Raw genomic sequence first — 144,179 nt, 5'->3', positions numbered from 1 at the left:
GCTTTCCCTGCTTCCTTCCTGTTACTTTGTGTGTTTTGTTCAGTCCTTTGTTCAAAACACCAAGGACCTGGACAACTCCCACTCATGACCTTCCTTCCAGTAACATTATAATCTATGCATAACGTACCTATATATTTATGGCTAAACACTTGAAATAATATAAATATAATGCAGTGCTTCCAAACCAGAAGAAGAAAGAAAAACAAAGGAAATAAATAAAATTCTGATAATTAAATAAATATTGGAAGGAAAATAAAAATGTAAAAAAGAAAAATATTATAAACAGAAAACACTAGGTATGGTAGAAATAGTTCAAATATATCAATAACTCCAATAAATATAAAGAGATTAAGCTTTCTTATTAATATAAGAAAATGTAATACAGTCTTAAAATCCTTTTATGCTGTTTTAAAAGATACATTAAAACAAAGTGACATATAATTATTAAAAATGAGAAAGAGATTAAAAAACATAATATGAAAGACAATAATCAAAGGAATGCTTTATTAACAATATAGTAACATTAATGTCATACAACATACGTCAGACAGCAGAGAGTAGTGATATAGTGATAAAAGGAGCAATTCTGATAATATATAACAACTATAGGCATGAATATGTCAAAATATATGAAGCAAAAATTAATATAATTAGGAAAATAAATATTTTATACCAAATATTTTAATATATCTATTTAGATACCCAAAGATCAAGCAGATAAAAAGTCAACATCTAAAAGATTGAAATAAACATTTTAACAAATTGGAATATACCCATCCACCTCTATGTCAATTTCAAAATTTTTAATAAATACTTGTAAAACTCTATGCTCATAAAATAGACTTCTTCAAATATACATGGAACAGTTTTTAAAAATTTGATTACATTCTAAGGAGGAAAAGAAGTTTTTCAACATTTTATTTTATTTTATTTTATTTTGTTTTGTTTATTTATTTATTTATTTTTTTATTTTTTGAGACAAGGTCTTGCTCTGTCACCTGGGCTGGAGTGCAGTGGTATGATCTCAACTCACTGCAGCCTCAACCTCCTGGGCACATGTGATCCTCCTACCTCAGCCTCCCTAGTAGTTGGGACCACAAGTGTGTGCCACCATGCCTTACTAATTTTTGTAATTTTTGTAGAGACCGAGTTTCACCGTGTTGCTTAGGCTGGTCTTGAACTCCTGAGCTTAAACGATCTGCCCACCTCGGCATCTTAAAGTGCTAGGGTAACAGGCATGTGCCGCTGTACTCAGCCTATGTTTTAAATAATTAATGTCATATCAGCCATATCTTTTGACAGCATCTTAGTAAATTTAGCTATCAACAATGTAAAATTGGATAATGAAGAAAGTTTTGAATGTTTTAAGTGTATAAACCTATATAAATTCTGAATTAAAGGAAAAAGAGAAATAAAATAGTATTTAGAGGTAATTAGCAAATAAATCAATACACAAACTTTTTGAGCTATAATGGTATTTAAATTTAAATATAAATTTAAATATATGCTTCCAAACTCTCTGTTTAATATAAACAAAGATTGGCAATTTATGAGTAAACTTTTAACTGATAAAGCCAGAAAAATAATAGAATTAATACAAACAGTAAAAGGGAGAAAAATAACAATTAAATCATATACAAGTGAAATGGGCAACAAAAAAACCTCAACAATATAATAAATAATAAAATTGAGTTTTTTCCTATAAATAATTAACAAAAGGATTTTAAAACTCTAGGAAGGCTGTTCAAGAAATAAAAAATTGCTAAAGTAAACAATATTACAAATAAAAAGAACTATAAATAGAGTATTAATTTTCTAAAATCATAGTTTAAAAGTATAAACAACTTTATACCAATACATCTGGTGAAAAATGAAGTGGACAATCTGAAAGAAATGTATAAACTGCAAAAATAAATTCAAGGAGAAAGAGTAAATAAAATCAATGTATTACAGACAATGGAAGTAACAGTCAACAATTCCCTCTTCCTTTTTTCACTGACCAATTTTATACGTATTATACTCAGATTGATTTATAGGCATATGTAAGCCCTGTCTTACAGGGATACCCGATTTGTTTTATAAAGCCAGGAGAACTTTTATTAAGACTGAGTGAGAAAAATGTAGGAAACTATGATGACCGACCAATGTTACCATGAACATGAATATAAAAATTAAAAAGCAATAAAAACTTAAAAACTACATTCAGCACCATAATAAAAGAACTAGGGTTTATATCAGTAATGCAATGATGGTTTAATGGAAGAAAACCTACTGTTCTTTATCAACAGATTAAAGTGCAATGATATTAAGAATATCTCAAAAGATGCAGAGAACAAATTGAATCAAATAAAGCACTTACGTATGATAAACAAAAAGTTATAGTAACATGAGAATAGAAGAGCATATCCTTAAGTTGATAAAGAATAGCTAATGAATTGGCAAATTAAACGGATGACAGAAAACTTAACGATAAAGCCATATTAGTTGCAAAGAACAATCTGTTATAACCTGTGAAAGAGCATAAGCAGGAACATTGCTCTAGACAAGATTTATCTTAAAAAAAAACTATGAGTTTTTTTAACAGCCTTACACCTTGGCAATCATGCATCTGTAAAGTAATGATGAAAGATACCACTAAAATGATAACAGTAGCGAAAAGGAACTTACAAATAAATCTAACAAAAGATATCATAAATGACAGATGAAAATTTGGGAAATATTTACAATATTGAAGAACATCTAATAAGATTTTGTTAATTGCATAAAATATTTTGATTTCAACTGTAATTTCATATAAATTTAATCTAATCACAAATAAAATTATAAAATAGTGTTTTGAGGCCGGGCGCGGTGGCTCAAGTCTGTAATCCCAGCACTTTGGGAGGGCGAGACAGGCGGATCACAAGGTCAGAAGATCGAGACCATCCTGGCTAACTCGGTGAAACCCTGTCTCTACTAAAAAAATACAAAAACCTAGCCGGGCGAGGTGGTGGGTGCCTGTAGTCCCAGCTACTCGGGAGGCTGAGGCAGGAGAATGGCATGAACCCGAAAGGCGGAGCTTGTAGTGAGCTGAGATCCGGCCACTGCACTCCAGTTTGGGCGACAGAGCAAGACTCCGTCTCAAAAAAATACATAAATAAATAAATAAAATAAAATAGTGTTTTGAAGACCTTGACCCATGAATTATTTGGAAGGATAAAGGACAAGGAATACTCTAGAAGAAAAAGAAAGAAGGAGCTGTAATAAAAACTTGCCTTATTATTTGCCAAGATTTATTAAAATACTGTAATACTGGAGCATTGGAGACATATTATAATGATGGAGCAGAATGGAAAAACAATCTGAGACCCACTTGTATGTGAAAATTTGATGCATGACAAAAGAGCTACTAAAAGCCAGTGGGAGACAATGTAGTAAATACTATTTGGAAAATAGCTATTCACTGGTAAAAAATAAATATAGATCCCTGAGTTACAAAATAGACCTAAATCAATTTCACATGGAAAAGGCCTATGTGCTAAAAGCTGAACTTAGAAACTTTCAGAAGAAAATACTGGAAAAATTTTACTGTACTAAAAATTTTAAGAACACCTTTAAGAAGATATAAAAAACACAACTAGAGATGTATAAAATTAAAGCTTCATATGAAAAAAATACACTTCAAACAAAATAAAAACCACATATTAGAAAAAGTATTGACAGTGAATATATGACATTAGCTTACAATGCATGATATATAATTTATACCTGTAAGTCAATCAGAAAAATAAATTTGCAATAGAAAAATGAGAAAGGATCTGAACATAAAGTTCCACAAAGAACAAAAGCAAATATCTAACATAAAAACATATTGGACCTTACCCTTTATGAGGAAAATGTCAATTAAAACAATGTGATTATTTGATTACTTGAAAGCCATTAGATTGACAGAATTTTAAAAGGTGACAACTTCAAGTGTTTGGATGGCTGTGGGTAAATGGGAATAGTGACATGTTGAAATACAAACTGGTAAAGCTATCTTGGAAAGCAACTTACCAACATACAGGAAAAGTAAAATCACACATGCTCTATGACCTGCCATTCAATTTCTACACCTACATGATTTTAAAAAAATTATGCAGTTACATAAGGAATGACGTGAAATTATATTTATTTCACTATTGTTAACAGAGAAAAATTATAGTCCATATAATTTCCAATCACTAGTAGATATAGGTAAATGTTTACTCTTTTAATCAATTACTTACCAACAGTTAAAATAAATCAACTAAATATAATGAGCAAAAATGCAATTGCAAAAGAACATGTGATTTCTGCAATTTAGTCTGAGATGCATCCAAAAATGAATATGTATTAATGGGTGTGTAATAAAGCCAGAATAGCAAAATGTTGATAAATCTAAGTAAAAGATATATAGGTGCTCACTGTAAAATTATTTCAAACTTGTTGTATGTATGAATATTTTAAATATAGTTGAATTTGATAACATAAATACTCCCATTATTTGCAGAATGACATATTAATAAAATTATAAAAACATGCATGGAAATGACATATATTAACTTCAGAGTAATGGTTACATCTAGGGAGTGAGAGAAGGAAAGGGAAGAAAGGTGAAAATTCACTCTATCAGTCATGTTTCCCAGTATTAAAGAAAAAGTAAGGAAGAGAAAAATCTAAACAAATACAGCAAAAAGATTTCCATGTGTTAATATCAACTTGTTCATTCAGAGACATAGTTTATTACTTTTGTACATACTTCTATTTAATTAAAATATTGCCTGATTAAAACTCTTATAAATATGAAAAGACAATGAACAATATCTACATTATCAAAATTATCTTAAAAGGATAATATTGGCTTAAAAAGTAAGATCATTTGCATGGTAAAATGCCTGTTGCATAAAATTTTTAAATGCAAAGCAATCCTAAGTGTTATATATGGATATATGCACAAATAATAAAAGTATAAAAGCACAAATGTGAAGATACTCACCAAATAAAAGAAAGTACTTACCCAGGGGAAGGAAAGAGCAAAAGAAGTTAAGGAATGGTAAAGGTCATTTCAATTGAATTTGCAACATTATAGTCCTCAAAACAATTTTACTTTTGATAAATCTGGGTAATAGAACACAGTTCTTCATGTTTTAAAATTTTCATGATACACAATAAAAAAGAAATCATAAATCAGTACAGTCTAAAAGAATGACCTGACTTCTCAAGTCAGAAACAGCATCACAAAAAGAAAGAACTCTCCAATGACATGAGAATTTGCAAGCATATTCCAAGAACTCTTTTTCCTATTAGACTATGATATTAGCTTAGATCATTAATTACTGGTTATATTCATTTATTTCTGTACATATGATAATCCTGAGCTGTTTCGTTGTCCATTATTTTATATACCTTACATTGTATCCTCAAATCATAGGGTTTAAAAAATTCTTACTGAATATTTGATAAAACTATTTAACCAAACTGAGAATTCATCTGCATCCTTCTAAACATTTCTCATTCTTTTTTTTTTTTGTTAAGAAGCTGAGATCACAAGAAATATCTAAGAAACTTCCTGGAGAAGTTGCATATTGGAAAGGGTCATTTAATTTGAACACCAGTGAGGCAAAATTCCTTAAGAAAAGCGTAGCCATGAGATACAAAGCAGAACGTTTACAGTGGTTATAATTCTACTCTTTCAGGCCCTCACCTGCTTTTCCCAGCTAAGAGCCAAGAGTGTCTACCCAGGAGCCTGAGCATCCAGCATGAAATGAGAAATGCCGATGTTTCCAAGGCCGGGCACTGTGGCTCACGCCTTGGGAGGCCAAGGTGGGTAGATCGTTTGAGCTCAGGAGTTCGAAACCAGCCTGGACAACAAGGCAAAACTCCGTCTCTACAAAAAACACAAAAGTTAGATGGGCGGGGTGGCATGTGCCTATAGTCCCAGCTACTTAGGAAGCTGAGGTGGGAGGATTGCTTGAGCCCAGGAGGTTGAGGCCACAGTGAGCCAAGATCATGCCACTGCACTCCAGCCTGGGTGACAAAGCAAGACTGTATAAAATAAGATAAAATAAATAAAATAAAGGAGTTTCTTGAACCATGATACGTTACTTGCTACCAAAAACTAGAGAAATACACATGGACACCAGACTAGTTATGGAAGAAAAGGAACTAAAAGTCAGCTTTCTGCTTCCTTAAGATGGGACAACTGGGTTGAGACCCCCCCCTCAGTGTAACCAAGTGTTCTGTGGCTGGAATTAGAGCAATTTACACAGATAGGAGAAAAAAAAATCAAAGAATTATCAAGGCAGATACCTATTCATTTCCTTTTTCCTTCTTTTCCTTCCACAAAATATTTTTTTTCTTTTTCTTTTTCCCCTGCTGAAAGAGCCCATTCACAGCTATGGCAAAACCCTCCTTTCAAACCATCGATCAATTTGCAGTAGTTTCTGCTTTACAGTCTGAATCCAACCCCACTTGGAGCTCCTTAGAGGACAAATACAATGGAAACGCAAAGTGCTAATAACATATACATACCTAACTCTTTTCACAAGGGTATTGTAAAGACTAATGAGTTATTGTTTGAAATAACAATAACCTTCTGATGAAAGGTGGAATATACATAGAGCTTGGAAGGTTTTATTTTGTTACCGTTGTTGTTATAATTACAGTAGCTGTACAGTGTATGAAGCACACCACCAGCCAAGCATCATCTCCTTTCTCCTTCCTTGTTTGTGTTTGAAAAGTAAGCCCGTTGCCCTCTATAGGTCTTGGTTGTGTTAATTTTTATTCTGCTGTCAGACACCACGGGGTAAGATCTGGATTATTTAGTCAGTTGAAAAGCCAAAGTCAACATTTTGGAAAATTCTGACCTTCATAACATTCTTCTTTTTTCTTTCACACTCCCAACAGAGTATCCCCTCCATGTACTAGACTTTCTATTTTGATAATTTGTCTAACTTACTGCATTTGGTAAGGGAGGTCTGGGAAATGATGTTAAGCATCGCAAGAAGGTTTATTCTGCCTCCTATTAAATGGAAGATAGTCTTCTTTGCAGACCTCTAATAAGGTACATGAGCTCAAAAGCATCACTCAAAGATAAGTGTGCATAAGTCTTTGTTGATCTGCATGCTGATTTCTCTAGGTCTTTGACTCTGTGTTCTGGGGGGCTATTTTGCATTTGCTGAATAGTATACCTTTTCCCTGCTGCCCTCCTCTCTCTTGTTATGTATGGGCTGTCTCTGTCTAAAATTCCTTATGCTGATTTTCCAGACACATTTATTTATGTTCACTCACTAATTGAAAATCTCATATTTGAAGTTATTATTCTGATTGATGTCTGTCATTTTGATCAAGCAGTAGCTCACAGATGCTTTGTTAGAACAATTTTACAAGTGAGTTTATCATCATGCCTTTCTCTCCTGACCTTCTCCATAGCTGGTAGCAAAAAATCTCAGTGGAGGCTCAGAAAGAGGAGATGTTTGGCAAGGCTCCCAAATTCATTTCATTGTCTCTTCACTACTAAAAGCAATCCTTCTATCTCAGCTGTTGTTAACAGTAATGGAGGAGAGGCAGAGCAGTCAGACTCGGTGCAGGAAAACAAAAATAAGTGGAATGGTGACCACTCCCCACCAAGAGGAACTCTGTCCCCAAGCTGAGCCCGCATTTATTCTCTCCTACACAGACAACTTTGGGAGGCAGGTGGGGGTGGGGGAGAATGTTTATCGGATTGCTCTCCATAATATCTGAAATGCAGAGAAGGTTGAAATTCTGAGCTGCTTGAGGTAAGAGGGCACTGAAAGGTGGTGGAAAGGTACTCAGAAAACCAAGATGTGGAGCAGAGAACACATTTTCTACACTTTGCACATGTGCTAAGTCCCATCAACTTCACTAGCTTTTTTAGAAAAAGTGTTTCCTAAAATATATAAATTGTTCTGTAACCAATATATTGACATTCAAATAAACTGGTTAATGTTATACATACTATTCTTGTTTTCAAAATTAACAATGCCCATTCATGGTTAAGTTCATTCTATCAAGGAGCTTATTTCAATTTACTTCATCCAAATTTTTTAGAATGTAATTATATCACTCTTTATTTATCACAAAAATTAACACCCCCATAAATGATTGTCTACTGAAACAGTTTTAAATATCCTGTGTCAGACCATAGGCCTCTTGTGGTTAGATAATTTTATGTATATAGAATCATGAACCAATAATATCAGAAGGACCTTGGGCTCATTGAATCCAAATCTGTGCCTAATGCATGGATTTCCTCTTGTAATATGAACACTTAGAATTTGCTTAAATGTCTTTTAAAAATCCCACCTCGTGAGGAAAGACTTGTGAAAGAAAGTATTAATTTTTGGAAAAAGATCCAGATTAAATGAAAATTTTATTTGCTAATCATTTTTAACCACTAACTACAATTTTTCTTAGAAATTCACTTTCAATTTCTTTCATTCATTCAAAAATATTCATTGAAGATCTTTTATGTGACAGACAGTAGAGATTGGGGATATTTCAGTGAACAAGACTGACAAAGTCCCTGCTCTCACGGAGCTTGCATTCTATGTTCAAAAACAGACATGAAGCAAGTGCATTAATAAATAAAATAACATTAGGTGGCAATGAAGGATATAGAAAAAAAGAGAAAACAGCTTTAGGAATAGAGAAAGAAGAAGGGACAGATGAATTCTGTTGAAGCATTCTGGTTAGGGAAGTTCTCTCCAAGTAGGAGACATTTGAATAGACACCTTAAAAAAGTGAAAGGAAGGTTAGTCTTGCAGCAGGAATGTAGAGCAAGGTCCCAACAGCATAAATGAACTGAACTGGAGGAGTAGCAAAAAGGCTCTTAGTCATGAATAAAAACTAAAATATTTTACCTCAAAATATATTTGACATATTTCTAGATGGTTATTTAGAAAAGCTGGACATGTAAGAATAGCTGAAAAGCTGTCTTTTGTAGGGGAGATTTGCAACTGTAAAGAAAATCTGCACTGATACAGCCAGGCTTTCTCTGAAGGCCCCACCTTTTCTGGATCTAGAAAAGATTAATTGAGATTCTGACACCTTAAAGGTCTGAAAGAAGCATTTACCATCTATTCTCTCTGAGGATGCTCCCTATGAAATTTCATCTGTTTAACAAGACCATCTTTGCTAGTCGGTCCTCCTCTTCTCTCCCTCCCATAACCTGTTTTGCTACCATAACTTATCTTGCCATAATCCAAGACCCTATTCTTTCTGTAATCTCAAAGTGGTATAAAGGTGTCAACTATCTTCCCTTTCTTTAAGATCTTATAATTTGTTCCACAAAATAATGCCTGCCTCTTGGATTCATTCGAATTCCAAAGACAATCATTTTGCAAGTTAATTTCTGTCTCCCTGGTTCATTCATTCTCCCTAATAATCACTTACTGCCCCTCAAAAGAATAGTCTACATTCTCCATCTCCTTCTCCCCTGTGAGAAAGGGTATATTAGCTTCTGTACCTCACTGGGGAGTTGGGGTATTCACTTTGTGGTTCTCCCCCCATACATGTTAATAAATTTGTATTGTTTTCTCCTATTAGCCTGCTTTTTTTCAACGAACTTTCAAGAGGCCAAAGGGAAAGTTTTCCATTATCCTCAACGGTTAAAAAAAAAAAAGAAGAAGAAGAAACAAAAGGAAAATGCAGCTGGAGAGTTGTCAGAGGCCAGATCTTAGGGGATGTGACACCAGGCTAAGGCTTCCGAATTATGTTCTAGGAAGATAGAAGCCACTGTAAGATTTGCAGCCGATGGATAATATGACTAGCATTAAGTTTTCAGAAGGATCACTTTGACTGCTATGTGAAGAATAGATCATAAAGGCAATAGCAGAAGCAAGGAAACAAGTCAGGAGACCAGTTAAATTGAGTGAATCCCCAAGACACCTCATTCTTGACAATCTACCATCTTTCCTCTGGGCCTGTGATGCTCTGTACCTGCCTCTATTCTAGCTCCATCTACTTTCAGTGGGCTTGATTGCTTAAAAGTCGTTCTCCACCACTCCTGGAAGACCGTCAGCTCTGTAGAGGTAAGGACCATGATACACTTCTCTTCCTATCCCCAGAACCAAGGCCAGTGCTGGCCACATACATGAATACCTCAATAAAATCAGGATGAACTTCTCTACTCCTTCTTACAAGTGGCAGGCCTTAAAACTCTGCATTTGAAGGCAGTAATGTTTATTTCCTTGTTTAAAAAGTAACTTGGAGATCTGTCACTGCATTTCCACTTGTCAGTTAAAGTATACCCTCTCTTATTAGGCCATCTGCAACTGTTACCTGTTATCTACGTTGCTAAACCATTTTCAGACCTAGTTTATAGTTTGTTGCATTGGTGATTATAATTCTCTTACTGTTCTTTCCCAGAGCTTTTGGTCAAAGAAAGTACATATTTGTATCACTTTATCTTCAGACCATGGTGACTAAACCAAATAAGTGATTAACCAATGCTTACCAAGGAAAGAAATTTTACAAAGTGAGTACTATGCACAATTTTGAATTATTGGGCTTTGTTAGTGTTTTAGCCCATTTTCTGCTATAACAGGATACCACAGACTGGTTATTTTTCACAGTTCTGGAGGCTGGGAAGTCCAAGAGTGTGTTGTCAGCATCTGGCAAGGGCCTTTGTACTGATTATCCCATGGCAGAAGGGCAAATGGGCATGTCAAATAGAGAGAGAAAATTGGGCAGAACTCCACCCTTTTTTCTGGATCCCACTCCCATGATAATGAATCCCTCTTGCAATAACTGCATTAATTCACTGATAAGTGCAGAGGCCTCATGAGCTAATCGATCACCTTTTAAAAATGCCACCTCTTAATATGATTATATAGGCAATTAAGTTTCCAACTTGTGAATTTTGAGGGACATATTCAAATTATACCATTTAGTGAATAATTATTCACTTCTATTTGTTTGGGGTCAAACACTACTATAGTATTTTATAGTAACTAAGAGAACTTGCATCTGAAAAAAAAAGGGGAGCATTGACCTAGATGAGATGGCAAAAAATATAATGCAAGTTTTTTTTTTTTTTTAATATAATTGTGGTTTATGGGGTATTATGAAGAAAGAAAAAGCATTTTGTAGTATTTTATAAATTTGATGTAGCTTTGAAAAAATCCTTTCCAAATATAGTCATAGAATCATATTAGAATTACTTAGTGTGATAGTTAATGTTAGGTGTCAACTCGGGTGAACTAAGAGATACCCAGCTAGCTGATATAGCATTATTTCTAGGTATATCTGTGAGAATCTCCTTGGTTCTAGTTCCTTTGGCTTTCGGACTCTGGAAACTGCACCAGTGGCCCCCTAGCTTCTTAGGCCTTCACCCTTGGACTGAGAGTTACATCATTGGCTTCCCTGGTTCTGAAACTTCTGGACTTGAACTCATGCTACCAGCTTCCCTGGTTCTCCATCTTACTGATGGCCAATCATGGGGTTTCTCAGCCTCCATTAAATCAAGTGAGCAAGTTCCTCTAATAAATCTTCTTCACCTACCTACCTACCTACCTACCTATCTATCGCCTATTAGTTCTGTCTCTCTGGAGAACCCTGACTAATATAGTTAGTAAAGACTAGGTATAGTTCCCGAATCAGAGACTTATTTAACTTAGATGAATGAAAATGGAACTAGGAAATTCGAGGTAAGATCAGAAATTACAAATAGTATTGCACATTCTGAGAACTCAAAATCAAAATCATCAAAATTTACTAAAAAGCAAGCTTAAATAATGGTTTCAAAAATTATGAAGGTTTATTGAGTAGAAATTGTTGAGATTTAGTTCAAAAACTAAAATTTTGGACAGGAAAGGAATCATGAAAGGAAAAGTTTTATATGGCATAAGACATGTATCAGTAATATTTGTAGATGCATATAACTAGAGTCCAAATCCACTGACCGATTAACTCCAACCATTTTCTTGATTTCTCAGGTAGTAACCAGCTGAGCTTTTAAGCCAGTCAAGGAAAAGTATATTATTTCCATACTCTTTTAAAAACTCTATAAAGAACTCTCTCGTTCATAATAGCTCTGTTTACTGCATAGTACAGCATGTTCTAATTATCACCCCTGCCTCACTAACCACACAGCTTATGTTCCCACACTCATCTGTTATTTTTATGCCTCCTACAGAAATGAAGAGAACATTAATAAGAATAATACTTGGAAGATAGTATTTTTGGTAAAATTAGAAAAAAAGTGTGGCTGATAATATAGGAAATAGAGCTTTTTAGTTCAATTGAAATGACCCAGCACTAGCAGTCCACTTTCTTTGATGTTTTCATTTATGATTTCCTGTCAGTTCCTAACCCGATTCTTTTCCTCTTTACTTGGATGATTTATTTGGTTACGATTTTATTTAGCTGTTTATTTTCTTCTGTCACTAAATTTACTTCACTTTTTTCCCCATACATTTCTTTTACCTTGAGAATTCCTTCCACCTTTCTTGCTCTTTCCATATTTTGAAATTCTAAGTTTAATTTGCTTTTGGTTTATATTTTCCTCAATTTCTTATTTGCCTTTTTATCTCCCTCCTTTCTCTCTCTTCTTCTATCATCTACTTGTAATAACTTCTCTAATGTATGCACAGAAAATATCTTTTTGTACCTCTGACTGGAAAAAAATGTATATACATATATATTGATATGGGAATTAATACATTTTCAGCACAAGAAATGGGACCAGCGGGAATGTCAAATGGAATATTAAAACATCTAAAAATCACTACATTAGCTGAGCAAGGCTTAAATAATATTTGCATGGCAAAGAGTCTGAATAAAGAAGCAAGAATAATGAAGTAATAGAAAAAGAAAATGGCTATAAAATGATCCTTTGAAAAAGTAGTATGTTGGATCAGAATTGCACCAATTTTTCCAATCTGTAAAAGGTGGAGTCAATATGCCTTTTACACACAATCTTTCCTAACATTTAAAATACGTATGTGCACAAATATTTCTTATAAGACTGAGGAGGCAACAGGTCTCACCTCATTAAGAACCATGTTTGCTGTGCTGCTGATTTCACCATTCAAATAGTGGTTACTGCTTGCAGGGATATTTTCCATGATAGAAATCTTAAATGGATGGGGAGGGAAAAAGAAAAAAAAAAAAAACAAGAGGAGAAGATTGCTAATTAAAAGGGAAAGAAACAACAAGGCAGGATACATCAGTCCATGGATACACACATTTTCAGCGATGACTCAGGAACACGTTTGGGTAGATTACGTCAACTCTTCCCTCAATAGTTGAATCTAATCATCCCTGTGAATTGATTGGAGTTTGAAAAAATAGCAACTAAGGCTTCTTTCACATGCTTATAATCAGCTCTTGGAAATGTTGCACTTTAGATAAAATGATAGAAATAAATCTGCACATTGGAATGGTGCAGAGATAGTTCACTGAGTACATAGAAATTATCTGCATGTAGGGCAATTAAGTGGTGCATAGCCACCTATCCCTGCTCCTAAAGGGGAAAAGCCTTTGCTGGGGTGGAAGAGGAGGATAATGGAAAGGCTAGCCCAGTGATGTCTCTGTCATCCTCTGCATCCACTGTCAGACTAAGCATTGGTTCTAGTCCTGCTTCCCAAGGCTCACATTGGCACTAGCCTCTTCCTTTCTCCATCCCAAGCCAACAACTCTCAAACAAAGTTATTGTACTGTGTTACTGTGATACTGGTAAAATGAAGTGAGCAGCCTTTTTCTTCCACCTAGGATATTCCTGACCCAAGCAACCATCCATCATTTTTCTTTGCTTCCCCAAAGTACATGTTGCAGAGGAGAGCTACTGTCAGGAGGAGGTGCAGCACAGACAGGAGACAGACTTACGGTGGCCTCCTCCCTCAGTGTAAGAAGCTCACTCCCCAGGCTCTGGCCTAACTTGGTTTCCAGGCAAAGACAACTGCACCCACAATGCCAACAGCAAGAGAAACTCTTAGACCTTATTCCAAGAGATGCACTCCACACACAGCGTACCCAGACAATACCTGGTATTCAGGAAACAGGAAGACTGTCATCATCCAGTTGTATTCTTGCCTGGCCAGACATCTCACAGTGGGGGTGGTGGGGAACCACCAGGGCAGGGGAGGGCCATGCTCCATTCATGGGCTGGGGCTAGGGTTCTAGAAATGAGGGTGGAACTTGGAAAGTGTAGAATGGAACTAAAACCAATCATATAGCTGAGTGGTGAGGAATTAATGACTGAGGTAATTTACAAGTGCTCAAGGTTCCTGGAATCAGGACCTAAGTCAGCTTGTCACAAAGGAGACTGGAATGTATTTGTATGGGAGAGAAGGGCAATGCAGAGGTGGAAGGTGTGAAGAAATAAGAAATTGTGTGGAGCAACTGGATCGGGGACCTTGGCCCTTGGGCCTTGGCCTGAGAGTTTAATTTTAAATTTTAATTCTACGTAGAAGCGAGGTAGCGGAGTGGGGGTATTGAAACATTACCTGCTACTTTTCAAACAATGCTTAGAACTCAGTCTGTTGTTGGGAGCACTAATGAATGACAAAAACAAGGAGAGAAACTCAGAAGCTGCTCAGGGTCTATCTCTGTAACGTGAGGTATGAAAAGGACAAATTGCAAGAGCCATGGCTTCCTCTTCTCTGCCCAGCTTGAAATTAGAGTGTCTCCCAGGTCACATGCTATTTTCCCTGCTCTCTTCCAAATTAAGACTCTAGAGGAGAAGCTTGTTGTTGCCATGGTTACACCAAAGCTAGTGCATCAATACAAACGCATTCCTTTGAAAACATCCTCAACTGTAACCCATCAGAACTGGTTTGCTGAGGAATCCATAGTTCCCTAAAGACATTTACGGAGAAGAAAATATTTCTGTGTTCAGGCTGGTGATGTAATGTTGCTTTGCTCTGCTTTGTTTGAGTGAAGAAACAATTTCCTTGTCAAATATACAGAAGTGAAGGGTTTCCCATGCAGTAAAATCCAATCATTTGTCCACCAGAGCTCGGCACATGCATCGCTGGCCGAGGGATGGTATGTCGAGGGAAGCACACGAATCTTGTTCCTGCTCATCCCCAATGACTAAGACAATTAATGACATAATTGCCTTCTCACATCTACCTTCTACCCAGTTAAAAGCAGTTTTGGACTATGAGACAGTATCTCCCACTCCTTGCAAATGCTAGGACACACAATTCTCATGCTAAAAAGTAAAAGGATAATTCACTCTGGTATCTTAAATTAAAAAGGCTTATCAGGAAACATTTTTAGGATTTGTATTCAAAGGGAAATAAATGCATCCTCTGTAATTTCATTCACTTTATAAAAATATGCAGAATAACCTTCAGTTCACTACATCTGTATGTGAAAAAAAAAATTATCTGTTTAAAAAAAGGGGTTTTTTTTTTTCTCCTTTGTTAAATAGGATTGAGTTGCTTTAGATTTTTTTTCACCTTTCCCTCCTCAGGTCTTCCTGTCAGCTGTTACTATCAGCTATGATTAAATATAAATAAACATTGTGATTCATCAAGAACTGAAAGACTCATTGTGGATATAAATCTTCCTCAGTCTCATGGTCAGATTCGGTAGGAAGCCAGGACAACCTCATAGACAGAGATCTATATAGCTGAGTTTATGTAAATTCATTTATTGTCATATAATTACTGAATACAATGTATATGTCTCTATGTCTGCACCTAAACTATTATTTTCTGAAATACAAAGGTTTGTAAAGGAATTATGCAGTTAGGTATAAAAATGTTTGTACTCCACCTTCTTGGAACTCCAAACAAAATGACTTAGAAACTAACAGTTTACCAGAGAAATTCAGCCTACCTACCTCACCAGCTTACTGGAGCTCCTATGAAAATCTTCCCAGAGAGATCCCCACCATATTTATGCTGCCTCCAAATGTGTCTATAAAAGGCTTGAAGCCCAATAAGATACACTGAAAATTATTTTCTCCTGAACACTAGAAAGCAGAAGAGAGTTGCTCTTGGGACGCCGGAAAGTTGATTTCTCCATGGACCTGAGGAAGAACCCATCTCAGTTTAAAATTCTTGAACTTGCCTCCCTCCACCTTCCTGCATCCCAAACTTCCTATCTGAGAAGTAAAGAATTTCTCTCTTCAGAAATTTCAAGTCTTGAATATACAGACTTTTCAAAGCTGTATATTCTTTGGAAATTCTCTCCTGTCTTTATTTCTATGACTCATTGAACACTCTTGATTCACCTCTTACTCTTTTTTCTCAGTCTCATCCCTCTCCTCCCACTTCTACTGTATGTGTGTATATATGCACGCACACACACACATATACATGCTCCTCCCCCTCCTAGCATATATATGCTAAATATATAGCATATAAATATATATGGCATATAAATATATGTAGCATATAAATACATATTTAAACTGCAAGGTTTTTGTTTGTTTGTTTGCAATAGGGTTGATATGGCTTGACTCGGTTTCTGACCCAAATCTCATGTTGAATTGTAATCACCACATGTTGAAGGAGGGCCTGGTAGGAGGTGATTGAATCACGGGGCAGACTTCCCCTTTGCTGTTCTTGTGACGGAGCTCTCAGGAGATCTGGTTGTTTAAAAGTGTAGCACTTCCCACCTCGCTCTCCCTCCTGTTGTCACATGAAGATGTGCTTGCTTCCCCTTCACCTTCCACAATGATTGTGTTTCCTGAGGCTTCCCCAGCCATGCCTCCTGTACAACCTATGGAACTGTGAGTCAATTAAACCTCTTTTCTGCATAAATTACCCAGCCTAAGGTAGTTCTTTATAGCAGTGTGACAATGGACAAATATAGGGGTCTTGTTATATTGTATGTTGCCCAGGCTGATCTCAAACTCCCAGGCCCAAGTGATCCTCCCCACCTAGTCCTCCTAGTAGCTGGGATTACAGATGCATGCCACCATGCCTGACTCTTTCATGTACTTTATGTAACCTCTTTGTACTAAGTTCCTCTTGCTGCTGTAAAAAATAATAATAATTTATTTTAAATACCATAAACTTAGTGGTTTAAAACAATAAGAATTTATTCTCTTACAGTTCTGGAGGCCAGAAGTCTGAAATCAGTTATTTCTGGGCTAAATTCAAGATGTCAGCAGGCTGGTTCCTTGTGAAGGCTCTAGGTGAGAATCTATTCTTTGACTCTTCCATATTCTAAAGGTTTCCAGCATTCCCTGACTTGTGGCTGCATCACTCTAATCTTTGCTTCCATCATCGCATAGCCTTTTCTTCATCTATAGTCAATCTCCTTCTGCCTCCTTCCATAAGGACACCTGTGATTACATTTACAGCCCACCAGAATAGTCTAGGATAATCTTCCCTTTTCCAGATCCTCAATTTAATTAAATCTATAAAGTCTCAATCTCTCTCTCTCTCTCTCTCTCTCTCTCTCTCTCCCTCTCTTTTTTTTGAGATAGAGTCTCACTGTGTCACCCAGGCTGGAGTGCAGTGGTACAATCTAGGCTCACTGAGGCCTCCACCTCCTGGGTTCAAGCGATTCTCCTGCCTCAGCCTCCAGAATATCCAGGATTACAGGTGCCACCATTCCCGGTTAGTTTTTGTACTTTTAGTACAGACAGGGTTTCACCATGTTGGCCAGGCTGGTCTCAAGCTCCTGACTTCAAGTGCTCTGCCTGCCTCAGCCTCCCAAAGTGCTGAGGTTTTAGGTGTTAGCCACCACACCCAGCCTGAAAAGTCTCTTTTGTCATAGAAGGTACCAACCACTGGTTCAAAGCATGAATATATGGATATCTTTGGGGGTCATTATTCAGTCTATTATGGCCTGCTTTCTCTGATCTTTTGCTTATGCTCTTTTGTGGTAATATCTTCTCTCTCTGATTGCCTTCTTTACTCAGAGGACTTCTATGATGAATATCCAGGGGAGATTGTTGATCTAATACCCAACCCTGACTTTACAAGTAGCTGTTGTACAGTTACCTTCAGATGGTATGAACAAAGCAAACTGAAAACACTTGAAATTTAAATCAAATAATTTTTCCTCTTTCCATCACAGAGACAGAAAAGTATCTCTCATTTTCATTGTTACCTATTTTTGAGCCTTGGATAATATTGACTCAGACATTTCCCTTTTCCCCATAACTTTTCTCAGTTAGAGTCTAGAGAATCTTCCTTTGATGTAAATTGTGCTCTCCCTGGTGTCTTTCCAATGGCTGCCACAGTTAAAAATCCCTATTGTACTGTGCCTCACATTATTTTAACAACCTCTTAATGAATTTCTCTGCCCCTAGTCTCTCCCCGTTCCACCTTATCATGTATATGCTTCTGGAAGAGTTGTCCTTTCCAATTACTTTGACTAGTGTCATTTTCTTCCTCAAAACCTTCAATGGTTTCTCAATGCCCCAAGTCCCAAATTTTTAAGCCTTCATCCACTAACGTAGTCCCCATCTACTTTTTCAGATGCACACTATTTTCTGCTATTAATAATCTCTACTGATTATAAGCAATCCTGTAGACTCCCCTTTGTAGATTTACTGATACAATTCTTTAACCTTGAAATCACTCCTCAGACATTCTTCTCTCTAAAGTTCATCTCAAGTGCTTTCCCTGATCATTCAAGCCAGTTACCTCTTTTTTTAAAGTAAAATTATTTTATAGCAAATTCCTCTATGTACACTTATGAGTATTAGATATTCAGAACATATTTGTTACATAGATTTACCAAATTTTGCCTAGAAAGTGGAAATAAGTAAGGTATGATTCACAAAACCTTTGCTATTTCAAATGTTTGCAATATGCATTCTTTTGAGTGAGCCAGAAAACATTTTCTCATAGGAATATTTTTAAATTCTCTCACATGACTTTTTAAAATTGCCTTTTAATTTTCTTGGACATCAGTTTCTCAACCAACTTATCTTGGGTTTGCATTTCAAAAGCAGGAAGGAAACTCCACACACACAAAAATTAAAGTTCTGTCTTTCTTTTCTCTTGCACATCATTTGAGTTTGATGGATACCAAGAGACATATATCAGATCCTGAGCAGGATCCCATTGAGAGTTCTCATGGCACTTCAGTCACTTAGTCATGATCTATGCTCTCAACAGTTGAAGATAATGACTTCAGGAACAATCTTTCACAGGTTTCACATTAAATGAGATGAAAGTGCAAGCGCGGCATTAAAGCACCTTGTTATTTGCAGAGTACTTAGAGTAACCTTAAATACGGAGATGATCAAATTTCATGACCTTTAGTTTTAATTCTTCCATCTTATCTTTGTGTGCAATTCCTATTTTTAATAAAGATGTGTGTATGTATGTGTGTATGTGTGTGTTTCTGCCTAAATTAACCTAGACACTTAACACATTAACACTTTAGAATTAAATACAGAAGCCTGAAAATGGCAATATAAATATGCTTATTTTTATTGTAAGCTTATCTATATTACTTTCATGACTGTATACTTTTAAGAGACTATTATTTTTAAAGTGTGCTGGGGCACATTACAATGTTAAGAGCCTCAATCTTTGATTTTCTATCTATTGCTTTGCATACTTCAATTTATAATAAAATGAAGAGCTAGCTCATTAAGTTCTATTTTTGACAAGGTGTTTTATTTTTAAGATTAGTCACTAATAGAAAACTCTCCCATGACAACAATGGAAAAGCTTTCTCCAGAGTATAAAACAGTTCCCAAAAGATAGTAAAAGAATTTGAAAAGAATAGGCCCTAAGAGAGTTAATATGTGTATATTTGTTCACAAAGAACCACATATCCTTGTTGAAATCCATAAGCACACAGCAAATAAGCACTTACTACATTTGATGAGCTAATATCCATAGGTCCACATAGATCAACAAGATAAAGTATCATGCCACATACCTGAAGAAAATAATATTCCTCAAGCTCCATTCCCAGTGAAAACTGAGAATGTGAACTTCCTATTAATAGTACTAGAATAATTGGGAGGCTGAGGTAGAAGGATTGGTTATTCCCAGGAGTTGGAGGCTACAGTGAGCTATGATTGCACCACTGCACTCTAGCCTGGGTGACAGAGCAAAACCCTGTGTCAAAAGAAAGTGTATATATATATATATACACACACATATATATATGCATGTGTGTATATATATGTATATATGTGTATACATATGTACGTGTATACACATACATACAATTATATATATAATATATATATATATAATATCTATATAATTTGAAAAGTTTTTTAAAAGCCCTGGAATAAGTAACATCTTGCATTTAAGGCCTTTTTGACTAAATCTACCCAAGTTATATAACTCATATACTATCTGCCACAAGTGGACCCTAAAACAGGATTCTGGTTTGTAGAAAATATCAGTGAATAAAAACAAGAAAGAGAAAGAAGCAGAGAGAAAGGAGAGAGAACAGTAAACCCGGGTTAACCTAAATAATATACATATTTTTATTTTTTATTATTATGATTTGTTGAGACGACGTCTTGCCCTGTCCCCCAGGCTGGACTGCAGTGGTGCCATCTCAGCTCACTGCAACCTCTCATCTCAAAGGAGTCTTGTGCTTCAGCCTCCCGAGTAGCTGGGATTAAAGGTGTGCACCACCACGCTTGGCTAATTTTTTTGTATTTTTTAGTACAGGCAGGGTTTCACCATGTTGGCCAGGCTGGACTAGAACTCCTGGCCTCAAGTCATCTGTCTGCTTTGGCCTCCCAAAATGCTGGGATTACAGATGTTAGCCACTGTGCCTAGCCAATACATGTATTTTTAAATACTCCTGCAGTAGAAAATAGTTCGACTTACTTTCTTCACTTTCTTTTTGTTTAAAGACTTCACTGTCTTTTTATAGAAGTTTTAGGTTTGCAGCACAACTAACTGGAAGGTACAGAAATTTCTTATGTACCCCTGCCCACCTCAACATGCATAGCCTCTCTCATTATCAATGTCCCGCCAGAGTGGTATATTTGTTACAATTTATGAACGAACACTGACACATCATAATCTCCCAAGGAGACTAAAGTCCTGTAGGTACATATAGGACCTATCGGACAACAGGTACCGTTAATAAACTGCCCATCTCCTATGTTTCAATGTAAACATCATCCAAACACTGATTCTCTTTGGGTCACCATACTTGCCAGTTTGGATTTTTGAAGTCTACTAATGAAATGGGAAACATGTCCCTTTATCCTCCTCATAGGGCATGCTATGGGGGTGTGGTTCATTTCTTTGGTGTCCCACTGCTCAAATTTCTAGAGGGAGCATGAAGTCTGACAGGTTGTGGGGCCCCAACCCCACAGCAGTGTCTGGGGTGAATGTTCACAGCTGAAGCCCAGTGGGCGTGAGTTACAGTATGCACTTTCAGTACAGCCAACCATAGGCGGCTTGTGTTAGCTCAGTTAGACCCCCTGCCTTATTGCAAAGACAGAGGGCTTTCTGTATGCCGGGGTGTCTTGCCTTGCTGTACCAGAAGAATTGGATCACACATGGACTTGGAGAATGAATGCAAGGTTTTATTGAGTGGAGGTATCTCTCAGCAGATGGAAGAGCCAGAAGGGAGATGGAAGAGGAAGGTGGTTTTCTGCTGGAGTGGGGCTGCTCAGCAGCTGGGCTCTCCTCCAACTGCCCTGGCCAAACTCTACATCATTCTGCTACCTGATGGCCTACCAGCCTGCAGACACCTGTCAGTGTGCTCTTACACTGGTGCGTTCCTCTCGACATCCAGTCACTTGTGTCTTTTTGGGCTGGTGTGTTTCTCTCGAAGTCCAGCCACTTGCATCTCTGCCCACTAGGGTCTTGGGGTTTTTATAGGCACAGGACGGAGGCATGGCAGGCCAGGGTGGTTTTGGGAAATGCAACTTTTGAGCATGAAAACAGAAATGCCTGTCCTCACCTACCTCCATGGGCAAAGGCCCGAGGTGGAGCCCTAGCCAGGGACTACGCCCTTCCCTTCCCAGCACTTCCCTGCCCCCATCCCACATCACTCATAGGGGTTGACATAACACATTAGCAACAAGAAAACTTCACAGAAAGACAAGTGTGAGAAAGTATGCCAAAGTCCATCATTTACATGTTAGTGTTCACTCTTGGTATATTTTGTATAATGACATATTACTACCACTGTAGTATAATACAGAGTATTGTAGGGCCCTAAACATCTGTGCTCTGCCTGATCATTTCTCACTCCCCGTTAAACCCCGGCAACAAATGATGTTTTTAGTGACTCCATAGTTGCACCTTTTCCAGAATGTCCTTATTGGAATCATACAATATGTATCCTTTGGAGTTTGGCTTCTTTCACTTAGTAATATGCATTTAGGTTTCCTCCATGTTTTTTCATGCTTTGTTGCTCATTTCTTTTTAGAGCTGAATAATATTCTACTGCCTGGATATACCACAGCTTATATACTTATTCACCTGCTGAAGGGCATTTGATTGCTTCCAAGTTTGGAAAATTATGAATAAAGATGCTACAAATATTTGTGTGCAAGTTTTCATATGAACATGTTTCCAACACCTTTAGGAGCATGATTGAAGGACCATATGTTAAGAGTATGTTTATTTTCCCTTCCTTCACTTTTAAATAAGATTTCAGCAAAGCTCTCAATAATCAAATGTTTCTCTCTTTTATTGTTGTATAATATGATTCATTGTTTTCCCTCTCTATTTTGTGCTATGATATGGTTTGACTCTGTGTCCCCACTGAAATCTCATCTCAATTTATAATTCCCACATGTTGAGGGAGAGAGATAATTTGATCATGGGAGTGGTTTCCCCCATGCTGTTCTCATGAAAGTGAGTGAGTTCTCACAAGATCTGATGGTTTTATAAGGCGTTCTTCCCCCTTTGCTTTCTTCTCTGTTCTGCTGCCAAGTAGGACGTGCCTGCTTCCCATTTGGCCATGATGGTAAATTTCCTGAGGCCTCCCCAGGCATGTGCAACTGTGAGTCAATTAAACTTATTTCCTTTATAAATTACCCAACCTTGGGTATTTCTTTATAGCAGTGTGAAAATGGACTAATACGTGCTGCTATCAGATAACTTGATATATCTATTTTGCTACCTGGCTACTTCCAAGTAAATTTATCAGTAAGAGAACAGACTGTCCTGCATTCTCTCATGTTATAGCTGATTGTTCTGAGAAAGACATTCCAATCTACATTCAGTTGTATATGGTCCCTAACAATATCATTATCAATTTCCCTTCCCAGTTCACTCTTGATCTTCTCCTAATTATGTATATATTTTCCAAGTGGTTTTATATCCTTTTCATGTATGTTTCCTCGTTTTGCTATTAAAAATGTAAGTTCCTTGAGGGGAAATCACTGTATCATGCAATCATGTTGGAATTTTGGGCTTCATCAATAGAAGATAGGTAAATATATTATTTGTAGGCAATGAATGTTGTTAACTGACCAACAAGCATTTATTTCCTAAATAAAAATGTCACATTAATAAGTGGATTTTGAAAGACTCTGAAGATTACTCCTGAAACTTGGCAACTCCTCCAAATTAATATAGTCACATTTACAGGACTATAGGTACAGCTAGTAAACTGCCCATCACCTATGTTTCAATTTAAAGATCTTCCAAAGACTGGTTCTCTTTGGGTCACCACACTTGCCAGTTTGGACTTTTGAAACCTACTAATATGGACTGACATAACAAATTAGCAACAAGAAAAGTTCACGGAAGGACAAGTGTGAGAAAGTGTGCCAAATATATTAGCATTCATTTTGCAACCTTGTCTCCAGTTTGTGTGAAGTTGATGGTTGGAGGTTACGCTTTCATTAAAAATTGACAACATTTTAAATGCTAATCAAAACTGCTTGTCCTTTCTACTTCTATTTATCTTGAAAGGGGAAAAAAAGAGAGAAAGAAAAAAAAAACAGATGGCTTGCTTTGAACTGCAACAAATATTCTCTCCATTGACCCCCAGACCCCATTGCCTCCTCCTGTGTAGGACAGATAAGAGCTATGCAGATTGAGTGTCAGGACCTCAGCCTGAAGTGTGAAGGCACCACAATGCGAGTTAGAGATGTGTTTTCCAGAGGACAAGAGAGGAAGATGTGTGTGTGTGTGTGTGTGTGTGTGTGTGTGTGTGTGTGTGTGAAGGGGTGGCCTTTTCAGGTGAGTCTTTTTAATTGATTGTTGAGAAAGAATTGTGGAGGTGTTGTTGGTTTTACAGAGGGTAAAATGTAGAAACATTTATTTTCAGAAAAGAAGAGCCATATGGTAAATGAGCAAATAACAAAATCAGAAATTATAAAATTAAAAAAGAAGGATAAAAAAGCCGTCTCAAGCATGGAAAGCAAAGCATGATCACTGGTGAACCATAAGAAATAGTATACTTCATTTCAGACCATTCTCAGGAAGGGCTGAAGAGGACGCAGGAAAATGCTTGACTCTAATTTTTATACAAACCTAAGGCTGAGAGTGTACAGAAAAGTGCTTTTCAGTTTTTTTACATGGAATTACTTTATTTTCACTCATTGTTGTCTGGCTTTTCAGAGCTCCAGAAAACACTAAAAATACAGGAGAGTGAAAACACAATTCAAAGGGAAAAAGTCTCAGAGTTTACTATATACTGAAAGATAGCCTTTTTTAAAAAAGCAGAAATTGTTCAATTAGTTTAGCTGGTCTTCCTGGTTAAATCAAGTTACAAACTTAAATGTTTAATCTGTTACTAAATTAATGATTCATTGGACCAACAAGTCTAAGTGTGTGTGTGTGTGTGTGTGTGTGTTTGTACACACGTATATGCATAGGTATGGGTGCATGTGTATGCGTAATTTTGTCAAAAGAGCTTAGTAACCTATAACTAAGAGAGTATGAATAGAATAGTTCCCCTCAATGCAGATCTATGATTTAAATCTGTGTTTCTCATATGGTGTCCTATTTGTATTCTGTACAGTGTAATTATTTGCTGGGTAGAACTTTCTTGGAAATGTCACAAATATGCTGTTCAAGATGCCACTGAGAATGGTGAGACATCAACCTGGAAAGATTTTATCACCATCATTCATCATTTCCTCATCCTCTTCCTCTTCATCTCCTTTTTTCTTCCATTTTATCTCTTCCATCCCTTTCATCTCCTTTGTCTCCTTCACCATCATCATGTGCTACAATGAATTTAATGTGCCTCATCTCATTTAATTATTCAAACAATTTGGACACATAAGTACTATTACCTCTAATACAAACTGGGACACTGAAGGGTAAGTCATCTTTCCAGTGTGGGCTGAGCTAAAACTTAAAACCAGACATGAGTGAAAATAAGGCAAAGACTCTCCACCATTAAACTAAAACCAGACCTTCCTTAGTAACCCATTACTGATCTTTATTCAGATATGAATCTTTGTCTGAGTCTATTTATATTTTTAATGAATAGCAAAGTTTGGATAATGAGCTCCATAAGTTTATCCCCCACTGTGTTAAAAAAATAGTTCTTTCCATTTATCCTAAATCCTCCTTTTTTAAGCTTCAAAGGGGACCCTTTGTTCTGGAATTTGATGAATAAGACCATCTCAATTCTCTCTATTCTTTTCAATTTTATAGACTTGTAGACTTTGAGTCTATTCAGCTTTGACTATTACAGACTGAAGAGCCTGATTATATGATATCCCCAAAGAAAATATCTCCATTTATTCGGTCACTTTCATTGCTGTATTCTCTAAACTGTCTCTAGCTATCTTTGAAACAAAAGACAGTTTAAACATAACACAACCAAGTAGAGCATGGCTAATTCCTGAAGTGGAGCTTGGCAAGGTGGACTGGGCTGAGTTGTCACTAACCTTTCTATTAAGGTAATATCATAGCTAACCTAACACCTGAGGTTCAATTCGCACCTGCATGAAAAGCATGATTTTAAGTAAATGCAGATTATTCATTGCTCCAATAAAATGGCTCCTTTCTTTTCCCCCAGATTTTGAAATCTGATTTTAAAGGTTGTTCAACTGTAGGAAAATACAAATGGCCTATAGGAAGGGCAGTGCATCATTGTTCTGTTTTTTCTTTTTAATTATTACAATCTCAACATGTTTTCATATTCCTGAAACTGGATTTCTGATTTATATTACAGTATGGAGAGACATCAATATTTCTAGAGCTCCTGGCCCTGCTTGAGAAAACTAGATGGGAGGAAACACTCTGCTGGCTCTACTGGGGAAGAAAGAAGTGGTACAAAGTCATTACATCTGACAGTGGACAGTGGCTCTCGAAGGTGTGCCAGAAGTAGGGTAAGGGCCAATGAAGATAAAAGGAAAGGCAAAATTCACCTGAGAATAAGGTTGTCTTTGCCACCAAGGTAGCTGAAGGTACAAATATTTCTTCCAGATTTGTTTCCATCTTTGTATGCTGCTACTCACTGTGCTTGGCTTAAAATTGCCATGCTTGAGTTTTCTGAGCTCAAAGACCATCTGATACCTGGATTTGTGTGAGGAAAACAGCTTGCAAAAATTACAGGGAGTTACTTTGCATCAATAAATGCAATTTATATGCTAAATAATCACATCAATACATAAAGTCTCCTTCCAGTTTCTCAATTCTATTATCGTGTTTAAATTTCAGAACAAAAATATAGTGAAATATATTTTTTAGGGTTTTATAAAGAGGAGGTCTTAGAAACATGACAAGGATTCTTTTCCTGACATTATAATTGCAACAACAAGCCTGAGCTGTTACAATCACCTTTTACCCTTCTCAATGACATGGTAAGTGCTATCATTTCATTAATATAATTTTATAGGTAGAGAAACTCAGGATACAGAGAGGTGAAGTCATTTCTCCAAGGTCACACTGTCAGTGCTAGGAATACAGCTAAGAAAAGACAACGAATTCTTAATTCAAATGATACTATTTAAGCTGATGAGCTCTTCCTGTGATCAATAAAATGGAGGCCCAAGCTCAGTGTGGACAACCAGAGTGTCACACTAAGATATAAGTGAGAGACACAGCAGCGGAAATATCCTGCTGCTTATGAAAATAATGGAGGGCCCCATCAGCATATTCTGTAACTGGAAACTGTTCAATTAAGTATTCATTTCATTTCACAGTCATTTTGAAAAATAAATCTGTGTATCTTTATACCTTTAAGCTCAGTAGTTTTATGCATTAGGTTGATGTGCATAACAAAATGTGGACTATTTTTTAAATTGCCAGATAAGAGCTAGTATGTCGCTACTATTTATATATTGAAGTTGTAACAATCATATGCTTTTAATTCATTTCACCTTCAAAGATCCGAATGTTTCCGGTCTGTAATATATTGCAGGATGTGTTAGGTGCACTGAGTCTGTCTGATTCACAGCTTTCTAATCGGCTATTTAGAGTTTACACCAAGCAGAAAATCAATGTATTCAAAATGTAGTAGCTCTCTTGTTAACTCTAGTCATTTGCTTAAAGAGTAATGTCAAGCTGATAATTGAAATATGGCTTAAACCGTGCATTTTAATTCAAAAGAAAAAAATGTTTGAAATATTACTCATTTGATCTTTCCATACTCCAACCCCAAAGGACATATTTTGCCTGGCTGGCTCGACAATTGCACTCAGGGATAGCAAGGCCTTGCACATATGCCTACTGATGCTAGGGGCTGGAATTTATCCTCATCTCAGGGATGATTTAGCTTTGCTAAAAAGCTGTAGAGCTTCTAGAAAAACTGGTGGTTTGCCCTCCCTGGGAACTCTGCTTTATTTTCTGTTCATGGGTGGGGAAGTTGCTGGACTGACTTTTATGGAGGTGGCCCTGCCCTATGCACATGTGCCTTAAGGCTTTTCCGTCTTTAGCAACTGGGGACAATTTGCTGTCAGATGGCAAGTGCAGTCCTGTGTTGAAATCTGAGTACCCCACACTTAAGAGACTGAAAAAATCTTTGAAGTAAGGCCAAGGCATGGAGCAGAGTCATGCCAGTCAACTAAGAGATGGGGGCAGACAAGATTTTAACCTAGAAAAATGTGGGGTAGGAGATAGAAATACCACAACAAATAGGTTCAAATATGCCTGAAGGTATTATTTATATGAAGAATTTGGCTTATTCTGTGAGACCAGTATGAATAAGCGTTGAAAAATTTGCAGAGAAAACTATCATACCAGAAAAAATAAAATTTCTAGTAGTTAAAATGGTGTGAATAATGAAATGGGATTAATTTATTGTTACTACTTTCCTTGAGGCAACATTTTCCTTGATAAACTGGATACACAAGAAGTGTTTTGAAGACCTGATCCAAATACAACATCGCAGGGTATAGGGAATAACTGATATTTAAGGTCACACCTGCCCTCTCTGCTCTCCTAATGTCTTGTGCTTGAATTCTGGCTCCATTCCTTACCATCTTTTATTGAAATTTGCGGTGCCTTATATATTGCCTTGCATAAAATAAGTACACAATAGTGTCTATTATCCTGATGATCAAAATAAAATGGGTGGAAAGGGAGATGCCACTGATAGCCAGACAAAGAATAAAGTCCTGGAGAGACTATGGGTTATTTTGTTATTTATATTTAGGTAAGCCATCACTGCAGTCATAACAGACATATCTAAGTATGATTTGCCCAGATTTGTGTCAATTCTTTCAAATGTTGAATGCCAGCTAGCTCTATAGCGAAACAGAAAACTACTTAATATATGTTGAAACTATGTATTGGGGCTGAGAAACAATGGGGAAAAATAGTCCCTGTTGAATTTTCATCAAGAAAGCCAAAGATGAAAAAACATAATTATCTTATGTGGAATACGATGCAAATGTTGAAGTGAAAATTTCCACTCCCGTTCACAGGGTCACTGGATCTGTATCCCATAATAAAGATAAAATCAAAAGTAAGCCACCTTCCTGGCCTTCTCTCACCTTTAGGTATATCCATCCCAAAGCTTACTTTTCTTTTAGAAGAGTGAAAGAACCTACAACAAAGAAGCAATGTGAGTTGATCAAAAAAAAGATATCTTCAGGTTTGATTTGTAAGAGTTCTCAACAAGGAGTTATTTTGCCCCCAGGTGACACTGAACAATATCTGAACATATTATTGATTGCCAGTGCTGTAGGCGGACATGTTTCTGGGTCGAGCGAGCACAGAGAAAACAGGAATGCCGCTTAACACATTGCAATGTGCAGCATAGCTTCTCTCAACAACGACAACAAAAATCATCCAGCATAAAATGTCCATAATGCTGAGGCTGAGAAACCCTGGATTATAATTATGACTGTGTTTTATGTAATGAGGAAGCACACAAGAAACTATCTATATAATTAACATCACCAAATTACTTTGTCTGATAAGAAAAAAAAAACTATAAAGTGAAGGAAGGGGCTTTTGGCTGATAGTACAGAAGTATGTTTCCTATTTTGACTTTCACTTATTTTTGATGCTAAAAATGAAGAAACTAAAGTCAAATAGAACGAAAGGAAGAGCTAAAAGGACATGGGAGAGAAGTGGACAAAGGGGAAGAAAGTGAGGGATTATATAAGGCAAAAGGGACAAGTAAAAGTAGAAAAAAGAAGGAAGTGGAGGACGAAATGGGCTGATGGTAGTATAATCCGAATTATACTTTTATTATAATGAAGATTACGGATAAATCTTTAATTATTAGAAGAGTACTCTAAGTCTCCTTTTATCTCATTTCCATGGATCCTTCAGAGGAGCCAATGACCATATCTGTCAAGGGAAATGAGAAGAGCTCTTTCTATACTGAACAATAAGAGCACAGTGCTAATGTATATTGAAAACAGGACCTCACAGGAAGTAACTATGTCAGAACAAGTCATTCCCACATATAAAATAGCGACTCACCTCCATCACTATCTGTCTAAAACTCAACCCATCTGACATAATTTGTATTTATCTGTTGGCTTAATAAAACAGCTTTATTGAGATATAATTTATATGCCTTAAAATTCACCCATTTAAGTGTACAATTCTAAGTTTTAAGTATATTTACAGATGTGTGCAAATACTACTATAGTCAATTTGGAACATTTTCATCATCTCCTAAAGAAACCCTGTGATCTTTAGTTATTTTCCTCTTTTTTACTATCACCCAACGTCCCCTTCCCAGTTGTAAGCAACTACTAATCTACTTTCTTTCTCAATAGAACTAACTATTTCAGGCCTATATTTTCTTCTGAGTTTTATAGTTTAGCCTTTACATTTAGGGTGCTGATCCATTTGAGTTGATGTTTGCCTATGGTGTTAGGGAAGGATTCAACTTCATTATTTCATGTGTGGTTTTCTACTTAGCTCATAGCTACTTCTTGAAAAAACTATTCTTTCATTCATTGAATGATCTTAGCACATCTTTTGAATATCAACTAAACATAAACATGTGGGTTTACATCTGTATTCAATTATATTTCATTGATCTATATGTTTATACTTATGCCAGTTACACACTGTCTTGATCACTATTGTTACACATTTTGATACTGAGAAGTGTGAGTCTTGTAATTTTGTTAATCTATTTAAAGATTGTTTTGGGTATTCTGAGTCCCTTGCAATTCCATGTGATTTTGAATTAGTCAGTTTTTACAAAGAAGTCAGCTAGGATTCTGACAAAAATTGCAATGAATCTGTAGGTCAGTTTGGGGATTAATACTATCCTGACAACGTTAAGTCTTCTGATCCATGAATATGAGCTATTTTTCCATTTATTTAGACCTCTTTTACATTCTTTCAACAACGTTTTGCAGTTTTCAGAGTATACGTTTTATACTAACTTGCTAAATTTATTCCCAAATATTTTATTCTTTTTGATGATATTGTAAATGGAACTATTTTCTTAATTTTAGTTTTGCACTTTTGTTGATATGGCAAAGAAATATAACTAATCTTTGTATATAAACCTTATAGTCTGCAATCTCGATGAGCTCATTTTATAGTTATAATCTATTTTTTTTACTGGTTACTTAGGATTTTTATATTCAAGATTGAGCCATCTACAAATATAGTCTTACTTCTTTTTAAGTTTGATGCTTTTATATTTGTATTTCTTGTGTAGCTGCTATGGCTAGAACCATATTTATATTTCTTGTGTAGCTGCTATGGCTACAACCTTTAGTATGGTGTTGAATAAAAGTGTTGAGAACAAACATTTTTGTGATCCTGATCTCAGGGAGAAAGCATCCAGTCTTTCACATCGAGTATGATGTTAGTCCTGTGTTATTCATAGATACTCTTTACCAATTTGAGGATGTTTCCTTCCATTTCTAGTTTGTTGTGTGTTTTTATCACAAAAGGGCATTGGTTTTGCCAAATGCTTTTCCTGCATCTATTAAGATCATATGGTTTTAGGATGCTTTTTAATATTCTACTGATTTGGTATATTACTTTTTTTTATGTTGATCCAACTGTGCAGTATGGGGGGAAAATCTCACTTAGTTGTGATGTATTTTTTTTTTTTTATTTATTGCTGGCATCAGTTTGCTAGTATTTTGTGAGAATTTTTGAGCCCATATTCATAAATGATACCTGGGTGTCATTTTTGCTTTTGTGTAGTATTTTGTTTTGTTTGGCATTAGGGTTAAACTGGCCTCACAGAAATAATTGCAAAGTGTTCCATCCTCTTGTACTTTTTGAAAAAGCTTGTGAAGAGTTACTATTAATTCTTTTTAAATGTTGTATAGAATTCATTGGTGAAGGCATCTGGGTCTGAACTTTTTTATGGGTAGTTTCTATTACTAATTCACCTCTTTACTTGTTACTGGTTTATCCACATTGTCTATTTCTTATTGAGGCTGTTTCAGTATCTTGTATCTTTGTAGGAATTTGTCTACATCATCTAAGTTATCTAATCTATCGGCATTCAATTGTTTATAGTATTCCTTTATAACCTTTTTTATTTCTGTAATGTCAGTAGTGATGTGCTCTTTTTCATTTCTGATTCTAGTAATTTGAGTGTCTTCTCTTTTTTCCTTGATCAATCTAGCTAAAAGTTTGCCAACCTCATTGATCTTTCAAAGAGCCAGCTTTTAGCTTCATTGATTTTCTTTATTTTTTATTTCATTAATGTTCATTCTAATCTTTACTATATTCTTTCATCTTCCTCCTTTAGATTTAGTTCTTCTTCTTTTTCATTGTGTTAAAGTAGAGAGGAAGGTAATTGATTTGGGGCCTTTCTTCTGTTTTAAACATAGGTTTTTCAGCTATAAATTTCCCTGTACACACTGTTTTATCTGCATCCTATAAGTTTTGGCATTCTGTGTCTTCAGTTTTATTCATCTAAAAGTATTTTTCAAATGTTTTGATTTCTTTTTTAACCAATGACTGCTTACGAATGTGTTATTTAATTTCCATTATTACAAATTTCCCAAATAAATTGTTACAGATTTCTAACTTTATTCCATTGTGCTCATAGAACACATGCATTATTTCTATCCTCTTAAATTTATTGAGGTTTGTTTTATGGCCTGACATACGGTTTAGCCTAGAGGATATTCCATGTGCACTTGAGGAGAATATACTTCGCTGTTGCTGTTTTAATATGGATCTGTTAGGTCTGGTTGGCTATAGTATTGCTCAAGTCTTCTATTTCTTTGTTGATCTTTCTGCCTACTTGTTCAATCAATCTATTATTGAAACCATTATTATTGATTGTCTATTCTTTCTTTTTCTTCTGTCAGTTTTTGTTTGTTTTGGCATCTCTAATTGTCCTTGTTTGTCTTCTCCATGAGGCAAATTGTTGTATTTACTGCTATATTATTGGTATCTAGAATAATGTCTTTCAAATAGGACATCATTAAATAATTAATATATCAATATTTTCTTAGTTATTTGGCACATCACATGCATGAAAGAAGGAATACAGGAACATTTTAATTCGGTTTTAGAACATACACCAACCCTTAGCTACAAACTTACATATTAAACTTTGGCCATCCATTTCCTTGATTAGTACCATTGGCCATAAAAAGGACAAGCATGAGAGTAGAGTAGAAAGCTCCATTCAACTATTGAGTGGAGTGACAGAAACAAGAAGCCCACGTGACATGGGTGTGTAGTAAGGACAGTGTATATTTAAGCACCAACCTTGAGCATTTAAGTCATTTGAAATGCTGACAGGAAGACAATCAAGATCCAGAAGTTTGTTTTTGAGCCTAGATGAAAATGAATGTTCTAAAAGATGGCAAAAAAAAAAAAAAAATTGCTTAATTGTACAAAATTATACCAGGAGGGGAGATTTCTTTCTGACCCCAGCTGGTGATCAGTTTGTGCCCTGATGTATGCGATTTAATAGTCTGTATCATTTTTATCAGGTCACTGCAGATGCTATTCTTATTCATATGAATGACTAATCCTCTTGTTGGATACTTCTCCCTGCTAATTATTTCCACCATGTCCGAAGCAAGCCACTCACAGACAAAGCTCAAGAATGGGATTATTTCTTCCCTGGAGCCAAAACAGGAGAAAAGGGGGGAAAAAACCCACAAAAAGCCCTCAAAGTTTATGGTAAAATATACCTTAGTTTAAAGTACAGAAATTTAAGATAGCCTTTTGGCAAAAGGGGTGTAGCTTTATTAAAAGAAAACCCTCTCCTTGTTTATTTTTATGTCACCTTGCTTCTATCATGCCCAAGAGACAGATAAACCACAGCTTAATTTCTCAACAAACTGAAATCAACTGGGAAAACTTCTGACCTTAAAAAAAAGGAAAAAAAAAATGATACCTACGTGTCACTTCCCAGGAAGGTCAACCAATCTATTAAATACATACTCACACACACATACTCTAATGAACCCTCACATATAGGATGCAAAGATTTGAACACTGAGGATCAAATGAGACTAGGCTGAAAAAATAGCAGCTCAAATTATCAATATGCACCTCTAGAGCCCATAGATAATTCAATATTCTACTGGCCCTTTTTATATAGAGATGTGAGGTGATGATTCCAAGTTCTGCAAAATAAGTGTGTAGATACATGGGCAATTCACTTTACCTCTCTAGGTTTTAGTGGCTCCTCAGTTATACAATATAGATGTTTTGTTAACTTTTGTGTGTCTGGCTTGGTTACAAGTAGAGGAAGGACAAAGTGAATGAGACCTTCCTCCTGTCCTCAAGGAGATCTGGGTGAATGGGTCAGACCAAATCATATCAAATGTCCTATCTTATTCTAAAAGTCAACGAAATATTACCGCAGAAACTCAGATATGAAGGGAAGTTAGAACTCACTTAGCTAAAAGTTTTTTATTTATGAGCCTCTCCCCTAATATGCTCTGCAATGGATTAATGTCATCCCAAGCCCCACCTCAAAAGTGGAGCATTTGCAGTATCACGAAGCAGCATTTTCCAGCATCTCAAAACACCCTCATTAGAATTTGTTCTTAGATACGCCATTGGGGAACAAATAATAAATCTAAAACATAATCTCAGTGAAAATGAGGAATAGCAGCTGAGATCCAATGAAAAACAGACGGGTCCTCAAACCGAGAAATCTAGCTTCTGGGGGAAAGTAAAGGAGTTATATTTTGAGGTTTCCTGGGTGCCAGACACTGTGGTAGGTCTTTTCCTGACAAGCCAGCGAGGCAGATAGGACTTAACCATCATGTATATAAGGAAACTGAGTCCTAGAGGTGAAATAGCTTGGCCAAGGTTACAAGATTCTAAGTAGTAGAGGCAAGGTATAACTCATTGTCTCTTTGAGTCTCCCAAGCACAATACAAATGCTGCCACTCTGTGCTGATTCTGTCCCCATCTGCTTGCCTAATCTTGTGGTACAATTGGGAGCCGTTCATTTAACCTCATGGGGACTCAGTTTCCTCTAGCTCAAAACTGTCAACATTTTCTATGAGCACAAAACTATAACATATACAGTAAGCCTTAAGTTTATTTGCTGAACGGTAGCTACCACCCCAAGAGTACATTCCTCAGAGGAGGTTCTTACCATGTAGAAGCACCCAGATACCCAGACAGGATTTCCATTCTGGGGAGCCGTGATTTACCATGGCTTAACAATGAGGGGCCAAGATATAAATACAGAAAGCAACAGATGATGTTTTGGCACCAAAGTGGATAAGGCCTAGCATTTATTCAACACCAGTGGCCAGTTTATGATGCCTTAACAAGACTAATGTTAGATAAAATATAACAAAAAGTAGTAACTGTAAATTCGAGATCAGTTATCACATAACATAGTAATCTCCTCTTCAGTATGTTTAAACAGTCTTGATGCATTGTGAAGTCTGCTTCTGTGGTTTTTAAACCATATGACATACCTAATAAAACTGCTTTACAAAAAATAAGCTTTACTACTGAACTTCTATAATTAAATAAGTTTATTATAATAGGAATACAATTTACTGGAGCTCTGAATGCTGGTCTCTATAATTAATAATGAAACATGTTTTAATGAACATTTATTAGTGGTATGAAATACAAATATCTTGTAGATCAGCTACCATCTAGGAAAACTTCATTTATTCCCTGAGATTAAAAAGCCCTGCATTAACACTATCAGCATTGCAGTCTTGACAGCTCAACAATCTGCTCTCTGAAAACTCATTAATTTGGACCCTCACTAATATGGACACTGTGATAATTCAGAAGGTGGTGGGAATGAAGTTTGCCCTTGCACTATCTATGAAAAAGAGTTTGCTAAATAAATTACTCACGTAAACAAGATTATATAAAGGTCTGTTTAACCACTTAAAAGAATTTTCTTTCAAGTATCCTAACACCATGCATTTGCATACACACAATTAATATGGCAATTACAAATGAGTTTTATGTATTCATCTGAAGGGACTGGTGCCTTGCTTACCAAACAATGGATGAAAAAATGTTGAGTAGGCCGGGCGCGGTGGCTCAAGCCTGTAATCCCAGCACTTTGGGAGGCCGAGACGGGCGGATCATGAGGTCAGGAGATCAAGACCATCCTGGCTAACCTGGTGAAACCCCGTCTCTACTAAAAATACAAAAAACTAGCCGGGCGAGGTGGCGGGCGCCTGTAGTCCAGCTACTCCGGAGGCTGAGGCAGGAGAATGGTGTGAACCCGGAGGCGGAGCTTGCAGTGAGCTGAGATCCAGCCACTGCACTCCAGCCCGGGTGACAGAGCAAGACTCCGTCTCAAAAAAAATAAAAAATAAAAAATAAAAAATAAAAAAAAAAGAAAAAATGTTGAGTATCTACCAAATATAAAGTAATGCCTTAAGAACTTGAACACATACAAAGACATTTAGAAAATAAACCACTCTTTCAAAGGTATTGTCTTCTAATCCAGTGGTCCCTAACATTGGCTCTGCATTGAAAACATCTGGGGCCCAGGTGCAGTGGCTCAGGCCTGCAATCCCAGCACTTTAGGAGGCTGAGGCAGGAGGATCACTCAAGCCCAGGAGTTTGAGACTAGCCTGGGCAGCAAAGTAAGGCTTCTGTCTCTACAAAAATACAAAAGAAAAAAAAAAAATATTAGCCGGGCATGGTGGTGTGGGCCTGTAGTCCCTTCTACTCAGGAGGCTGAGGTGGGATGATGGCTTGAGCCCTGGGTGGCTGAGACTACAATGAGCCATGATTGCACCACTACACTTCAGTCTGGATGACAGAGTGAGACCCTGTCTCAAAAAGATATTAAAAATAAACAACTAAAAAGGAAAATAAGAGTGCTTTTCTCTGGTCTTCCTAATCCTGCATCAGGCAAGGCTCTGCAAGTATGACCTGTACTATGATCAGGGTGATCATATGTGTTTGGTGGTCCAGGATAATCCTTATTTGTGCCTTTTATTATGGCATAATTATTAGTGGTGCATCCTTCATGTTTCTCAAAAGTGTCTTGGTTTAGCGAGCAAATTATATGTCACCCAAACTCTCTCAATCCTTTAATCTCCCTTAATCATCTCTTGAATCTGCCTCTTCCTGTCTATTCTCACACACTGTGTTCTAACCTAGAACCACTTTATGTCTTGTACCAGCTTAATAATTTCCCAGTACCTCACCATGGATCCTCTCCTTGCAATGAGTTGTCACCATTGCCTTTAAAATAAACTTTATATTCTTAGTACAGTGAAGTAGGTCCTTTAATGATTTGTTCTCTGCCCAATTTTCACACCTTACCAAGGCACTTCCATAGTCCCATGGATCCCTCATTTATTCTTCTGCCTTCAGGCATGCTATGTTCTCTGTTTACTCTCCCTGAATCCTTACCTAGTAACCACATACCCCCTAGAGCACTAAACACAAATATTACATCGTTAATGAAGTACTCTCTGATCTTCTAGGGTACATCCATTGTGGGATAATTTTCTTATACATGCTTTTCTTATGGTTGTGGTCATATTGCTTTGTATTTGTTTGGTCGGTTGTTTTCATTTATTTGTGTAAGTCTGTTTTGACAATCGATATTGAGGAGTAGAACTTATTTATAATATTTCCATTTCCCCAACTTCTGTCCCAGAGTCTCCACTTAGTAAACACATCCCTGAATATGGAAGATAAATTAAAAATATTAATCTAACATGCTGAAATATGCAGAGCTAACCATTCTGCTTTTCCTGGAACCTTCTGGGTCTGTCAGAGCGTGAAGTCCCCAACATATTGCAGTGACCTTGAGTGAATAACTTGCCCTGGGACCGGGTTTCAATAATTATAAAATGGAAATTTTGTCATTGCCTATGTTATGCCACAATGCATTGAAGGTATATTTATTAAAAACCGTTTTGGAGATGAAAAGTACTATAGATTTGATAATTATAATAAATATTATAAGAAATATAACCATTATTGCTAATTCCTTTAATATCCCAAATAAAACAAGAATAATAAGCTAAAGATATACCTGTTCACACAAATGCATAAATATCCACAAATCATAACTCTTCTTCCAGAATACAGGCTGATTACTGATAATGAGATGTATCTTCCAGCCAATATATTTAAACTTTTATTCTGACTGATGGCCTGTCTTAAGATTTGACAAATATTCTTGTTAAAATAGGTTTAACGATATCAATTCTGATAAAAGCAGAACCAACCTTGGCTTTGAGTCAAGAAATTCTAAGCCCCAAAGCAGAAACCTATTTAGGAAGTTAAAATCATTAACTGGCTTTTACTGGTTTTGTCAGAAGCTTTATTTCATTGATGGTTTACTGCATCTACTTAGAGCCAGTTCTTAACTGAAGAGTGGCATTCCATAATAACAATAGGTTTATGGTAATTATTTAAACTTAAATTTTATGTATTACTCTTGTAAAAGTTGTGTGTATATGAGAAAGAGTTTCAGAAGTAATGAAAACCTGTTTTGCAATTATAAGATACTCTAGGTAATACTGTAGACTACAAAATGTAGAGTGAAAAACTAGCTTCCTAGTGTTCATTGTGCTTCTGCCATCATTTATTTATTTAACTCTGATAAAGACATTAACAACTAACCCCTTTGATAGTCACTTATGTATGAAGCACAGATTTCTCCAGGGGATTCTATAACAAGAATCTGAAAGTTGGCAAGGGGCAGAGAAAGCAGTGAGTTAGTCATCATTGTACTTGGAGAAAACAAAAGTTGATGGCTAAGTTATCTGTGTATGTCTCAAAGAAGACAGGTAGGTGCATTGTGAATACAGACTATGGTGAGGTAGAATCTCCAGTATTTGTCTCTAGTTTGGATTTAAAATATACAGATAATCATAAAATTTCAAATTAAAACACTTGGTTTAGGTCCTAAGAAAATTGGCAGGTGGCTGCTAATTCTCGTAACAATCATCTTGAGGGCTCCTATTTCCTCATCTTCATACTGTGATGCAAATTTACTTTCTTGTCTCAACATTATCAGAATGCATTAATAAGACTAGAGGTAAAAATTTATGAACTGAAAGCACATAAATACACCTTGAACTGAAGAAGAAATTTTTCTTTATTTATTAACATCTATAGAATGTGATTTCAGAGGCACTGAGCATATCTCTCCTATGTTTTACTCTCCTGTTTCCTGAGCCTAAATATCTTCTCCTTTAAAATATGAACTCTCCAGGGCAGGCATGCTGCTTTGATATGTTAACAGCCTTAGAAAATTGAGTAAACGAAGAATTAGAGAGAAGATGGCAAAAGGAAAGAGTAGGCTGGAGAGAGTAAAATATCACACAATCACCCACAATGGGGAGAAGAAAGAAGTGTGAGCTTGAGAAAGGACATACACTGGTGACTGGAGTGGAAGAACAACTTCAAATATAAGATATCCTAGGTAATATTGTAGACCGCAAAATATACAATAAAAAACAGTGTTCTAATTCAGAATTTTGATATAAATGCTAATAAACTAGTAGATAAATAAACTTATTGACCAAAGGCTTTGTTTAAAATAAATAAATATCCTCCTTGAAAATTTATCAAATTGACAAGCATAATAAATTATGAGAATTACCATTTTGCTTTATATTCAACCTTATAAGTAGAAACAATTTCCTTGTTTATTCATTTGTGTGGCTGTATTTCCCAAATTATCTCTTTCTTCTTTTCTTCAAACTGACCATACACCTGAGGACATTCAAACACACCACATTTTAGCTGTCACGTACGAATGGTCTGTTTCTGATTATCTCATATGGGGAGGTGAAATGAGGTGGGGTTCCAGTAGGTAGATACCTTCAAAATGCAGTCCTTGGAGAAATTTAGAGAGCTATATCCATCTCATCAATAGGGCACTGAATTAGGGGCCCTGGTCTTTATCTGTCTCCAATTGACAACAGTAGAGATTAACTACAAGCCTTCCTAGGTGATACATTACTTTGAGATACTATCCAAAATTTAAGTTTATTAAGTCATGTAACCACATGGTCATTGATGTAGTGTGTATTCAATGCTAATAATGAAACTGCTGTCACTATATCCCTTTGCTTATGAAGAGCTAATTTGTTTTGAATTAGTTATGAAGAGCGCATTGCACTCCAGGCTGGGTGACAAGGGTGAGACTCCATCTCAAAAAAAAACAAAAAACAAAAAACTACACTGGGAAACCATGGTCTTGGGCCAACCACCAGCTCTAGAGCAGGTGCAGAGATTCTTTCTGTTCCCCATCAATAGTACCTTGACCATATCCTTGGCCACATGCCCTGCTCCCTATGTGGCTCTATCAATTGTGTCTTTTGACAACTCCTTCATTAATGCTCTTTTGAAAAATAATTTATAGCTCTCTTGAAGATACAAATACTTCTTGCCCTAAATCCTTCCCCCGATCCATCTTTTATAGCAGGTTAACCTCCTGTGTTCAAAAACATGCTTTTCACTTTCTCTGCTCAGAAGAAGGGAGTTGGAAGCTGCCCAACCATACTTAAAAACAAAAATGGCAGGTAAATTTTATCAGTCTTGTGCAAAAAACCTATAGAAGAAAGTGGGGCTAATATCCTGCCAGCTGGAGCAAGTCATTTCACAAATTTAATATAATTTTCTCTACTAAAGTGGTTACTAAATTGAAAAAAAGATACTTTTTTTAGTAATTGTAATTCTGCAACTGTGTTCAGTAAGTACTTTTGTACCATTATCATTCAGAAAAGGTGAACAGGAACCAATTTATGGCACAATCTAGCAATCAGTCCAAATTCACACCCAGTTTCCAAGTTATTTCTCACCTCAGAGTTGCCTTTATTCTCAGAAATTTTCCATTGTGGTTCTGAAATTGGTCTGGCTGCTTACTGCAAGATGTGGACCTGTCTTAAGCTTATTGTTAACCAACATAAAATTCTCTTTAGAAACTTAGCAGTGGACTTTCATACATATTTCATGGGCCGGAATTTCATTCCATGTTAGGCCCAAACAAATGAGATCAGTTTCATTGGCTCAGCCTCCCTTAGAGATGAGAGTAACCATTCCCTCTTAGAAAAGAAGACGGAGACTGACTTTAGGGAGGGCATGCAGAGGTGTTGACACAGATACCTGGATATGCAATGAGACATGATTTGACTTGATTATTACACTAAAATAATATCACATAGGCTATCATTTTATTAGATGAAACACTGAAACTATTGCCCTGGAAAGGCACTGAATATTAATCCAACTCTGTATTTACTTCCATCAATACCCTAACTAGAGAAGGAGCTAGAACTTGGATTTTGTCAAAAGAAATCCTAAATCAAGAAAGGTATTCTGCAGAATATGGGGACTTAGAAGTAATTTCCTCTGTCCACAACAGCATGAATTCTGTCAACTTAATTTTTCAGATCAAGAGAATTTCAGTAGGGTAAGAAAATCGCTATCGATGCTATTGGTAACTCATCTATCACCCATGTACTGTACTCAGGTAGTCAGCAGGTCTCCAGTCCACTGCTTTTCCTGAGAGCTTTTTCAGGAGACCTGGCTGTCTGTTTCTTTGCTGTAAACTAGTCAGTTTAAAAGTGGTCCTAGGAATGGGACCTGTTCAGGAAAGAATGGATTTTATGCCCTGCTTATTGCCTTCCAAATGCCAGGAGCTTTTCAGAGTAATAACAACTGGTGTAAAAAGAGAATTTGAAATAAAAGAAGCTTTTATTGCCCTAGAAAGAGGCTGCCCATAAACTTTCCACCTGCTTTAACCGCTGGGGAATGTGTGGTTATCCACAATTTCTGGCCAATAAGAATTTACCTTTCCTCTTAGCCTATAATATACATGATAAAAACAGAGCAAGAAAACAGGATCAAACCCCTTTAATTGCAGTTGTCAAATGTATTCCAGCCTAGCACTTTACGCATTCTGTCATCAAGAGGACATTTTACTGCTGGTGCTGATGCTTTACTCTTATGCAAAATCTTTCATCTTGGAATATCAAAGATTTCTACAACTACTAATTCATTAATTAAGCCTCCTGATGACTGTTCATAGAAAAAGGGAAAATGAGTTTCAAAATGAAAGAGACTTAAAATTCAGGTTGTTTGTGTGGCAGCTTCAGGGAACAAAGGATGCCATTTCACTGATGTCATTGTGACCCCCCACACATCAGTCACTGCATCCAGAACAGACCTTTCTATAAAAATGCAAACATTTTTCAGGTGAATGTTTCATAGGTTTGTCTTTAGTTTCTAGTGAACCTTCTTCGTGGCACTCGGTCAAATCATTTGTCTCTAATTCTGTTGTTCCTTTGTTCTCTTTCTCTAATAGAATGTGAAACCTTGTGAACTTGCTGAGATTTATTGGTTCCCTTCAGAGTGGCTGTAGAAAACTGTGGTGTTAAAACCCTACCCATAGGGAGAGGGAAACCAGCCCTGCATCAAAGACAGGTTTTCAAAAAAGCCATCCTCAAAAGCAAAGGCAATAAAAATATTTGGCTATTTTGGTCTTAAGTAGTTAAAACGTTGAAATTCAAATAAATCAAAATAAAACATTGTCACCTCAAATCACTATATAAAAAAAAGAGACTGGAGAATATTTTCTACTCTTCCATCATTCAATAGGTGTAATTTAAGTAGAGTCCTGGCCAATCCAGTGCCAGTGTGTGGCTGTTTCTCAGGAGGTTTTAAAGTCCAGCTTGGGTTAATGCATGCTCTTGCCTACTTTGAAAGAAAGGTCGATGAGGCACAGGAAAAGACACTATAAATGTGTGCTGAAAATTCTACTGCTTCCTTCCTAACTAGAATACCACATGGGATCCTAACTCCTACAATTTCTGAATCCATTCAAGTGCATTTGAGGTTTGCAAGTATCACAACCAGTAATGTAAGGAAGAATTTCATTACCTGGTCATAAACATTCCCATGAAGTAGTTTGTAAACCCATGCTTAGAGAGCCTGCATGACTAAGACACTCAACTAACATCTAGTGCCTACAAGGTACAAGGACTGTGTTGGAATCACCTTTGATTCCTCAGGGTTTCTAAAAATTAGAACCTGGGTCTAAAAATACACACTTAAAATTCAATTATTTTTATTAATAATAAACTAACTTTGTAACTTCCTCTCTCTCCCTTAGCACTGTCCCAACAATGTAGCAGAGTGAAAAAAAAGTCGAGTAAGACAGAAAGGATGTGAACCTCAGATCTCAGCTTCACCCCATATTATTTGTGTGACCATGGAAGAAGTTATTTAACTCCTTCAAGGTTCACTTTCCTAATCTACAAAGTGAAAGCAATCCCAGTAAATCCTGCAGAGGGTGCGTGGTGCACAGTAGGCATTCAATAAATGTCATATATGTGGACACACAGGGACTCACATGCACATATATTTTGTGCTGTTTAGAGAAGATCATATATAAAGATTTAGAATCTTCAGGAAAAAAGAAAATACCCAGAATCCAGCCAGAATTATGCAAGACATAATTACATTATGCAAAACATATTCCTACATTAAAACCTATCAAATGGCATATATATACCAAGGGACAAAAATCTAAACAATGCCCAACAAGCAACATTATATTTTTGATAATGAACAGAATAGATAATTCGCAACAGTGCTGGAACTATTCTCTCTCTGTAATCCCTTCTGCAGACCAGCATTTAATGCAAAGATCAAATTATCATGAAATGAGAGAAGGTCTCATAAATATATGGCAAGGTTCCTTCAAGGTGGAAACCCAAGTCTAATTTTCTTCAAGCCACAGTGATAGACAATATTTTTTTTTTCATTTTTGTTACCACTTTTAAAGTATTCATGGAGTGAATTTCCTGAGTCTTCATTAGGTATGTTTAGAAAAATTCAAAGAATAAAATCTCTTTTGTCAAACACTTTATGTCCTAGCTGGGCTGCCAACATACATTTTTTTATAAAAAGCTCAATTACAATACAAAACTGTGTGGGATTAATCTCAAAGCGAATGGATTATTCGGCTATGAAAATTCAGAGGACAGAATAAAACACGATGGACTATTCTCACCAAGAAATATGACATGGGGCCAGGTGTGGTGGCTCACACCTGTAATCCCAACACTTTGGGAGGCTAACGCGGGCGGATCACTTGAGGTCAGGAGTTTGAGGCCAGCCTGGCCAACATGGTGAAACCCCATCTCCACTAAAAATACAAAAATTAGCCAGGTATGGTGCTGCACTCCTGTAGTCCCAGCTACTCAGGAGGCTGAGGCAGGAGAATCGCTTGAATCCAGGAGACAGAGGTTGCAGTGAGCTGAGATAGTCCCATTGCACTCCATCCTGGGCAATACAGTGAGACTCTGTCTCAAAAATAACAAAAGAAATATGATGTGGATGGAAACACTTGATATGAGCTTTAAAAGTCCAGTAAGACTGAGGCAGATAGAATCTGTAGGCAATCATGCTGGGTATGTAAATAAGAATAAATTGCACAAACACAATTAGGGAGCAAAATGTCCAGTGGATATACAGTGTGGGAAATGAGATGAGGCTATGCTAGGCAGAAGGGATGAGGAAAACACATCCTGGCTCCTTTGGGCATTGTATTAAGCACAGTCACCACCTTCTGGTGAGGAGATTTGCAAGAGTTACATGCTTATGATTAGAAAAATAATAAAAGACAGTTTGACTGCAAAATAATATGAGCCAATGACAAAGTATGTAACTATGGAAAGACTAACAAAATTTGGGTTACATTAATAGAATTATGGCATCTTAAAAAAGAAGGGACACAGACTATGGTTAAATAACTTCACTCAATTCCAGATACCACATTTGGGTTACAAATCAAATGCACTAAAAATTGTATTCAGACAAGAGGTGAAAATGGAAACTAGTTTTGTAATTAAGAAACAAGAAACTCTGTCTTATGAGGAATGATTGACATGCTTACTGCAAAACAGGTCCTTAAATAGTTGGAGAGTTGTATGTGGAAGAGGAGTAGAGTACTCTCAGAGACCGCAGAAAGAGTGGGTGGCAGAAATCTATTGGACTTTAATTTTCAATGCCAAAAACCCTAAAGTACTTAGAATTACATAAATTGGTAGATGACGATGACCCCATCACTAGAAACATTACAGCAGAAAAGAAACCACAGTTTAAATCTATACCATACAGTGACTTCATATTAGATGGGAAATTACACAATGTGAACTTAAAAGTTTTTACAACAATACAATGTTATTAATATTTTAACTCCATCCATAAAACTGAGCTTAAACAAATATAGTTCTATATACAATTTTAATTATGTGCTAAATTGTCTGAAGATTCCCACAACAGATAATTGCTACAGGAAATAACAGGCATCTGTCAATTAGAAATCTTCTATCTGTCTTGGAGAATATTTTCCACAATTTCACCACTTGGAAAAGAAAACAATTCTGAATTTGAACATATATCACCATAGTTAAGTTTTTATCATGCTGTTTAGTATACCCATTTTTAAAGAACGTCAGGTTTAAAAGATGCAACTACCTCTCTGTTTTTGCATTTTTATAAAAATGATAGTATACAGTGGAGTTCTATTTCAACTATTTATAAATAAAATATTTCCTTTTATCTCATTCATGAGTCTTTTCTTAACTATTGCTGGACTTGTTAGCTTAACTCCAACATCTTCAAGTTCAAACAGTTTTATTATTATTAGAAACAGAAACACCTATTTGTGAACTGGATGATCAAATAATGGTTATGTGTGGTAATAAAGCTATTACATTAATATAGAGTCATTAATGCAAATGCAAATGACCCAGGGATGCAAGGCTGCTTAACAAAGTAGCAAGATGAATCCATCCAGTCTGGGGATGTTTGAATTTTCATCCCTGCACAGATGAGGATTTCCATCCATCTCTCTCAGACATGGCTGCTGGAACCCAATTCTGCATCTTTGACTATGTCACCCTACAGGTAAAATTGGCATGCCTCTATTTCCTTCACCTCTATCTTCCTTATGAAGTTGTTGGCTTGTGTTCCTGTGAATTAAGTTGTGCTGGTTTTCTTCCAGCTCATATGGTGACTTATAGAAAGAAAACAGTTGAGTTATTCGCATGACCTTTTATATTTGTTTTGCATGAAATGAAATCATGTGCTTTTCTTGTAAAAGATACTAATGCCACTCAGCAGTCTATAGGGTTAATTGTTATTTTAATGAGCATGACATGCAGCACTGGGTAAAAGTATGATTTTAAAAGCTACAAGCTATAAAGGTCACATATCAGTGGAGTGGCAAATTTTTATGGCATATTGCTAGGAGCCTGGTCTGTTCTATGCTCACAATCATGTTATTCTTTGCCTAGTGCAAGCCGTATGCTTTGACAGCATACTAGAATTTTTTTATTGGAAAACATTGTGTCTTAAAATCTTTCCAAATAACTCTATGTTCAACCATGGGATTATGTGGCTAGAATGAACCTTAGATATAGACAATATATCAAATGATTAATAGTATAACTAATAAAGTTATAATCCAATGATAGAAGTTCAGTTCAAATTTCCTAAAATATCTATAGAGAGAATACCATGGCTAGGTGTCACTGCCTGTGTACTCATAATTCCAAATAGCCCTTAGTACTACAAAGACAGTGCAAAGGGTTATGTCACAGGGCTTGGCTGAGAAGTTACTCTCAAATGGGAGATCAGAGAAGGCTTCCCTGAGGAGAGGGCATTTGACCTCCAGCTTGCATGGTACAGAGGAGCCAGAAAGTTTAAGCTCAGGCAAAGGCAATAGCAAGTGCAAAGCCTAAAGATGGAACTAATGAGTTCCTGTTGGAAAAATGCAGAGAAAACCAGGAAGAGCACATACAATGGAAAAGGTAGAGTGTGATTCACCAGGAGGCCTGGGAGGCTAGCAGTGTACAAAATACGGCATTGGATTTTATTCCATGGGAAATAAGAAGTCATTGGTAAGGTTCAGGCAGGGAAGTTACATGTTTCTAAGGAATTGCTTCTATGGTGAATGGTTGGTACTTTGCCAAGATTAGAAACCTGGAGACTGGTTGAAATGGTCTTGAAGTTGCCCAGCTGAGAAGTGAGTGATTATGGCTGAATTGGTCATCAGTGGAGGTGAAGAGAAAAAGACAGATTTGGTGTAAAGTTTTTGCTAGAACAGAAAACATAGTGTCTTCAGTGCCCAAATCAACAGGGATGCACCCCTTGCAAAATGAAATTCAGGCCGGGTGCAGTGGCTCATGCCTGTAATCCCAGCACTCTGGGAAGCTGAATCACCCTGAGGTCAGGAGTTCGAGACCAGCTTGGCCAACACGGTGAAACCCCGTCTCTACCAATAGTATAAAAATTAGTCAGGCATGGTGGTGCATGCCTGTAATCCCTGCTACTAGGGAGGCTGAGGCAGGAAAATTGCTTGAACAAGAATATAAGCAAAATCATTTCAAAAAGACATACATTTTACTACAAGAATGAATTTGCTTTGGGAATCTGTTACCACAAGAAGCATAGTTTTAAATGTCTCACTTCCATAAACTGTAAATTGAATTAATGATTGCTGGAATTTATACTTGAAAATCTCTGGGGAGACGAGTTTTGTTGAAACTAACCTAGGAACTGACATACATTCTGCAGTAACTAATAGAATGTAATAAGAGACAGTTTAACCACTGCTGATAGGACGGAAAATGGGCTTTCAGTGAGGACGTCTTCCCTCATTTGCTACAGACCAGGAGTTCAGAGGAGTCACCTAGTTTTGCTCAGTAACCAAAAGAGATTAGATTTGAAATTGGAATGAAGTACACCATAACCATGAGGAAAAAAAAAAAAACAACTGATTGGGATTCAGGCAATTGGTACAGAATTTCTGGCTGCTTTTTATGTGAGGATTATTCCATCTGGTTTTACTCAGTAAAGGGGAAAAGCAGTCCCTGCTGTTGGGATTCACCAGTCTCTTACTTGCTCGATCTGCTTATACATTGCCTGGTTACAGGAGTCTGAAGCGTGTGTGAAGTCAGCCCATTGCTGTTTTCTCATGGATAGTGACATTATCTACTCCACACATGGGCTATCACAACTTCAAACAGAGCCCTCTACATGATAGAGCTAGGAGGCAACTGGGCCAAGAACTTTGGTTCTTTTATTTTTTTCTTTTTACAAGTTATGAAAGGTAAGTTTCCTTTTTCTTTAAGAGACAGAACCCAGAGAATTTCTAATATGTACGTCGGAACTTTCTTCCTTGCATTTTTGTTTGCTCATTTTCCCCCCAAATCCTCAGCATCTTATGACTCTCCTTACTCCTGATATGAATAGTACTATAAATAGTACCACCTCCAAATCAAGGATTACCAAACCTCTCTGAGAGCAAAGAAACATGAAATGATGACATTGGTTAGGGGCCCACTGTCATCTCCATTTAAACAACCAATGGGGAACCCTAAGAGGAAGAACAACATCTGTGCCGTCCCAACTGGTCTTTTGTCTCTTACCTAAAATTCGGAGGAAAAAAAAAATAACATCTTCTACAGAAAATATCAGAACTGAACATGTAAACTCGCTCAATTGATGCTTCCTGCAACAAGCAGCTATCATAGATAATCTTACTAGACCAGCGGCTGAGACTTTCCTCTTGTCCCTATTGTCACTCAAACTTATGCCTGAATTTTCTAACAATATTTCTTTGTCTTTTGAATAAGATCCTGTCATTAGGAGCACATAATGTTGTCCAATACATAGTCTCTGCTTCACTGGTGGAGTTCCTGAAAATACCACCTTCAGCCAAGGGCTTTCATGGCCTTGGGGGTCATACATAGGCTTAAGCCGAAAAGTAAAGGAATAGCACAAGTCCATATAAAATTGGCCAAACTATTAAGAGTGCAGGAGAGAAAAGTTATTTTTTCTAAGAGTTGGGTGTGGCCATCAGCTCAGAAGTGGAGTGCATGACCTCATTCCCTTTAGTTGCTGGTGTACTCAATGTCATAGAGACATGTTCTCCTTCTGCTGTTTCTAGAGATCATCCTTTCCACAGAGATGGCTTGGCACAAACTAGTTTATCTAACCTTTGAAAGTGCCAGTGTCTGAACCAGAGCAATCCAGTGACTTCTGGAGTGAGCATTGCTCCGTCACTCATGGCACATGCTGGAACCAGTTGGTCATGAGCAAAGTGCTTTAGTATAAACCTATACACATACATATGCACATACACACTCACATAGACATCTAGACACAAGGACACATGCACATGCAGAGACATACACAGATACACGTTTACATACACATGCAAAATGTTCTCAGCAGCTGAAGCCCTCAATGAGAGCTGGAGATCTAAGACAGGGCCACAGACAGGGCATAGAAATAGAGGAATATCTACCTAGAGGAAAAGAAGTGTTTATATGAAAAATATACCTGCACACACATGTTTATAGCAGCACAATTGGTGAATTGCAAAAATATGGAACCAGCCCAAATGCCCATCAGTCAGATAGAGTGGATAAAGAAAATGTGGTGTGTATATATATACACACGCACACACCAGGGAATACTACCCAGCCATAAAAGGAACAAAATAATGCATTTGCAGCCACCTGAATGGAACTCCAGACCATTATTCTAAGTGAAGTAACTCAGGAATGAAAAACCAAACATCGCATGTTCTTATTCATAAGTATAAACTAAGCTATGAAGATGCAAAGACATAAGAATGATACAGTGGACTTCAGGGACTTGGGGGGAAAGTGGGAGCGGGTGAGGGATAAAAGACTACACATTGGGTACAGCGTACACTGCTTAGGAGATGGGTGCACCAAAATCTCAGAAATCACCACTAAAGATTTTATTCATCTAACCAAACATCACTTGTTCCTTCAAACCCTATTGAAATAAAATAATAAATAGGTAACAAAAAAGTTACCTTTTTAAATATATAGTTATGTGAGATTTGAACACAACATAAAGATGTATAACTGCAGCCATACAATCATAATATATTGTATTGCTATCATGGCCCCAAATTCCCTCATACCCATTTGTAGATAACTTTTGCCCTCATTCGATCCTTTAAAAAGCCATGATCTGCCTTCTGTCAATATAACCTTTGCCTAACCCAGAAAGGCATTAAAATGGACTCATACAAGCACAGCAAAGAAATAGAGGGATGTCATTAATCCCAACAAAGTCAAGTTGGTCTCACAGCTGAATTCTTGTTACAGCATCCAAACTGAGATCTGAAATGGCTTCTTAAACAGTTTATTTTTTTTCCTGTCAAAAATTGCCACAAAGTATGGGCTTAGAATGGAAGTTCAAGCCTTTGCAGACATTGTGATACCACAATGTGTATTTCTGATTCCTCACCATCAATATGGCTTTCTTTGCCTCACATTATAGGCCTTCAAGTACCTGCTTCTGGAAATAGAGTTATGTTCAGAAAGTAAGGAAGGACCTGAGATGGAGAAAGAGTTTCCTGACTCTCAAAGTTTGGTTAGATTTCCCTTCTGTTTTTCTAGCAGTATTCTGTGCCTTCCCTTATCCTAGCACTAACATTAAATATTATGTCTTTCCCAAGAGTCTGAAGGCTCTTGCAATGCAAGGTTTTCTCACATTTTCCATCTAGTAAGGTCTTGCATATTGCCTGGCTCCTAGTAAGGTCTCGGTAGTTTTTAAATAGATTACATATTATAGTTACCATTTGACGCTTTAATTAATTATGAATTCTTATTCTTAAGGTTGAATTAATTTATTCATCAAAAAATTATTAGCACCCACTATTTATGCTTGGTGATTACAAAGGCAGTAGTTACAAAAATAGAAAAAGCAAACACTCTTAAAAGGTTTATTCATAAAGAGTGTGTGTGTGTGTGTGTGTGTGTGTGTGTAACAATGGAAGGACATTTTGAGATGGAGTTTAACTACTTGAGAAGATTTTAGAAATTTCATGCTGTAATAAAACAGTGCAAAGTAATTTTATCTATGTTGATTTGCATAATATAGTGTATAATCTAGACTCTGCCTTTGATCATCACCTCCAAAAGAGAGGCAGGTTGTTAAAACATATTTGTTACTGATAACAGAACTTCATTACCTCAATATGAGATGTAAGCCAGGTAGAATGGATTTAAAGCTGACTTGGACCTTTTTAAAAGAAATCTACATGGTTGTAGATGTTTGTTTGTGTTTTCCCATTTTATGTATCTTGCTCATTCCTGGTCCCTATGGGCCGTCTGAATAAAAGGTCAGGTTACTGTCAACTGTGAGAAAGACTGTTCCAGAAATGCTTCCAGCTGAGATCTCCCAGGAGATGTCACACCTTGACATGTGTGTCAGGACTTAAGGAGATAACTTTAAAATTCATATGTAAATATGCCATTTGACTGTGTGCATGTAGATGTTATGGTTATATAAGTATGTATGTGGTATGTATGTGACAGCATATAAATGTGTGCATGTGTGTTATGAGCATAGTTATATGTGTTATGTATGCATATTTGGGTTGTATATTAGTGTATGCTGTGTGTCTGTGCATGTGTGTTGTATGTGTGCATTGAACGTATATATGTTGTGTTTAGGGGGTGTGTGTATATATATGTAAATGTAGTGTGCGTTAGGAGAGACATTTTCTGTATTTTTTCCTATGTATATGCTCAGAAAGTGAAAGAGAAAATATGTCATTATCTGTGGAGAATACAGCCTCATATTAAACAGATTAAAAACAACCTTTCCTAGGCTGTCAGAGAAAATGTTGAAGGGTTTTCAAAAGGAGAAGGAAATCTCTCAGGGAACCATATCTATATTTGCATTGCTTATTTCAGAATAAAGACAAAAAATACAAATCCACAGCACACGCTTTTGACACAGAGTCATATTTTGAAAAGTGCTGGTTGGTAGCACCTCCGTGATGTGCCTGCCTGTGACATTTTAAGATCACAAACTGCTGCTAAGAAACACTCTCTCTTTTCATATATACACTTAAAAAACCTTTTCTTCTTAATGGTTAATTAGGTCACTAATCTAAAGAAGCTCTTAAGAGGAAGATGAAATGTTGACATTTTGCAATTATTTGCTACTGTGAATAATACATAAACATACTACTTATGGAGAAAGTGGCTTTCAACCCCTTTTTCTTCCATGAAAGCTCATGCTGACAGCAGAATCCCTGTGCCTTGGGTCACAGACAGCCACACTACCTCCTTTTCTGCTTTATGTACTTTGGGAAACTACATTGTGCTCTTCCAAAGTGCACAACCAGCAGGGGCGTGTGTGTATGTAAGTATATTGATCTTGTCTAATTCCAGTTACACCACAAGTGTTAAAACACTAGCACATCATTAATTACTTGAAGTAGAAACTCTTTTAGAAATCAGTTTAATCAGACATAGATAATATTCTAATAATTTAATCCTACAGCAAGCACTTTGTAACTTCTTTAGTAACAGGATTATGACAAGTATGAGTAATGCAAAGATGACTAGGACACAGTGTTTGCCCTTTAGAAGCTGAGGAAGAGATGACTTACATTATTCAGCCATATTCAGGGACTATTGTAGAAGAATACGATGAAATATTATTCACCCTTAAAAAAGAAAAATATCTTGCAATAATCAACAATATGGATGAATCTCAAAGACATTATGCTAAGTGAAATAAACCAATCACAGAAGTACAAATACTGCATGATTCCACTTACAGAAACTATTTAAAATAGCCAACTTCAGAGAATCAAGTAGTAGAATGGTAGTTACCAGGGGCTGAGGGAGGGGAAAATGGGAAATTGCTAATCAATGGTCATAAATTTCAATTACACAAGAGGAATAAGCTCTAGAGATTTGCTGTACAGCATTGTACCTATCATCAATAATACTATAATGTACACCTAAAATTTGTTAAGAGCGTAGATTGAATGTTAAGTGTTCTTACCATAGTAAAATGAAATTTTAAAAATTTGACTTATTTTGTTTTGCCTCTGTACTTCAAATGTTTCTTCTTCCATCTTGCTTCAATCATTTAATCCCATTGTCAAAACCACCATCAATAGCCTCACCCCTCTAAAATCTCAATTTCAAACCTCCTTTCTCTTAACTTAAACTTCTATTATTGCGGCTCTCTTATGCCCATGACTTGACACCAGTATATTATAAATTGAGCAACCTTCTCAGCGTCTTCATCATTATTCACCTGTATCTATCCACCATAATCTTTTTAATGCATTGCTGTGTAGTCTTCCCTCTGGCTTCCTTGCCTCCAACTTTGTTCCTTTGTTTTAACAGTCTCTTAAAATCATATATTAGATCATGCCAGTCACTTCAGTACATGGTTGTGGAAGGAAATAATAAATTCTTTACATCTATCCACTTGTGTTATCCTCATTGTTCTCACCCGAGTCTAGGCTCACATCATCAGAAAACATGGTGCTGAGACTTCTGTCTTCTGGTATTTGTATTATTTTCCTAGCACTGATGTAATAAAATACCAGAAACTGAGTGGCTTATAACAACAGAAATTTATTTTGTCATACTTCTGGAGGCTAGGAGTCTGAAATCAATGTGTCACGAGGGCATGCACTTTCTGAAAGCTCTGGGGAAAAAAATCCTTCCCTTACATTTCCTAGTTTCTAGTGGATGCTGGAAACCCTTGGCATTCTTTGGTTTACAGTTGCATCACTTCAGTCTTTGCTACCTTCATTATATAGTCTCTTTCCCAGTGTGTCTGTGTCTCCTTTCCTCTTCTTATAAGACACTAGTTACTAGATTTAGGGTCTCACCCTAATCTAACATGACTTCATCTTACATCAATTAATTATATCTGTAAAGACTCTATTTTCAAATAAGGTCACATTAGGAAATTTCAGTTGGAAGTGAAGGCTTTTTTATGTGTGTGGAGGGAGGCAACACTATTCAACTCACTGTAGGAGTAATTGAGTCCTAAGGAAGACACACTATATTCACAAACATGAGCTCATTCACACTCTCAATAACTTGGTGTTTTCATCTTCAAAAGGGGCATTGCAACTGCCATGTCTTCTTCACCGAGTGGTTGTGAATATTTAGATGAACATTTTGATGGAAAATGGTTGTATACTACAAGGACCAAAACACATATATTACACATTTTTATTATATAGAAAGCATGTTGATATATATAATTCTTGAAATAATATATATGTATAAATAAGAAATAAAATACATCATTTCCTGCATTTTAAATTTAGAGTGCAATTCATTATCCTAATTTGCACATTCAGTTTCTAGTATATTTTCAGATATGTATTCAGAATCAGTGTTTTATTTAACTGAAAGAATTTTAAAGATTATTTCTTATTTTCTTACATTTCAGTGATTGGACATTGGGCCTGAAGCAATTAAATTATTTGTCCAGGTTTCTCCAGCTCATTGGCTGAAGAATGAGAACCCTGTTCTCCTTGTTCCCAAATGAAATGAGCAACTAATATAAGATGTTAAGTGATTTAATTGAGTGGCTAGTGATTCTCAGATGGAGCAGGTAGATGGTGAAGTTAAAAAGGATGATTTGAATTCAGCTGAGATATTGTCTAGTCATTTGATACTGTTCATGTTTCTTAATCTCGTTCAGATTTGGTTTCCTCAGCTGTAAAATGAGAACAATATTTATTCACAGAGTTAATGTGAATATTATTTGCTTAACATGAATAAATCACATAAATCATAGTCCCTTCCAGGTTTCTTAACTATGTATACATAAAGGCGATTTACTATGCATACATATATACATGCATACATAAACTTACACGCATTCCCCACACATGCAATAGCATGGCAAAAAGTCACACTCAATAAAAGAGATGATGATGATGTGACCAAAATAAGAGAGAAATGAGAGTGCTTCAGGAAAGCAATTATAACACACTTTTTCTTAAAGAATTAATAGAAAGCTAGCCATGTAATCAGACCCTGGTAGGTTCTTTGCTTATGTCATCTTATAAAATTTTCTCAGCAACCCCAGAAAATAAAGATCCCAGTTTTATGGATGAGAAAATTAATCATCAAAACATTCAACTAAGTTGTCGAAAACCCACAAACTTAATATTTGCTAAAGATGGATTTCAAATGGATGTCTGTCTAAAGGCAAAGGTTAGGATCTGTCTTGGAGCTGATAGGCACAGGCTGTGAAATAGGTAGAAATGCAGAAACTAGAACTGGAGCGTTAGTCAGCATAGTTATTTAGAAAGCCCTTTTGACACCCAGGCACTGGTGAACGAGCGAGTAAATGCATGCTTCTGCACCTGGCAGTTTCCGGACACCTTCCAAGCTCAGATTCTGCCTCTGCTCTGCCTCTTGGGATGACTGCTTGATTAATGAGCTCCCATTCATAAAGCCTTCTGATGAGGAATACACGCCATGGCTGTAAGTGGTAAGTCATATCATTGTTTGGATTGGCACTGAGACATGCAGGCAAAAGCTTTACCCCTGTGGCTAGGGAAATGGAGGGATAATATAATCAAATCTGTGGATTCATGCTCTGCAAGTCTGTAGGCTTATCGTAGGGGGCCACTTTGAGTAGAAGTCAGTTGGATTCCTGGCTGAATGTTATGTGTTCCAGTTCCCTATGTTTATTAAGTATTTTCAAGATTATATCTTAACCTAATCCTTTCCGAGCCTTTGGAATTCATTCTAGTTAGCTCACAGATGGATGAAACACAGGAGAAGTTAAAGAAAATGCCTGTGGATTGGTTTTCCCTGAATGTTTCTGATTTAGGGCAGAATTTAGGTAGGAAGAATAAATTTAAAATATCTTTGAGAGATAAAGAGAAAAAAATATAAAAACTTAGGCTTAACTTCTTGTGTGTAAGCCTCACCAAAGAGCTAACAAAGAAATGCTGTGTGCTTGCTAGGCCCTGGGCATCTCAGGATATATAGCTGAGTGTGTGCTTATGTTTTAGTTTACCTGTCTGAAATCTCTAGGTGTGTGTCTACACAGCTGTAAGATAATGAATTTATTTTTAAAAATAATCTAGTCAATGGTTTTTATTTTGTAGGGTGCTAAACAACCTATTTGATTTTTAAAAATAAACTTCCCTTTTAAAGTGCAGTAGACACAGACCAAATGAAACTTGGCTTATTTGTCCCTTCTAGGTTTATGTTTCTATGAATCAATATTTTTAATTATATAGCAGTTTTCAATAAGTCGCAAGTGTGTGTGCAACATATAGTTTCCAAAGAATTAGTCAGAAGTACTTTTGCAAAATATAGTATGCTGGCTTGTAAGACCAGTCATAGCATGTATATAATCATTTGTTCATTCTTTGGTCATTTATTTAACAAATGCTTTTGGAGCAACTGTTATCTATGAGAGGTGGCCATGGAAGTGATGGGTATGTATGAGTTTAAAAAGAAAAACACAGAAGGCTCAGACTTGAGGACAGGAGTTTCTTTAGAGCTGTATGGTGATGTTCAGACATGTTCTCATGTATTTGTCTTACAGGCTGGAAATAACAGGTGCCACATGAATAGGGATCATTAAACATACACTTAATGAAGTTTAAAGGATTCATTAAATGACACAGGGGTTTGATATTTTAGTCTTCATGATTCTTATGTACCACCTGTCTCAGTGTCTGAAATGCCACAATAAGCAAACTGTTATTTCTTTAATCTTAAAAAAGATCTTGCTTTTGAGATAATTTTCAGTTTAAGACAAATACCTTCTTTAAAAAGTACGCATAAACACGTATATACATAAATACGTATATAAGTACACATAAACATGTATATACATGCTCTGAGAATAACACATATATAATACATAATATATATAATATATTTATTATATGATATATAATAATTATATCTATATAAGATATAAATGTAGTATATATAATATATATTATATTAAAATAATATATGATATTATATATTAAAATATATTGTGTCAAAATACACAATACTTAATAAATATAAAGAGAAGAAAAGTAATATCCCAGTGGAGCAGTCTGCTGGACACCACTCTAATCAAGTGATCAAATTGAGCACACATGCAACGGTGCAACGGGAAGGACCCAGCAGGTGTGTCTATCTGTGATAGTCCTGCCAAGGATGCATAACCTGACTCTAATTGCAAGGAAACCTCAGAAGAAACCCAAATTGTAATAACCAGGCTACAATGGTTAAAAGTGTCAATGTCATGAAAGTCAAAGAAAGGCTTTCATGGAGGCATTTTAGATTGAATGTGACTAAAGAGACATGGAAGGTAAATGAAAAAGATTCCTTGAAGGACATTTCTGGGGCAATTGTAGACATTTGACTGGAGTCTATAGATTAGATAGTAAGTAGTGATGCAGCAATGTTACTTTTCTAGTTTTCATGGTTGTACTGTATTATGTGTGACAAGTATTGACAAACTTTTTTCTGTAAAGATCCAGAGTACATATTTTAGGCTTTTTGTGCCATACAGCCTCAGTCACAACTACTTAAATCTGCCACTGTAGTATAAATGCAGTCATATACAACATGTAAACAAATGTGGAAGTGTTCCAATAAAACTTTATTTACAAAAACAGGTAGCAGGTGAGGTTTGGCCTATGAGCCACAGTTCACTGACTCCTGATATAGAAAAATGCCTTTTTCATAAAATAAATATATACACTGAAGTTACCAAGGGGTATTGGGGAATCTAATAAAAAATTACTATCAAGTGGTTCAGGAAAAGAAAAGATGCTGCATTGTACCTACAAAAATTTGAGATTGTTTGAAAGTAAAACTACTTATATACAAAAAATTACTCTATCTCAAACATATTCGACATCCGTAAATACAGTAAGCCTTGGAAAACTGAAGTGTATCTAATGACTTAATGTGTAGCTCTAGTGAAGCTAGTAAGATTAAAGATGACCAAGAGTAGTTTAAATAAAATTCTTTCATGTAATTGAGAGTGGAAAACTGCAATATCACCAGATAAACACATTTTAAATATGTAACATTAAAAAAGCATATAATACTAAGTTTTAATTAAACTGTTTTAAGTAGACTTTTGAATATTTCTGTTACAGCCCCCAAATCTTGCATTTAATTATTTAAATTGGGTAAAATATTTCACTTGGCTCTTTTTTTAATTGGAAAAACAAGGGACTTTAATCAAATTCAGATTTGTCTAATATCAGTGTATATGGTATCTTCCGCTTCCCTTTCTGTAAAGTTTAGCTCTTATACTGAGGCAATCTAGTTAGCAGAAAAGTCAAGCTTTTTGAATCTGAGTAACTTACCTAATCAAATGTTTAAGTTTCCTCAGTATAAAGTTTAATCATAGTGCGTATGTGAACTAAATGGTCTTTTTTTTCTTGGCACTTAATGTATTCTCAATTAATATTAATTTATTTCTATATCTTATGCTATTTACATACAATTGTTTGCTTTCTATCAGCATCAATACCCGAGAAATTGCTACATAGATTTCTGAGGGAAAAAAACTGCTTTTTGTTTTTTGTTTTTTTTGCCTTCCTGGCAATCCCAATGGTGCAAAATATAAAGCTAACATCCAAGTGGTCAATTGGCAAACATTTGGTGGCAGATTGACCTAGTGAATGTCGTTCCGAATTTTATTATTTCATTGGCCTATTCGGTACATGTTCTCCTTTTTTGTTGTAAGTATCCCATCCTGAATATTTGGCTACTTCAGGAAAGTACAAGGTAGGCAGAATGGATTTATGTTTTAATAAATTAAATTTATTGTATTTCTATTACGTCTTAGGGCCTTGAGGTATAGTGCAATAATAAAGTTACAATCCCTTTTTAGGAATATGTCTTTGCCAAAATCCTTACCAGCCTGCCCACAGCATCAAGCACACAATACCTCTTAACATAGAGCTATTTTAAATTAAAGTAAAACACACTTTAATGCTATAAATGGAGAGACACAGACACACAGAGACACACACGCACTCACACAGAGTAGAAAACACCACGCCTGTTGAAACACATCAATTTTATAAATTGGGTAGCCTACTACCGCGTAGTTGAACTATAATTAGGTTCTTAATTCTGTTCCTTACAGGAGAACATTGTCTATTACTTTTATTGAAATAACTAGGCTTCTTCTATTAGCAAGATTTTCTTAAAGAACATCCGATCATTTAAATTTATTAAGACACAGTAGCAATGCCCTTTAACAGCCACGAAGATTGATTGGTATTTTCATTAAAACTGTTACCTTTTAAAGAAGCTATATGAAGTACTGATGACATTTCCCAGTATGAGTGCCCAAAAATAAAGCATCATTAAAAAAATAATTTAGCAAATCCTCTGTCTAATTGTGTATCTATTATATGGCCAGATATAAAGATCCAATGAGTTCTGTATAGAAATTATAACTCGATTCAAAGAGCAAGCAGGCTACCAGACAGGCAAGACATATACAACTGAAAAACAAAAAGCAGCTACAACACAAATAAATCCATGCTCAAGGTTTAAGAATGACATACATTATTCATGGCTTCAGAGGATGGAGACTAGCTTGTTCAATTGGGTTGATCAGAAAATCCTCAGGGACCAGACAGCCTCTTAGTAGGAATGGGATAGCGGATGTTAGAGTCCAAAGAAGCAGTGTCAAAAACAACAAACTCTGTGGGTCTGTGGGGTTTTACTTATGCTGGTTTCCTGCCAATAACATATCTGATTTCTGTTGTGCCTGGGAGTCACACAAGGGCTTTACCCATATTTTGGAAAAGGTAGACTTGTGTTTAGAGAGATGTCTCTTATTAAGACAAAGATACTAACATTTCACCTTCCAATGCAATGGTAGAATAATCCTATGTGAATGACTCCAAACATCTACATTCACGTTTCTACAACATACTTTCAGGTCATGGGCTGGATGAAACTCTTAAAATGTTTTCTGTGGGGCATAAAAACATGTTTATACATGGTTTCCTTTTGCTTGTCTTGGGGATATTTTGGGGCAATTCAAGTAACACTAATCCTAGCACACTTTTACTTTCTGAAATGATCTTCTTTTCCCTGCTACCATATTCCCACTCCCAGTCAAGGGCACAGCAAATTATCCTCTATCTGAGTCAGAAAAGTAAAGCTCACCCTAGATTCCTGCCTTGCCACTAATATCCAACGAATCAGAAAGTCCTCTCACTTCCAACTTCTGAATATCTCCAATTCTATTCTTTATCACTATTTAGGTCAGATCTCCCGCATGTCTAGTCCTATCTAATTTGCACCACTTTCCTCCTTGCATGTTGCACTCGACTCATTGAAATACCTTTTATTTTCTCAGAGTTTGTCTATGTCTTTTGTACTTTGTCCACAGTGATCCCTCGCTAGAATGACCAACAGTCCCCCAGGCTTCTGAGCATGGGTCTTCTTTTCCAGAAATTTTTCTGCAGTTTTTCTCCCTTTTTGGATTGTGTGTCTATTCTTTGGGTTCTTTTGGAGTCCCTGCTGTATTATATCATATCACTAACCACAATATGTAGTAATTGCTTATATGTGTCTCTGTTTTCTTTGAAAGATCTTAATCTCCTGAAGAGAAATAATTAACACCACCCCTGAACAGACAGAGCTGTGCAGAAACTCTTTCAGACTCCCTACTCCTCTCACAGTGCATGACACATACGAGGTACTCAACAACTATTTAGAGGAGACAATAATATTTTAACCAATGTTTTCAAACCAGAGGGACTCCAATAGTGTATTTTCTGATAACATGAATTTTGGCCCTAAAAGAGAAAAATTAGGAGTAGTCAACATTGAATTTCATCTGATTATATTTTATTGTAATTTTTAATGCATAAGTATTTAATATTCCCCAAATACACTGTGAATGGCTCCTCTCAGATGAAGAATTCTATCTATTAGGGAAGATGACATTTGTTACGGTTTGGATGTGGTTTGTCCCCATTAAAACTCATGTTCAAGTTTAATGGCCAGTGAAGCAGTATTGGAGGGTGTGGTCTAACAGAAGGTATGTAGCTCACATGAGCGGGTCCCTCACGAATAGATTAATGCCTTCCCATAGGAGTGAGTGAATTTTCACTCTTGTAAGACTAAATTAGTTACCAGAGTTTGGGTTGTGATAAAAATGAGTTTGGCTTCCTGGATATTCTCTTATTTCCCTTCTCACCATGGGATCTCTCTGCACATGCCTGCCTACTCTTCTGCTTCTCTGCCATGTTTCAACCCAGCACATGGTTCTCTCCAGAAGCTGGACAGATGAGATGCTATGCTTTTGAACTCCCAACCTGTAGACTTGTGAGCTAAATAAATCTCTTTTCTTTATAAATTATGTGGCCTCAAGTTTTCTGTTATAGCAACACAAAACAGACTAAGAGGGAAAATTCATACTGAGGAGTAGGATGCTGCTATAAAGATACTATAAAGCAGCTTTGGAATTGGTTAAGGAGCAGTGACTGGAAAAATTTGGAGCAGACTACAAAAAGCCTGAATTGCCATTAACACAACATTAAGGGTGACTTTGGTGAGAGCTCAGAGAAAGACAAAAAGATGAGGAAAAGTTTAGAACTTCTTAGAAATTGGTTAAGTGGTCGTGACCAAAATGCTGCTAGAATTATAGATGGTAAAATAGAAATTAAAATAAATTAAATATTAAAAATAAAGAAATATAAATCGCAAAGTCTGTTTTAATGAAGTCTCACATGGAAATGAATAAAAAACTTACTGGGAACTGAAGGAAAGTTAATCCTTTTTAACTATGGTTAAGTATTTGGCTGTACTTTGTGTATGCTCTAGGGGTTTGTGGAAGGCTGAACTTAAGAGTAATGAAATAGTGCATCTAGTGAAAGAAATTTTGAAACAAGAAAGTGCTCAGGCTGCTGCATTGTTACCTCTAACTACTTATAGTGAGTTTCTAGAGAAAAGGGAAATAGAACAAAAAGATTTGGAAAATTTGCAGTCTGGTGTCTGATAGGGAATAAAAGACTATTTTCAAGAGAAATCCAAAGGTGTAGCCAAGTAGACTGCTTACTCAACATTATCATATATAAAAGGGAACCGGGTGCTATACATCAAAACAATGAAAAAAGGCCCTGAAAGCCCTGAAGGCATTTCAAAATTCTTCAAGGCTACCCCTCCCATCACAGGCTTAGAGGTCTAGGAGGACAAAACATTTTTGGGGAAACAGGCCCAGATTGCTGCTACCCTGCCCTACCTTGAAACACTGTTCCCCACATCCTTGGAGCAGCCATTATTCAAATGGTCCCAGGTATGACTTATACTACCACTCTAGAGAGTGCAAACCATTTAAGTCTTGGTGGTTTTCACATGGTGTTAAGTCTGCAGATGAACAGAATTCAAGAGCTATGGAGGCTTGGTGGCTTCCACCTAGATTTCAGAAGATGTATTGAAAATCCTGGGAGCCCAGGGAAAACCTGTCACAGGGCCAGAGCCACCATAGAGCCATGAGCCTAGTGGAGCTATTGAAGAAGGGCTGCTGCCATGATACCAGAACTGTAAAAGTACCAGGGTATAATTCTAACCTGAAAAAAGTCATAGGCACTGAACTCTAACCTGTGAGTAGTCACATGGGGTGCACCCAGCAAAGCTATGGGTATGGGATTCCCTGAGGCCTTGGACATCTGGCCCTTGCTCAGGTATGTCCTGGAGACAGCACATGGAATGTAAGACTATGCTAGAGCTTTAAAATTTAATGTCTGCCTTGCTGGGTTTCAGATTTGTGTAGGGTCTATTACTCCTTCCTTTGGACAAATTTCTTTTTGGGGGAACAGAAGTATTTACCCTATGACTGTACAACTATTATACTTAGGAAGTAAATAATTTGTTTTTGATTTTACAGGCTTACATATGGACTTTGGACTTTTGAGTTGACACTGGAATAAGACTTTTGTGAGTATTGGGATAGAATGATTATATTTTGTACCCGAGAAAGACATAAGTTATAGAGGGCCAGAGGCAGAATGCTATGGTTTGGATGGGGTTTGTCCTCACAAAAACTCATGCTGAACTTAATTGCCAGTCTGGCAATGTTGAGAGGTAGGTCCTAGTGCAAAATATTTGGGTCATGGAAGCAGATGTCTCATGAATAGATGAATGCCCTCCCAAGGGAGTAAATGAATCCTTACTCTCACAGACTGTATTAGTTACTAGACAGCAAGTTGATATAAAAGTGAGCTTCACTTTCTCTATTCTGTCTTGCTTTGTTTCTTGCCACATGATCTCTTCACACACACTCACTCACTTTTCCACTTCTCTGCTGTGTTTTGATCCAGCATGTAGCCCTCCCCAGAAACAAGTCAGATGTGGTGCTATGTTCTTGGACTTTCCAGCATAAAAAATCATGAGCTAAATAAACCTCTTTTCTTTGTCAATTACCCAGCCTCAGGTGTGCTGTGATAGCAAAACAAAACAAAGACAATATCCGTTAAATGTATTAAATGAATTCCCACTCAGTGTGAAATTCAAGAAATATAATTCTATTCATTTCTATCTATTTTTCTGTTGGTTTACTTATTTTGGTTCTTACAAAGAAAACACAAAAAATCTAACCAACTATTTGTACAAATTTAACAGATAGTATTAAATTCACTTAGGAAAATAGACCAATTTAGAGTAAGGTCAATATAAGTGAAGGTCAGCTACAGTTTGGAATGAAGTCAAGGGTTGATGCCACCTCACACATTCATCTAAATAATTCTAGATGCACAGTCTAGCTGTGGAATCTGCAGAGAACTAATCTCTACCTCCTGAGAAGAAAGAATGTGGACACAGGCCATTCAAGGACATGAATAAAAGTTAACAGACTTTGTTCCACCAGAAAACTGGTGAAATCTGGGTCTTTGGGCATGATTCCTAGAAAAAAAAAAAAAACTAAAAACCAAAGTTAAATCTCAGATTCATCACTTATTAACCATTTTATATTTATGAGGTTTAATCTGGGAATAATAAAAAGATATAAATTTCATGGGGAAAAAGATGCAAAAGAGATAATGTATATGAAAGCACATTTAACATTAAATGCTATTATTAAATTATATGAAATTATATACATTTTTTGTATAATTGTATTCTATAATATAATAACATGCAAATATAAAATCATCCTCAGTAGAGTTTGTTTTTCTAGTACCTAATATATATTTACATTTTCTACTTACTTTATGGCACGAATTAGCCACTATCAGTTACTAGATAATAGACTGAACAATTAGGAATTTTGAATTCTGTTGTAACCATTAGCAGACAACCATGTTATGTTAAAGAAGCCACTCAACCTCTCTAAGATTATGTCGCCAGGTATCAAACAAGTTTGTCCCCAGCTCTAATATTTTTAGAAGCTGTATGTTTACTTCTGAGATTTTACTATTTTTTCTCTTCTGCTTTTCATTTAATTTTAAGACAAATCTAATACAGGAAGTAAGTTAGAACAAAAGATGAAGACTTAAGGGAGAGTCACTTTGAAAATAGATTATTTCTTAAAAATACAAATTATAAAATTATAGGTCACAGAAAAATTAGTTTCCACTTCAGTTCTCTCAAGCACATAAAAGTACTTACCAGCAGAACAGTTGCAACAGCTCAACGGTGCCCTGGAAAAGAAGAATTAGAGAAATGATTCATTCTTAATGATTGTTGCCAAGGAAATACTCAAAATGTAGCTAGATAGGGCAAGATGAGAAAAAATTTCATGGGTTGGAAGGTTTTCAGTGGCCTAGAAAAAAAAAACACCCTTAAAACTCCATAAATACCAGTTAATTGGGAAAAATTATCATCTGATATTAAATTCTTGTTAGCAAATAACAACAAAACACACACAGATACACACATACATGCAAAAGTGGTTATTAAAATAAATTCACATATCAAATGCCCCATAAGTACAAGGTGCTGGGGGTAACATTAAGAGCTCTGAGATAACTCCTTGTCTCAACAAATGTATAATTTAGGTGAAAAGAGAGACATACATAGATGTTCTGAATCAGTTAGGAGGACCACGACATCTTTCATCATCACGTGGGTTAATTCTGAAGCTCTGACTTATATATGGCAGATACATACTTCCTAGATCTTTATTATCCCAGAGTTGTCTCCTTCAACTTCTGGATGTGGGTGTGCAGCTAAAGTGAGCGACCTAGCCATCAGAGTCTCCACAGAATTCTCTGCATATTTCAGATCTGGTCTGCATGTGACTTATTTCTGTACACTCTTAGGATTCCCACCTTTGGACAGGAAACTGGGTCATGGGAGCAAGAGGGAGTTGAAAGAAAGAAAAGAAGTTGGTCCTGATTATCTACTTGTTGCCCTTTCCTTTGACATTGTCTTGTTTCTCTGACCACAGTCTTGTTCTGCCAGATTTGTTTCATTTTCTGCATGACTTCATCTGGATGGGCATTTCAAGCTGTGATTTCCAAGTTTGATCGCCCATTGTAGACCCTGTTATCACTGAAAAAGAGGCTTTAAAGTTCAAAGTAAGCTAGAATGAGCAATGTCTTAAAAGTTTGTATCTTTCTGATCCTTCTCTGCTGTTGGCTGCTTCAAAGAATGTCAAATTATGGTACATTGTGTAGCAAATATCTCCAATGGGTATTCTTTAAAAATGCACTCAGAAAACCAGTCTTCCAACTCGAAAGTTTGATGGTGAAACCCCTTGTTATTAATGTAAAAAACTCGTTGTGTGAGCAGAACTTCAGCAGCCGCAATTCTCCCACATGGTTCCCAGCTCATTGTTCTTGTCCTCAAATAGTGACTGAGGTGATCAGAATGTTTCCAGATTATTTGAAGTAAAAATTGGACTGTGTTATCCACATGCACTGCATTCCCTACAATCTTCAGACACCAAAATGCCCCAGCGATGCTTTTGTACACCCTCACTATTCAATCCTAGGCATGTTGTTAAAGCAAATGAAACAATTAAATCTTCTTTTACAAAGCATAGATATTCACCAGTTCTTACTCTTCCAGAATTCTAACCACAATCCATTCTTGTGGGAATGTCAGTTTCTATGGATCTGAGCTACATAGATAATTGCTCAATTTCTACATAAATATTTTCATCTAATCTAGTGGCATGATTATTTTCTACCTTCTTAGAGCTCACAAAAGAATTTTGAAAATATTGGGAGGCCGAGACGGGCGGATCACGAGGTCAGGAGATCGAGACCATCCTGGCTAACACGGTGAAACCCCGTCTCTACTAAAAATACAAAAAAACTAGCCGGGCGAGGTGGCGGGCGCCTGTAGTCCCAGCTACTCGGGAGACTGAGGCAGGAGAATGGCGTAAACCCGGGAGGCGGAGCTTGCAGTGAGCTGAGATCCGGCCACTGCACTCTAGCCCAGGCAACAGAGCAAGACTCCGTCTCAAAAAAAAAAAAAAAAAGGATTTTGAAAATACATGTAAAAAGTAAAGTATTGGGGAGCCCCCACACCAGCCGAGGGAGGTGGTGAGTGAGTGTGCGACCTTGCCCGGGGAAATCATGCTTTTCCCACAGATCTTTGCAGCCCGTGGATCAGGAGATCCCCTAATGACCCCACGCTACCAAGGCCTTGGGTCTGAAGCATAGAGTTGTGTGGATTCTTGGCAGCTGCTCAGGCATGCATGGAGACAGGAGGTTTTGCACACTCCGGCCCTGGGAATTCCAGTGAGATAGGAGATCCTCTGTGCATTCCCCTTGGAAGGGGCTGAATCCGGGGAGCCAAGCGGTGTCATTCTGTGGGCCCCACTCCCATGGCACCTCTGCAGCTCACAACTTAAAGACCCACTGGCCAGCCAGTTAGTGGCAGCAGACTGGAGACTGCCTGAGACGAGTTCTCTGGGGGAGGGACAGCTGCCATTTCTGCGGCTCACGTCCGCTGTTTCAGCCTGCCAGCTCCGGGGAGTCTGGGCAGTCCGGACTGGGAGGAAATTCCCATGGCGCAGCACAGCTGCTGTGGCAGATCATGGCAAGACTGCTTCTTTATGTGAGACCCCAATCCATCTCTCCTCACCAGGCGGGAGGAGAATGTCCCTATGGGAAGTTCAGCAATTCCAGCCAGGGTGTTAGGCACAGAACTCTGATCTCTCCCTGGGATGGAGCCACTGAAGGCGGCGGGGGCAGACACCACATTTGCAGTTCAGTCTGCTGGCTTTGGAATGTCCGGGGAGCCTGGATGAAGAAAGTTACCCTCAGCGCAACATATCTGCTCTGCCAACGGCAGCCAGACTGCTTCTTTTTTTTGTTTTTTTTTTTTTTTTTTTTTGAGATGGAGTCTCACTCTATCGCCCAGACTGGAGTGCAGTGGCTGATTTCAGCTTACTGCAACTTCCACCTCCCAAGTTCCAGCGATTCTCCTGTTTCAGCCTCCCAAGTAGCTGGAATTATAGGCACAAGCCACCATGCCCGGCTAATTCTTGTCTTTTTAGTAGAGACAGCATTTCACCATGTTCGCCAGGCTGGTCTTGAACTCCTAACCTCAGATGATCCACCCACCTTGGCCTCTCAGAGTGCTGGGATTACAGGCGTAAGCCACTGTGCCCGGCCCAGACTGCTTCTTTAAGCGAGTCCCTGATCCTTTTCTTCCTGACTGGGTGAGCTTCCCAATAGGAGTCTCCAGACACCTACAGGAGCCTTGGGGCTGATATCAGGTCAGTGCTCCCCTGGGATGGAGTTCCCAGAGGAAGGAGCAGACTGCCGTATTTGCTGTTTTGTAGCCTTCACTGGTGATACCTCCAGGTATGGGAGACTGTGAGGTGACTAGGGTCTGGAGTGGAACCCCAGCAAACTACAGCAGCCCTATGGAAGATGGGACAGACTGAAAAACAACAACAACAACAAGAACCAAAAAAAAAAAAACAGAAAGCAACAACAACGTCAAGAAAAAGTCCCCACAAAAACCCTATTCAAAAGTCAGCAACCTCAAAGATTGAAGGTAGATAAGTTGACAAAGATGATAAAGAATTAATACAAAAATGCTGAAAACTCAAAAAGCCAAAGTATTTCTTCTCCTCTAAATGATAGCAACACCTCTCCAGCAAGGACACAGAACTGTGCTGAGGCTAAGATGGATGAACTGACAGAAGTAGGCTTCAGATGGTGGGTATAATGAACTTCACTGAGCTAAGAAGCATGTTGTGACCCAATGCAAAGAAGGTAAGAATCATGATAAGACATTATAGGAGCTGATAACCAGAATAACTAGTTAAAGAGGAACATAAATGATCTGATGGAGCTGCAAAACACAACATGAGAACTTCACAATGCAATCACAAGTATCAATAGCCAAACAGAACAAGAGGAGGAAAGAATCTCAGAGTTTTAAGACTATATTTCTGAAACAAGACACGCAGATGAGAGTAGAGAAAATAGAATGAAAATGAATGAACGAAACCTCTGAGATATACAGTATTATGTATAAAGACTGAACCTATGACTGACTAGGGTCCCTGAAAGAGACAGGGAGAACAGAACCAACTTGTAAAACATACTTCAGGATATCATCCAGGAGAACTTCCCCAAACTAGCTAGATAGACCAACATTCAAATTCAGGAAAGGCAGAGAACCTCAGTAAGATAGTTCATGAGAAGATCAGCCCCAAGACACATAAAAATCAGATTCTCCAAGGTTAAAATGAAAGAAAAACTGTCAAGGCAGTCATAGAGAAAGGCCCGGTGACCTACAAAAGAAACACCATCAGATTAATAGTGGACCTTTCACTGGAGATCCTAGAAGCCTGAAGAGATGGGAGGCCAATATTCAATAAGCTAAAGAAAAAAAAATTCCAACCCAGAATTTCACATCTGGCCAAACTAAGCTTCATAAGTGAAGGAGAAATAAGATCCTTTTCAGACAAGCAAATGGGGAGGGAACTCGTTACCACCAGCCCTGCCTTGCAAGAGCTCCTGAATGAAGCACTAAATATGTAAGGGAAAAGCCATTAACAGCTGCTACAAAAACACACCGAAGTACACAGCCCAGTGACACTATGAAGCAACACCATAAACATGTTTGCAAAATAACCATCTAATATCACGATGACAGGATCAAATTCACACATGACAATGTTAATCTTAAATGTAAATGGGCTAAATGCCCCACTTAAAAGACACAGAATGATAAGTTGGATACAGAGTCAGCCTCCATTGGTGTGGTGTCTTCAAGAGACCCATAACACACTAAAAACACACACAGGCTCAAAATAAATACACAAAGAGGCCACGCACGGTGGCTCATGCCTGTAATCCGAGCACTTTGGGAGGAGGCGGGTGGATCACAAGGTCAGGAGATCGAGACCATCCTGGCAAACATGGTGAAACCCCATCTCTACTAAAAACACAAAAAAATTAGGCAGGCGTGGTGGCAGGCGCCTGTAGTCCCAGCTACTCGGGAGGCTAAGGCAGGAGAATGGTGTGAACCCAGGAGGCAGAGCTTGGAGTGACCTGAGATTGTGCCACTGCACTCCAGCCTGGGCGAAGGAGCAAGACTCTGTCTCAAAAAAAAAAAAAAAAAAGACATGAAGGAAAATTTACAAAGCAAACAGAAAAGAACAAAAAAAAGGCGAGGGTTATAACCTTAGTTTCTGACAAAACAGACTTTAAACCAACGAAGTTCAAAAAAGACAAAGGGCATTAAATAAGGGTAAAGGGTTCAATTCACTGAGAAGTGCTAACTATGCTAAATATAAATGCACCAATACAGGAGCACCCATATTTATAAAGCAAGTTCTCAGAGACCTACAGAGAGACTTAGACTCCAGCACAATGATGATGGAAAATGAATGCCCATTGACAATATTAGATGGATCATGGAGACAGAAAATTAACAAAGGTATTCAGGACCTGAACTCAACTCTGGATCAAATGGACCTGATAGATATCTTCAAAACTCTCCACCCCAAAACAACACAATATACATTCTTCTCATTGCCACATGGCACTTACTCTAAAACTGATCACATAATTGGAAGTAAAACATTCCTAAGTAAAAGAACTGAAATTGTAACAAACTGTCTTTTAGATCACAGAGCAGTCAAATTAAAACTCAAGATTAAGAAACACACCCAAAACCACACAACTACATGGAAATTGAACAACCTGCTCCTGAATTGACTCCTGTGTAAATAATGAAATTAAGACAGAAATCGAGAAGTTCTTTGAAACCAATGAGAACAAAGAGACAATGTACTTGAATCTCTGGGACACAGCTAAAGAATTGTTAAGAGGAAAATTTATAGCACTAAATGCCCACATCAAAAAGCTAAAAAGATCTCAAATTGACAACTTAACATCACAACTAAAAGAACGAGAGAACCAAAAGCATACAAATGTCAAAGTTACCAGAAGACAAGACATAACCCAAATCAGAACAGAACTGAAGGAGACAGAAACACACACACACACACAAAAAAACTTCAAAAAAAAAAAAAAATCAATGAATCCAGAAGCTATTTTTTTCTGAAAAAATTAATAAAATAGATAGACTGCTAGCTAGACTAATAAAGAAAAAAAGAGAAGAATCAAATAGACATAATCAGAAATGATAAGGGGGATATCACCACTGACCACACAGAAATACAAACAACAATCAGAGAATACTTGAAACACCTCTATACACATAAACGTGAAAATCTAGAATAAATAGATAAATTCCTAGACACATACACTCTCCCAAAACTGCACCAGAAAAAACTCTGGTCTGTATGTGCCTTATTTCCCTAAATGGATCAATAATGAGTTCTGAAATTAAGGTAGCAATAAGTAGCCTACCAACCAAAAAAGTCAGAACCAGAAGGAGTCACAGCTGAATTCTACCAGATGTACAAAGAAGAGCTGGTACCATTCCTACTGAAACTATTCCAAACAATTGAAAAGGAGGCACTCCTCCCTAACTCATTTTATGAGGTCAGCATCATCCTGATGCCAAAACCTGACAGAGATACAACAACAAAAAAGAAAACTTCAGGCCAACATCCCTAATGAACATGGATGCAAAAATCCTCAATAAAATATCAGCAAACTGAATCCAGCAGCACATCAAAATGCTTATCCACAATGATCAAGTTTGCTTCATCCCTGGGATGCAAGGTTGGTTCAACATACACAAATCAATAAACGTAATTCATCACATAAACAGAACTAAAGAAAAATTGCATAATTATCTCAATAGATGCAGAAAAGGTCTTTGATAAAATTAAACATCCCTCCATGTTAAAACTCTCAATTAACCAGCTATTGAAGGAAAAGGACATAAATGGACACTTCTCAAAAAAGCACATTCATGCAGACAGCATATGAAAAAAAGCTCATTGTTATTGATCATTACAGAAATGCAAATCAAAAACCACAATACTTATTATCTCAAAATAACAACAGCTATTTATGACAAACCCACAGCCAGTATCATACTGAATGGGCAAAAGCTGGACGCATTCCCTTTGAAAACCGGCACAAGACAAGGATACCCTCTCTCACCACTCCTATTCAACATAGTATTGGAAACGCTGTCCAGGGCCTTCGGGCAACAGAAAGAAAGAAAGAATATTCAAAGAGGAAGAGAAGAAGTCAAATTATCTTTGTTTGCAGATGACATAATCCCACAACTAGAAAACCCCATATTCTCATCCCAAAAGCTTCTTAAGCTGATAAGTAACTTTTGCAAAGTCTCAGGATACAAAATCAATATGCAAAAATCACTAGCATTCCTATACATCAACAACAGGCATGCAGAAAGTCAAATCATAAATAAACTCCCACTCACAATTGCTACTAATAGAATACCTAGGAATACAGATAACAAGGGAAGTGAAGGATCTCTTCAGGGCAAAAAAAAAAAAAAAAAAAAAAACGTTGCTCAAGGAAATCATAGAGGACACAAACAAATGGAAAAACATTCCATGCTCATGGATGGGAAGAATCAATGTCATGAAAATGGCCATACTTAATTTATATTAAGAGATTCAATGCTATTCCAATTAAACTACCATTGACATTCTTCACAGAATTAGAAAAACTATGTTAAAATTCACATAGAAACAAAAAAGAGGCCCATATAGCCAATACAATCCTCAGCAAAAAGAACAAAGCTGGAGGCAAAACACTACCTGATTTCAAACTATACAAGGCTACAGCAACCAAAACAGCATGACACTGGTAGAAAAGCAGATACATAGACCAATAGCAAGGAATAGAGAACTCAGAAATAAATCCACACACCTACAACCATCTGATCTTCGACATACCTGTCAAAAACAAGCAATGGGAAAAATATTCCTTATTTAATAAATGGTGCTGGAAGGAGTGGCTAGCCATATGCAGAAAACTGAAACTGGACCCCTTCCTTACATGTTACACAAAAATTAACTCAAGATGGATTAAAGACTTAAATGTAAAACCCAAAACAATAAAAACCCTAGAAGAAAATCTAGGCAATAAAATTCAGGACACAGACATGGGCAAAGATTTCATGACAAAAACACCAAAAGCAATTGCAACAAAAGAAAAAATTGACAAATGGAATCTAATTAAACTAAAGAGCTTCTGCACAGCAAAAGAAACTATCATAAGAATGAACAGACAACCTACAGAAGGGAAGGAAATTTTTGCAATCTATCCATCTGACAAATGTCTAATATCCAGAGTCTACAAGGAATGTAAACAAATTATGCAAAAAAAGCAAACAACCCCATTAAAAAGTGGGCGAAGGACATAAATGGACACTTCTCAAAAAAGGACATTCATGCAGAAAACATATGAAAAAAAGCTCATTGTCATTGATCATTAGAGAAATGCAAATCAAAACCACAATAAGACACTATCTCATACCAGTCAAAATGGCAATTATTAAAAAGTCAATAAACAACAGATGCTGGAGAGGTTGTGGAGAAAAATGAATGCTTTTATACTGTTGATGAGAATGTAAATTAGTTCAATCATTGTGGAATACAATGTGACAATTCTTCAAAGATTTAGAAACAGAAATTCCATTTGACCCAGCAATCTTATTACTGGTATATACTCAAAAGACTATAAATCATTCTGTTATAAAGATACATTCATGTGTATGTTTGTTGCATCACTATTCACAATAGCAAAGACATGGAATCAACCTAAATACAGATAAATGATAGACTGGTTAAAGGAAATGTGGTACATATACCTCATGGAATACTATGCAGCCATGAAAAGGAAGAAGATCATGTCTTTTGCAGGCAGATGGATAGAGCTTGAAGCTTTTATCCTTAGAAAACTAACCCAGGAACAGATAACAAAATAAAGCATGTTCTCAGTTATAAGTGGGAGCTGAACAATGAGAACACATGGACACATAGGGGGAACAACACACAATGGGGCCTGTTGGAGTGGAGGAGAAAGAGCATCAGGAAGAATAGCTAATGGAATGTGGGCTTAATACCTAGGTGATAGGTTAATCTCTGCAGCAAACCACCACGGCACACATTTACCTATGTAAGAAACCTGCACATCCTGCACATGTACTCAAGAAGGCAAAATAAAAGTTGATGAAGGGAAAACAAAAGGAAAAAAATTGTAGGATATTTTGACTATTTGCTTTATAAATTTGTGTTGAAATTCTTTATGTATATTCAATTTCTTCGCTTAGTACTGATAAATGTAACTTGAATTTGAATAAATTAAGAATATATAAAAAAGTATTTAACTTTATAAGATTAAGATAATATTTTGTTTTATAAATTGCTTTACATTAAGAATTTAAATGAAGTATATTGCATTGAATATAATGTATCACCAACTTCAGCATTCAACATCGTATTATTTTTGCATGTAAAGTTAAGTTTCCCGGTTGAAAAGAGAAAATAGTTCACAAGTGCAGGTGAACATATATAATCTGATATAAGCAAAAGTAAATAAACAGAAATGAAAACTAATAATGTGCCTAAAAGAGATATGTAAGAAATCTCATTAATTTGGACCCTACATATCTTAAACATAGAATTATACAGACATTGATTAGATTGAAGTTGGTCATTGCAATATCTAACTACAAAACCTTATATTTTTGAATGGAGTTAAAATAAATTTGCTAAAACGGAGTGAAAATAGGTGCCTCCCTGAAACTTAATTGTTTTGGGTACAGTTAACCCTTGAACAATGCAGGGATTAGGGACAACAACCCCCCAACAGAGTCAAAAACCCACATATAACTTGACTCTCCCACGAGTTAACTGCTACTTGCCCACTATTGATCAGAAGGCTTACCAATAACATAAATAGTTGATTCACACATATTTTGTATATATATAAGTGTGTATGTGTGTGTGTGTATATATATATATAGTACTCTTATAATACAATAAGCTAGAGAAAAGAAAATGTCACTAAAAAATCGTAAAGAAGAAAAAAATGTACTCTTCATTAAGTGGAGCTGGATCATCATAAAGGTGTTTTCCCTTTTCATCTTTACATTTAACAGGCTGAGGAAGAGGAGGAAGGGGAGGGGTTAGCCTTGTTGTCTCAGAGGTGGCAGAGGCAGAATAAAAACCATATATGAGTGGACCCTTGCAGTTCAAACATATGTTGTTCAAAAGCCAACTGTACTGAGAAAATTATGAGTATCTTTATTTTTGAATTTTGGTAGAAGTGCTGGTTATAAATGATTCTTATCTACCCCTACATTAGGTTCTTCAGGGATCTTGAGGAAAACATGAAAGCAAACTGACTCATAAAAAAATTACTGTACTGTTTAATTGTGATCTGTACTAAGTTATTTAGTTTGTTTATTTGATCCCAACTGTATAAACTTTTTAAACAACAGTTGAGAACACTAAGTGCCCCTCTATTGTTTTGAAAAAAATTAACTTTTCATTTTATTTTTAAATGTTTTATTATTTTTTAAATGATGTATTTGGAGCATATTTGAAGCATTAACAGTACATTGTTCTGAGGCACATTGGGCTTTTCTGCCCGCCCTCACCAAGACCAAACTGCACGCATGTAGTAACTTTTGTAAATCTTAGATAAATTTTACAACCCCATCTCAACGTGCATGCTGAAGGAATGAGTTATCACCTCACTATAATATTTTCTTTAATGAACCATTATTCCATTCTTTTGTTGCTGTGTGCTTATGTGAAAATGAATGAAAAATTCTCTTCTTCCTAAAATGCATAAAGAAGTACAAATTATCCCTTCCTTCTCCCAGGAACTCTAGCCAAATCTTATTATATTTAGAGGTCCTTTATCCCAGAGGTCAATTCACATCTTTTTGTATTTCTGAATCATAAGAATAAGAAAAAAAGCTGTAAATGCAAATGTAAAAACCCTCAAAATGACATTGATTTGTATGTGTGATTGAAATAATATTGTTGGATTGTCTTTAGGGAAATATGGGCTGATATTTCTAGGGAAAGATACTGCTCCCAGCCTGGGAGACAGCTGAGTTCTAAGCCCATGGAAAAACAGAGGGGTAGTGGGTTCTGTGGCTGGCCATAATGCTCATGCAGGATAGAAGAAGTACCCAGTCACAGCAGTGTCTGGGAACAGATGCCTGGACACTGAGCATTAATCATCATGCCATTGGGAGCTGCAGTGAAAGAGGTGGATGCCTCTTATTTCTACTGGACCATGGTGATTAGAATAATGAGTCTTACAATGAAGCTCAACATTGGTAATGTTGGACTGCCCAGAGGGAAATCTCTCCCACAAGTATACTCCTGAGAGAGGTTTCTGAGCTGGATATGATTGCATTCAAAAGATAAAGAAACGTGACATTTCTTTCACTGTATGCATAGTGAAGAAAAACATACCCACTATTAAAACATTGTAATATGAAAATCCAAAATAAAAAAGTTCTCTTTCTTAGGAAATACACTTCAGTAGTTTGGTTAAGGCACTTAAGTTATTATAACAGGGTTTGATAGATTTTTTTTTTTTTTTTGGAGACGGAGTCTTGCTCTGTCACCCAGGCTGGAGTGCAGTGGCATGACCTCAGCTCACTGAAACCTCCACTTCCCTGGTTCAAGCTATTCCCCTGCCTCAGCCTCCTGAGTGTCGACTATCTGGGATTACAGGTGCACACCACCACGTCCGGCTAATTTTTTTTTTTTTTTTTTTTTTTTTTTTTTTTTAGTAGATGCGGGGTTTCACCATGTTGGCCAGACTGGTCTCAAACTCCTGACCTCAGGCAATCTGCCTGCCTCGGCCTCCCAAAGTGCTGGGTTCCAGGCGTGAGCCACCATGCCCAGCCTAGATTTTTAAAATGATGTATTTAGAGCACAGAGAATAACACAGTTTTGCAATATAGTTGTTTTGTTTTGTTTTAATGCTGTCTTGACCCAGTTTTGATCCCTGGTTGGAAGTCCATCAGTTTCCCCCTTTGTTCAGCCCATTAATTCCAAACCTGAACCACCTCTCATGTCAGGCTCTGACTCTAAACACAGCCCTAATCATCCCCAGTGCCAGGTACCAGATAACCAGAGACAGTGTCTATGCCCCAGAGGCTGCTGAAATTACTGGAATTAAACCAATCCTAAACTTGTTTATCCTGCTTTGCCTGTTCCTTCCCGTGGACACCACTATAAAGGTGTTTGCCATAGTTTCCCCTATTCGTCTTCTCTCCTGTGATCAACCCAAGGGCGTACTCATATGACCCTGTGTCATATGGATGCACTTTCTGCAGGGAACTGTGAGTATTAAAAACAACTGTAAATCTCTATCTGATCTCTCTTAATCTGAATCTGACCTCACCATAATCTCACCCAACATGATATGGCTAAAATATGTTTCTCATTTACCACCAGAGCCCATTTCTCTGTGCATCTGAGGCTGGGAATTTGGGTCTGCAGCTTTTATGCTGGGTCTCAGTACATCTTCTAAATAATTACCTGTTCTTTCTGTAAAAATTTTTGCCCTTTTGAAGCTTTTGCCATTTGAGCTGAGCACCTCCCAGTCTACCTTATTTAGTCAAGATTTTGGATATAGATATGCTTTTGGTTCTCTTCTTCACTCAAGTTCCTAACTTTTTGCTGGGTGACTTCAGTACCTACTTGTCTATTTATTTTATAAGCTGGCATATTGCTTCATATTTGTTATTCAACCTGCTTATGTCTATTTTTCTTCATTTCTATTCATCTTCAGCCTCCTGTTCCCCAAATTAACTTGGGTATGTTTCACTTTCAAAAGCAGTTCTGAAGGCCAGAAGTCCAAATCCAATTTCACTGAACTGATAGTCATGGTGTTAATAGGGCTGGTTTCCTTCTAAAACCTTTAGAAGAGAATCAATTTTCTTGCATTTGCCAGCTTCTAGGCACCACCTAAATCCTTGACTTGTGATCCCTTCTCCATCTTCAAAGCCAACAGTGTAGCAGGAATTTGACTATAAATAATAAATTTCAGGCTTTGAGAACTGAGATACAGAGTAGATCTCCATCCAGGTCTCAGGCTGGCCACTGGTTTGTGCACACGTGGGACTAATCAGAATTACAATGAAAATGCTCAACAGTCTTGAACGGACAATGGAACCAAGCCCACAAAAGGCAGATCAGAACTTGCATCCCAAATGTAACATGGCCAAATGCGTGCTAAAACAAACCAAATCAAATTAAAATGACAACAATGTTGATTTTAGGATTTAAACAAGACCCAGGCTATTATAACATAATTGTCAAAACGTTTAGTAAGAAATTCAAAATTATGTGGCATAAAAATGAATGAGGAAAATCTCAAATCACAAGAGAAAAGATAATTGACAGACACCAATCCAGAAATGACACAGATATAGGGACAATTAGAAGACTTTAAAGCAGCTATTATAACCATGCTCCAGGAAGTAAGGACAGATACTCTTTACATGAACCAACAGTCTCAGCACAGATAGAGATGATATAAAGAAGAAACAAATGGAAATTTTAGAACTAAATAATATAATTTCCAAAAATCCTGGATGGGATCCATGACATATGGGAATGACAGAGAAAAGAGTCAATGAACTTGAAGATATAGGAATAAAAATTATCCAATCTAAACAACAGAGAAAAATTCTAAAAGGTGACAGAACCGGCCGGGCGCGGTGGCTCAAGCCTGTAATCCCAGCACTTTGGGAGGCCGAGGCGGGAGGATCACAAGGTCAGGAAATCGAGACCATCCTGGCTAACACGGTGAAACCCCATCTCTACTGAAAAATACAAAAAACTAGCTGGGCGAGGTGGCGGGCGCCTGTAGTCCCAGCTGCTCGGGAGGCTGAGGCAGGAGAATGGCGTGAACCCGGGAGGCGGAGCTTGCAGTGAGCTGAGATCCGGCCACTGCACTCCAGTCCGGGCGACAGAGCGAGACACCGCCTCCAAAAAAAAAAAAATAATAATAATAATAATAACTATCAGAATAAATATACCCATGTATTCTCTACTTCTTAAATTTTAAAAACTGATTATTTAAAGAAAAAATATGTAATATTACCCGAGGAAGTTTCTTTTTTGTTTGTCCGTTTATTTGGCTGAGTCAGAGTCTTGCTTTGTCACCCAGGCTGGAGTGCAGTGGCACGATCATGGCTCACTGCAGCCTTGACCTTCTGGGCTCAAGGGATCCTCTCACCTCAGCCTCCCCAGTAGCTGGAACTACAAGTGCATGCCACCAGGCCTGGCTAATTTTTTGTATTTTTTTTTAGAAATGAGGTCTCACTATGTTTCCCAGGCTGGTCTCAAACTTCTAGGCCCAAGCAATCCTCCTGCCTTGGCCTTTTAAATCTCTGAGATTACAAATGAGAGCCACTATACCAGGCCTATGTAAAGAAGTTTCAATGTATGTGGATGCGATATAAATGACAACTACAACATGAAGGAGGAAGGGAAAAAGAATGTAGACAGTGGTAAGTTTACTACATTTAATTTGAAGTGGTAAATTTACTACATTTAATTTGAAGTGTTAAAATACTAGTTCTAAATAGACTCTAAAATGTTAAATATACATATTGTAATATTGAGAAACCACTAATATGTACAAACCAATGTTAACAAACTCAATAAACTCATTTAAAAGGAACACTAAAAGTATTCAAATTATTCAAAATGTCATAAAAGAAAGAAAACAATTATAAAAAGGAGAATGAACAGTAAACAAATAATAACATGGTAGACCTAAATCCAAACAAATCAATAATATGAATGCAAATAACTATTTAAATTAAAAAACAGAGATTACTAGAATATATTTTCGTAAGACTCAAGTATATGCTGCCTATGTTAAACTGACTTCAAATAAAATGATATAAGTAAGTTAGAAGTAAAAAGATAGAAATTAAAATATAACATGTGTTTGCAATAGGAATAAAAAAAAAAACTGTTTTGCTCCTACTCCTACTCTCAATACAGAATTTAGGTCACCTCTGGTCACCTAAATGTGTGGAGATTTCACCCCACTAACAACTATCACTCCAGAAGACAATGGTGTCCTATAATTCAGTTCAATTCTGATACTATTTTCCTGGAGATAGCATAAGATCCCACAGGTTGAGAACTCCGTCCCACAAGACTGTCCCCTACTTCAAATGCCAATCACAAGTAGTATGTTGTCACCTACACTTATGACTGAGTGGCTGTAAATCAGGGTTTCCATGACTCCCTCTTTGGGTTGATTAATTTGCTAAGACAGCTCACAGTAATCAGAGAAACACATGAACTGATTGATTATAAAGGATATTACAAAAGATCCTGATGAACAGCCAGATGATAGAGATGCACAGGGTAAGACATGTGGAAAGGAGGGTAAATCTTCCACACCATATCCCAGTGCCAAAAATATCTAGGCACCTCAATGTGTTCAGTAATCCTTAAATTCTCTGAACTCTGTCCTTTGGAGATTTTATGGAGACTTCATTACACAGGTGTGACTGATTACATCATAGGCCATTAGTGACCAAATTAACCTTTAGTACCTCTCCCCTTCCCAGAGGTTGAGGGATGGGGCTGAAAGTTTTAATATTCTAATCATATGGTTAGTTCCCCTGGCAACCAGTCCCAATCCTCAGGCTATCTAGGAACTCCTTAAGAGCCACCTTATTAGAATAAAAGATGTTCCTATCACCCAGGAAATTCCAAGGAATTTATGAGCTCTATGTCAGGAACCAGGATCAAAAGCCAAACATATATTTCTTACTACACACTCTCACATCATGCAAACGCTAATAAATAGAATTGGGTAATCAAAGAATATTAATATAAGACAGAGTAGACTTCAGGGCAAAGGAAATTAAGAGAAATAAAGAACAATGTTACATAAAGATAAAAGGATTAATCGACCCCAAATTCAGCAATCCAAAATATGTATGCACCAAACAATGAGTTTCAAAATGCAAGTAGAAAAAATTGGTAGAACTGAAAGCAGAACTAGAGTAATTCCCAATTATATTTTGAGACTTTAATACCCCTTTCTCAAAGATTGTCAAAACTACTAGACAAAAATTCAGGAAAGATGTAGAAGGAGTAACTAACACTATCAATAAATGAGATGCAATTGATATTTACAGAACTCTCTACCCAATGCAATATGATACATACCCTTGTTAAGTGCTCATAGATCATTCATCAAAATAAAAAATATTTCTGGTCTCATAAAACAAACGAATAAAATTAAAATAATTGAAATCATACCATGTGTTCTCTGATTAAAATGAAATTAAAGTAGACATTGATAATTTAAAGAAAAATTAAAAACCTCCAAACACTTGGAAACAAAACAATTCTAAATAATCTGTGTTTTTCAAAAAAGAAGTCTCAGGGGAAAATTTAAAAAATATTTTGAACTGATTGAAAATGATAATACGACATATCAAAATTTGTGGGATTGAGCAAAAAATTTTTAGAAGAAAATTTATAACATTAAATTATTATATTAGAGTAGAAGAAATATTTCAAATAAAAAATTTAATCTTCTATCCAAGGAAACAGTTTTTTAAAAAGAGCAAATAAACCTAAGCAAGTACAGGAAAGGAAATAACAATGGGCACAAATCAATGAAATTGAAAAATAAACAAAGGTCAATTTTTAAAAGAAGATCAATAAAATTGATAAGCATTTAGCCATGTTCAACATTTTTAAGGAGAAAAAAATATGTAAATCATAATCAAGAAAAAAAGAGGAGATATCACTACCAACTGCACAAACATTAAAATAAGAGAAAACTGCAAATAGCTCTATGCTAAATAAATATGACAACCTAGATGAAGTACGCCAATTTTATGATAGTCATATTACCAAAATTCACACAAGAAGATACAGATAATATGTATAATCTTATACTTATTAAAAAATAAATTCAGCCAGGTGCAATGGCTCATGCTGTAATCCCAGCATTTTGAAAGGCTGACATGAGAGGGTCTTTTGAACCCAGGAGTTTAAGACCAATCAGGTCAATAGAGTGAGACCTTGTATCTAAAAAAAAAAAAAAAAAAATCAATAAAAATTACATAGAATTTATTATTTTTAAAAGTCTCCAGAACTAGGTAGTTTCACTAGTGATTGCTACCAAATATTTGAAGAGGAATTAATAACAAGACTATACAATTTCCTCCAGGAAATAGGAAGAAACACTTCCCAAATGATTTTATGACACTGGATTATCCTGACACCAAGACCAAACACAAACCATACATCCTCCGGAAAGAACTCACCAAAAACCAAACAACAAAAAAAACTAAAGACTAACTTTTTTTCATAAACATAGACACAAAATAGTAGTAAATCAACGCAGCAATATTTGAAAGAATAATACATCATCATCAAGTGGGATTAATCCTGAAAATGTGAGGCTAGTTCAATCCTTGAAAATCAATCAATCTACTATAGTTACAGAATAGAGAAGAAAAAAACCACATGCACATATGAATCGGTGTAGAAAACTGATCTGAGAAAACAACCCACATAAATGATAGAAAAAACGCTTAGCAAATTAGTAAATGAAGGGAATGTCCTCAACATGATAAAGAACATTCACAGAAAAACTACAGCTGACATTTTAAATGATAAAAAACTGAATGCTTTCTCCCGAAGATCTGGAATCAGACAAAAAGGTTTGCTCTACAACTCCTATACATCATACTGAATGATCTAGTCAGTGCAATAAGGCAAGAAAAACAAATCTATAAGATGTACAGAGAGCAAAGAAAAAATATTAACTACTCACAAATTATACTATTGTCTTTATAGGAAATTTGATTGGATCTACTAGAAAGCAAATTGAAAACCCAACTTAGAATTAATACCATTTACAATAGCTTTAAAGGAATAAAATGTTTAGGTATAAATCTAATATACATCCAGGTATAGGATTTGTATCCTGACAATTATAAACACTAATTAAAGACATCAAAGGAGACCTAAGTAAATGTAGATACATATCATGTTAATGGATTGGAAGACTTGATATAGTTCAGAAGTTAATTCTCTTCAAATTGATCCCTAGATCTAATGCAATTCCACATAAAATCTCAGAAAAATATAACTTTAAAAAATACAAATTGATTCTATAATGTATATGGAAAGGAAAAAGACCTTTAACTGCCAGAACAATTTTGAAAAAAAGAACAAAGATGATGGACTCATACCAGTTGATTTTAACAACCACTATGAAGCTACAAAATCAAAAGAGTATGATATTGATGAAGGTAAAGTCACATAAATCAATGAAACAGAATACAGTCCAGGAATAAATCAACAGTATAGCAAATTGGTTTGGACAAAGATGAAACTCAATTCAATGAATAAAGGATCATCTTCTGAAAATAGTTTTGAGAAAACTGGACCTTCACAAGTAAATGAATAAGCAAACAAACAGCAAGCCTGCTTCAATCTAACCCCCACACCTTACTATGATTCATAAATCTAAATATAAAACATAAAACTATAAAATTTCTAGAAAAAAACAGAAGAAAGTCTTTGTGGCCTTGGGTTAGGCAGTGAGTTCTCAGATATGACAACAAACACAGTCTATACAAGAAAAAATAAGTTATACCTTATCAAAATTTAAAAAATAATTATTCTCTGTGAAAGATATTGTTAGAAGAATAAGACAAATTCCAGATAGGAAGAAAGCACATATCTGAAACACAACACATTTCCAGACTATGTAAAAAATTATTCACATATACTCCTTAACTTTGTGTACTGGAGAAAAAAAAAAGCATAAAATTATTAATACCACCACAATTATCAAATCTCAATATTAAGAAAACAACTCAAAAAAAATGGGTAAAGTACTTGAAAAGATGTTTCCAAGGAGGATATACAGAAGATGAATATGACATGAGAGGTGTTCAATATCATTAGTCATTAGAGAAATGAAAATTAAAACCACGGATAAGATACTATTATAAATCTATTAGGATGATTATAAGCAAAAAACTGATAGTACCAATTGCTGGCCTAGGATGTGAAACACTTAGAACTCTCATATATTCCTGATGGGATTCAAATGGTACAACCATTCTGGAAAACTGTTTGGCAGTTCCTCATGAAGCTGAATATACACTTATCATATGCCATTGCAATTTCAACCCTAGGCATTTACCCTGGGTGAAAACATATGTTCATACAAAAACCTGTAGATGAATATTTATGGCAGACCTTACATAATAGCTCCAAACTGGAAATAATCCAAATAGTTTTCAGCAAATGAATTAATAAACTGTGGTATGTCTCTACACTTAAATACTAATAATACTAATACTAATGAAAAGGAACAAACTAATTATACACGCAATAGCATCAATATATCTCAAAGGAATTATGCTGAATCAAAGAAGCCAGTCTCCAGAGGTCATATAAATGTCTTAATCCATTTACCTGAAGGCAAAACACGAGTAATAGACAACATATCAGTGCAAGGGAGATTTTTGAGGTTGCTAAAACTGTTATGTATTCCGATTGTGGTGGTGGCAACCTAAACCTATGTGTGTTAAAACTCAGAACAGTACACCACAAAAAAGCCAATTTTACTATATTTAGTTTAAAACATAAAATTCTTGAAAACATCAGATTCTACAGGGGTGGAAAAAAACATTATTTTTAATTTGCTCCTATGGTTTTATTCATACTCCAGGTACATCTGAAGTATTTTCAATATTGTTTTGTTTATGTCCTATATGGTAAATGGTAGTAGGAGAGCAGGAAACAATTGTCTTAGAATCATAGCCTCAGGGCTAGGTCAAAGCTTATGTGTCATGATTTTAAAGGCATTGTGAACAGAGCTGCCATATTGCCCACTTCCGTGGCAGTCATATTGCCCACCTCCATGGGTGCCATTTCCGTGTAATGCCACTGAATGTTGCCCCTTGGAGTGGCCCATATTATGAATACCTTGCCATCTCAAAGCACTATTCCTTCATCCACACCCCTCATACACAACTTGCTTGTGATACTTCAAGTTTCACTAGTAAAAGTAACTTCACTTATTTAATGTAAGACTCTAATCTTTATTTGAAATGCCAATTTTGAGAGAGGTGATATTCATACTAAGTTACTATAGTGGCATGCACATTAAGTCGTATCTGTCCCTTTCAGAATTTATTTTTTAAATTTTTTATTGTGGGAGAGAATAAAGCCATTACATATACAGGAAAAGTCAAGCGGGTTGTTTTGGCAATTAGCGTCTTAATAGTGTCTTACAGAAATTAGGTACTTGAGTTCTAGATTTATTTTTTCTGGGTTTGCTTCTTGTCTCCACCATGTAAGAGCTATGGGATTAGGAAGACATTTACCCTTAGTTTTCTTATGTGTAAAATGGCAATGATAATAGTACCTACCTTATAGGGATGTTCAGGATTAAATTAGTAGAAAAAGTGTAGTGTGTTCTATTACTTCTGTTAGCTCTCAACAAATAGAAACTATTTTAGTAAGAAGGAAGAGGTATGGAAACACTGGAGAAAATTCCCAACAACTTACTACTTTATTTTGCCTAAGGCTAGTGCTTTAAATCTAAACTCATCTAATTGTAAGAGCTCTATATTCCATGATCTCAGGTAATGATGATCAGGGTTACCCCCTTGGTATCTCTAGTGGGCTTGTGGCTATTTTCAAAGCTAGGTAAGTATTATTGAATCTTTAAAAAATAAAATAAAATAGAAACAACAACAACAACAAAACTCTTCTCTTCCTATCTTTTAAACCTTCAAGTTGTAAAATTCTGTGCAGTCTAACTAACCCTGAAAGGGTTCCCCACGGTGTGGTCCACACTAGAGCAATTAACTGATCGCTGCTGTTTTGAAAATGTAGCCTTTGGCACAGTAATAACCACCTCCTCCCAGCAAGACACAGTCTTGTTTATCATTATTGGTCTGGACTCTTCTGAGAGTCTTTGACGCATATGACAAGGCTCATATCCAAGCCAATTTGAATTAATTTCTGCCATAAGATTCCACGAAACACTGGCAAATGCTTTTCAAAATCAGAATCCCTTGCACTTTCGCACTTTCTTCTATTTCCACTTCTCTTCCCATTGACATAAACTAGAATTAAGTAGTCATGCTGAGCAGAAAACAACTCCTTTGTTTTACACAGTTATGGAAAGTTTACCTATTGAAATGTTATTGGATAAAATCACAGAGTCATAGTTTTAAAGCTGGAAGTGATGAAGCAAATTATGGTTTTATTCATGGATTGGAAATAACAATGATTTTTAAAGTATATTTTGCAGTAAAGATCACACATAGTTCTTTCTTCCTTTTACCCAATACACCTTTGCTTAACCACCTCTCTTGCTTCCTCTCCAAATACAAGCTTTCAGCACTAGTACCTACATTTGTGGTCACTTCAGCATTTGTTCATGCAATTATATATATGCTCTTGACCACCTTCCAACCTCTGAAAAAAGTAAAACCTTTCTTACCCACCCTAAGTTTAAGCAGCTTGTCTACCTCTGGTCTTCTCACTGCAACTCACCAAAGTGGCCCATCTTTTCATATATATACCCCTCCACTCTTCAATAAGACGATAAGGTCTCTACAGCAGGTAGCATGACAGTGTAAGATGATATTTTTATTAAAAGCACATTTATTTTGTGATCAACCCCTTGCTCTGCCCCCCTAGAAGAGGGTCAACTGAGAAAATTCACAAAATCTCTCAGAGCCTTAATGTATCCACTTACAAAATGAGAAGACATTGTAGATTGTTAAGGTGCCTGATAACAGTGAATGTGCATAGTCATGTTCATTTCCTTTTCCTAACTTAATATCCTCTCAAGCAGGAACTGCAGTAACATGGCCCAAATATACCCTTAATATTGGCCAAAAGTGTGTTTAACATTGTGGTTTGAATGTTTCTAGACCTAGCATGCCTCTCCAGGTTTCTCTGTCCCTACCACTCTCCACTGTATAAATGTGGCCACCATAAAGTATGTTACTACTTCTTGGCAGTAACCTGTCTGCTTTTTAGAAACACTTGCATTTGCTAAAGTCCTTAAAACGAGTGTTTCATATGTAAATACAAAGTTCAATACATAAATGAAAAATTGGTAAGGAGCAACCATTTTGTCTGATGACACATGTTTCTATTGGTGTGTAGGGCTGCATTTTTAACCACCAAAGCAATAGCTATTTCCAAGACAGTCACTGATTTCATTTGTCACTTTATTGTCAGAGTCAGAGAAGTGAATTAAAGCTGGAGCTGTCATTGTCATTTTTTGAGAACATTCCTCTTCCAAGCCCAGGTTATAGTTTGTTGTTTCACTGGATAAAAAGGCATTTCTTAACAGAAAACGTGGTCCGCACCTTCAGTCATGACCTTCTCTTTTCCTGAAACACCAATACACTTTTCTACAAATAGAGCTCTCCTAAAACCAAGGCCAGAACTAGGCAAATATAAAATCACATTCTTTTATACGTGATACCTATGCTCAGTTAGAGGAGAGACTGGATCAAAGACCAAAGAAGACTGACGTGTGTTGACAAAGGCACCAGGAATAGAAAGTTCCTCTTGGCTTTCAGGAATTCCTGATGATGTGGATGTAGACTGAACGAGGCCACTGATAGGTCATAAGTCACCTCATATGAACTGGTAAGAGATGCCCCTTCTTGGTGGATGCAGCATGGCTTGGCAAGCTAAGGCCTGGCTAGATTTTTGTTCACACTCATTCCCCTTGGCCATGGGCCAGTGTATAGTTACCATCCTGCAGAAATATACAGGGAGGCCTGAGTAGAGAAATTGTATTTTGATGTTCATATTTTCTTTATGCCTCTTTATATTTTCCCTTCCCCTTTCTTTCCCATTCAAAGGCCTCTGTGTTCAGAGAAGAGAGGAGAAAGAACTGCTGAAATAAGGAAGATGAAATCCCACTCCAGAACATCCCAACCTAACGACTTGGGATAGGATCTTTTTGCTTCAAAGAGTCATAAAGAATTAAAGATACAATAGATTGAGGAAGGGGGAAGAGGGCTGAGGAAGTGGGAAGAGGGCCGAGCAAGGGTGTGATTGAGTCACAGTGAGAAGATCCCTGAAAGAACAAGGAAACATCACAGAAAGAATGACTGTGACTGGATCAAAAAGGACATTTATAGTCTTCCAAGCAGACCATGCCCTTGTTGGTAAAGTAATAGCAAAGACTACTGTACCCTAAGATGAAATCTGGAAATTAGAGAGGCCATGCAGGCAGGAACAAGGGACATTTCAATAGTGACCTTTGTGGGTTAATATCCAAGAATCTAAGCCACCGTCAACCAAAAACTGTTCTTCCGTCATAAGACCTGCCAAAAACTGGCACAACCCTAGGGAAGTGAGGATCATAGGAGGTGGATCCCAAGAAACTATGGTTAAAGTTTCTCCCAGTCAACATGATAGTATCTAAACAATAATAAAGTGTGAGTTATTTGAAAATAATGTGATATTTGGGAACATTCCTGTCTTTGTGTGACCAGTTACCATCAAGGAAATCTACCATGAAGGTCATTGCTATAGTCATTGGAGGGGAACAGTGACTGCCACAGTCTCCATTCCTATTGTAGTTGGGCCCGTTCTCAAACTGGAGGCACCTCGTTCCCAGACAGATAAACGCCAAAGAAAAAGATGCTATGATATTTTCCTGCCTTTTCCCCGCCTTCACAATGATATGGCTTTGGTATTATTTCTTAAAATTAAGCAAAGACTCATTAAATATGGACAGTGGGTCATCCGCCAGTCTGTGGGAGAGGTCTATATAAGATAGGGGATATTTCAGATGTCCCTGACATGTCACCACCTTTTCTCTGTTCTCAGGGAGTGGCTACCTGATATAGTTTGGATATATGTCCCCACTCAAATACCATGTTGAACTGTAATCCCCAATACTGGGGGGTGGGGCCTAGTGGGAGGTGTTTGGATTATGGTATCAGATCCCTCATGGCTTGCTGCTGTCTTGATGCTGATAGTGAGTTCTGGCAAGATCTGATCAATTAAAAGCGTGTGACACCTCCACCCATGCACTGTCTCTCTCTTTCTTGCTCCTGCTTTTACCACGTGACATGCGAGCTCCAGCTTCACCTTCCACCATGAGTAAAAACGCCCTAAGACCTTCCCAGAAGCTAAGCAATGTCGACGCTATGCTTCTCGCACAGCCTTCAGAACCATGAACCAGTTAATCCTCTTTTCTTTATAAATTATCCAGTCTCAGGTATTTCTTCATAGCAATGCAAGAATGGACTAACACACCACCCATGGCAGCTACTTCCTCTTCTGCTTGGAGGAGAGGTCTGACTCTAATTCAAAAGGCACATCCGATTTCTGTCATCCTCAGCACTGTTCTCTGCCACCCTGACCTGGCATAGGGACATTTCCCAGAGAGAAGGTCTGAAATGTTTCTACATGACTGCTTGGCACAAGTTGATACTGCAGGACTTGGAATTTTGGGAGAGCAAACCACAACATATATACATATCTAAACTTATCTTTCAAGGAGAGAAAAGATTGTCACCTTTGAAAGTAACAGCTGTCTCAGGAAATACCATCGACCTAGTCATAAAAGGCCATGGGCCTCAGGTTAAAGAAAATTTGTTAAGTGGTGTATTCTCTGTACACCTTTGGGTGACAATCATAAGTGGTAGGCTAGGTAATTACCTGCAACATACATAAAAACAAACAAAAATCTTCACCTCTCTCTTTGACTCCTCCTTGTACTCCTCCATGCTCCCCAACAGGATGAGAAAATAAAAGGATAAAGAAAAAAAAAAATAAAAAAATAAAACTATCTGTAGAATTTTACCATCTCAGTCTGTATGCCACCAAGCTAGTTGGAGGAATTGCATCCACTCACAGCATGAAAATACATTGTCTGGACTAAAGTAATTTAATTCCATCCAAATTTGAATGAGGGCCCTGTCTGATGAGGTTTCAGCCTCTGTCAAACAAGGAAGTGACAGCTGGGAGAAGTGACCAGGTATGCAGCAGAATCACCAGATTTCCGTAAGAATGGATGTGCCTTAGTGATTTACAGAGCACCAGAACCTTGCCTTGAAGACCCCAGGAATAAATACACAACAAAAACTGTGTAAACAGATAGAGAAAGAGAAAGAACAATCCCTCTTCCCCCAGCTCTGCCTGGGTGTGGGGAGATTTTATTGTGCAGGCAGGTGGTGTGATACAGGACAGCGTATACTGAACTCCATGCTGCTCTAAACCATGAGGCAGGGAAGGCCAAGTTGCTGAGGACAACTGCACATTTTACTAAGTTCCTGAAACCTATCATTGTGCATAATGTCACACCATGGAAAATTGGAAAAGCAGAACAAATGCAGGCTTTCCTATCGAAATATCTACTGCCCTCAAAAAGCAAACGCATAGTTTAGAGTGTCCTTTTTCAAAGAAATATAAACTCATAGAAAAACAGACCCCTGGGAACATTCCCATCAGCATATTTGCAGGCAAAACTGAATAAATGTCTTTGGATTCATCTAGTGTGCCCCCCTCTGCCACCCCCAGCTTTTTGTCTCTTTCCCTCTCTTTCTGTTATTTTCAAAGTTGTATCTTATCATTTGATGAATAAAGTGAAGTTTGTGTTCTCAGAAGCATTGTGTGTGGCATTTTCATTTTGAAAAGAAGAATGAAGAGTAGGGTTGTGCAGAAACAAATCTTTTGTTGTCACAGACGTGCATGTGTTTGAATAAGGCATTCCAGAGTCATAATGCCAAGTTTAATATGTATCTTTTCCCACTTGACTCCAAGTCCATGGGTATTTGTAGTATACTATGTGGCAAAAATGTGTTTCCCTTATGATCTAAAGGTTGCAAATACCACCAAGCTCTGTATTAGAGAAAATGTGAGAAAAAGATAAGGCCCTTTTGAGATTAAACCCTTGTCTTATGCTCCCCTAGATACTGATTTTGTTTGTGAAAGCAGTGATTCCTGGCAAATACCACCAGAAGCCTGGAGTTATGGAGGAGGATATCAAGTCAAATATGGACATCATCAACTGGAAAATATGTTAGTAAAAAGTTTTAAATTCTTGGAAGTCTGCTGAAGGTTTTTTTTTTTTTTTTTTTTTTTTTTTTTTTTGTGCAAACCTCTGACTTGACTCCATGGGAGTCACAGGTGAATTTGGAGAAAAAAATTAAAACTGCAAACAGGACGATGTGGGAGGTGGAAATATAACAGAATGTAATGTCTTCTTGATAAAAGGAACAAGGTAAGGATATCTCACAGAGGAGGAGAGGGAGAGAAAGACATTGTCCTTATGTTCAGGTCATAAATAACTTTCCTCTAGCTACTTATTTACTCCCTAATTTCTTGACAACTTTGATCAAGTCATTCATTCAATATCTGCTTTTCATTTATGGATTTTAAATGATTACCTCCCCACCCCCCACCATTATCCTTGTCTTTCTTAAAATTACCTATTTGCTATTCTAAAAAACCCTGTTTTTTCCCTAATATTGTGACATTTATGATAGTAAACTTGATTTTTAAAATGTGATAGCTTTTGGTGGTGTACAACCGAGAACCCAGAATTCCTAAAATATGTAGGGGAAAGAGCCAACAGGGCCCCAACATTGGCTTGTGGATTGTATAACCTTAGGCAGCATTAGTCACTCTGGTCACAGTGGGAATGATGTTCCCTGGTGTTTTACAATGTGGTACAATTGATTATTTTAAAATATGGATCAGTAAATTACTGTAGGCATCATGATCACAGTTTTAAGAATTGCTTGGTAAAACAGTGGCAGTAAGGGTGCAAAACCACTCCATTACCTGAGGTCTCTTCCTGTACATTGGTTTCTGCATTGGGGCTAGTACCTTGAACTACTCAGAAGGAGTAAAGATATCTCCCTACCTCTGGGTTGCGCTTCTGGGTCCTCTGGGTCTCTTAGGTGGACACTCTTAAGTGAAATAAACTCCACTTAGCAGAAGAAATTTGGTGAATGTCTCAGGCTCAGGTTCCTCAAACTACATTTTGTTTTGCAGAGATGTTGCATGTGCAGACCCAATTCATCTTAGGGCCAGGGTACATGAACACTGGTGTGGAGGTCCTGCATGTCTGCCAAGTTCTGGCTTAGAGAGAGAGGTCACTACTGACAGAAGCTTCACATTACTTAAATCACTAACCACTGACCTAGTCAGACTTAAAAGCCCTATTTGAATGTTGTATGCTGTCTGTTCCTTAGGTTTCTTGGTTTCAAGGGAAGGAATGCTGAGAACATGGTAGAGCTGTCTCTGGCCACTGCTTGACTAAGCACCTCCAGGAAAGCTGGTGAAGCATTTCCAGAGTCAGTCACCTAGATATAACATGATTGCAGAATCTTTCAATGTCTTCAATTTTATGGTTTAGGGAAGAGAAACACTTTTTAGACCTTTATCTCACAGCATTCAAAATGTCCAAGTCAGTGAGGGGAAAATCACTCATGCTTTCTGTAACAGCACAGAAGCAAGTTTATGCATAATTTTCTTAGTATTGTGTGTGGAAAACAAACAAGTATAAATATACCCCACTAGTTGGTAGTTTTATAGGGGAATAATTTGATGTGGTAGAATAATGAAATAAAAAGGTAGTTTCAAGTATTCTCTATTCTCTTACATGTTTGTGATTTTTTTATAACCACTGTTAAGATTTAGAAAAGTAGCAATATGGAATAAATCAGAAGTAACCAAGATTTCTTAGATATAAACAGCTTTTAAAAGTGTAACTCTTTATTAGGTAACTGCAAATGATTGCAATCACAGTATTGCTCTTCAAGATACATATATATGCTTTAAAAAATGTGACAAGGAAAATATGGATCAAAGGTATTAGTGGCTTTCAAGGAACCTCTGTAGATATCAGAGTGATTATTTTGCTAACTATAATTTTTCTCAGGACACTGAGCCTTTCTATTTTCAATACAACCCAGAGAATCAAAGGGTCACTGCCTACACTTCTTAATAAGATTATGAGAAATTTGATGAATTAAATTCTCTAGGTCATTGAGGATAACATTTTTCAATTTCATAATTTGATATTGAAAACATTACTTTGATGTGCCAGTCTACTTCCATGTTTCAGCATGGAGAGTCCTGTAAACATCTTTGATTTTTTTTTCTTTTTCTGTTTTCCTCTTTTTTTTTTCCCCATATAAGACCTTGCAGGGCCTCTATGCATCACTCTGATTCAGACATTATAAGATCAGAAGAAGATGTAAAAGGTAGTCAAATGAGGCTTTATCCTGAGACAGAGCTTAGCGATTATTTTTCTTCTTATGTCTAAGTTCAGCAATCACCACGCTTTACTCTGTCTCCTCCTCCCTCTTATCTTTGTTCTTCTTTTTTTATTCATATAAACATAAATCTAAAATAAACATAAATCTATTCATTTAAAGGTTTTATTAAAATGTTTCAGATTGAGGTTTTATTATAAAACACACTTTAATGAACTAGAGTTTTACCTTCTGGAATACATGAATTGAATTTAAGTACAGAATAATTTCATGTATAGGCCAAGGTCTGCAGTTCTGGCCTGTATGCCTCCCATAGTAAGGGAGGAAGAGCCTGGGGAGGAGGAGATAGAAGGGTTTACCATGTCAGCCCAGCATGAACCTGCCTGAAGCATGGTGAGAGTAACCTGTCATTGTTGGGTAAATTGAGGCAACCAGGAAGATGACGTCACTTTCAAAGGCCCTATTCTGATGATTTTGCATGACAAGAAACATATTCTTTTATCTTAAAAGTTGGGCCATTTAGTTACAAGTGTGCCCAGAAAGAAACGTACGGTAAGCCACAAGGAGTTCGCATTCAAATATTAATGAATGCCCTAAGATTCTTTCTGACAATAGATTTTTAAAGGTTGGGAAGCAAATATGAAGATGCATGTTTTCAGTCTGAACAAAGTTGGATAAAGGAGTGAGGTATAAAAATGAGAAAGACACTTATTTTAAATATTCATCTGTGAAAACTCATACCACGAACAGCCCTGAGCATCATGTAAAAATGAGTGAAACTTGTATTTAACATTCTTCTACTCTTTTTTTACTTTTTTGAGATGGAGTCTCGCTCTGTCACCAGGCTAGAGTCCAATGGCATGATCTTGGCTCACTGCAACCTCTGCCTCCTGGATTCAAGCGATTCTCCTGCCTCAGCTTCCCAAATAGCTGGGACTACAGGTGCACACCACCACACCCAGCAAAATTTTTTCTATTAGGAGAGACGGGGTTTCACCATGTTGGCCAGGATGGTCTCAATCTCCTGATCTGGTGATCCTCCCACCTCAGCCTCCCAAAGTGCTGGGATTACAGGTGTGAGCCATCGTGCCCAGTCTAACATTCTTCTACTTTTTGTGCCTTCCTCCTACAACAAAATTCCAGGCCAACAGAGCCCCAGGGCAAACACATGTCCCCCACTTGATATCTCTGCCTTTCTTTCCTACCAGCCTGGTCTGCCCATACACATCACAGGTCCTGCATATGGCCCCCTCCCATGTACTTATAGGCCTAGTTTGTTGATAGACTAAATCTGATAAAATATTTCCAATGGATAAGAAAAAAAAAAGAGATAAAATATCTCTTCCCAGAGATATTTCTATTTTTCTTAACTCAGGAGATCATCTCTCTAATATAGGATGAAACTGTGCTATTTTGAGGACAGGTGGAGTCTCCCTCTTGTCCCTCAAAGCATATCCACTACTTAAGTGGCCAGTTCTTTCAACTACACTCCAAGTCTTTCGATGTTGATACACCCTGAACAATAAAACAGGGTGACACATGAAGTCACCAGAGGTGGTGGCTGGAGTTAAGTAAAGGGTGTTTGCTTTGACATAGTCATTGATGATTTATTCCGCTCAGGACAAGTCTAGACAAGTAGTTCAAACCTTTTAAAAGTTTGGTCTAGTTTTATTAAAACAGTCTTCCAGTTTTTAAAAGTTTGCAAATGTTCAGGAAAAAAAAAAAGAAACTGCTGTGATTCTAGGATCCTTTCGCATGTGTTCTTACTCCTTTTTAATAACAGCAGCCTTGAGCATATCAACCTACTCCTCAGTCAGCAAATTCTGTGGGGGGCCTTAGGCAAATGATTTTCCCATTGCAGTCTCCTTAGCAGCTAAAAATGTCTCTGCTTAGTACCACTTCATGCACTTCTCATATTTCCTCATCAAGGTCCAAATGCAGTATGAATTTCCATGGGAAAATCTGTTTTCTATGAATATAAGAGTGGTGGATCATAAGGTAGCATTCTGGCGCCATCAGATATGAACTCTGGTTTGTCACAAGGAGTAAGTTTCTTAGGAATAATCCCTCCCCTTTTGCATTGTGCTTTTACCACTGTCCTGCTTCTATACCCTCTTTCTTGAACTCACGTTCCAACTAAAAAACCTGATCTGATGGGGTGGCTTAGCTCTTATCCAATATGGAACGGTCACTCAACGGTAAGTCATTGACCCCTTCATGATGGCTGATACATAAATGTCTTTGGCTGTCCCTGGTTACACCAAGGGCCATTGGGTCATTTAACAAAAGGTACAGGAATTTGGTTGGAGGCAACTATTACAATACACTTCTACACAATAGAAGAGGTCTGTACTGTAGAGTGTAGACTTCTTTCTTAAAATAGGCTTGCAGGAATGACAATCTGAGATGCCTCATCAGCAAAGTCATCAGCAAAGTATTTTTGCAAACTTATTACTTGCCTTATGTCCCCTACTAATCAGTAATCTCCTTGAGTAACATCCCAGTGCCTAGTACAGTACCTTTCAGATAGAACAGGCTTGATAAACACTGAGTGGACTAAACGTAATAAATTGATAGAGCTACTCATTTGGATTTCTAATACAAAATGGCCTTGGCTATTCTGTTTTTAAATATTTAGCAGTTCAGTTAAAAACGCCCCTGTGAATCTTTTATGACATCATTTATCTTTCTATTTCTTTTCAGCTTTAAATTGCACTACCAGATTTATTTGCTGTGGTATTAGGTTTCCGTGTCTACCCAGTTCTAGTCCAGCTCTTCTAATGCAATTCAGTCTTTTTACTGCAAGACTCAGACTCAAATATTAAATCAACATTTGCCATTAAGACTCCACATTTGTCTATGAGATGATGATTGGATTCATCTTTTGGAAAGGAATCTATATAAATATATCTTCTCTAATAATGTCCAAAGATAATCCTCTCCTCCTCCTCATCCCCTGCCATGCTTCTTAAAATGTGAACTCCAGGACTCTCTAAGTTGCTCTCCCCAGAGCTACAGTAACATCTCCTCCACTGGTAATGTCATTCCATTACCTCCACTCTCTGATGTTCTGATGTTTGCTGCCAAATACATGGCTTCAGAAAAATCCTGCATGCTTTGCCATTTTTATTAGAAGCAGAATCTGATCAACAACATTCCAATTATAAGAGTAAAAAGAGAAAAGGGTAATCAGGCTTTGAATTAAATCACATCTGGACAGGCCTGTTGTTGAGGGCACTAATAATATATTGCATATGTATTTGTGCAGAGCATGCCAGAAGTGAATTCCACATCATTAACAAAGTTCTCTATCGATCGCTCACAATCTGGCAGCTGTAACCGGCAAGGTGCAGAATCAAGTCTTCTTCGCTGCTGAATATGTATCATCATGGCCCATGCAAGTCCCTTCTCTGCCTACAAGGTCTGCCAGGCTCACAGCTGCTTGAAGAGCAGAACGGGGGTTTGCATTAACACTCTTCAAGTCATTTCTCTCTCAGACAGGGATCTTGCATTTTAAACACCACTGCACAAAGAGCTTGGAACGCCTTCTCAGAGTCAGTTCTCTTGGCTCACTACAGAGAACAGGGAGAAACATGTCACTCCTGCAAATAGCCACAACAGTCCTCAGAAGGCAATGGGCTGAACAAGGCATGTGTGGTTGCCACCGTCTCTCTCTGCTAATGGTGAGGGGAAAATCTCGGATTTTCAGCTAGCGACCAAGTGAAGTCAGATGGAGTGGGAGCTTAGTATGGCCCAGCTTGGTAAGCACCTTCGTTGTTTTAAAGCACCCTCAATATTCCTCATACCATCTTTGGAAATCTAATATACTATAGCAATTTATATAATACTGGTTTTGATCCTTGCAACAAATCATCAACCAGAGGATGTGTTGTGTGTAGATTAAAGACCTGAGTGACAGAGCCAAACTGACTGACTGAATTTCTGCTCAGCTGTTTACCAGCTCTGTGATCTTGGTCAAGTTATTTAACATTCCGTGCTTCATTATTCCACCTGCAAAATGGGGATAACAATAGTAGCTGCCATATAGGGCTGTTGTAAGAAATAAATACAAGAAAACATGTAAAACACACTTAAGGGTAAGGATTGGTACCAAGTAAGCCTCAATGTTAGAAGTCATTCAAATTCAGGAGAACTATGGTTACTCCGACCTGATCTAAATGATGGTTGAAGCTGAACCTACAGTTTTCCATGATCTCATAGCAAAGTGTCAAAAAGGGAACAGGCATTCCCCTCCAGAATTCAAATTATCTGTATCCCTCTGAAGTATCTAAAGGGAAGCAAGCACTCACTGTAGCTGATGGAAACACTTTAACAGATTTTTTTGTGGGGGTTCGGAGGAGTTGAAGCTTATTAGCAAACACGTATTTCAATTTTTGTGGAATTATCTAATCTGAAACCCTTTTTCAATCATCAAAATTAGTATCAAAGACTTATTGAGCCTGGGTGCGATGACTCATGCCTGTAATCCCAGAGCTCTGAGAGGCTGAGTAGGGAGAATTACTTGAACCCAGGAGTTTAAGACCAGTCAGCAATATAGGGAGATTTTGTTGCTATAAAAAATTCTTAAAAATTAGCTGGGTTTCCTAGTGCACATTTGTTACCCCTGGTAGATGGGAAGCTGAGGTGGGAGGTTTGCTGGAGCCCAAGAAGTTGAGACTGCAGTGAGTGGTGATCATGCCACTGTCCTCCTGCCTGGACAACAGAGTGAGACCCCTCCCCAGCAAAAAAAAAAGAAAGACATTGAGTAGCTGCTATGTGTAAAGCTTTGATAATGACTCTGAAACGAGAAACTGACGTCTTACAACAGAGTTCTTCTCCATATACCTACCAACGGTTCAGTATATGAACACATGGCATTGATAACATGTGCTGGTGAGTATGAACGTCCATCTGGGATAGGAAGGACCTGCGTGGAAGCCTTATATTTTCCTGGGTGAAGTGGGCACAAAAATTATGCATTTGGGTTAACAGAGGGCTGGATAAAGTAAAGCCAAAACAGTTCCAGAGACTACTGACCTTGACCCATTATGGATGTGAGAGTGAGTGATCACAGAACATCCATAGGGCTTCCTTTACACAAGAAACTTCCTTAAAGAAAAAAAAAAAAAATCAGTATTTGTGGTTAATAAAAATAACTTGCTTCTTTCTTTTCTAATACATCTATCATATGATTAATAATGACAAATATTGCTGGAGCATCATGGGATATACAAGTAGTATAAGACTCAATACCCTATCCCAACAAACTTGTCATCTAATTAGAGAACTATACAAATTATGGATTAAAAAACAGCAAGTATAATACAGAAAAATGCACTAACAAATAATATCAACCGAAAAAAAAACAGGGCTACATAAGCTAAGAAAGCAGGGAAACATGTACATCCCAAATCAACAGCAATTATGCAGCATCCCAGACCTGTTTTTTTCAGAACAAATGGGAATTAGGGGATAAAGGAAATCTTTTTCAGGTTGCAAGAACCCCCTTGAGTAAAAACAGAAAACAAGTCAGACAAGCTTAAGAATTCCCTCTGCTTCTCAATAGCCTCTTGTCTGCCCAATTTCCTGCAGTGGCAGGTCACTCCTTGTCACTTTAAGCCCCAGCCCTTCACCATTAATCGTGCCTCTCAGTTTTTATTTATTTTTCATCTTAGGGGAAAGGAGGTGGGGAATAGATTTCTTTTCCAGCTGTTTCTTTCTTGTAGCACATTCTACAAACTCCAACCCTGTCCCACCTGCCTGAGAAACTACACAAAGGGGAGGAGGGTAGAAAGCAAAATAAAGGGGAGGAGAAAAGTGGTTAAAAACTTAATTTAATATACTCACTAAAGATGCTGAAAAATGCACTTACTTCAGAACCTCCACCACTGAGTACTGTGAAGTAGCATTTAGCTCTAATAGGGTTTCTGCTTCATCAGCTACAATAATTATTTTCCTTAATTTGCCTTGGACATTCTGTATAACGATCTCCATGTTTGGGAGGGGGTGTTCTTTCTATAAGCGAAAACAAAATGCATGTGTGTGACTTGCTTCACCTCCTACATTTGGCATGCTTTCTTTTTCCCAGGCCTCAAGTGTGTCTTCACTCTCTCTCTGTCGTCAACATGAATTTCTGGACATTAAGACCATCCATCTCCACTCTCCTACCCCAGCTCTGCCCCCAATCTAATTGGCAATTTGCCACCTCTACCCTTTTCTTTAAAACTAGATCAGCTTTCCTGCAACTTGCAAGAATATCCTGTCCCCTGTAAGAAACCCCAGAGAGGCTGATCTTGAAAATGTGCAAATGTATTATTTAAAAAATGATATTGAGATCAAACTATGATGTGTGTTTATATCTTTTTTATCTCTATTTTTGTCCTTTTTAACTATCCCCTTACCCTGTTTCTGCGAGTGGTAGCTACAGATTTTCAATCACACCCACCGGCAAAGCCAACCCGCCGGGAGGCTCTCAGCAGTGCCCTTTCAGAACCAGCCCAGCAGATGAAAGGCAGATGGAAAATTCCAGGGGTTCCGATCTGAGCATTTAAATGATCACTTAGCATAACACAAATCGGCGAGATATGTATTTTTAGTTTCCTATGCAGAGCAATAGAATGGAGACAATGCAAAGGACCCTGGTGAGTGTGTTGCAGGGAAAATATTTGAGAAGAACTACAGTCAGCAGAGAATGAATTTGGGGAGACCCTGGGAAGATCTCTGGACAGCAGAAATGTGATTTATAATAATCTTTTCCACTGTGGGCAACTCTGTCTTTACAAATTGCACTCACTACCACTGTTTTTTGTTGTTGTTGTTGTTGTTGTTTTCTTTCCTTTTCTTTTGAATTTTTAAAAAAAATTCTCATCTGGTACGGGAGTGATAGAAAAGCACATAGTTTTACATCCATTCTACAGATCTTAAATGATTCAGAGCCTTAGGAACAAATCGGAGACAATGCTAGAGCCACATCTCTGATATCCAAGGAGGGTTCCCTTGCACTACTTTATACTCCAAACTATGCTAACATATTATCTAGAAAACAAGACTATCACTTGAGAACAGGTTCATCACCTCAATATTTAGATGGTATTTAAAGATAAAAATGTTACATATTTTAATAACTGTCAGCAATCTCTATGCTAGACAACAAATGCTTGCATATGCTATGATATATGATTTATAAGATTTAGAATTCTTCAAGGTGCCGTTTCCACATCCTAAGATGAATAAATAAGTGATAAAACGATACATCAAAAGTCACTCAAATCTCTGTTGGCTTAACAGCAAGTCCAGTCCTGAGTAACTGTTTCCTGCCACACTGTCCAACCAATGATATTAATATGTTAAAACAGTTTTTTTTCTAGAGACTTGCTATAGGTTAGAATAGCTTTATACATGTGGAAAACATCAGGACATTTTAAACAGAGATGTTACCTATTCAATCCAGTCTTCATGTTTACAATAAGAATATTGTGACTTCCAAAATAAAGTCAGATCTCACTGATGGGCTGTTTTTCTCACTGATGGAAATAGCAATGGGAATTTGAATCAGGTCCAACTATAGACTAGTTGAAGGAGTGCTTGTACTTAGCTTGCTTTCTCATATCATGGAATGTGCACTTTCTCTTTGCTGCATACTTTTCTATTATTGTTCACCTTTTTTTAAGAGATAGAGTCTCACCATGTTGCCCAGGCTAGAGTGCAGTGGCTATTCACACGCATAATCATAGTACACTGCAGCCTTGAACGCCTGGCCTCAAGCAATCTCTTCATCTCAGCTTCCCGAGTAGCTGGGATACAAGCGTGCAACACTGCGCTCAGCTTATTTTTCACTATTGTGTGGGCTGTATCTTCAGTTCCTGGATTATGAGAAACAATCCTAACAAGAGACCCATAGACGTATGAAGGTATTAATGAGTAAAAAGTATGTATCAAAGAGAGGGACAATTTCCACCTGCTGTCTCTTATTTAAAAATCTTTCCATTTAAAAATCTTATTTAAAAATCTTCCTATTCTTTCCTCCAGCTTTCCTTTTGACCTTCTAGAGCTACTTTCACTCCTATGAAGTTCTCTGATTTGTAATATACAATTCCACTTGGCTATGCATTTTAGAAATACAAATAAGTAACATATACTGAGCATTTCTAGGTGGCAAGCATGCGGCCGAGTTCTTTACATACGTGATCTGATTTAATAGGCATATGAATCATATGAGGTAGGTGTTGTTACCCCTGATTTTTGATAGTGATGATACTCATTTTCTTTTTACTTACCCACATGGATACCTAAGAGAGAACACATTCTCTGTACGGAAAGAGAATACATATCTTTCCATAAATTAATTTTGTCCATTTTCTTTATTTTAATAAATGACATGACCATCAAAAATACAGTTATTATCTTGGATCCCTCTCTTTCTCTCATCCTCCACATCCAATCTGTCAGCAGTCCTCTTAACTCTGTCTCCTAAATATATCCTAAACACTTGCACTTCCCTCCAGCTGCTTGTGTATTGTCCTGGTTCAATCCACCACCATTGCTTGTCTAGACATGTGCAGTAGTCTTCTTACTGGCACGCCTGCTTCTATTTCTGTCTCGCTATAATTGAAAACAGTGATCTTTTAAAAAATAAATCAAATTTAATGTCTTCACTATAAACTCTATAATGGCTTCCTATCACATTTAGAATAAAATGCAAACCCTCGTATCCTGCCCTTAATGATCTGGCCACGACCAATCTTTAGGCTTGATCATTCTCTACCTTGCTCTTTCTTTCCCAAAAAGAATGTTTCCTAAAGTCTTCAATTTCATCCCTGCCTTAGTATCTTCACACTTATTTTCTCTACTTGGAATGTTCTACGGCATTTTACAGAGTACCTTTCATCATTCAAATCTCAGCTTTAAATGTAACCTTGAGATGCTTTTGCTTACCACCAAATTTAAAGTTTGCACCTAGCTATTCATAACACTTATCACTGTCTGATATTTCCCTTACTTTTTCATCTGCTTATTTATATTCAGTCTCCTCATAAGAACAGGGGTCATATTTATCTTATTTACTATCAGGACCAGCTACATAATTTCTAGAGTCTAGCAAAAACTGAAATTATGGGATCCTATGTTGAACACATACTAAAAATGTCAAGACAATGACAGCAGAACATTAAGCCAAGTGCATGGCCTTCTAAACTTGGGGGACATGTGTAAACACCTAAGTCACAGGCTTATGAAGTCTGTTCATCATTGTACTCAAGTACATAGTAGCTGCTTGAATACATTTTTTGAATACATTATGTATTCATTTATTTGTTGAATTAATTAATTAATTAGGTTAAGGCAACTGAGCTGAAGATAACAAACTTGTTAAACACAAATAATAAAATGCAAATTGAGAATAGAAACTCTGGCAGTCTGATCTAGCATTTCCTCTCAGCCACTGTGCCACATTGCATCTCAAGGCAAATAAAATCTAGTCCCCCACTTCCCCAAAATATTCATTCTCTTCTTTCAGTAAAATCTAACATTATGCAGAAATAAAGAATGACAACAACTAGCTATAATTCTAAGGAAGTATGTGTTAAGCATTCTAAGAAGGGTGTAAAAAAAGTTATAGAAATTGAAATGTGAGTGAGGTGGGATGGTTAGAAGTTGCATTTGAGGTAGATTTGAAGGCTGATAGGATTCTGGTGCGTGGGCTATCAAGAGAGTTTATTATAAAAGAAGATCCAATAGAGGAAGCATACAGAACAACAATGTGGTGAGAAGTTGAGCATGACTGAGGAAAGGCAACATGAAGGGGAAGAGGCAAGCATAAAACAGACATATCTGTCAGGTCCTGAATTTGATAACTATTAGATACTTAGGGGCTTCATTTTTTTTCAGCAGGAAATGAGAGCCAGGGTAGTGTCACTCTGAAAGCAGAACCTGAGGAAGATTAAATCTTGCTATATCAAACAGAGTGAGCAAGGAGAAGAAATCATAGGCCACGTACATGTGCCTAAGTAGAGTGCTGACATCAGGGATTCTAAGGAAAGAAAAATCATGGAAATCACAGAGACAATGGAAACCTAAATGATTAACTGAGGACCGTGAAGTAGCAGCCATTTCAAGTGATAATTTTGAAGTCTTAAATCTCCAGCATACCTACTATGTGCTTACTGCTTTACATATGTTACGCTTAAATAACATATGTAAAATATATTTGTACATATATTTGTACATATATTGGACAGACCTGGGAGGAATACCTTATTTATTTTCAAATCACACCAAAGGAAAGGCAAGGCTCAGAGAAGCGAATTAATTTGCTGTATGCTACACAGTAAGCACAGTGGGTGGGATATGAATTTACAACTGTGTGAACTGAATGAACCCTGTCTGGGTAATTGGAGAAATTAAGAATGGAAACAAGGAAATGAGGACTTGGAGCTGGTTGAGAAATATGAGTACTTCATTTATTGCCTTAAAGAGGTCATATTTGTTTTATATGAGTATGCAATGTCCCTTTGTTGTGTTTAAATCTAGAAACTGTCTTTGCTTGTACTTTTACAGTAAATACCTCAGGACTAGTCACTTACTAAACATTCTATAAATTCTTTATAAATATTATGCAAAATTGCAACACATAGTTGGGAGTAGAAAAATACCTAGATTTCAGGAGAACTAGATCTCATTAATTTGGTCAAATTAAAAACCAATAATCATTATGAAATAAGAAAAAAAGGCATTTTAGTAGATTAAGGATTAACAATAAATAATTATTCTTCCCTACCTGTTTTCTGATCTCCTGGGGTTATTGAGGGTTGATGAAAAAATAAACCAACACTAGCAGCATTTACTGAGGTAATACTCTCCTCAGTGAATATTTTACTCAACTACCTGCCGTGAACACACCCTGATCTTTAGAATGGATTTTTAGCAATATTGCTCATTAGACTAGTACATCAACTCACTCCCTTCCCCATATCTCATCAGAAGCAGTTACAATTTATTCAAAAGCTACTTGTTTTAGAGTAACTCATCATCCTTTCAGAATCTGAAGTATGTCTTCCCTTGATAACCATATGACCATTTTATTTAATTTTTAAAAAATTGAATTAAATATTGTTTTCCTCCCTCAAGAGAAAATACACTTCACAAGTGAAGAAGTCCCATCCAAAGAAGTTGTAAGCCCTATATCCTGTCAAGAAGTTCATTTGCATACATCCTCTTCTAGTCTATTGACACATAAAACTGAGTTTATATTTATCTTCCACTTAAACATTCCTTATTATATATCAACAGCACAGAGGGGTAGGTGAGAACCATTTTCTGTTTTTTATCTAATGAGACCAATTTGGGAACTCAGAAAGGAGTGAAAATCAGGCACAATGAGTTCACATGCTGGTGATAACCAATCAAAGCTTGGCGTAGAATCAATTTATTAATAACACAATTTTGAATACCTTCCACATACAGAGCCATGGGCTAGATGCCATGGAGGGGAAGAAGGTAATACAAAGGAAGATTCTGAAATTCAAGATGACCACTGTCTTTTTGGGATGCTGTCATAACCATTAGAAAAAGTAATTATTCATTATAAGATAAATGCAAATTTCATATGACAAAAATATTTTAACTATTTGTATACTCAGACCACAAAGCTAATTCCACAGTGTGTCATTTAAATATGAGGGAAAAAATCCTGGGGCATTGTAAAATTGTATAACACGTAGATAAGGCAATTTAGCATTACATGTCATAGATACAAAGACATTTACTCTTTGGCTTTGAAATTACTTCTCAAGGTATTTATCCTACAGATATATAGGCACACAGGCAAGAATGATTCATAAGCAAAACAAGTCCATGTACAGATATTTTATATTTGGCACAAATATGTACATATATACATATACACAAAAATACATATATATACACACAAACTATATTATAGCACATTCATCTGATGAATTTTTGTAGCTATTCAAAATAATGGGGTAGCTTTTCATGAATGGATTTAAAAAGACGTTCAATATATATTAGTTAATAAATCACAAAGCAAAGCATAGAACAAAGACGACAGTATAATATATAGTGTTTCCTTATAAAATGTATCAGAGATGTCACATATAAATATGAGCTAGTGCAATAACTTTCAGGAGATATGTATGTGTGTGTATGTGTGTGTGTGTATATATATATGTTATAGCTAAATAACTTTCAGGAGCTATATATTCATGGGATATATATGTGTGCACACACACACACACACATATACATCTCCTGAAAGTTATTTTACTAGCCATTGTCTATTTGAGAAGGTGCACAGACATTAGAAAATGTAATTATTCATTAAAAGAGAAATGCGAATATCTCTTGCAATAATTACACACACACATATATATACACACACACACATCTCTTTCTCTTTTTTACACACACACACTCCATGTATATGCCTAAAACACATTGTAAACTGAGTTTGCCTCTGGGAAGCAGAACAAAGATTAGGGGCAGGGAAGCAACAGAAACTTTAACTGTATATATTTTTGCATATTTATCATTTTGTTTTGTGGCCTTATGTGCACATATATTGCCTATTCTAAAATTAATCCAATATGGCAAATTAGTAATATAAAACACAACATGATGACGAGAATTGGTTGAGTATAACAGACTCTCTACTGCTGGAAGTCAGTGAAATGTAGGTGTACTTCAAGGCGATACAATGAGATCTTACTGGAGGAAGAAGCCTACTTGGGGATTGAAGTTGGAGTAATGGTTGAGTGTGGTGTGAGGGTAAGTAAGTTTACCCCCATCTCCAGAAAATGAATGAGCTTCCAGTTCCTACCAAATTCACTTTCTAGACTGGTGGTCTCTCCTCAAGGTCACTCTGAATGACCTGTAAAAGGAAAACACGAAGACACCCAGGAAATTCTGACAGTGCTCAGGGCTGACTGGTGACCAAGTTGAGGGAGGTTGGGACACTTTTGAATTGGACTCTGTAGGGGTGCTAGTTCTGGCCTAGGGCAGGAGAGTCCAGCACAGTTATTTAAATAAAATTCTTCAGGAATAAAATCTGAGCATCTTGAATTACAATCTATTTACAGTTAACCAAATTTGCCCCTTCTAGATGCTGCTTCTCTCTCAAAAGCCTCTCAAGTTGAACAAAATAGATTGGTGAAGGTGGTGGATTTGTAGTTTTCTGTTGCCTGAAGCTCTTCATCCTACAGCTGATCAATTCTCTCACTTCCACCCTCAGACTCTTTGGGGCTTCGTAATCTAAAGTCTGGCCATCAACTCTGTAGCTTTATCTGGCACAGTAGTTTATATCCTTATTATAGGAGAAAGGACATTCAAATTAGAACGTACAATTATCCTTGTTGAAAACCATCTCTCATCCCATATTACTTACTCACATCTATCTATGCTGTAGAAATTGGGGGTGAATCAGGATCCAAACTAAGCAATCCACCTGGCTTTGGGACACTGTTCTGTCTCTTCAGTTAGACTTAGAAGAAACTTCTTTCATAAAAGATGAAGATTTTAATAATCCTGAATTACTCTTCCTCCTTTTTTAGGACTAGGGCATAATTATTATTTCCTGGATGAGAGTAACACTGAGCAATAAATCTATGTATATTTAACTGATAACTTTTCAAAGATATGTGTCTTGTTGTGTGAAAGACAAAATGCACCGGACAATCAGGTTTTTGAATATGGAGAATGGTCATTAAGGAAAAACAGTTCAAGGAAGAGAAAGAGGGCCTGCGTTGTTATAGAGGCAGATAGGTGAAGAAGTGGTTCATGAGTCTTACTGGAGTTATGTGGAAGAAGGGAGATGGGCCATATCTCAAAATACGTGAGAAGAGAATTGTTCTTTGTAGTTAGTTGAACACAAAAGAATAGGGAGCACAGGCTCAGGTAAAGTTTGAAATTGTAGTTTGCTTCCATATTCAAGCAAACTTCAGCCACACAATTTTCTCAGCTCCTCCAGCTCCAAATGTAGCCTTTTAACCTTTGTTTCCTTGGTTGCCAACCCCAGTTCTCCATCAGCTTTTCTCATTATGACCTGTCTATACAAGTAAGATGTTCCTGATCTAATTCTTCCCTGTATTCCTGCCTATATCATCCAACTCATTCTTAGTTCTGATTCACTGATATCTTCTTTAATGTCCCTAATAACTTTTCTTGTCACCAAGGAACCATTTTTACTACTTAAACAACTTGAAAGTCTGTCACCTAAATGTCCTTTAATGACTAATGTCACTGAGGCTTGCTTGTCTATTTCTATGGTGAAAGAACTTCTTCAACCCTGGAAAGATACTGGCTGGACTTCTTTTTCATGGGATCTGTCCTGAGACGAGAAAAACAATAACAAAATATGATCAGTTATACATGAAAATTGAAAGCTTAACTATCTTCAAAATTTTACAAAAGACAGATCAGGAGGAAATGAACAGGGAGGAAAACGGGAGAGATGTAAGTGATCTAGGTTGAGCAATAACTGTTGACAGGAAAGGGGTTATTATTAAATAGTAGGACAGGTTATTAAGGATGGTTATGAAAAATGCAGAAATGTCCAGGCTACAGGAATTCATCCTGTTAAGCAAGCACAATGTATACTGATATTTCTTTAAAAAAATATGTACAAGACAGGAATATATTTGTTATCCAGAACCTTAACCATCCAGTCACATGATCTTCCTTTCCAATTGCATCAACATATCCCTAGATTCAACCCCTGGACTGCTTAGAACCGGAGGAAATTATGAATAGAACTCTAGTCATAGCTCTAAGACTTTAATTTTCTTCTTCTTTCTTTTTTGTTTTTTACTTTTAAAAATATTTTAGGGATATATTTAAACGTTGTTAGTCTGCTACAGAAGAAGTTCAATATTACTGTTGTTGTAATGAACTGGAACATGTTTTCATTCTTTTTTTTAAAGCAAATTCAGTGCTAACTCAAGGTATCTGCAAAATACCATGCTAACCTCTAAATGTGCCTCTGTTGCCAAAAGTCTTACACATGTCCTGCACACATGTGTTTCTGAACATTTATATTCTTATGCAAATAAAATGTATCTACAAGGATGCATATATCTACATCCACAACTAATTACACTCCTAAGTACTCGTCATTGTCTTCTATTTACGCATAATTAAATCCCCTTGCTCCTTATCTGCTTCTGTAAGCTTTAACATAGAGATACAGGGAGAAAAAAAAATGAATGACACCCCACCCTCACCACACACAACCCACAAACCTGCTGGTTTTAAAGGAAAATCCCTCATTTGCTCCAGTTGTCTATGCCAAGCTTTCTGCAGTGAAACACCCCTACAGTGTGTTCCAATGGGTTCTCATTTGGGGAAAGAGAATGTTACAGAGGGGCAATGACATTTCTTATGTCTGTTCCTGAACCATTTTAAAGGGAGTAAAATGTGCAGGAAAATGTTCAACTGATTTTATGGCAAAGCATCATGGTGCTGTTATCAGCTTCCTTGCGGGAAATGGTAATGTGTATTCATATAAACACAATGGGGTTGAACATCACCTCATATTCATTCGGATGCCTCCCAGCACCCAGGCAACTCAAACAAAATGTCTATTTGCTCCCCATACCAGCTTTCAGCAACCAAGCTTTCCAAACCCTACAGGGCCTGCTGCTGCCCAGCAGCCCAATGAGCAATTGAGTCTTGCCTTTGCAAGCACATCCTCACTCCCACCATTGACAAGTATCTACCAGACATTTGTTCAATTTTCATTTCTATTTAGAACGTGGGCCTAAAGATGATTGTAAATATGGGCAGCCTTCTTCAAGGTAGTTTTTGTTGTTTGTTTTACCCCATAAACACATAAGAGCAAGTCATTTGTTTTTAAACCAAAATACCAGAGAAAGCAAAACAAACAGAAAACGAAAACAAAGTAAAAAATAACAACTAAGAAGCAAGCACTATAACACAAGCACAATGTCAAGAACAGAAAACAGACTCAGATGTCTGGTTAGAAGTCTCATTTGGAAATGTAGTGATTTTATGGGGAGATCAAAAAACAACCAACCAAAAAATCCTTCAAAAACCTATCACTGGGCTAAATATTCGGCTGTGGATATATGAAGTCAGCTGTCTATGGTGAGCCTGTTCTCAGTCTGTAATTCTGACTACTGAAAGGCTAGTTCTGGCTGTCCAGCTAGCAAGTCAATCTGAGCAATAAATACTAACTGAATGTAAAGACTAATGTTGGCCATTGTGGCTTTTCCTGAACAAAATACCATGGTTCACAAAATGGAAATAGCTATATCTGACCTAACTTCTACTGGGAATTTTGGAGAAATTAGTAGAAGACGGAAAGAAAATTTAGGAAGGATCCATAACCAAATAAGCATCTAAGATAGGCGTTGGAGCATAACAGTTTGATACATTGAAGAGGAGGGTAAACTATGTTCAGAGAGAAAGAGTCAAGAAATATCTTAGCATATTCAGAGAAATATCAATCTATCATTACTTAAAAGGTATGCACACAAGAATAAAAGGGCAAGGGAAAGAAAAGTGGGAATAACATTATATAGTTTGAGGATATTGAATAGCACAGAAAGTAAAAGTTTAGATTATATCCTTGATGACAAGAAACCACTGAATGAATCTATTTCAGTATTTTGCTTCTCATTCCAAGAAGGGTATTTCTCAGGTTGTATCTCTACCAAAGTCATACTTAGGAAGAAATGGAATTTTCACTGGCAAAGTCATGGCCTAAATATCCCTGATCTTTTCACTTTCTTTAAAAGGTGAAAATTAAGTTAATTTTTACATCAAGTGAAGTCATGCAGGAAGAAATCTCAGCCAAGATGATTTAAAAATTATATGGGAAGAAGGGGAGAACAATTTCCCTTCATGCTGGTGTAATGAGGCTGGTGATCAGGTGCAGGTTTTATGAACACAAGCTCCAGATCTTTAGGATTACTCTGGTTAACCAATTGATGACCTCTGAAGTTAGCACCCAGGTGTTGCAGGACTTTTCCTTAGTTTAGCTAAAAATGGGGTTCTTGTTCATCCCACAGCCACAAAAATTTAGGCTCACAGACCGTGTAAAGGGTGAGTAAAGCACCTGAGAAAAGGGGAAACAGGGATCCCTCGCAAGGCCAGAGTCCCCTGCTACAGCACTTCCTGCCCACCATTTGAATCCCAGGTTCCACACAGGAAGAGAAGGGGCCAGGCTCCTCCCTGCTGCAAATGTAGTGAACTTCCTGAGGCTCCACCTCAGTGGGCAGGCTGGTTGGAGTTTCTCCAGGGACTCTCATTCCCCCTCTAAAGAAGTTCATCTAACTGCCATTAGATTAAGGATAAGGATGAACACTAATTTTAACTGCTCCCTGCTGACAGGGGGCACTGTTTTGGGGAAAGGGCAGTCAGAGTTCCCTTAGAGGCCTATCTACCGGTTCCCAGAAGAAAGGGCCATCGTCAGAGGCTCCATTGCATGACTGTTTGGAGTTTGATGGCCTGAAGGCAAGAAGAGACAAACCAGGTTATTAGAAAACAAGTATTAAAATGAAACACAGGGAAGGATAAGGACAGCTCAAAGATCCCGAGGCCTTTTACCAGTTTGCACAGGGAGAGGGAGGCCAAAAGCCTGACTGGTTTAAAAAAAAAAAAAAATTTTATCCTTTTGTCAGCTTGGGCTTTTGGGTTCCCTTCCCCTGGGCCCGATCTTAAGCCAACAAGTTTAAGGTTTGGGAAACTAACTCTTTTCAGTTTGGAAGATGCATCTGAAAACAGCATAGTACAGAGACACAATTACCTATCAGGGAAGAGGGGACCGAGGAGAAAGGAATAAAAAGAAGGCATTTTTTTCAAAGAATCCTCAGGGTTTCACGATGCATTCTAAAGAGGTACAGACTGAAAATGAATGGCTACATGTCTAGAAAGAGGGGAGCAGGCACCCCTGGTTGCCTTGTCTTTATAACAGATATCCAGAGGTAAGTGAGGAAGAGAGAGAAGAGCATCCTCTTTCCCTCTTCCATCCTCGCATCCCCGAGTTCCAGTGATCTTGGCAGGTGCTGCCATGAATGTCAAAGCAGCTCGCACCCAAGAAGCAAGGGGGTGAAGAGGGTGGGAATCATATGCTCCTTCCTACATACTCCCTATCTTCCCTGCTGTCAGTAGCCTTGGATCCCTTAGACCTCATTTATGCTGTGGATACTAACGTGGCCTTTATCCATGAAACACAAAGCTTGGGGTTGGCTTAATGAGCAGGAATCAGCCACATTCACCTGTGCTGTGCCTTTTAACCTCTGTTGTCATTTGCCTCTGGATCCCTCAAATCCAGTATATTTTCCTAGGACTTCGACCCAAAGCTTGGAATTGAGTCTGGAACAAAAAATGTATCTCGAGGGGTTGCATGGACTGCTTATCATAAGCCAAACGCTAAGGTGAAATTGAAACTGAGTCCTCCACCAACAAAGAAGAGAAAATGATGTCATGTGACATACCCAGCTAACTGGTAGCTATAGTTCTGCTTGCTAGGATTTGGGTGCATGGTGCTTGGCTTTGGTTACCTCCCTTGGTTTTACTTTCCCAAATAGAAACCTCTGGGTATTGGGGACCCTATTTATTCCATTACCTGGCAGGATTTGCAGGATAACTGCTCAGAACTAAAATATTAATCTGGATTTCTACATTAACCATCCCTCTTGTTCTTTTTGAGCTGCAACCAGAGATTGCTGGTTGGTTCACACGAACAAGCAGGGTTAGTCTAAAAATGTAGGCAAAAACCTAAAAACAAGTAATGAGTTTAGAAATTAACGACAAATATAAGTTTTGAAATATGATTCCTCTCTCTCCATTCCTCATGTTTTTTTAAAAAATAAATCATCATAGGACTGAATTGTTTAAATAGACTTTAGTTTTATACTTGGCCTCATTATTTGCATAAAGTACAGCAAGAATAATTATTTCTACATAGGGCTTTTGGATTGGCTTCTATGGAATTCTCTTAATTCTCTTCCACAAGGAATCTCAGATAAGACTTTTTAAAGCCAAGCCCCACCATGAGTTTGTATCCTCAAATACCTGTGAGTTGGATGATCCTCTCTTCTTAAGGTCCCAAGATAAACTGGGAGCTCCTAGACCTGTTAGAAAGTGACATTCTTTACTGACCACAGGTCAGGAACCCTGTACAGGGACTGCACAGACAAGGGTAGCAGGCCAGTTTCCCCACTGGGCTTCTATCAGTGCTGTAAGCTGATATTGACTCCTTAGTAAGCTGATATTGACTCCTTAAAGGGAAGCATGCCTTCCCATCAAAGCGTCAGTAAAATAACCAATTCTTCCATTTGCATTCTGTTGCAAAAGGAAATGGATTCTTATTGCACTGATGCAAACAACTATATTGCCGTAAGTTAAGCGTATTCACAGATAGTTTCCAAATTCTAGAGGACCCAGGCAGAGAGAAACAAACACACTCCCAATCTTGATCATAGGGGCACACCTTGCTTAATTATTCAAGGCCATAAATAGTTCAAATAAGTTCCCTTGACTAGGAAAAATAAAACATGGATCAGCAATATTCCAATCAAACGTCAAAAAGTTTTCTTTAGCTTTCTGAGTTCAGTCCATTTAGCTAACTGTTGTTCTGCTTGATATTCATGAACATTTCAGCTCTTCATGAGTCCTGTACATTTTCCTTTATTCCAATGTTACAATTTCCAAAGTTATCAGAAGCTTGTATTTGAGAGCACCTGTTACAGTCCTATAGCTTATTATAAACCATCTTTTGAAAAGAATTAAAACAAGATAACAATTGTTGTGAATAACATGTCCAGGGTAGTTCCACTTAGAAACACAATTGACAAAAAGTTTGATTCTCTCTGAGGTTTATAATAACTTAACATAAAAACCTTAATTAATCATAATTAATCATAACCTTAATTAAGCATATATGCAGATATTCAAAGTTTAGAAATCCCATACAATTTTGAAACATATATTAGCATTATTCACCAAGACATAATCTAAGAAAAATTGAGCATCATTTTGGCAATCCCTTGTAGCTAAACATGTCAAATAATCCTATTTACCTCTCTTTTCTGGACACTTCAGGAATGCTCTGAAGTATTCAAAAAGCCAAGTACCAGGGAAGATAATTTTGAAACTGAAGTTTGATTCTGGGAAGGCTGTTAAATGTTCGAGGTTTCAAACACTTGATATCACAAAATAGAATTCAAGATTACCATAAGTTACTATTTTGCCAAAATGATGATGCAGAAATTTTAAGGAAGAAAAAACCTCTTATAAACCTTTGCAAATATTGCCAAATAACAGATTAATGCCTTAGGAAAACCTTGTTATGCTTTTATTTCAATGATCATATAATACCCTGTTTTTTAATTTAGTCAACATGTTCACACAGAGAACCTCTTCTAAAAGATCAATTTCCACAATTCTTCCACCACTTCTTTGAACCTTCAGCTTTCCTAATTTAATGCAAAACAATTCTTTAACCCTAGGCAGAAGTTTACATTTCCATGTCTTCATATAATCTTTTACTAAAAAACACATTTTACTGTTTTTACACACCTTGTATGTAAATCCATTTCTAGTAGCCTAGCAATTTTTAACTTTAAGGTAAAACTTGGTAAGTTGCTTTAATTGTGTGCTAACTACAGCCAAGATTTGCCTTCTTAGTTAAGGGTGTGGTTAATTCCATCTGTTCCCAGGCCTTACCAATTGTGAAAGCCAGCAAGCCAAATAGTTCTCAAAACCCAAAAAGCAGTTTGTAACCTCAAAACACTTAGCAAACCTTGCATCTGACCTGCATTTTACTAATAGTCTTTAGGGCTGTTTTTATTTCTAAAAGATTAAAGTCACGTGAGCTGAAAGGTACCACAGCTTTTAACTTCCCTTACGAAATACTGATCAAAGCACTTGTCTTTCTTTAGTTCAACTTAATCAGAGCTCTTCTTACAGACATCACACACAGTACACACACAGGCAGAAGAACACCCAGTTGCTCGGTGGGGCCCTTTAAGAGACAGGTCTAGGAAAACATGCAGATATCAAACCAGAGAGGGCTCATCCCCTGTGGCAGGGTTGCCAAACAAAGCTTTGCCAAGTGGTTACCGGCCAAGGGCCCCAGGATATAAAGCAAGATGGAGGCTTGATTTCATAACCAAATCTTGGCAGAAAACATAAACAGTGATAGTTGGGTGTTTGGGGGTGGGGGCTGGCCTAGCAAAACATCTTCCACAATTTAAAAAAAAAAAATTTGAAAGTTCACTTGCTGATGGAGTTGAGAAAGGGAAAGAAAAGAGACAGTTTAAAAATGCCTGGGGTAGAAACTCTTACTCTTATGCAAGGGGTTTCTCCACCAGGGAGAAAAGTTTGGTTACTGGTGGATAGAGCTGAATCTCTTGGCGGGGAAGAGGTAGCTCCAGCTGTTCATGGCGGAAAAATGACAGCCAGCTGCCCCGGGAGCCTTGAGCCATGCTTCCCATCCCGGCAGAGGGTGGCGGGTGGAGGGGAGCCACTGCTCACCGGCTGGTCCCAAAAAAGGAAGGAAAAGGTCAAGCAACAGTGAAAGGTTTTGAGTCTCCATTTCACTCACCGCTTCTGGTGCCCCGACAATGCGCGCCGAAAGATGTTGCAGGACTTTTTCTTAGTTCAGCTAAAGACAAGGTTCTTGTCTGTCCCACAGCCATGAAAATTTAGGCTCGCAGATGATTTAAAGGGTAAGTAAAGCAGGGTTTACTGGATGAAAGGGAAATAAAAGGGGGGTGACATAGGTATCCCTCACGAGGCCAGAGCCGCCAGCTAGAGCGCTTCCGGCCTGCCATTGGAATCCCAAGTTCCACACAGGAAGGGGAGGGGCCAGGCTCCTCAGTGCTGCAAACCTGGCAAACTTCCTGAGGCTTAACCTCAGTGCAGAGGCTGGTTAGAATTTCTCCAGGGACCTTCTGTCATTTGGCTGTCTCAAAGGGACCTCTAATTGACAAATTAAGACAGCAACTTTGCATATAGCCCAGATGTCTACATTAAGAAAAAAAGTAGGCCGGGTGCGGTGGCTCAAGCCTGTAATCCCAGCACTTTGGGAGGCCGAGACGGGCGGATCACGAGGTCAGGAGATCGAGACCATCCTGGCTAACATGGTGAAACCCCGTCTCTACTAAAAAAAATACAAAAAACTAGCCGGGCGAGGTGGCGGGCGCCTGTAGTCCCAGCTAGTCGGGAGGCTGAGGCAGGAGAATGGCGTGAACGCGGGAGGCGGAGCTTGCAGTGAGCTGAGATCTGGCCACTGCACTCCAGCCTGGGCGACAGAGTGAGACTCCATCTCAAAAAAAAAAGAAGAAAGAAAGAAGAAAAGTAGATTATTTCGTCTATTGTCAAATGTAATCTCATTTTCCTAAATAATAACATGGTGACCCTCCCGAATTAAAAAAGAAAAGACCTAAAGTATTGCATAAAAACTTTAAAACTTTGTTTTCCTCCAAATGAAGTGAAAATTAGACACCAGGGAAGTAATTGAGTTTCAAACCTGATTGTAACTGAATATTTCAGCTTTGTCTAATATATGCCTAAGGCATAAGAGCAAGAAATGAAACAATGCTGATTCAAGGCGGAGTATCAACTTGACTACTAAAAGTGAACCGCTGAATAAAAGTAGGAACCCAAAGAGGTTCACTAATTAACAAAAGAAGATTCTGAGAAAACGTGCCTGACTAGAACTTGGCATTGCTTAGAAGGATATATGTAGAAATGTTTTACATATGTGCCACATGTGGCATGTATGTGTCATATAAGACATATGGGTCATCTGTGAAATACTGTATAAGACAAAAATGGCATATGTCACACACGACACATATATGTCACATATGATACAAATAAGCCACAATGACATATAGATGTATGTGTCATGTGACATATTATATGTCACGTGTGACATGCATTAGTCATAAAAGACGTGACAAGTATATCATTTTTCATATGCGAAATACGAAAACTCAAATATGGATCTTATGTGACATATATAAGACAGGAATCATGTGACATATGTGACAGGTGTGAAATATGACATGTGGCATGCATGTGATGTCATACAAGTGTCATATAGGTCATACATGACAAATGTGTGTCATGTGTGTCATGTGTTATAGAAAAAAGGTGTCATATAGACACATGACATGTGTGTCATGTGTCATGTGGCATACATGTCGTGTATCATACACGTGACATGTATGTGTCATGTGACGTAGGTTGAATATGGTATGTCATAAGATGTTTGTTTATGTAAAAATGTATGTGCCATGTGTGACGTGTATATGAAGTGTCATGTGTCATATTACGTGTCAAATGAGGCATGTGTGTTACACGTTTCATATATCCCTGTCATCTGTGTCACATGTGACACACATGAGGCATATACGTGTTACATGAGTCTTATGTAACATGCACGTCATATGAATTATGTGTCAATGTGATATGCCATGTATCTTATAATGTATGTGTGTCACATGTAACATGTACATGGCATCCATGTGCCATCTGTGACAAGTATACAATATGCATGTGTTGTACGTGTATCCGCCATACATGTGCCATACATGTGTCATATATGACGTGTTACACGTGCCATACATGTGCCATACATGTGTCATATATGACGTGTCATATATGACGTGTTCTGTAAGCCACAGTTGTCATATGTGACATGTGTTACATGTAGGTGTTATGTATGTCATAGGTGTTATATATCACATATATGTACCATGCATCTGTGGTGTTTGTCATGTGTGACGTGTTTCACGTGCATGCATGTCATGTGTGACGTGACATGCATGTGTCATGCGTGTGTAATGTGTAACGTGCAAGGGACATGTATGTGTCACTTGTGTCCTATGTGATCATGTGCAATATTTGTCATGCATGTGACAGGCATGTGTGACTTTTTCATATATATGTGGCATCTATGTATCATGTGTCATGCATGTGTCACACGTCATGTGTGACATGCATAGTCAACATGTGTTATGTGACATGTACGTCAAACCAATATGTTATATATGACGTGTTTCATTTATGTTGTATGTGGTGTGTCATATGTCATATTTAACAGGAATACAGGGCGTTTGTTCCATATGTGGTATTGGTAACATGCATGTGTCATGTCATATATGTCAAGCATTCATATGTGACATGTGTTATATGTGACATGAATTGGTCATGTGTGACATGTATGTGACTTGTCACATCTGTCTTTTGTGATGTGTTTCTTACGTCCTCTGACATGCATATGATGAATGTTTCACGTCTGTCATGTAGGTGACATGTGTTGCGTGTGTGACGCATCTGTGACATGATTCATGTGTAATATGGCCATATATTCTGTTTCGTCATACGTGCTATGTGACATTTGTCATACATGTGACATATGTGCCATGTGTGACAGGTACATGACACGTGTGTCACACATGACATGCGTCATGCATGTCATTTGTGGCCTGTATGTCTCGTCTGTGAGAATTTTATGGCATGTATTTGTCATGTGTCTTATGTGACATGTATTTGTCATAAATGAGTAATGTGTTATGCGTGACATGTACGTGCATTTTATGTCATCTGACAAGTGTGTGATATACATGTGTCATATAACATGTGACATGTGAAACGTGTCGTGTAAGTACCATATATGCCTCACATAACACGCATCATATATGTGACATGCATGAGTCATGTTTTTCGTATGTCACGTGTCATATGCAATGTGTTGTTTCACATGTGACATGTTATATGTGATGTGTGACATGTCATGTCATATGACTGAATTGTACATTTCCTGGGTGTCATGGAATAGTCATGTGTCTTATATGATGCAATGTGTTGTTTCACATGTGACATGTTATATGTGATGTGTGACATGTCATGTCATATGACTGAATTGTACATTTCCTGGGTGTCATGGAATAGTCATGTGTCTTATATGACTCACATGTCATGTGTATCTTTTGTGACATATATGTGATATGTGCTGTGGGTGCCCTATTAATGTCATTTTGACATATGTGAAGTGTATGTGCAATATATGTGCCATATGTAACACGTGACATGCATTGCCATATATAATGTCACGTGTGTTCCACATGTGTCATGTGTGTCATGTGTGACAAGCAAGTGATGTGTATGTGTCCTGTATCATACATTCATGAGTCATGTGTGACATATACGTGACATGTATGTCATTCATGTGCCACATGCGTCATATGTGCCATGCCTCACTGGTGTGTGTCATGTATGTGTCGTATGTCCTGTGACATACATGTCATGTCTCACATACATGTTTTCATACTTGACATATGTGTGATATGTGTCACAGGCACCCTATAAACGTCATGTATGATATACATGACATGTATTTGCCTTATTTGTCACATGTATGGCACATGTGGCATGTATTGCCGCATGTGTTTTTTGTGGCATGTATATGTGTGTCACTTTTTTGTATGTGACATGAGTGCATCACGTTTCAGGTGACAATCGTGTTATGTATGTGTCATATGTGTCGTGTGACATGTATGTATGTGTGACATGTATGTGTGACATTTGTCTATCGTGTGTATGCCTGTCGTGTGTTTTGTATATGACATAATATGGCACATATTTTACATACGTATGGCATGTATGTGTCATATATGACAGGCAACAAATGTCATATGTGTTTTTATTGTTGTGTGTGGCATGTTTGTGTCGTATGTGCATCATATGTGACATATGTGTAACATGTGATGTACATATGATATGTAGGATGTGTCATATGACATATATGATATATGTATATATGTGTCATTTATGATATATGTCATATATTATATATACACGCAAATATACATGTGTGTGTTTTATTTTTTTGAGAATAATCAAAATCCAGCTATTATAGATGTTACTTTTTTTGTTTTGTTTTATTTTTCTTCTGTGGTCTGTAAAACCTCAGGTAGAGTATTTAATTTTAAATCTTTTTTAGCTAATAGTACCTGCACAACACACCCCCTCTCTAATGACTATAAGAATTGTAAAGACATATATGACATAATACTACCTCTATTGATGTAATTCATCAATAACATAATGCTATGTTATTAAATGCCCACGAGTTTCCACTTATAATGTTTCAAGGAAAATAAGCAGTTTATAGTACAAACTATACATATGTATATTTACACATATACATATACATCAAAGCACTATAGGTTAAAAATAACATAAATGACCAATAGAATCAAATATTTCAGTTATTATATCAGACAAAAATAGAAAATAATTGTGTTTAATATATTTAAATAAAAAGATGTTTGAAAATAATAACAATCTAAAGTTTATATATGATTATATATATATTGTTAGCAAGATTTAAAGTAAATGAAACTTAGAGAAATAAATGAAATATTTCAAAACAAATTTCAATAGATGCATTAAGAAGAAGATTAGACACTACTAAAGGGAAAATTGGAAACATGGAAAATTAATCTAAAGAAACAAACTAATTTGTTTTCTGTTTCTGTAATACAGCTCAGAAAATGAGAGATAATAAAGATAAGAGAGTCAAGAGTCATGGAGGATAGAATGAGAAAAGTCTAATATAAGTGTAATCAGAGTTCTATGGAGAACACAGAACACTCTATTCTCACAATAGAATGAGAAAGAAACCGTAAGAAAGTTTACCAAATTTTGTCTTTCAAATTTTGTTGAAAGACAAAAATCCTTAAATAAGGGAAGCCCCTCCCCCAAATCCCAAGCAATATAAACATTTAAATGCCTTCTGGAGTTTATACCAACATCTTTACATTCAGTTAACTTTAATGACATACACAAACACTAAAAGTTCTAAAATCTCCAGCTTTTTTACCTAAAATAAATCGTTTGAATTTAACCTCTTCCAATGCTAAAAGAAGTTAACAAAAAGTAAAATCTGTAACAGCTTTCAGATAATGAAAAGAGCTTACATTTTCAGAGTCCAGAAAGCCAAAAGGTACATAACAAAATTAAAGGTCCATGAAATACTTAGAATATATTAAAAGAAGAAAAAAGTCCTTTTTAAACAGATTTCCTCCCACCCTTGGAAAAAGCATCTTTTCTATTGTCAATGGCCTGTTTGTTCTCTTCTTTCTACTTTGCTTTGCTGGCCAGAATGGAACTGACAGGTTGTTGTCCTAAGCAGTTTTACAGAATTGATCAGGCAAGACTAATATAGACTTTGATCCCTAATCATTCATCATCATGTACAATTAAAATAAGAAAAGAACAAAGCTTGGTACACACATTCTCTGGGTACCATGCAAGCAAGCATTTAATGATGGAAGCCAGAGAGTTATTTCACTTATCACAGAGGCTAAAGTACTCTTCAAAATCAAATCTAGATATGAGTGTTATATTCATTACTCCAGCAAATCTTAGTGTTCTTAAGGTAATTAGACACCTGTTATAGAGAAGCTATTAATGACCAAATAATTTTTCTTTGTTGTAGAAATGAAGAGGAAGACAGGAATATAATAATTAATTGGAATGTGATTTTTAAAAATAAAGTGATTTCATAATATATATTTTTGGAACTAAAAATAGAATAAAGTGTATATCCTAACTAATTTGACTCAGCACCTTTCACTATAAAATATGCTTAGGATTTAGCAGCGGATACATTAAATGAGTTTTGATGTATTATTATGTATTTATCTTCCTTTAATTCTGTATCTTGAGCTTCCCATCACCAACTCCATCACATTCTCCTAGCTTTTTTTGCAGACCACACTGACACATTTTTCTGAACTCTGACTGTGCACTTTTTCTGTGCTATTTATTTTGTTGCTTACATTATGCCTTATTTGTATTCCCTGTCAATTTTGAGTATATTTCACACATGAAATCAGCTTAAAATACTTTGAGGCCAGACATTGTGAATACCACTTTTGACATTCTACAGTGCCTAGGAAGGAGCTGTACCTAAGTAAGTAGTCAATGCATTTCTGTTTCAAACTGAAATCATTAACAAATAAGTTTTAGTTTATTTGTACAATGAATGGATGGTGTAATACCAGATCCAGTTTTATAAATACGTCGTGTCCCCTAAACAGAAAAGTTTAGGGGACTACTACTAACTACTAAATGTTTTGCTTAGGATAATGGTGCCCTTATGTGTAAAAAGTCATTTTAAAAAATTTCACGGTAAATAAATATATATGAATTAAGCAGTATCATTAGTGACATACATGGAGAAAATAAAAACAGTCTACTTTAAAATCAATAGAAACTTTAAAAGGACACTTTAAAATTAAAGTTAGTAGCAACAAGTGTTTGTTTTTAGTTTCACATTTGACAAACATAACCTAGTATTACCCAATGTTGTCCAAGGTTAAAGTAAGTGAGAGAGAAAAATCAATTATTTAGTTAATCAAATGTTTGATTATATCAGTATAAAGTCACCAACTTACTGAATTAAATTTTCTCTGAAGTTTTGTAATAGGAAGGTGGGGAATACTAGCAGAAGACTGACCAATTCTTTCAAGTCTAATAAACATACATTAAAATCCAAGTTTCATAATTACTAGTTACTTCATTTGGGAAAAGTGTTTAATGCATTTGAGGTTCAGTTTCCTCATCTCTGAAACGGGAACATTAACTACTTTGCAAAATTGTTTTAGATATTAAATAAAATAAAGGATTAATAACATAGAGTAGAGGTACTTGTATTGATGCTATCCATGGCATAGCATATATTCCAATAAATTCCTTACTATACCAATTATCCATCTCTCTTGAAAGAGAGTATAAACTCAACATTTTCTTTACATTTTCTATTTGATATGTCAGTCATTGTGACTTACTTCATTTCCACAGTATTCTGTAAGAAAGCTGTTTTGCTCACAGCTGTTTTTGAGGGAGAAGCCCCAACTCTAGGTTCCAAGCAAGCAAACACTTAATGATGTCAAGCATGTACTTCCTAGATAAAGTAAGCAAGCACTTACTTCCTAGATATGCCTTATTGGATGGGAATTGCTCCAGACTCAAAGGCAACCAGTCCTTAGACTGGGCAGCAACACATGAATAGCCTAATATGAAGTATAAGCTTTAGGTGAGTGAGCTGGGACAATTGGATTCTTGCTCTCAGGATAGAATGTAGAAATATAGGGAGAGAAATTAGTGGTAAGAAGGAGCTTACACTCTATCTGGTTGATGAGTTAGAGCAGGGAATAAGCAGTTGTGAATGAACCAATATCAAGAGACAGACAGAGACAAAGAAGATTTTATAGAAAACATAAGTAAGGAGACACAGCAAAATAGAGAACGAAAAATAAGAGGACAAGGTAAAGAAACAAAGAATAGATGGAGAAGAAGACCAGACGTACAGAGAAGCAAAGATTGAGGGAATAAACAAAGAGAAAACTAAAAAGAAGATCTGCCACAAATTATTGTCATTGTGATTCCTAGAGGTGCTATGTGACCAGAATTTCTCCATCTGAAAGAATCCCAGCCCTAATTGCTCCTCACAGGGGAGTAGTTTAGGTCTCCTCCTCTCTCTCACATTCCTCACTTCTTGAACTATCAAAATGTCTTTATTCTAACAAACTAACATTTTCAGTCTAAATAAAATGTCCTAGAAACATTTGGGGAGAGAGAGGAAGACCTGTGTATTAATAGCAAATGAATTAATTAAGCTAATATAGGAATTTCATCATGACATTAATTTTTCCCACCTCCCATGTGTGACATTACTACCTCCCTCCAGTTGCTCATGTTGTCCTTTCACATGGAAAATGTCTTTCCAACTTCTCTCTAACTTTGTAACACCTAGCTATTTATAAAATGCCCAGTGAAAGCCTCCCAACCACGTGATTACTCTGCCTATACAATATCTCTGGATCATTCCTCAGTCATTCCTCAGCTATCATTTTTACACATAATACTCCACCTCTTATGCCTACATTATTGCATTTTTAACCAGTGCATTGCTATTTTACCTGTTCTGTGTATGTATCTAATCTTCCCTGCAAAAAAATGAAATATGTTATTTGAGAGCAGAAAGTGGGGTAGGTAGATGCATTTTTTGAATTCCTTTTATCATGATCCTATGATATCCCCTGTATTAGTCCATTCTCATGCTGCTATGAATACCCAAGACTGGGTAATTTATTTTTTAAAAAAAGAGGTTTAATTGACTCACAGTTCTGCAGGGCTCAGGAGGCCTCAGGAAACTTACAATCAGAAGGGGAAGCAAACATATCCTTCTTCACATGCCGCAGGAGAGAAAAGTGCAGATGGAAAAATGCCAGATGCTTATAAAATCATCAACTCTCCTGAGATCTCACTGAATATCACGAGAACAGCATGGGGGAAACCACACCATGATTCAGTCTCTTTCCACCGGGCCCCTCCCACAACACATAGAGATTATGGGAACTACAATTCAAGATGAGAGTTGGGTGGGGATACAGCCAAACTATATCATCCCCCAAAGTAGCAGTACAGAAAAAAACATATATAAATAAACTAAAATCAAATAAATGAATGAATGCATGGATAAATTAGTAAATTTAGGGTAGTTCAAAGGCTTTTATAAAATTGTTCATAGGGAATGCACAGGAAAATGTATTGTTTTTTTAATGAGCAAAACACTAGCATTTGTGCCTCAGTTCCTTTGAGTGAGATTGGCTTCCTTGATTCTTTCTATGAACATAGTTACAATTATTTTTATCACCATCAAAAAAAGCCTTGGGTGCAAAAATATATTTTAGGTATCATATCATCATAATTGTATCCTAGCAGTCTTCCTATGCATCTACTTGTGTTAAAGAGAGTGTTGTAATAAATTAACTACTTATAGAAGATAAACTGACAAGAAGGGACAGAGGAGAACTTGACAAAAATCAAGGTATTCAATTGGAATTGTTTGTTTTTATGTTCTTTTTAATTTCGGGAGAAAATATCTTTCATCTCTTCTCTACACTTGAACAGCAGGTGGGCAGACACTAAAATTTTTCAGGAGACTGAGCTTGTGGGCAAGTCACTTGGAAGAAGTTCAAACGTCATGTATATTACTGATGTTGACAACTCTAACTGCAGGACACAGAAGAAGCAATCCTAGCTGGGGTAGCTGGCATTTTCAAGGTATTTTTTTTTAAATATAAATGCTCTGACACGGATCTAAAACCCTAGTTCCCCAGGGCTTTGGTGTGTAGCTGCAAAGTGTGAGGCCAGTCATATACAAAGGCAAGGATGGGAGATTTTGCTTGAATAAAATTGGGAGCAGCTTATATATTCTGCCACTTCTAAAATCAACTCTGGCTTCTTGAGTTGGAAAACACCAAATTTGCTACTCGTTGTTTGTTATTATTATCATTATTATTATTATTTGTTTCCACCACTATCTTTGCCTTTCCAGTGTCTCGACAAAGTGAAATGTGTTTCAGGATCATAACAAATAGTTTTCAAAAGCATTCAGTTGAGTTTAATATTGCTCTCCTGTGTTTCCTATAGCATGTGTACATGATGCCTATATGTGCATGCCTGCGCATATGTGTAAATACAACTTGTGCAGATGGCTGCATTCATTTTTCAAATAGATATCACAGACTAGTCCAAAAGTAATTGATAAGATTATTCAATATGAATATAGGAGTTAAAACATCTGGAAAGACATCAGTGCAGGTGTGAAGTTAATTAAACCTGTTGTGGGGGGTGCACAGGAAAGATTATGTGGCCTATCTCTTTGAAGAAATAGGCTGTCATTTTAAAACCCATATTATATTTTATTTTACTTTCTTAATTTCCTTATAATTGTCTTATAATCATTAGAAAAGACATTATATTTCACTAATATAAAGACATTAAACAAATTATGCAGATATAGAGATATTCAAATTCTCCTTTCAAGCAAAAGAATATGAGTCTTCACTCTGGATAGCTTTGATTAATCTCCCAATGATTTTACCTGAGGATAGAGCCCAATGGCTAGGATAGAATGGCAGAATTTCTGTAGACCAGTCAGAACCGTGGGCTCAAAAGGCAAGCATCGCTTTCTTCTTGGGTTGTCATGGTTTTTCTCTCTTTCTTTTCTCTCAGATTATGGCATTCTCTTTGATCATTTTCACTCCAGAGCTAATCTTTTACCTTTGCAGTTCTGCATTTATTTATACTTTTTTTGGTATTGTTGTTTTTAATACTTTTATTTTAAGTTCAAGGGTACATGTGCAGGTTTGTTACATAGGTAAACCTGTGCCATGGGAGTTTGTTGTTCAGATTATTTTATTACCTAGGTATTATGCCTAGTACCCATTAGTTGTTTTTCCAGATCCTTTCCTTCCTCTCCTCCTCCCCACTCAAGTAGGGTCCCAGTGTGTGTTGTTAACCTCTATGTGTCCATGTGTTCTCATCATTTAGCTCCCAATTATAAGTGAGAACATGCAGCATTTGGTTTTCTGTTCCTGCGTTAGTTTGCTAAGAGTAATGGACTCCAGTTCCATCCATGTCCCTGCAAAAGACAAGATCTTGTCCTTTTTTATGGCTGCATATATACAGTGGTGTATATGTACAACATTTCCTTTATCCAGTCTATTAATGATGTGCATTTAGGTTGATTCCATGTCTTTGCTATTGTGAATAGTGCTGCAATGAACATATGTGTGCATGTGTCTTTATAATAGAACAATTTATATTCCTTCGGGTATGTGCCCTGTAATGGGATTGCTGGGTCAAATGATATTTCTGTCTTTAGGTCTTTGAGGAATTGCTACCCATTGTCCTCTACAATGGTTGAAATAATTTACACTCTCACCAACAGTGTATACGCATCCCTTTTTCTCCACAACTTGACTAGCATCTGTTATTTTTTGACTTTTTAGTAATAGCCATTCTGACTGATATGAGATGGTATCTTATTGTGGTTTTGATTTGCATTTCTCTAATGATCAGTGATGTTGAGCTTTTTTTTATATGATTGTTGGCGGCATGTATATCTTTTTTTTGAGAAGTGTCTATTCATGTCCTTCGGCCACATTTTAATGGAATTGCTTATTTTGTTCTTGTAAATTTGTTTAAGTTCCTTACACATGCACATGCTGCACATTAGACCTTCGTCAGATGCATAGTTTGCAAAAATTTTCTATTTTGTAGGTGTCTGTTTACTCTGTCGATATCTTCTTTTGCTGTGCAGAATCTCTTTAGTTTAATTAGATTCCATTTGTCAGTTTTTGCTTTTGTTGCAGTTGCTTTTGGCATCTTTGCCAAGAAATCTTTGCCCATTCCTGTGTCCTGAATGGTAATGCCTAGGTTATCTTCCAGGTTCTTAATAGTGTTGGGTTTTGCATTCAAGTCTTGAATCCATCTTGAGTTAACTTTTGTATATGGTGTAAGGAAGGGATCCAGTTTCAATCTTCTGCATATGGCTAACCAGTTATTCCAGCACAATTTCTTGAACAGGGAATCCTTTCCCCATTGCTTGTTTTTGTCAGGTTTGTTGAAGATTAGATAGTTATAGGCTTGTGGTCTTATTTCTGAGTTCTCTATTCTGTTCTATTGGTCTATGTGTCTGTTCTTGTATCAGTGCCATGCTGTTTTGATTACTGTAGCCCTGTAGTATAGTTTGAAGTCAGGTAGCATGATGCCTCCAGCTTTGTTCTTTTGATTAGGATTGTCTTGGTTATTTGCGCTGGTTTTTGGTTCTATATGAATTTTAAAATAGTTTTTTTGTTGTTGTTCTGTGAAAAATGTCAATGGTAGTTAAATGGGAATAGCAATGAATCTATAAATCACTCTGGGCAATATGGTCATTTTAATAGTATTGATTATTCCTATCCAAGATTATGGAATATTTTTCCATGTGCTTGTGCCATCTTTGCTTTCTTTGAGCAGTGGTTTGTAGTTCTCCTTGTAGAGGTATTTTACCTCCCTAGTTAGCTGTATCCCTAGGTATTTTGTTAATTTTTTTTGTGGCAATTGTGAATGGGAGTTCATTTGTGATTTGGCTCTCAGCTTGACTCTTGTTAGTGTATAGAAATGCTAGCAATTTTTGCATATTGATTTTGTATTCTGAGATTTTGTTGAAGTTGCTTGTCAACTTAAGAAGCTTTTGGGCTGAGGCGATGGAGTTTCTCAGACATATGATCATGTTATCTTCAAACAGGGATAGTTTGAGTTCCTCTCTTCCTATTCAAACGTGCTTTATTTATTTCTCTTGACTAATTGTTCTAGCCAGAACTTCTAATACTATGTTTTATAGGAGTAGTGAGAGAAGCCATCCTTGCGTTGTGCCAGTTTTCAAAGGGAATGCTTCTAGCTTTTGCCCATTCAGTATGATGTTGGCTGTGGATTTGTTATATATGACTGTTATTATTTTGAGGTCTGTTCCTTCAATGCCTTGGTTATTGAGATTTTTTTTAATATGAAGGGGTATTGAATTTTATCAATCAGATAATTCACGTTTCCTGAATTTGAATTTTGGTATGTCTACCTAGATTGGGGAAGTTCTCATGGATGATAACCTGAAACATGTTTTCTAGATTGCTTCCACTCTCCCCATCACTTTCAGGTATACAAATCAGCTGTAGATTTGGTCTCTTTACATAGTCTCATATTTCTCATGTTTCTCAGAGGTTTTCTACATTCTTTTCACTCTTTTTCTCAATTCTTGTCTTATTTCAGATAGACAGTCTTCGAGCTCTAAGAACCTTTTTCTCCACTTGGTCTATTATGCTATTAATACTTGTGATTGCATTATGAATTCTTTTTTTTTGTTGTTGTTGTTGTTGTTGTTGTTGAGTCGGAGTCTCACTCTGTCGCCCAGGCTGGAGTGCAGTGGCCAGATCTCAGCTCACTGCAAGCTCCGCCTCCCGGGTTTACGCCATTCTCCTGCCTCAGTCTCCCAAGTAGCTGGGACTACAGGCGCCCGCCACCTCGCCCGGCTAGTTTTTTTTTTTTTTTTGTATTTTTAGTAGAGACGGGGTTTCACCGTGTTAGCCAGGATGGTCTCGATCTCCTGACCTCGTGATCCGCCCGTCTCGGCCTCCCAAAGTGCTGGGATTACAGGCTTGAGCCACCGTGCCCGGCCATGAATTCTACTATTGTGTTTTTCAGCTCTATCTGGTCGGTTACATTCTTCTCTATAGTGGCTATTTTGTTTGTCAGCTCCTAAAAGGTTTTACTGTAATTTTTAGCTTCCTTGCATTGGGTTACAACATGCTCCTTAAATTCAGTGAAGTTCATTTTTATCCATATTCTGAATTCTACTTCTGTTATTTTGGCCATCTCAGCCTCAGCTCAGTTCCAAACCCTTGCTGGAGAGGTGATGTGATTGTTTGGAGGAAAGAGGGCACTTTAGCTTTTCGAGTTTTCAGCTTTCTTGTGCTGATTCTTTCTCATTTTTTGTAGACTTATCTACCTTCAATCTCTGAGGTTGCTGACCTTTTAATTTTTTTTCATTTAACAGTCTGGCCACTTTTCTGTCGGGCTACTGTGGGTTTCTGGTGGTCTGCTGCAGTCTCCAGTCACTTCGGATTCTATAGTACCTGGAGGTATCACCAGTGAAGGCTGCTAGACAGCAAAAATGGCAACCAATCTCTTTTTCTGAGAGCTCTGTCCCAGTTAGGTATGAAGCCATTGCTGACCTGAATGCACCTGTAGGTGTCAACACAGAGACCCTTGCTGGGAGGTCTCACCCAGTCAGGAGGAACAGGATCAGAGATACACTTAAAGAAGCATTTTGGCCATGTTTTTCTAGAGCAACTGCACTGTGCTGGGGTACCGCTTCAGGCCCCTGGTCAGCTTGGGCTCTCCAAAACCTGGAGGCTGGAACAGCTAAGTTGCCTAAACAACAAGAATGGTGGGCCGCCCCTCCTTCTAAAAGCTCTGTTCCAGGAAGTTTTCAAACCTCTGTTGGCTGAAGAACACTGGTGAGGGTGGTTGGAGGCCCAGGTTGGGAGGTCCTGTCCAGTGAGGGAGAACAGATCAGGGAACTGCTTAACGAAGCAGTCTGGACACATCTTGGTAGAACAGTTGTGCTGTACTGGGGCATCCCTTCCACCCCGGGTTGGTTTGAACTCCACAAAGCCCACAGGCTGGAACAGCTGAGTAGCCCAAACAGTGAAGATGGTGATCCAGCCCTCCCCTCGGGAACTCTGTCCCATGTAGGCACAATACTGTTGCTGGTGGCTGGCTGGAATTTCAAACCAGTGGGTCTTATCCTGTGAGGTACCACTGAGGTAGGGCCTGCAGACCATTGCTGCTTAGCCTCCTGAACTCATTCCTCTTCCTAGGGGTATGTACAGAGGTCCAACCTTCTGCCTTGCCAGAGTTGCAGTCACTTTTGTTGGGAGGCCCAGAACCAGAGTATGCAAAGCTCCTTAGTTTCCACATATGCCTGAGCAGCTGCTCTGCCAAAATTCCATGCAACTCTGTATGTCAGACTGAAGGTCCTGGTGAAGTGGCTTATGAGGAGGATCTCTTGACCTGAGGGTTGCAAAGATCTATGGAATAAGCATGATTTCCTGGGATCACAGATTCATTCTCCACTTCCCTGGGCAAGAGAGGTTACCTTGGCTTCATGTGGCTCCTGAGTGGGTCATTGCCCTGCTTTGCTTTTCTGCATTTTCCCTGGGTAAAGCTGTTTTCCTGATCTGCTTCAGTTGAATGTGTTGTATTTACTGGCCTCTTTCCTTCCTCTCTGTGAGACCCACACACAGTAGCTCCTTCTAGTTGGCCATCCCTGCCTCAGCTCTCCTTTTCCTACTTCAAATTAGCCTTCTGCATGCTTTTATAGAAGAGAAGGGCCCCCAATGCATCTAAGTGATTTTATAAAAATTCTGAATTTAAGACTATGGGTACTGCTAATTAGTTCTTCTCTGTTGCAGAGATGTAAGCTGTCCAGCAATGAAGAGTTCTGTGTGAAAAACCAGAGGAGGTACTGGTACAAGAGAACATGAGGAAGGCAGAAAAGGAAAATATGTGTATTTTAGCACTGTTTGAGAGTTCAAGTCATTGCTTGGGTAAACAAAAGTTCATTGTATGTTCAATGGTTCACTCTTTCAATAATCTTGTTTTTTGGGTGTGGAGTGATAAATTAAAACGTGCTATGATGACAGAGAGACAAAATAATGCTGGAGAAGGAAAGGTTTGTGCCTTCTTTCTCTCTCTCTCTCTTTTTTTCTTTCTTGAGATGGAGTTTCACTCTTGTTGCCCAGAGTGGAGTGCAATGGCAAGATCTTGGCTCACAGCAACCTCCGCCTCCCAGGTTCAAGCAATTATCCTGCCTCAGCCTCCCGAGTAGCTGGGCTTACAGGCATGCACCACCACTCCCAGCTAACTTTTTAATTTTTGTAGAGATGGGGTTTCTCCATGCTGATCAGGCTGGTCTTGAACTCCTGACCTCAGGTGATCTGCCCACCTTGGCCTCACAAAGAGCTGGGATTACAGGCGTGAGCCACCACTCCCACTTTCTCTCTTATGAAATTACATATAGCTTTAGGGAATTAACTTTTGCTATCACCCACTTATGAGATATTCTCCTTTATCTTTTCTTCTCCTCTTTCCTAATTTCCTCACAACCTGCACTCCACCCTTTGCCCCATGCCAGTTTGTTGTCTATCCTGCTATAATGCATTATTTACATGGCAATACCTCAGTGATATAAACTCACTTTTTTTTGCCAAAGGGGTAAATACAACTTCAGCTTCAGCTTTCACCACTGATAGGTCAGCGTCACTCATGAGAACTCTGAGGACAGCACTCAGAAACCCTCCTATTACAGCCATTCTTGAACGAAAAGCTAAAAGAGCCCTGACATTCCATTCAATCCCAATTCAGTTTGAAGGCAAATCACCTTTTGGATTGTGGAACTCTTTCAGCCTACCAAAAGGAGGCATAATTTATTTCATAAACGGAGGAGTTATGAAGTGAGTGGAAGAGTTTGGGTCTCAACTCTTCCCCTCCTTAAAGAGTATGGCTTTGGAGAAGCTTCAGTCAAATGTGGATACTTCTTTATTGATTCAACACATCATGAGAGTGTCAGGGATTACTCTTGTTCTTGAGCATGTTAGAGGTAAGCAAAGTAGACAAGATCCAGGCTCTACTGGAGTATATATTTAGTGGAGAAGTATAGCTCATACAAATAAATACTGACAGACAAGAGAAACTCTAGAAATGTAAGTGGTAAAAGAAAAACAGAGAGTGGTGTGCTAGTTTAGTGAATCTCAAACTTCAATGTGCACACAGATCACTCGGGGATCTCGTTACAATGCAGATTCAGTTCAGTGGTCCTTGGGGGTGAGGTTTGAGATATTGTATTTCTAATAAGCTTGCAGGTGATGCCTTGTGGTCCTTGGACCACACTTTTAATAGCAAGTCTTCAGCTACTTACTAGCATTGATTTTAGGTTGTGTAGACATGGGTCAGCTTTTCTGATTGGCTATGGTTAAGTGGAGAACCCAGACATTGAAGGTATGTAGGGAGAGCATTCCAGGCAAAGGAAGGGGTTATTAGAAAAGGCCTTAGGAGCAGGGAGAGATAGACATTTCAAAGGAATGAAAAGAAGGCCCTTGTGACTTAAGCATAGTGATCCAAGGAAAGAAAGAGACAGAGTCAAGATTCTGTCATAAAATCTAGGGTAAGAATTGTATTTTATTCTCATTGTTAAGTGAGATCATGGGAGAATTGAAACAATGATCTACTTTCCACTTTCTAGGCTCATTCTGAGATATGACACAGAGAATGGGTTATGAAGTAGAAGCAAAAAATCCAGTTAAAGGCTACTGCAGCTGTCTAGGTTAAAAAAAAAAAAAAGAGGTAGGTAAGATCAAGATGATAGAAATGGACATAGAACACAGATAGATTAGGGAAATGTTTTGGTTTTCATTTTCAGTTGTTGATGGATTGGCTATAAGAAGTAAGAGTAAATATTTCTCTCAGTTTCTTAGCTGGAGTTGCTCAATGGTAGACCCATTTACTGATTTCCCCAGGGGACTTGTTGAGAAGCAGATTTTGGAGAGTATATCAAAAGTTCCACTTAAGCTATGATAAAAACAGTTGTCCGGGGGATCTTAAGCTCTAAGTAAAGATGAGAGGGAGAGATATACATTTGAAAATCATCCATATGTAAATGGAATTGGATAATACTTTGGGAGAAATTATAAGCAACAAAGGAGAACTCAGGCCCTAGCCTTCATTCCCTCTACCATTTAATGTTTGAAACCAGCATAGGTGACCCAGACAATTGGGTTGAGATTGTATGCACTGTATGGTCATTGAGTTAAGATGAAAGCCATGAGTGTGTGATGTAGAAACTAAGTAAAAATACATTTCAAAAAGGGAAACAGTCATGGAGTTGAATAGTTCTGGGTGACCAAGGGACTTGGAAAAGTGAAGGTAGATTGCTGATGATTGTGCCTACACACACACACATCACACACTTTGTAAGGCCAGAGTGATTAGACATAATGAGTACAAAAATATGAGAAATGCCACATCACAGAACGATTGAGTATCCTGTAGAGAGGCAGGACTTCTGACAAGGTCTTTCTAACTTCAGAATGTCTGCCTTTTTCAGTCTGCCATCTGATTTCTGATCATACCAGCACCTTTCATTTTGGATAAGAGAGTTAATTTCAGCCAACATACATTGGCTACATCAAAACATAGCCTTTGAGAGAATGGAAGAGAGAGGAAGGAAAGCGAGGAGGGGAGGGGGAAGGAGATGGGAGGGGTGAGGGGAAGAAAGGAAGGGAAAGGAAGGAAGAAAAGGAGGGAGGAAGGAAGGAGGGAAGGAAGGAAGGAAGGAAAGAAAGAAGGAAGGAAGGAAGGAAGGAAGGAAGGAAGGAAGGAAGGAAGGAAAACTTGAATAGAATTCTGAGTTTAAGTGGCACATAGTGTCTTAACTCTACATGTTTACTGAGCTAATTATTTCTAAATCTTCTCAATTCCATCCCTCTCCAAGTAAAATCCATGTGCTCATCTCCTTACTCTGGCAGTTTTTGCAGCAATCTCATTTATGTCTCGTGGATCCAGCTTACCTGAAGAATAACCCCAAATCACTCTCTTTCCTTTTATTATTTGTCTCCTGTGCTCAAAAACCTCTGAAAATTACTCTCTGCATTTTGAAGAAAATCAAAATATATTTGTCTGGAAGTCAGACATTTTTAAATATTCTCCCTGTTTGAAAATATATCTTCTTATCACCAACATGCATCCAACCTTAGGCAAGTCTCTCTTTCCATAATTTTTCCCACCTCCTTGTGTATTCCCACTTCTAGATTTAGATTTTCCTTAATATAGTTTCCTATCTGGAAATCCCTTCCTATTCCTATCTAAATATTTCAATTTGACATATATTAAAGCCCCACTTTTATGTCCCTTTTAAAGCAAGAAGCTTACTTGACCAAACCAAGCCAAAAATTGTTTTATTTCCTGGAATTGATATAACACACAAATCTCTGCCACATGGCAAGCTAACAGTCCTATGCTTCCAGTTAATTTCACCAAAAGATACATTCAACACACAAGTCATTTGGCACCCATTTAATGCCCACTGCTATATTAGGACCGGGGGGACATGAAAACTTATTTGCACCCTCTAGAACACAACAGAATTTCTGTCATCGACACATTTTGAACTGCTAAAGTGAAAAAGTAGTATTTATTCTAAATTTATCAGTGCTGAAGTGACTAAACTAAATATTATCAACTCTGCCAATGTGTAGGAAAGAAAGCAAATGCACAGGTCAGCCAGAGAGAGTGAGATCTGAGAAATTTCCCCCTGGCTCCCCTGGCTTCCTGGATATCTAGCATTGTTTGCCTGCTGATTAGTGAGGTGTCTCTAGGTACATTAATGTGGAAAGTTGGATGTGTTTGACAATAAGTCAATGATTCTCTTTGACACGACTTTAATAGTACTGAAGAAGTGATTGTAACATGATGCTTTTTAATGGGATATAGATATAAGCGAACTGCTTTTTATGACAAAGGTCAATGGTATTGATGGATAGTGTAGAGAAGATAATTTCCTTGGCATGGTAGAAGACAACTTGCATGATTCATGAAGGTATCATTCTTTCTTTTTTTTTTTTTTCATCTTTCCCACAAAGATGAAAGAAAAGCACTCCTGCCAATTCCTTCCTGTTGCCACTTCATGTAAAATAAGGAAGCGGTGATGTCCTACAATGAGCTGCTCAACAATTGATGGCAACCTCTAGCTGGCCAAGGCCTTCAGAATTTGACAATCATATACGGAGTGAGTTTATTTTATTGTGAAGGAAATGGATAAGTACCATTCCAATGGGACATACAAGCAGTCAAGGAGCAAAGGCCAAGTAGCAGAAACAGGAGGAGGGCAGGCAGCCTCAGCTGCATTGGAGCGTACATTCCTGTGTCTACCTGATACTTACAGGTTGGGCAAAAAATTACCAGAGTCAGCTCTGCAGAATTATATTTTGTTGAAAGGTCATGGGCAGGCAGAATGAAAGGAACACTGTGGGTAAAGGGTACTTCTGGAAGCAGAGCCTGCTGGCCTTGGGCTGAACTGGAACTGCTGGTTCATCTTGAATCAGACAGAGAGCACCATGGACACTTCTAGGCAGTGCCCACAGCCCAGCAACAAAAGTTTTTGCAGAGATTTCTTTGCCACAGTAGGCTGTTCCTGAACTTTAATGAAGCTTATTTTTTTGTGATAGGGGAAGAGATAGGAAATAGAAAGAAAAGAGTATGGAGAAGGGCAGAGAGAGAGAGAGAGACAGAGGGTAGACAGAGAGAGAAAAGGGAGGACAGGGTGAGAAAGACAGAAGAAGGGGTGAGAGGAAAACATGACATAAAAGTAAGGGAAACACAGAATTTACCCATGATCAGTGCTTTTGGAACTAAAATGTTTCAATTGTCCTTTCCTATCAGAATAGAATTATCTCAGAAGCCACATCAAGACAGTCTTTCTAGAGAGAACCGGGTCCCAATCTGCCTTCTGCCCTTGGCTCTCTGTTCATCCATTGGGACATTTCAAAGACTTCATTTTGGCTAATCAGTCATCTGTCCAGACCTGGAGTTTTGTTTCAAACTGGATATATTTGTCCAAATGAGTTGTAACTTTCCTAGCATCTTATCTGCATGCCTCTTTCTGCCACCTTTCCTCTGCAAGTTGCAGATGCCCTGTCCCACAGCAAACAGTGAAAGGAAACGATGGAACAATGTTGGCTGACAGTGAGAGAGCAGTGGTGTGTGCTACAGTGAGTAGCTACAAGCCTTCACACTCTGGAGTTTTGCCAGTCTTCTAAGCTCATTGTTAGAACTTGGAGAAGGAGACAGTTCTGCCATAGTCCCAAATGACATCAAGGCCACTCATCCAACATACTCATTTTTTAGTTCCTTAACATTTTCATCTCAGAAAATAATTGCTTACATTTTAGCCATCCACTCCTATGACCAAAATTTAGGCTTTGTCAATAAAACCAAAATCAAGCCAAACCAAATCAGACCAAAAAGCTGACCTGTTCTATTTATAAAATATTAAATTCTAATACGCTCCAATCTGATGCCCTTTAGCTCTCTTGCTTGGTTATTATCGCCAATATATCTAAACTTCAATCTCATTGATACTCTAGTATGATCACCTATCTAGGTTTTTTTTTTTTTCCTATCTATCATATAAATCCTGACTCCTGTCTCTTGTCATGTGATCAGGCTTCTGTTGTTCAACATAGCAACACGGTTATCCATTCAAGAGTCCTTCTTTTCCTATAGCTGATTTCTGAACACTATTGAAAAAAATTAGTCAATATTATATTAACATTCAGGGTTTCCAGTCATAACTAGGCCCTTTGTGCTACTAGATAAATGTACCATTTCTGGTATTGTTTTAAAATATCTTTTCTCAAGCATTTAATTCCTTCTACTCTGGTGCTGGCTCCATATGCAACATCATTGAGAAAACAGAAGCTTTTAGATTAAAACACCATCAACTTGCAACACCTCCCCACAAGATAGCTTTTCAGTAGATCATTCTTTGTGTTTGAAAGAGCTCCCCTTTCCCATCTAATGCTCATCCCTAACTGTATGCGTTCGACCCTATAGTATTAGCAATCTTTTGGTCAAGTATGCCTTCTCTTGAATTTCTTTCTACTTGACAGTTGCTCCAGATTCCTTTCCATTGGTATTGAAAGATACTCAGACTCTCATATCATTTAAAACAAAAAAACACTAACAGGAACATTTCCTCCTTCCACCCAACTACATCTTTTCTCTTTATAACTATAAAGATGAGTTGTCACCTTTCTTCATCTCGAAGTTACTCTTCAACTTATTGTCCTTGGGCTCTATTCCTATCATTTTACGGAATAACCCCTGTCAATGATACTAATGGCATTGTCATTGCTGAATCCATCACTTGCTTTCTGATCATTTTCTCCCTATTATCTCCATAGGCTTCAAATTTGACAATCATTCTGTGCCAGAAATTTCTCATGTCCTAGGCTTCTGTAAACTCAAGTTGCATGCATCTCCCATCACTCTTCTGGCTGCTTTTGCTCTGGCTTCTTTGCTCTTCCCTTCCTCCACATAGCCTGTAAACACTAATATTTCTCAGGTCCAAACTCCTCTCTCTTTCTCTTACTTCCCCTTCTTCAATATATCTCAACTTGGAAATCATTCCCATTGGGGATCTTCCCAGGCCTTCACAAATAGGGTTGTATTCCTTCCAATGTAACTTTTCAAAGAACCTCAAGCCTATTTCCTATTTGCATGTATTTCAAATCTTATCATTGCTAATTTACAGGGTGCCATCCCCATGGAACTATGAATTTCTTGGAAACAAGGATTGGCTTACCTTTGCTCTTGTAACTTCAACACTGAACTCCATGTCGGCAAACTTTTGTCACATCACAAATATTTGTGAATAAAATTTGATTGTAATTGAGGGAGACTGGTTTTCTGAAAATTTCCAGACTATCTGATACAATATGGGGTACTTGAAAAACAGGATATTAATGGGTTCGGTACTGCTGGTAAGTTTAATTAGATGGCTCTAAACCACCAAAATGTATTTCTATCTCCTTATAGTTATTGCTATGTGATTCTCAATAGGAAACTCAGGGCCCCTGTGTTTTTTAAAATTTTTTTCCATTTAGGTATTCAAATAATTAAACTACTTTACTCAGTTCTTCTTAAAGGATTTAAGGAAAGGGTTATGAGATAAAGCTTATTAATTACATATGTAGTCATGTTAGAGTTTTATGGTTATCACATATTTCTGGAAAAAAGTATATGTCTGGATATACATGTCTATATCTACATATAATTATGTTTAAGTTGATTCGAATTTCAGTTAATAAAAAGGTAGCAATTACTAATAAGGGTGAGGCTGAAAATATAGCACACATGAAGTTCTATTCCACAGCAAATTAAGTAAACAAATTTATAAGTTATATTTTTTCTTTTCTTATAAATACTCCCAAAGTTAAAAGTTAGTGGCCTAGTTTCTACGCCGATAAAAATAATGATGACTAATATTTACTTGAATTTTTACCACTATATTTTACCTAAAATATTTTGCCCTTCATTTCAGGAAATTAGCTTCAATTAACACTTCAATTTGCTAAGAAATTTTAAGCACAAGTCGAGAGGGCTCATATTTTCTTTAAGAATTGAACTATTATTAAAGAACATTCCTAAAGACTTGAACTATTCTTAAAAATACAATGTATTTGTAATTATTTTTTCCCTTATACCAATAGTAGACACCATTCAATAATTTAATGATATGATTGCTTGTGAAACATGGTTAGCACAATAGCAATTTTCCAAATATAAATCTCAAATAATGAAACTGTAGTCTCCTGGAAAAGAAAATGTTGATTTGCGTGTTCATGAATGCTTTCATGTTTTCCTGCAAGGTAAGAAAAATTTACAGAATCACAGAATCTTAAAGCTGGAAAGGGCCTTGGTGATTGTAGAGTCCAGATATCTCATTTTACACATGAGAAAACTGAAAACTGATTTCCCAGACCCACAAAGGCTACTAAGAAAGTTCTTTTTAGTTTCTCTGCCACATAGAACTCTTTTCTTCTTCCACAAGCACCAAAGCCAGCATCTTTCACGTTCTCTAATATCTCATTTTCTGCCTCATCTGCAAGCAAATGCAGAGTTCCAGGCAGGCCCAGTGAAGTGCAATCTCTTGCATGGCCTCTCCTTTCTTCTCCAGGATTTTTAATACACTCTTCCTTCTGTTGGGAGAATGTCTTCCTTTTCACTGTAGATTTCCTATTTTAGGAATCAGCTCAAAGGTTACCTCTTTCAGGAAGATCTCCCTGACCTGAAAGGCTGAGATAAGTGTCTTTTCATTACGCTTCTGATAAGCGCTATTTTTATTGGCACCACAATATGTATATTATTGCATTAGAATTGTGGACTGACTTCTCTGCTCACCTGTTCTCCAGGTCCCAGCACAGGGCTGGTTCACAGCTGGAGCTCGAGGAATATTCACTGCATATGTGAACAATTTCATGAGTAGAATCCAATATTCATACATGCTGAAACAAAAATATGAACAGAGAGGGCATTGTACAAGACAATAACAGAAAAAAATGGATTCAATCATTAATTCATCCTGCTAGTATTAGAAATTAGTGTATTATTAAACTTTATTTCACTTTACTACATGCATAAATTTGTGCATGTGCACACACATATTAAAATGACAGAGCTTGAAAGGAAAGAAACACTTTCAGCTAAAAATTCTACCCAAGTGACTAATCTATAAGCTCTGTGGAATAATTTCTATGCAGCTCCTTAGGGCAAATACAATAAAAGAAGACCTGGACTAACCATGTATTCTTAGGAGGATGCTGTGGCTGAGCCCATCAAACACCAAACCACCCTGTCAAAGCATGCGCAGGGAGAATGGGCTACTTGGTTGCCTCTCTGGACTGCATTTTCTGATGGAGATTTAGCTTGGAAGACTCTTACGCCCTGCCCTTGCCTGGGTCTTTGAAAAGCACTTACTGTTCCGTGCCAGCGATCAAACCAAAACCTCCATCAATTTCTTTGAGAAAAAAGCTACATGATCCAGCTGACAAAATGATGTATATTATGAATAATAAATTTCTCAAGGGCTTCAGTCTACGTTATTTACTAGACAACCATAATTTGTAATGTTTACTTAAACACTGGCTCTCAACAAAACACTTAGAAACACTTAGCATCTTGTCCCTGAGAAGTTTGCATCTGAAATTTGGACTGCTTAATTTTATTGAGTGGAAAGAATTTTAGTATGCTGCTACCCCAACCACCACCAAGGCTGCCAACATAAGCCATATCTGCACCAGAACTGGACCATGATGTCTGGAAAAACATGTGAGTGAAAGCTGCAATGTCACTGTTTTTGGAGCAAAACGATGTCTGTCATGAATCACTGCCCTAGTGAAAGACAAGTCTTCACCATGACTCCAGGAGAAAACACGATATACTTTATATATAAGCAAGAAAGTCCAGGCTGGAATACTTTCTGTAACCTCTAGAGTCTTTTTTCTTTTTTTATCATCTGATACACTTTACTGGTTGCTTTAGCATTTAAAATGAATTAAGTGCTATTAAACCCCATTTTTAGGTAGTTTCATCAGTACAGCCTAAGGGGATATAAAGCAAGGAGCTTTCTCTGGCAGAAATCCAGATACTAATGGTGTTAAAATGCCTTCTTATTGCATTTAAGTCAGTAGTTAGGTCAAGTAGACAAACATATTTTAGAATATGTTTAAATAAGCACTCTATTAAGTGTTTCTTTTCAGCTCACTCATATTCTCTTACTTATTTTCTTTCCTGCTAATACAGAAAGTGACATAGTCACAGGGACTGTGGCTTTTGTGTCTAGAAATACTGAGTTTGATAGTTAAACTTGGAATACCTGAGACTCATAGAAATGATGATGATGATGAGGAGGAGGAGGAGGAAAGCGGGGGCCAACAGAACATCGCAGAGGACAAAAAGAATAAGAAGGGTAGCAAATCGCCACTGGGTAGACAGGCATCAAGGTGAAACATGTCCCTGAACACTTGATTGTATCTTGTTTACAGAAGTAAGAAAACTGGCTACCAATTGTGCACATAAATTTAGGTTTTGTTTGGTCTGTGGGAAAAAAAAAAAATGAGTTTCAAATCTCATTTACAGCCACCACGGTTTGGGCAGAGAATATTACTAAAGAAACTTAACAAGAAGTGTGGCATTTTAATTGTAAATATCTAACTATAAATAAAATTGGGATATATGTTTTTTGTAGCGAGTGAAGAGAGACTGAAAAACGGGCAGGAAATGAAGGGCATAAGGAGAGATTTTCATTGCTAAAATGGTGTGTGAGAAGTGGTGCTCCTGGACAATATGAAAGGCCAGGCAATCCTTAGTTACGATTTAGAGTAAGCAAAGTGGCAAGTGGATGAAATAAAAACAAAGGAACTCTTAGAGCAAGAAAATTATGTCCATAAAAAATAATCATATTCATGTGGTAAAAAATAGAAGGAGAAATAATGAAAATGAGAATTTCAGGTAAGCTTTGCAAAATGTTGATAAATTATATGAGGCAAAGGGCCATTTCAAAAATTTTTTATATGTTTATATGTACCTAGCAATGTATTTGACAAAGAGTGGCTGCTCAATAAATAATCCTTTAGTATAGACGATGGATCGATAAATGGATGGATGGATAAAGGGATGAATGGATGAGTGGATACATGGATGAATGGGAGGGACTTTTCCTATGCAATAGTCAATATAAAATTAGGGATGAACCTCAGAATTTGGGAAGCAGTAGAAGTTAGTATCCTAATGTATGAAGTTCTAGAGACACACAGAGAAATCCCATAACTGCTTGAATTAAGTTAACATGTTATGAACCTTCAAGGGGGAATTGCTATCTGGGTGCTGACCCTTGACGGATCTTGACCAGCATCTACTAGGATGTCCTCTGAACACCCACTACAGATCCATCCTATCTACCATGGAAATGGTTTGATGTTCAAATATAGGATGCAGTTCATAAGTAGTTGCTTAATTTAGAAACATATATGTTTGAGAGAATTACTATGCTGGGTCACACAATTATTTAAGATGCCAACATATGAAAAGTATCTGGAATCTCTCTTCTCTATTCTTTGAAAATATGGAAAATAACCATGTGATCCTACACAGACTAATAAAATATGATTTTATATTAGATGTTATTCTCTATCTTTGAAATGTATTCAACTACTCTATATCTCTCATATCTTTCCTTATATTTACTGGTTATATTAGTCTTCTGAACATATGTATTTGAGATACTTTCAGTGAGGTACATGGTCATTCTGCAATTTAATTCTCCTGAAGAAGTAGAAACTTCAGTGTGCACAGAATATATTTTCCCCCCATTACTGTAATATTCAGTTGGGCTACATTACCCTGTAACAGCATTTGATCATGCAGCTACTGGATCTGGCTTCATTTACTTTAGGGTTAGTAAAGTCACAGCTTAAATTGCTTAAGAGTTGGCAGCATCAACGTTTCCTCTTCTTCCTTTATTAACTTCTTTACTTGTAAAGAGTTGAAAACTGGCATAGGAAGTGGAAGGTCAGTATGGAAGAAATACTACTGGTCATCACCTCTACTTTGGAAAGATCAATGAGATAAGGATTTACAAAGGTTGTACAAAGAAAAAAAAAGATGCTCAAGACTTTTCTTGTTTCAAGCCATTTAATCCTCAAAGGGAAACCTAAATCATATTAAAAAGCATATGAATAATAAGAATAATAAAAGAAACACATTCAGATGGATAATTATTTTACTAAACATAATAGAAAATCCGGCACATTATTAATGTATATGCTTTAGGAAAATATTGTCATAGACCTTCTCATTTTCATTTGCAGTGAATTCAAGTGAGTGTCCTAAAGGAAGTGAAGAGAATTCTTCTCCTTTCTATGGGATTTTGAGTTTCTAGAGCCAGACATAAAAGTGTGTTTACTATCCAAAGACAGGTGAATCATAAAATTGTGTTAAATGAGAAAATTTAATGAGGAAATTGTGTTGTGAGAAAATTTAATGAGATAATGAGGAACACAAAGATGAAGGAAGTAGATATATATCACAGAGGAAGGGGATCACAGGGAATTTTAAGACCAGAGGAGCTAGGCTATGGTAAGAACATCCTCATCAAACCTGAGAGAAGTCTGCAAATAAAGGCAGCACAGATAAGATCATGATAGTATTAGAACCCAGACCCGGAAGCAGATCTGGAAGGCGGGTTACAGGAGCAGGAAAGTTTACACCCTTCACCTGGAGACAGGAGAATCCAGGAAGATGATTTTAGTCATTACTTTTAGAGTCAGAATGAGGTGTTAGGTATAAATAGTTGAAAAGGAAAAGTTAAGAGAAGTGTGTTTGTGTGTCTCTGTGTGTGTGCATATGTGTGTGTGTATAAAAACAGTCCCAAAAGGGAGTGGCAGTGTGGGGTAGGGTGTTGAGGAGTCTACTGAAGGACACAAATCTGACTTGAAATTAGAAATAGATTCAGCTGAGTGTTCTACACTCTCTCCTGTGCAATCATGGAAGTATTATATTTTATGCAACACTTTTAGATATTTAAAAATTAGCAACCAATGTTATTAACATCAATCATAACTACATCTGCAATTCAACCACTTGATATAGCCCTGCACATAAAATAGATATGCACCTTCATAAAATAAATAGTTCCTTCTCCCAACACAGGTTGATAAGCAATCATGGATCATGATGTATATGGCCAGGAAGAAACTGAAAAGATTTTGTTCAAGAGACGCAGGCCAAAAGCCTGCCTTCGGGACTTTTATTTCCCACGTAGAACATTGAGGATGGTAATTTTGAAGGCACCATCAGAAAGACCCCTTACTCTGTCATATCACATTGGTCCATTTTAGGACAATAAAAGGTTGAACTCCCTTTTCTGGGATTTAAAAGTTGGGTTTCACAGAGTGCAGCTATTTCATACCTGCAGCTGGCAGGCCATGGAATTGATACAGCATAATAACAATGCACTTCGGAACTGGGACTTCCTTAGTATGGAAATGGCACCATGGTACTCTTCAATGAGCAGCTTAAAGAAGATTTTAGTAATACTCAGCTGCAATTGCTCAGTGACAAAGGTACTCCCTAGCTGTACTTTTGATAGGGTTTAAACTCATGAGGGTATAGTTCATAGGGTACAGAACATAACACTTCCTTCTGAGTTTGGAGAGGTATAATATGCACAATCACAATCTATTATTGGGAAAGGTTGAATGACACTTAATGTCCAAAGATAGAAATGCTATCAAGTACAAAGCAATCATCAAGAAGACCTGCTTAAACCAATTGTGTTATTTCTATATTTTCATATTTCTCTCATTAAACTACTTATAACTTTATATATAGCCTTTAGGGCATAGGGATTAGAGAAAATTTCAAAGAAAAAATAATAATTGCTTTGCTTTGGATTATTACCCTTTCATAGAAAACTACTAAAATTAAATCTACTGGTTAAATAGGAAGATATTTATTTAAGGAAAAAATACTGCTTTCAAAATTTTCAAGTGCCCTAGGGCTCATTCCTGGGATCCTTTATCTCCTCTCCATAGGTAATCTCATCTATTCCCATGGCCTCAAATTCATCTATATGATAATGACTCCTAAACTGTATCTCTAGCCTTGACCTCTCCCCCATCTCCAGGCAAGTATCTCTAAGGTATGCCTAATATGCATCTCAAATTTATCATGTTCAAAACAGAACTCTTCATTACCTTCCCCATCTCTCACTCTCAATCTCCTTTTTCCTCAATTTGTCTCATTTCCCCAGCTACCTACTTCACCAGTCAACCAATCCTATTGCTCACGCCAAACAAAAAGGCACCTTTGATTCTTCTCTTTCCCTCCCCCTTGACATAAAATTCACAAGTAGGACCTGCTGACTCTGTCACCAAATTATATCTCATCTGTTGACTTCACTCCATCTCTGTCTCTGCCAGTCTCATCTATAGACGCGGTATCCCCTATCTCCTGACTGATCTTTCTGCTCCTTCTTGGTCTATCCTCTCATGCAGCAGACCAAGAAGTCTGCAAATATTGTAATGTGGATCACGTCTCTCCTGCTTAAAATCTTAACAATTTCTCAATGTATTTAGAATAAAATCTAAATTTCTGACCCTGGTCTATGAAGACTCATATAATCTAACCTGAGTCTACCTTTGCTCTCATCTAATAGCCGTCTCCCCTGAGCCAATGCTCTTAAGCCATAGAGCATTCTTTCTGTTCTCGAAACATGCCAATCTTGTTCTCATCTTAAGGCTCATTATTCCTGATGCCTTATGTGTCAGGAATGCTTTCTTCCCTAATTTTTACACTGCTGGTTCCTTTTTATAATTTAGGACTTTTCCATTTTAATTCTCTGCAAAGTATATATCAGTAAATAATTTCTAGTTGAACGGTATCATTGCCTTTACAATTCACCACTGTATATCCAGTGCCTAGAAAAGTGTTAGTTTTCAATAAGTATTTGGAGAATAATTGATCTTCAGAATTAATGTGTTAATTCTGTAACTGCCAGTGTCACCGTATTTGAAGCAATTAGCTTCTTTATTGATAGGTTAGGACAACAATCTGATCATCTTGTTACAGAGCTTCTAGATACAGAGCTGTAACACTTTATACTCTATAATAATGTCATAACCAGCTTCTGATACAAATAACTCAAAAAATGGGAGTGAGAAAAGTGAAAATAAACCCAAGATATCAATTTACTCAATGTTTTTCTATTTGTACTTTAAATGGTAATTAGATAATTTTGCTACCAGACTATAGGCAATGCCTTAGTTACTATTTTATAGTTCCAATTACTAATTTTAAAAAGTTTCCACTTAATTCAGAATTAAAGAATAGTTGGCTTCTTCAATTGAACTGTCTATTAAAATAAGAATGGCTGCTAAAAAGTTTGAGAACAATACTATATTTCAACAGTATGTGGGAAGAGTAGTCACGAGCTGGTCTTTGCTTAAATTCTACCTTTGTT

The 144,179-nt window shown here is 37.2% G+C and overlaps 2 long non-coding RNA genes across 3 annotated transcripts; one reads left to right on the top strand and one right to left on the bottom strand.

Moving 5' to 3' along the window:
* Positions 1-52,124: 52,124 nt before the first annotated feature.
* LOC117063962 lies at positions 52,125-113,951 on the bottom strand. 2 transcript variants are annotated; one of them, XR_004429185.1, is made up of 3 exons: positions 113,736-113,951; positions 64,127-64,158; positions 52,125-52,194 (listed from the first exon to the last, which is right to left on the bottom strand). It is a non-coding gene; the product is annotated as an uncharacterized LOC117063962 (long non-coding RNA). The 2 variants fall into 2 exon arrangements; XR_004429186.1 differs by lacking the exon at positions 52,125-52,194 and adding an exon at positions 53,973-54,224.
* On the top strand, positions 75,805-89,971 carry LOC117063963. Its single transcript, XR_004429187.1, has 2 exons — positions 75,805-76,201; positions 89,840-89,971. It is a non-coding gene; the product is annotated as an uncharacterized LOC117063963 (long non-coding RNA).
* Positions 113,952-144,179: the final 30,228 nt, after the last annotated feature.

This window comes from Trachypithecus francoisi, unplaced genomic scaffold (assembly GCF_009764315.1).
Source record: "Trachypithecus francoisi isolate TF-2019V2 unplaced genomic scaffold, Tfra_2.0 Lachesis_group19, whole genome shotgun sequence".
Lineage (NCBI taxonomy): Eukaryota > Metazoa > Chordata > Mammalia > Primates > Cercopithecidae > Trachypithecus > Trachypithecus francoisi.
Note: the sequence above shows the minus strand (reverse complement) of the source record. Positions and strands in the feature narration are given on the sequence as shown.